The sequence below is a fragment of the Euprymna scolopes genome, chromosome 13 (genome assembly GCF_053919585.1).
Source record: "Euprymna scolopes isolate OS-2025 chromosome 13, ASM5391958v1, whole genome shotgun sequence".
Lineage (NCBI taxonomy): Eukaryota > Metazoa > Mollusca > Cephalopoda > Sepiida > Sepiolidae > Euprymna > Euprymna scolopes.
The window spans coordinates 57,736,768-57,853,122 of record NC_136494.1 but is presented as its reverse complement, the minus strand read 5'-3'; the positions used below and the strand labels follow the sequence as shown (position 1 = coordinate 57,853,122).

The 116,355-nt window shown below is 33.5% G+C and overlaps 1 protein-coding gene across 2 annotated transcripts; it reads right to left on the bottom strand.

Moving 5' to 3' along the window:
* Window positions 1-31,171: 31,171 nt before the first annotated feature.
* LOC145292041 (fidgetin-like protein 1) lies at window positions 31,172-103,554 on the bottom strand. 2 transcript variants are annotated; one of them, XM_080138065.1, is made up of 20 exons: window positions 103,417-103,554; window positions 96,545-96,694; window positions 93,713-93,798; window positions 79,833-79,886; window positions 78,534-78,616; window positions 76,558-76,627; window positions 69,558-69,863; window positions 67,355-67,428; window positions 62,400-62,486; window positions 58,559-58,653; window positions 55,944-56,006; window positions 54,772-54,883; window positions 52,172-52,272; window positions 51,054-51,133; window positions 48,445-48,515; window positions 47,090-47,251; window positions 41,412-41,467; window positions 36,189-36,352; window positions 34,401-34,501; window positions 31,172-32,595 (listed from the first exon to the last, which is right to left on the bottom strand). In XM_080138065.1, exons 2-20 carry the CDS (start codon window positions 96,691-96,693, stop codon window positions 32,467-32,469), a joined length of 2,043 nt encoding a protein of 680 aa, XP_079994191.1. In that variant the 5' UTR covers window position 96,694; window positions 103,417-103,554; the 3' UTR covers window positions 31,172-32,466. The 2 variants fall into 2 exon arrangements, with proteins under 2 accessions (XP_079994191.1, XP_079994192.1); XM_080138066.1 differs by lacking the exon at window positions 103,417-103,554 and adding an exon at window positions 98,903-99,028.
* Between the last annotated feature and the right edge of the window lie 12,801 nt (window positions 103,555-116,355).

Sequence of the window (116,355 nt, the reverse complement as noted above, 5' to 3'; positions counted from 1 at the left end):
GAAGGGTGCTGACAATTTCTTCAGTTGCAGGGATGTGTTAGCTAAGACTTCAAGGAGGGTTGTGTCGGATTCCTGGGCTACAGCTATCAAATCTTGACTGATTGGGCTGTCTTCTACTGTATTCACATCATATCTGAACAGGGCATTAGCAACAGCATTCTCTTTTCCTTTCACATACCAGATATCAGACGTGAACTGTGAAATGAATGTCTAATTTTACGAGCAGTATATTTGTCAGAGTTGTTCGACAGAGAGGTTATCAACGGTTTGATTGGTTAAAACCGTGAAATTTCTGCCTTCCAGTAAGTGTTGAAAGTGTTTGATGGCAAGGTAAATAGCCAAAAGTGTGGTGTAAATGAAGAAAAAAGAAACAAGAACGACCGACCGCGTTTTTGTGTGGCTTACCTCGTGTTCATAATGAAGAAGAAAGAAACAAAAATGGCTGCCCTGTTTCTTTATATGCCTACAGGGTGACCACGAGGTATGCAAATGAGATGCTCCTGATTGGAGATAAAAGAGGAGTGATTTGGGGAAGGAGGGCATTCTGAAGTTAGATTGCGAGCAGAGAAGTTGTATTTGTAGAAGAGAAAAGTCGGATTCGGGGAGAGAAAAGCTAAAGTTGCAGAAGTTCGTTTTGGAGTGGAGAGAAGACGCGTCAAGTGGTAACCAGAAAGTGAAAGTTGGGACAGCAGTGTCACGCAAACGACAAGCTATTTCGGCGCATCAAGCAAATTAACATGGCTGAGTGGAGACTGAGCACTCAGATGTTGAGACCCTTTACTGGGGAGGGTGACCTGATTAAGTGGCCGGAGAAATTAAAAATGGTGGCGAAGCTGCAAAAGATAGATGTGGTCACCCTGCTGCCGCTATACTTAGAGGGGGAAGCCTTCACGATTTACCAGCAGATGCGAGATGAAAAGGAAGACCTTGCCTTAGTGGAGCAAAGGCTGAAATTGGCCTTCGCTGAGGGCCCATTTGAAGCACTTGGCAAGCTGTCAAGTTTGAGGTGGACCGGCGAGTCCGTTGACGTCTTTGCGGCAGAGATCAGGAGACTGGCAGGGTTGGCTGGTTACGTGGGGAGGAGCCTGGAGATGACGGTAAAGCTGTACCTAGTGAACGGCTTCCCAGAGGAAATCTCTACGAACATGCAGAGAATCACGGGGATCCATTCTATGGAAGTGGACGATCTCTTGGTCCACGCCAGAGTCCTAGTGAAAAATGTTAAAAGCCCAATCGTGGCTGCAGCTGTGAGTGGAAATATGTGCATGAGGCCTCACTTGAATGAGAGGCAGCCGGCGAGGTTACAGGAGGGGAGACCTGCCATCAAGTGTTTCCGGTGCCAGGGTCCTCATCTGATCAAGGACTGCAAAGAGCCGAGACCAGGGATCACGTGCTACCGATGTGGACAAGTGGGGCATATTAGCCGCTATTGTGTTGCTGCACGGGACCAGGGAAACAAGTGAAGGGGAGCTATTGCGCCAGTGGTTACCCCTTCTGTGTGGAAATGGCGCATGATGGAACATTGCCTCGGTTACCGGTGGTAGTCAATGGGAAGAGAGCCATAGCCCTTGTCGACACTGGCTGCACTACAACGTTGTTAGCGAGGAATGTCGCGAGGTCATGGAGCGGAACCAGGATTATTAGGACCGTGGATGGCAGGGATGTGAAATGCCTAGGAGAGACGACAGCGGAAGTAATGGTGCAAGGGGTGCCCATTGGACTGCAAGCCCTAGTGTTGAATCATCTGGTCGGTGGTGTCGACGTGATTATAGGTATGAGTGCAATTAACCGACTGGGGGGCGCTACGTTAAGAGGGGGCCAAGTGACGTTTGGACGTCTCGGCGCAGTGGGGATGGCAGGAGTGGAAGGTGATAGAATCGTCAGAACCCCAAAACCGGAGGTTTGCTGCATTGAGGACAAAGATTTCCTGGCGAAGTTTGATGGCGTGAGGTGGATGGTGGAATGGAAATGGATCTCCGGGCCCCCAGAACTACAGAATAAGGTGGGCTGCTACGAAAACACCCTGCGAGGAGAAATAAGAAAAGGATTCGAGGAAGAAGTGGAGAGGTGGATAAAAGAAGGAATTCTGAAACCGTGGACAGGGGAAGAAAAAGGAGTGTTGCCACTACTGGCGGTTGTTCAGCCTACCAAAAACAAGATTAGGCCCGTGCTGGATTTTAGGGAATTGAACAGACACGTAGCCTGCCACACTGGAACGGGGATCGACGTATGTGAGGAGGTCATGAGGAAATGGAGAAGAATGGGGCGGGCCACTAAGATTGTCGATCTGAAATCGGCATATCTGCAGATCCATGTGGATGAAAAACTCTGGCAGTACCAACTGGTCCGGTACAAGGGGCGGATGTATTGTCTGACGAGGTTAGGCTTTGGGCTGAGTTCAGCCCCCAAAATTATGACTGCCGTGCTGAAGACAGTGCTGAGCAAAGACTGTACAGTGGAGGAGGCCACTAGTTCGTACATTGACGACATCCTGGTAGAGGAGGCAGAGATGACAGCAGAGAAAGTAAGAAGCCATGTCGAGAAGTATGGGTTAACTGCAAAACCGGCGGAGGCCCTAGATGGAGGAGCGGTGCTGGGGTTGAAACTAAGGCGAGATGGAAAAGAAAGCCTTGTCTTCGAACGAGGGAATGCAATACCCGAAGTCAGATCTGAGCTGACGAGGCGAGAACTCTTCTCAGTCTGCGGGAGGCTGGTCGAGCACTATCCTATCGCTGGCTGGCTAAGGATAGCATGCTGCTTTATTAAACGACAAACAGGCACTGATGGCTGGGAGGGCCGTGTGACGAAGGAGGTCATGAACATGCTGCAAGAAGTCATTGTGAGAGTGAGGAATGAGGACCCAGTGAAAGGGAAATGGTATGTCAGCGGCGAAGACGCGGGTGTGGTTTGGTGCGATGCCAGTAACCTGGCGTTGGGCGTCGTACTAGAGATAGGAGGTGTAACTGTGGAGGATGCGGCGTGGCTAAGAAAAAACAACGACTTCTCCCATATCAACGTAGCAGAACTAGATGCCGCTATAAAAGGAATCAATCTGGCCCTGAAATGGGGATTGAAAATAATTGAAGTCAAAACCGATTTGGCAATGGTAGCGTCGTGGATTCGGTCGGCAGTAACTGGCGATAAGAGAGTTAAGACCAGGGGTGCTGCAGAAATGCTGATCAAGCGCAGACTCGGCGCGCTCACCGACCTGATAGCGGAATTCCAGTTGAGAGTATCTGTTGTGTTGGTCCCGTCAGAAAAAAACAAGGCGGCTTCGATGACATGCGTGAAGAAGGCCTGACTGCAGGAGGGAAAGGAGGTCTCCTCGGTATGCTGTGCAGGGGAAGAAGTCAAAGAGTCACACGAAATGCACCACTTTGGTCGAGAACTAACGTTATTCTTAGCCAGAGAGGTTTACCCGGAGACCACCGAGGAGGAGGTTAGGGAGGTGGTGGAGAACTGTCGAGAGTGCCAATCAATTGACCCTGGACCGTCCAGACACGAAGCAGGAGAGCTACACGTTGCGGAGGACTGGAAGCGATTGGCCATTGATGTGACACACTATCGCCACAAATTGTATCTGTCGATGGTCGACTGTGGACCGGGAAGGTTTGCCACCTGGAGAGAGATCAGGGCAGAAGCTGCATGGGCGATCGGAGGGGTCATTGAGGAGATATTTTTGGAGAGAGGGCCGGTTGAGGAACTCTTAATGGACAATGGCCCCGCTTTCCGATCAGAAGCCTTTAAAGGGGTGTGCGATAAGTGGGGAGTAAAGCAATTTTTCAGAGCAGCGTATCGGCCGAGTGGCAACGGAATAGTGGAGAGGAATCATCGCACCATTAAAGCCGCTGCGGAAAAAAGCAACGTATCACCCATAGAGGTGGTGTTTTGGTATAACATCTCGCCGAAGACCAAACAAGATGAGACAACTGTGCCTCATAGGGCCGTTTTCACATATAAGTGGCGGCATCCGTGCAACAAAACAGCAGGAATTGAGAGTGAAGAAGCCACTATCAAAGTAGGTGAAGAGGTGTGGGTGAAACCCCCCAATGCACAGTGTACCACTCGTTGGAAAAGAGGGGTCGTAACAGGATTGCAGTCGAAGAACAATGTGATGGTGAATGGCGTTCCCCGGCATATCTTAGACCTGCGTCGTGTGACATTGCCGGTATGCAGTGAGGGCAGTGAAGAAGGGGAAATTGAGGGCCACCGAGAAGCAAATGATGCTGCTCGACCTGACTTAGGCCCGCGTTGTAGTGAACCTGAAAACGTAAACCCCCGAGAAGTTGTCCCCCAGAGGCCTCAACGTGAGAGGAGGCGGCCTGCTTGGATGGAGGATTACAAAGTATCTTATTGATCTCGAAGACCAGGGGGGCGTGTGGTGTAAATGAAGAAAAAAGAAACAAGAACGACTGACCGCGTTTTTGTGTGGCTTACCTCGTGTTCATAATGAAGAAGAAAGAAACAAAAATGGCTGCCCTGCTTCTTTATATGCCTACAGGGTGACCACGAGGTATGCAAATGAGATGCTCCTGATTGGAGATAAAAGAGGAGTGATTTGGGGAAGGAGGGCATTCTGAAGTTAGATTGCGAGCAGAGAAGTTGTATTTGTAGAAGAGAAAAGTCGGATTCGGGGAGAGAAAAGCTAAAGTTGCAGAAGTTCGTTTTGGAGTGGAGAGAAGACGCGTCAAGTGGTAACCAGAAAGTGAAAGTTGGGACAGCAGTGTCACGCAAACGACAAAAAGTTCTTTAGAGAAGATGCTGAATCTGGACTGAGCTGGTGATAGTTTAGCCAAGAAGAATGTGATGGGTTTACATTGGTTGACAAACTTCTGTTCCACCACTGCTACAACTCCAGTGTCTGAGGCATCTGTTGTGAGATATATTTGAGTCTGGATATCTTCATTGAGGTGTGGTAACTTAGTAAAGTTGGCTAGGGAAGTTTTTGCTGTTTGGAAAGATTTTATCTGGTTGCCCTACAGGAAGATGGCTTTGTTTTTTCTCTGTAGAAGATTAGTTAGAGGGTTGAGGAGATCTGAGCATCCCAGGATGAATCTGCTATAGAAATTTATAATCCTCAGGAAGTATCGCAGCTGTTGAATCAACGTGGATACTGGGGGTCCTGGATAGCTTTTATTTTATCAGGCAGAGGAGTGATTTCACAAGCATCTGTGTGATGTCTAAGAAAGTCAACGTGTTGCACTTCAAATTCGCATTTGTTTGGGTTGATTTGGAGGCCGTAGTGTGTTAGACAGCAAAACCCTTCTTCTAGGTGTTTTTCTTGGAGATCAGCATCTATGGTAGGCACCAGAATGTCATCGATGTAAATGTAGATGTAAAACTTTGTCCATAAGTCTCTGGAATGTCTGGGCTACATTGTGCAGTTTGAAGGGCATTTTAATAAATTCGAGCAGTCTAAAAGAGGTTGTGACCGCTGTCTTTGGAATGTCTTTGGAATGTCTTTGGAATGTCTTCTGGAGCCACTGTAACCTGATAGTATATCTTGGTGAAGTCAATTTTTGAGAAAATGCAGGCCCTGTGCAGACCTGAGACAAAATCATGAATGTGGGGAACAGGATACTGGTCAGGCACTGTGGATGCATTGTTTTCAGTAATCCATGCAGATTCTGAACTCATCGTTGGGTTTGGACACCAGATGTAATGGTGAAGCATATGGGCTGTCCAGATGATGTTGTCTGCTGGCATCGCTTCAGAAGCCTTTTTGGTGTATGCCAGTTTATGTGGAGGGAGTCTTTCGGCCGTGAATACACCGGCTGTCCTGTTGTCTTTATGTGGTGCCAAGTCTAATATTCTCCTGCATCGGTAAGTTTAATGGGCTGAGTAAGGTCCTTGTACCGGCAAAGAATTACTGCATAGCATGGATCGTGCTGTGTTGCCACACTGATCCCAGTTGTGTTCAAGCTCGATGGAGTCCCTGTAATTGTAATGGAAGTTTTGTTGTCAGACAGGGTCCTTGTTTTTATGTGGACAGCCAGATTATAGGGATGTTCTGATGTTTGCTATTGTGAATGACCATTTGAAATCGTATCTTAGGTTGATGTTCAGGTCCTTGTTCCCATAGGTTTCTGTGGTGGAACCATTTGCTGTTTGGAGTTGAAAGGAGGCTGGTTTCAGGACGGATCTGTTAGTATGTGGTATCACACTAATAACAGCACCAGTGTCCACTAAACATTTGAGGCCGTTATTATGGTCCCATATGTTGCAGAGACGACTGTGTGTGAATATGTCATTGCTGCCTGTCAGTCTATTCGTTTTCCTGGTCTCTATTGTAATTGCAGGGAGGTTGGCATTTGTGGACCTGGTCGCTGAAAGATTGGTGGTATCAACATTTGTCTGCATAAGTTTTTTATCCACGACTTGAGCTGTGGGTACAGCTTTGGTTCCAGGTGTGTGGTGCTGGGCTCTGCTGTCTCTGGCATAAGGAGAGTTTCAGGTCTCTCAACTCTGCTCGTAATTGAGCCAACTCATCTTCCATGCATTCCATGCGGTGTAATTTTCAACCTGATAGATCCTCTGGTGAGTCTGGGAATAAATTTTATCAGCTGAATCACCCACAACCTTAAGGGGAGTTTAGACTGGTACCAGAGCCAGGACTTGTGCTATATTTGGAGGTAGCCAATCCGTCCATAAGCCTTGGGGGATTTTTTTTAACTGGAACCTTAGGAAAATGTCCATCATTCCAGTAATTATAGGAGCAACTGAACTCATCAAAAAGAATTTCAAAAACTATCTGGTAAATATATCTGGTGAACTAAGTGCAAGATAGTTGAAAAATATTGCACCTAAAACGGGCAGTTAAAATCTTAAAAAAGATCTCGACTGGATGTATGAGATAATGGGTCTATCTTTAGCTTGAACAAAATAAGAAAATTAAAAAAAAAGAAGAAGAAGAGAGCCATTCAGCTCATAAAAACAAATTATAAAAACTACCTGGCGAATATCCCCGGTGAACTTAGTGCAAGACACATACAAACAATTATACTTAAAGGGACAGTTAGAATCTTAAAATGATCTCTTGGCTGGAGTCTCTGAAATAGCAGTTAAATGTCAGGTATATAGTAGGATGCGCCATCATCAGTAAAAACAAAGAGATAAGAACATTAAGAGAGAGAGAGAGAGAGAGAGAGAGAGAGAGAGAGAGAGAGAGAGAGAGAGAGATAATGAATGCCTACAGAAACTAGACACTATGCTGTCTCTCTGTACAGGAGTTTGTCAGATTAACCAAATAAACCCTGACCAAATATTCAAAACAGCATAGTATTTGAAGCCGAAATAAGATTCCATTGACATCGCTATACACTGACTCTTATGAGGAATAGTGCACCTTCTTGTGATATTATCTCAAATAACAGCACTTAGATATTCCACCAGACCAGATGAATTCTTGTCCTAGAATCTGGCCAAACTAAGAAAAGACCACAAAGAAAGATAAACTATATTATAAACTATATATTAACGGTTCAATTGAGGGAAATGAAAATTGTCTTCACTTCTTTGCTGACTCAACGTTTGAAAAGGTAGAGGAGAATCATGATTGCACACTCGGATATCTGTGTATCTCATATAGAAATAAAATGTTATAATATCTGTGTATCTCATATAGAAATAAAATTTTATAATATCTGTGTATCTCATATAGAAATAAAATGTTATAATATCTGTGTATCTCATATAGAAATAAAATGTTATAATATCTGTGTATCTCATATAGAAATAAAATGTTATAATATCTGTGTATCTCATATAGAAATAAAATGTTATAATATCTATGTATCTCATATAGAAATAAAATGTTATAATATCTGTGTATCTCATATAGAAATAAAATGTTATAATATCTGTGTATCTCATATAGAAATAAAATGTTATAATATCTGTGTATCTCATATAGAAATAAAATGTTATAATATTTGTGTATCTCATATAGAAATAAAATGTTATAATATCTATGTATCTCATATAGAAATAAAATGTTATAATATCTGTGTATCTCATATAGAAATAAAATGTTATAATATCTGTGTATCTCATATAGAAATAAAATGTTATAATATTTGTGTATCTCATATAGAAATAAAATGTTAGTCTCAAGAAGTGGCCTTTTGATTTTGAAGAGATTACTGTAAAGTAATTAATTGAAATTATCATACTTACATGAATATTTTTTTGTCGATGGGCTATGCTCGGTCAAAAGGGGAATACGAGCTGATGCGTAGGTGTGTATATGGGAACCAGTTCCTTTGAATTCGAGTATCATGTCCACTTGAACTTACTGATCCTGAAAATCCAGACAACGAAAACAATGGTTTAAAAGTATCACACAAATAAAAATGGATTTGTGAAATGTCGATAAATTGCGGGAATTGTGATTATTTCTCTTGCATTGAGAACTCGGAGAGTAAGTACTCTAGATGGGTGTAGATATAAAAATACAAAATGAATTTAAAAAATCCTTCTCTATCAGCCCCGCTCCCCATCATACCCCAAAAGAAAAAGGACAAAAGAAAGGTAGTTAGTCCATCCTGTTTGAGTTAAATCTTTGTGATTACTTTTTCCTTGATTTTTTATTTTGTTTTATTGTGTTCGTCTGTACGTTTTTCTCCTTATTAAGAGAAGATAATCTGCCCTGGAGCTTTGGGGGTTTTAAATGTTAAGACTTATAATTATTTTCCTTTTTATTTATTGGAGAAAAAAAAGAAGAAATTAAAGAAAAGGGACATTGATGTGGGAGTAGATAGAGTAGAAGGAAAGGTTTAAAAGGAGTAAAAGAAAGAAAGAAAGAAAGAAAGAAAGAAAGAGGGATGAAGTAGAGATAAGTATGAAAAAAGAAAGATCTAAAAAGATGAAGAAAGCACAAGACAGGAATAGGAAAAAAAGGAAGAAAGAAATAAAATAAACAAAGAAGATGAACAAAGAAAGATGTATGTTCAGAATTTTGCTGAACCTGTATGCCTAAAAAATGCTTTTAAAGAAAAAAAGAAAGAAAAGAAACGAAAGAATAAAAAATATAAAAATGTTTGAAGAAAGAAATAAAGAAAAAAGATCTTAAAAAATGAAAGAACAAAAAAGATGAAGCAAGATATAAAAATTAATCCGTTTCCTGTAACATTATCAAAATTGAGGATGAAAATATAAATAATATTTATCCATTTTTTTTATAAGATTATTATACCGCTTTATGTTTGTGATCTGTGTTCATGTTGCTACAACTACGACTACTACAATAATAATAATAATAATAATAATAATAATAATAATAATATAACGAAAGTTTGTTGTCTGTCTGTAACCAAAACTATGTCACATTTCTAAAAATATCTCTTTATACTGGAACATTGAGAATTATTACTGATGTCTAACATTTATACTGTTCAGTCATGTGTATGCAGTGTAATGTTGCATGAAAGTGAAGTTGAGGACATGCATTGCATGAAGAGAAACGATATGAGAATATAAGTGTGCAATGTAAGTTTTAAAAACAGGCTTAGTTCTGATGCCTTTAGAGGAAGATTAAATCTGGACAGTATAACAAGTCGTGTCCCCTGGAATGTGTGCAGAATAGAAGACTTCAATGGTATGGCCATGTTGAATAAATGGATGAGAGTTCTTGAATCAATAGATGTAGAACAGTTGAGGTAGCAGGTCCAGTTCACAAGCAAAAGTGAAAGAAAACATGGGAGGAAATGATAAGAATGGACGAGATAGAAAAAAGGAAAATCTGAGGTTAATTTGGAAGTTAATTTTTTAATACCGACCAATGCATGTCAGCATTTAAAACAGATGTTATATAGATGATGATGACGACGACGTTACCATCTACATACCCTCTTTCTGAAATGGATGTCATTCAATTAAAGACTGTTATGAGTACTGAATATAATTTACCAACTTCCTAATGAAAGCAAGACGTGATACATTATTGTGGAGTGCCCAGTGCTTTATTGCCACTCATGGCCAGGTATAAAAATACCATTGTATCTCTCCATTGAATAAAAGGGGATGAGTGGATGGTTAAACGTGTTGCCTGAGATATTCACTCTTGTAAGCTTTAAAAATACATTATTGAAAATAATTTGCTTTATCATTGGATGCTACAATACTTGTAACATTGTAGCATTGTGTTGCAGAAAACAATATTGCAAATGAAAATTAGAAGAAAAACTGTTGTTTAGTATTGAAGTCTGGGAGAATTTTTTTTTCTTTTTCTTTATAATAATCATTGTCATCATCATTTATTATTATAACATCTGTTTTACAAGCTGACATGTGTTGGACGGCTTTAAAATAATGGGCTTTCAAACTAACCTGTCGTTGTCCAAATTTTTTTCAAACGTTAATTCTCATCACTTTCTTCCATGTTTTACTTGGCCTTCACCTGTGAACTGACCCTGTCACCTCAAATGTTCTACACCTATTTACCCAAGAACTCTCACCCATTCTTTCAATGTGGCCATACCATCGAAGTCTCCTGTTCTGCATACATCTCTTTAAACTGTTCAGATTTTATCATATCTAAGCCTGTCTTTAAGATGCATATTACATATTCATTGTTTCATTCTTATATCATTTCTTTCCACAGGGAATCTGATACGATAACAGATGAGGATGGTTTTCTGTTCCATCAGCTACATGTTAATCAGATGCCTTTGTACGCATTGGAATTTTCGATTTATTTCCTTATTTCCAAAAAAACAGCAGGCGTGACCTTCCAAAGAATAATGGTTGAATTGAAATGAAAGGTTTTGTTGTCTCACATTTTTTGATGAAAAAGCTGCCCAGAAACATCTTGTGTTAAATGGGAAACTGTATTTTGCTGACTATAAATTGGGCATTTTTCCCACACATATAAGGAATGTCATCAATATATTTAAGGAAATCTGCTGAAACAAATGCCTGCCGACCTTGATGAGCTATTAATTGTTAAAGATCTTCAGAATAATCTCCACCAATTTAACATAGTTGATTTATTCATGCCTAATCTGAATATCAAAGTAGAACTGCATTTGGAATTGAAAAAAAAAAATCCTCAAACTGCCATCCTTCTAAACACACACATACATCTGGTGACTCTACAGAAAAATTGGGTCAAGGAGGTTGGAAAAACTAAGAAAGGAGAGAACGAACAAGACCTCCACTGTAACATTATCAAAATTGAGGATGAAAATATAAATAATATTTATGCATTTTTTATATTATAAGAATATTATACCGCTTTATGTTTGTGATCTGTGTTCATGCTGCTACAACTACGGCTACTAGAACAATAATAATATAACGAAAGTTTGTTGTCTGTCTGTAACCAAAACTATGTCACATTTCTAAAAATATCTCTTTATACTGGAACATTGAGAATTATTACTGATGTCTAACATTTATACTGTTCAGTCATGTGTATGCCGTGTAATGTTGCATGAAAGTGAAGTTGAGGACATGCATTGCATGAAGAGAAACGATATGAGAATATAAGTGTGCAATGTAAGTTTTAAAACAGGCTTAGTTCTGATGCCTTTAGAGGAAGATTAAATCTGGACAGTATAACAAGTCGTGTCCCTGGAATGTGTGCAGAATAGAAGACTTCAATGGTATGGCCATGTTGAATAAATGGATGAGAGTTCTTGAATCAATAGATGTAGAACAGTTGAGGTAGCAGGTCCTGTTCACAAACGAAAGTGAAAGAAAACATGGGAGGAAATGATAAGAATGGACGAGAGAGAAAAAAGGAAAATAATATTAACCCAACCTGAGGTTAATTTGGAAGTTAGAGAGTACATAACTTTATTGTCATTCAAATTCCAAAGGAAACCAATAGTAGTTGCCAACAAGAAATAAATGGTAAACGGCTAATGCAATAATGCAAAATTATTTCAACAGTTATCAAAAGAGATAGAAAATGTTGCAAATCTAGGACTCCAGGAAAACCACTAGTATTGTCAATGACTATTATTGATAATGATTTGTGCAATACATCTTAATCAGCAGACAAGGAAACTAATGATGATGCACAATGCCTGAAAGATGATACTGACTCTATGTGAAATGGAACAAAATGAAAAAGAACTGATATGTTTAGAAGACACAAAAAAGACTTGGAAAAGTACATAACTTAGAACACAAAAAGATCGATCACTGTAGCAAGAAACACCGTCAACAGAAAGTAATGAAATCAGAAACAAAAAGATAAGAAAAGTGGGAAGATAAGGAGCTGGTACAAGCACAGACCAGAGAGAGTACTAGAAAACAAAATTCACAAAATCCTTTGGGACATGGAAGTAAAAACAGATAAATTCATCTAAGCAAGGAAACCAGACATCATAATAATAAACGATAAGGAAATAAAATGCCAAATTGTAAATTTTGCTGTCAATGAGACAGAAAAACTCGCCAGAGAACTGAAAGGAATAAGGAATATGAACCCAAATCAATATAATACCAATAATTGTATGAGCATGAGGAACAGTTCCAAAGAATTTGGAAAAAAACTTGGAGAAATTGGAATCAAGGGGAAGACTGAGACTATTTAATAGATGATAAATAAGCATATTTATATAATTATCTATAATCATATAAATATAATTATATAATCAGATTTATATAATTATATATAATCATATTTATATAATTATATAATGCTGAAAACAGCTGAAATCTAATGGAAAACACTTGAATGTAGAAACTAACACATTTGAGCTACAGACACTAACTAGCAATATGAAAACTGTAATATAAGTAAAACAAAAAGATAGCAGAACTCCCCACCGGGAACCAAGAAAACTGAAATTGCAAAATTGTAAATTAACTACCCCCCCCCTCCAAAAAAAAAAAAAGAAAAAAAAATGTAATGTCAGAATCAATTGACACCACACCAAATAGTCGTTATGGGCTAAGGAGGATGGAAAGACTGAGGAGAGAAAACATTAACCAGACTTCCATTTGATGAGTGCAAAGTGGATTGGAACCTTGGGGAGGCTTGTTGTTGCCATGTACATTCCAGTAAAGACCAATGGTTATTGCTTGTGAGAAATCAATGGCAAATGGCTGTTGCAATGATGAAAATCCATTTATAAAGGTCATTGAAAGAGGTGGAAAGTACTCGGATTCTGGAGAGACTTGTCATTTAGAGTCCAGGGAACACCATCGGTTGTTGTCAGTGAGTAATTTCTGATTATGACTTGTGTGAGAACTTCTAGTGCATAATAATGATACTGCAAAGGTGAACAATAGAGTTAGAAACAACACAGGGAATAAAATATTGAGAAAACAAAATGGGAAGCAATTGCATAGAAAATTTATAAGATTAACCAAAGAAATAACGCAAAAAAACATGAAACTTATGTCTCCCCAACTCTAACAACGGAGAATTCTTAAGGAACTTTTATTTAAGAACCTCAATGAGAATGCCACAACAAGGCGATAAGGATTATTAAGGATTATTAAGAACAAACCTGGAGAAACAAATGGTGAATTTTCCTGACAACCTCAGACTGAAAAAAAAATAAATAAATAAAAACGAACTTTATCAATGGATTTGGAAAAAAATCTGTAAGTTGGATTTTTGAAGTGAACTCCCTTTTTCTCCCAAAGAAGACGTTAGTAATTTCTTTTTATTCTCGCATTCTGTTAACTTTTAACAACAATGGGATATATATTTTTTTCTCTTAGAAGAAAAAAGTATCACTGTAAAAATATTTATTGTACAACTGACTAAATTTCAATCACTAAAAATGTTATGCAAAAAACTTACTAAAAAAAGATTATAAAATTTGGTTGCTTTCTAATATTAGTAGCATAAGATTGTCAACACTTTTTAAACATGGAAGACTTCTATGTTGAATTGGTTAAATATCAAATGAATCAACAGTTTTAACCGAAGAAAAATTCCAATAACTTCTACTGTAACAACGAAGAAAAACTACTGAATAGAAAAATGAAGAAAGACAGCAAAAAAAAAACAAACAAAAAAAAATAAACAAAGACTACTGCAACAAAAGCAATTGGACAAAAAAGACTTTTAAAAAATTAAGAAAGATTACTGCAACAACAGCAAAAGTCTGAAGAATTATTATTACAGTGTTTCGGCACTGAAATTGTACTGTAATATGGGTCAAAATACCGAAAATGAAAATGTCTTTTTCACAAAATTATTGACAATTTCATTTATTTCCCAGATAAAGATAACACCATCATTTCATATTTCAGAAAGTATGAAGACCTATATGAAATAGATTATGTAAAATGGGCAGACTCTAAAAAGGTTCGTCTACTACTCCGAAAATTAAGAATAACCAAATATAACAAGTTTGTAGACTATACTTTACCTAAAAAGACAAGCGACTTGACGTTTGCTAAAGCTGTCAAACTTCTAACAGAACTATTTAGCCCTAAAACTTCCCTGTTTCACAAAGGGTGGAAATGAAACCATAAAAACCATAAAAAGGGTGGAAATGAAACCATAAAAACCATAAAAAGGGTGGAAATGAAACCATAAACCATAAAAAACAATAAGGACTTCTCGACATTAATATCAATTGTGAATAAGCACTGTAACGATTTCAAACTTTCTGAATTTTGCATCAATAACTGATGTTTAATTTTTGTGCCAGGACTAGAATCTGCAAAAGATGCAGAAATTAGACAAAGAATGCTAACCAAGTGTGGAAGGGAAACCAAATTTAATGTTACAAAACTTAGCTGAAGACTGCAAAAGACTTATAAGTATCAAACAAGACTATAAAACTATTGAAGAGTCGGTCATGGCTCACATAAGGAAGATATGCCAGAAAGCACATTCCAAATCTCCTTCAAAAACAAGTCAAATTAAAAAGATTTTTTTTCAGTTTACTACAAAGACAAGTTCTTCAGTTTACTACAAAGTTTTTCAGTTTACTACAAATACAATAAAAATCAGGAAAAATGACCACCCAGCCCCTTCATTGGGTTAGAGATTGTCCATATCGTTTTAAAACTTGCCTTATTATTAGTTGGACATAAGAGTTCACATTGTAGAACAGCACAACTATAAGAAAGTACATACAAGTAAAATCGTAAATAAAAATGTCAAATTACAATAAGATTCTGACTCTGATTTGTCCATAAAAAGTTGTATACATGGAAAAGGTTGAATCAACTAACTATGCTAAGAACTAAAAAAAGATTGCCAGAACGATTACTGGTAAACAAATTAATTTGAGCATGAAATTATTGCCGATTTTATGTTAAGAGAAGCTACAAAAAAATTGAAAATGTTCATATTAAGAAATGCCTAAAATTTATTTGGTTCGAACTGAATGCATCAGTTCGATTTTTTAGATTTATGAATATATGCTTTTTGCCAGAAAATATATAAGTTGAAGAAATTCCATGAAGCGAAAAAGTACCATGCAAAATTTGTTCAAAATCAAGCTATGAAAAACAACCAAAGACTTATCAAATGGGATGCATACGAAAAATCAAGGAAAAGGCTAAAAGAACAAAGCATATAATCCAAAACAATATCAAGAAATAAAGCTTAAAGAAATAGACAACTGCTGTAATGCAAATAATTGTAGTGGAAGTAGGAGCGGTTTAAAAAATACTTGGAAAAAGAAAAATTGGAATCAAAGGGAGGATCGATATCAAAGTATACCACGAATGAAAATATCTGAAATATTAAGAAAAATCTTCAACTGCAGAAGCCTAGCCACAAAATCAGGTGATACATACTAATCACAGGTAAATTAAAATAGAATAATGTTGCATAAACTAGAAATCTAGAAAGAATATTGGAGCACAGGATGGAGCAGATGTTAGAGTGATCGCTAAAATTAGGAGTCAATGGAGTAGCCATTACTAACCTGCTGAATGTTACCACTGCTGATTATGGGAAGAATTTAGGCTTGTCTATGTAAGTTTACCTTGCTAGTTATGGTTGAAGAAATGTGTTGCATGAAGAGAAATGATATGGGAATGACACACTGGATTTGTAATGCAAATCTTAAAGATAGGCTAAATCTGATGAACTTAAAAGAAGATTAAATCTGATTAGTATATGAAGATGTGTGCAGAACAGGAGGTTTTGATGGGATGGTCATGTTAAAAAAAAGATGACTTCCTGGGTTAGCAAATGTAGAACAGTTTAGGTAGCAAGGTCAGTTCGCATAGGAAGGCCAAGTGAAACATGGGACTTGAGAGAGGATAAATAAAGACCTGACCAGAGATAAGTTAATTTTGAAGTAAATTTATTAAAGCTATCCAACACATGACAACATGTAAAATAAAGATTAAACTGAATATGATAATTACACAAAACCAAAGGAACTGAAACCATCAGGGTAGATATATAAAAAAAAATGTCCCATATTCAGATACCAGTGATTGTCGAGGCTTTTAGAGGATATAAATACTAAGGACAGAAATCACATTCAGGACTTAGACAGGAAGGAAATGACTGAAATTTTAAGGAGGCTTATTTATTGTCACTCATATTTCAGGGAAAATTACTGATTGTTATCAGTTGTATTGGCTGGTACAAAAACACTAAATGGTAGTGGAATTGAATGGAGAGTACTGGAAATCTGAGAAAACTTACTGTCACTAAGGCTTCACTGGTAAAAACTAATGTGAGAACTAAAACTGAGTGATATGGTTATAATCATGTTGATATGATGGTTTCTGCAAAATCACCATCGCTATAGTTAAACAACGTTAAGCATGATCAATACTAATTGAATGACTATTTGGGAAGATTGGATCCTGTACATGACAGATGAAAAGTTAAGGTAATTGATTAAAGTGAAAATGACTTTCATCGCATTAGGACAAGTGATTCAGTATCCAGAACTAGTCAGGAAAGAAAACTCAAAGAATATTCTTGGTGATGTAAGGGTTAGGTTTAAAATCTTCAATTTCTTCATACATTTGAAAATGATTAAATATAAAAATGAGTAAAAAAAACAAAAAAAAACAATGTTTCTTGAAAAAAAATTTTTTTTTTTAATTGAACTTTTTGAGAAAAAAAATTATAAAAGTTTTTTCATTAATTTTCTTTGACAAAATTAAATTTTCATAAAAATTTAAAAAACGGTTAAAAGTTGTTTCATTAATTTTTTTCAGCATCATTTTGATTTTGATGTTGTTTCATTTTTATTTGTTTTTTTTTCCAGTTGTCTACATAAATCTGTGTCGGCAAAAGTTGGTTTTGTTTGGTTCAAAACCTGGACAATTGTACCGAAACATCTCTTCAAAAAAAATCAATCTACAAATAAATTGTATATATAAATATACAATTTCAGCATAAAATGACCCAATGATGGCTGATATGCTGTAAAACCAATCAAGAAGAAGAAGAAGAATAAGAAGAATTCACAAACCTTGTCTTTAACAGTCTGGAAAATAAAACTTTTGTTATATTCCTTTTATTTTCTGTGAAAGGTAAATCCAGATTAAATCCAAATTCAGGATTAAAATAAATCGCAAATTCAAGTTTTGTGTTCCTCTTCCATTGTCTTCTCATTATTCGATGGTCTAAGTTATCTTCTATTTCGTTTTCATCTGTTTTTCGAAGACGAATTTGCAATCACACTAATACATGCTTCCGGCATGATAAACACTGTGTTAAGGAAACATCAAGCTGGTTTACAGCCTATTGTTAGAGAACTGCATTTTTGTACATTTTGTAAAAGTGGCTGCTAGGATTAGACTTATTTGTGAGTCAGTCAACGTCTGCATGTGTGAGTAGGAGTGAGATAGAAAATGGTTTTATTTGTAACTATGATCACACATGAATATTTATATTGGTAAATGATGGCCTGAGAAAAGACAACTGAGAAAATTCTAATTTGACTGAAACCTTTATATATATATATATATATATATATATATATATATATATATATATATATATATATGTATATATGTATATATGTATATGTATTTATACTCCTATAAATTTGTTGTTTTATTTTGTATATCAATATTCATATTAAAAAAACTTTTTTCTATTATTATATATTTGCTTCCCCACGAAAACAAAATGTGACACAAGGTCGTTTTTAATCCGTCAAGCAGAGCGATCTCGCACAAGACCGGGCTTGCCTTCTGGCATGCCAGCTTATCAAGGACATAAAGCAGGGGAGGCAGCGGACAGCCCTGACGCACAGACCGGGAGATAGTCAAGGATTTCAAGCACTTTCCATTTACCTGTACCATTGCTGTCAGCATGCAGTACAGTACAGAGATTCATTTGCGTTAGCCCGATTGGAATCCAGGAGCCTTCACAACAGATACTAGGAAGTGATGGTCGATTCTAACAAAAGCTTTGTATTTATCCAAATTGATCAGTGCAGTTTCCGTGTCTTCTATCTCTCCCTCTAAGATCGTACAGATCAGGTGCAGGTTGTTTTGAATCAATCTCTCCTTCATGGCATAGTTCTGCTCTGGTTTGATCAATTTACCGATAATGACCTGCGGTCGATTCAATCTTTAGCTCTGTGTTTAGCAGAGTGATACAATCTGCTGCTTTTTGGATTTCCATAAAATAATAGGCCCACTTTTGATAGTCTAAAACAATACCCAGTTATACTTTTTCAACTTTCATTGTTTTCTCAATCTGAATCTGAAAACCCTTCTAATTTTAGGAGATTTGCTGATTTTCTAAATATTAAATGTTCCTTGGTTCCTTTTAAATAACAAAGAACTTGTTTAGCTCTGTTTAAATCCTTCATTTTCAGTGTTGATAACTTTTGTGATAGTTTTGTTACTGTGTGACATGTCAGGTCTTGTAGCAATCATTAAGTTATTGTCTTTGTTTTGGGTATACAAAAAGGGGTCCACTGGGCATTATTTGAATTGTTCAATCATATAATCATGAAATACTGTATTCCAAATTCGACCGCTCTGTCGCAAACCATACAGTGATTTGTTAAGCCTCCACATGCAATTTTTATTTTTCATTATGAATTCCTCTTGAGAGATAATATAAATTTCAGAGTTTATCAGGGCATTCAAATAAGCATTTTTTACGTCCATTTGATGGATGTTAGGGTCATATTGCGATGCGATTTGCAATAAAATTCTGATTGTCGTTAGGTTTGTAGTCGGTGAAAACAGAAAAATCTTCTATAGCATAAATCTGAGAGTATCCCTTAGCTACAAATCTTGCTTTGTACTGTTCAACACCTGATGCTGCAGTCTTTTTTGTAAAGACCTATCGAGAAGAAATGACATGTTTATCTTTTAGGAGAGGCACTACCGAATAGGTATTATTTTCTTTTAAAGCATATTTCGCTTTCCACTAATAATGTTCTGAATTAATTGCTTCATTAAAACTTTTTGGCATATTATCCATGGAATAGCAATAGTCGACTTGATAATGTTCCAAATTGTCAACCACAAAAAAATCAAGTGGTCTTCTAATTCTTTTTGGATAATATTCTGATGAATTTTCGACTTTAACATCAGCATCATCGCTGTCATCATTATTAATACTCTTGTCCTTGTCTACAGAGATTTCATTGCCGTCATTTTTTTATGAATTTGGGGAAATATTAATACATCCTCTTCATATGATGGATTTTTGTCTTTGAGATTAAGCATGTCTGTGAATTTTACACATTGGATTCTTTTTATTTTATTTTTGTCTAGAGTAGGTTGGACTGTTTTTGTTGTACCCAAGGAATATACCTCGATTGGCTTTGATATTTAATTTGCTTTTCTTATCTATAAACGCAAAGTAAGTTGAACCAAATGCATGTATTCTGCTTAAATTTGTCTTTCTACTGCAGAAAGCTTCAGATGGAGTTATGGATAGCCTTTTGTTAAAAGACTGATTGTATATATATATGCAGCAGTCATTCATGCATACATCCAGAGGTGCTTTAGGAGTTTTGATTCAATGAGTAGACATTTTGCCATTTTAAAAAGTGTCCGCCATGATCTTTCAGCTGTTCTGTTTTGGTGAGATGAATTAGGGGTCAATTTTTCACGTTTGATACGATGGTTAATTAATAAAAGTTCAAAGTCTTTATTAGTGAATTCTGTACTATTGTCAGAGCAATACACTTTAAGGAGTCATGTCAGCTAATTAGTTTTTTAGTTGCTAGCAAAGTATCAAATTTGTTCTTCAAGAAATAGACCATTATTAAACCAGAATAATCATCTACAAAATTTAATGCATACCTGTTACTTACAGAAAAACGGTAAATTAAACTGCAGAAGCATCTGTTAAAAAACCATACATATTCTATAATTGAATACCCCCCTCAAAAAAAAAAGAACGCAAAACAAAAATGTTTTTGTAAACCACTAGTGAAAACTTACTGATATTATATACTATTAAATGAGATGAAAACTATTTTTATTTTATTTTATGAAAAATATTTTCTTGTCATTTAAAAGATCCACCATGTATTCATGCGCCTTATGAAAGGTTACGTGACTATGCACGTGTGTGCAAACGTACATTTCAATAAGAACTCATGCATAGCGTTAACGAATACGGTGATATGGTGCAAAATAGTGCAAGGGTCCAGGGTTAATATCATGCCAACGGTAAATTTGCGACAGGTTTGAATATCAGATTTGTTGTCAGCGACCCCGAAAACCTATATATAAAAAAAAATTTATTGGTCGGTGCTCTTTTGTAGTTAAAATAAACATTTACCAAAGTTTTTGCATCTACATTGGAAACTCTTAGTTAATTGTTTTTAGAAAAGCTGCAGTTCTTTTTTTAGGTAAACATATAATTTAATTTTGGTATTTTTAAGTGGGCATTTTTCAAATTCATATTTGTAGTTTTGTTTTTCTCTGTGATCATTCTCTCAGTTTCCTCATAACTCCTTGAATTGGCTAACAATCATGGGGTTTTCTTTCTGAGTTATCACAGTGGTAACTGGCTCAAAATCACTCAGCAACCCTTTAAGGACCATGGAGATTATCAGACTGTCACTAATAACTTTACCAGACATTTTAAATGAATTTGCTGTTGTTTTGGCCCTTATAATATAATCTGTAATCGTCTTGGCTTCTATACGTTTTAGAGATATCAATTCAATAAAATTCAGATAATTTTGGATTTTCCTTTCTGATAAATAATGCTCTTTTAATATATTCAATGCTTTGCAGCCATCATCCAAGGCTTCTCGCATTACCAGAGATAGACTTCTGTCATCTAAGCACTGTATTAATTCCACAAAAACAGTTGCATTCTTTTCAATAAACTCAGGGTCGTTTCTGTTTTCGAATTTTGGTTCTGATCCATTGAAGTAAAATTGTTGGGCCCATAACCTCTTTAGTTGGAAGACATTTAGTTTCAGAAGAGTTTCCGATGAGTAAATATTCCATACAAGTACTGGATATGAAGAATTTTCAGTGGGTCGCTGTTCTGTACAGGTTTTGGACTTTATAATTTTGCAAGCAAAGAGCAAAAGGTCTTTCTTGTGTTGACACAAAAATTTATGTGCTGAAATTCACTTTTTATGGACCAATTCTGGTTTCTGATTGGTTGCTAGCAGGACATGGCTTTATTTGATTCATCAGTTCCTATTGGCAGCATTTATAAATAGAATCTCTTAACTTTCAGGGGTCATACCCTCATTACATATAAAAACCATTGCAACATCAACATTCACCGCCGCCTGTTAAATATTTACGAAGTCAATGCAGTTGATGTCAGCACAGTTAAGAGACAGGTTTGTTGATTTCAGCAACAGCAACAGATGTGAGCGACAAACTGCGCTCTGGATGCCTGTTTTATGTAATTAGCCGATCGAAAATTATAAACACACTAGTGGCTGAAAAAAAAAAATAATGGACAAATAAATGTATAACTTATTTCGTATTGAATCTTTTGGGCAATTTTTTGAAGCAAGGTATAACCGAATTTCTTTTTTTGTTTTGTTAAGATATTTTATAGGAAACTTTCGAAAACCTTACCCTTTCTCAAATCTCCAAAAGTTCTCAAATTAAATCTAATTATTTGGTGTGAGTATGGAATTATTATCTGTGATTGACAAAGGTTTTATGTGTAGGCGTTCACTTTTTCTCTTTTTTTTATGGTATAAATGAAAATAGATGAAGAAAGGAAAAGAGAAAAAAAATGAAGGTGATGGATTACGTGAACAATATTTTTTGAAAATCTATATTTAAAACTGAAATTTTTGTTTTGTTTTTGTCTGGTTGTGAGATTCTTTTTTTTTTTTTTTTGCATGGTGCCTAATTACATGGAAATACCCTAATATATGTGTGTGTGTCTGATGGGATATGCATCAATTTTGATCAGAAATCAAAGACATTTTTTTTTACCTCTGCCAAGGAAGTTATGTTTTCAATCAGGTTTGTGTACAAACTAGTATCTTCATCACTTTACTAATTGTCACCAAATTTGGTCAAAATAGCTGTCATGGTCTCAGGAACTGATTTAATATGGAGGATATCTGTCATAAGTCAAAATCACAAAAAGTTAAATCATACATCAGTTCTGTTTATCATATAGACTCGCCATTTGGCACATATAGCCAATGAAGTCCCAAATCTCTAAAAGTTTGGTCAAAATTAACCGAATTCAATTTCAGATTTTTCAAATTTGAAATATGGATCTCATGCTCTTAGCTGAGCATAACAATCATGCAAAATTTCAACATGATCAGTTTTTGAGTTATTTACATTTCTATGGCATAACTTTGGGAATACTTTATACAATAAGGAGAATTAAAGCCCGGATAAGACTTTGGCTCATCCTTATATTGCCAGGCTGAAATATGCAGTCTCACTTTTTACTTCAAATCGCTTTTAGCATTTGCTTTATCTTACAAAATGTTGGGTGCTTGGATCAAGTATTTGTCAAAATCCTTCAAAGATTTCAGCTTGATGATGATTCTATTGGATTAATATTTCAAACATGATACAAGTCATGTATCATAACTCGTGTTTTTTTTTTGTCTTTAACAATATTCGTTCATTTTGCTGTTTCAGTTACATATAAAAGTGATCCTTCCAGATTCAAACATCAAATGCATACAAGAAGAAAAAGCCATAACTTTTTCCTTTCAAATACATCTTCCCTCTAACCTGCACAGCCCTTTTACAGTGGCTGTGTATCACCCCATTTTCAATGTTGTTATTCTTGCTATGCAACACGCAAGGTGCGTTTTAAATGCAAAACCAGTGTTTCAAGCAAAGATGTCACTTGATCTCCCAAAACTCATATGACTGATCTGGATTTGTTAGAACAACAATTCCGTGATTTCTGTCTCCTGAACAATACAGCATTTTTACACTGTTCAATTCAGAAACTTTTTACCATGGCACTGGATAAGTTTGATACATTTTATCTAATGCAAGTAAATTTCCTCTTAAAAAAAAAAGGGGAAATTCGTCCAATTATTTTTTATCATGAATTTAATATAAGAACACATTTATTCTGTTTCTACAAACTCTCTAGTTAAATAGTCATCTGAGATCTGAATGTCATCAGCAGCAGTCAGAGCAAATATTCCTTAACAGTAAAAGAGATTAACCATAAACAATATACAACAAACTATTAAATGCTAAGTTCTTCTGATAATGACCATCTTCATAATATGCACGTTATGCATAAACTTATTTATGGTATATAAAACTGGCTTTCAACTATTTTAAACCAACCCCATTTTTTCTGATCCTATTTACAATTGTGTTTTGACATTAACTGAAAAGAACTGATTTGTCATTAAACTCCCTCCCTGCTCCCTGACATGTAGCAACTTTAAATGTAATGTAAACATTCTCCTCTAGGATCCTCCGACCACTCCGTTGTATCAGTTAATATAAAAATGAAATGTAATAAGTCCCCAGACGTACCCCTTCACCGTACTGTATACTGATACTCTATGGATGACTGGGATAGCTTCCGTACATTCATATCTGATCTATCTCTGCATTCCATGTTTAAAAAGGATGTGTCCTCTATAGTATCAGACCTGACAGAATGGTTAATTGTAGGCATAGACAGATTCATACTATCTACAAAATTCCAACAAAAACCTAACAGCCAGCCATGGTTTTCCCCCCAATGTGCTGCTGCCATCCCGCACAGAAATCACTTTTTCCATAACTACCACCGTAATAGATGCACTGAGACTAAAGCTGCTTTCAGGACTGCCAGCAACCACTGTAAAAGAGTAATAAAAAATGCAAGAGAGCTATATGCCCGGTATGTTAAATCCAAGGTAACTGATCAGCGGCTTGGTTCCCACCAGTTTTGGCAAATAACAAATAGGATCCTGAACAGAAGTGCGTGTTCTATCCCAACCATTATCAATGGACCAGAGGTCATCTCGTCAGCATCAGACAAGGCCAAACTATTTGCCAAGAACTTTGCAGCTAATTCTACCCTATGCGACGAAGGCCATCAACTCCCCATATTTCCTCCTATAACACAGAACATGCTACGTAACATACAAATATCTGTGCATGTCTCAATTATAGTGTTAAAAAAGCTTCAACCAGAACTTGCTCCCATACTTACGAAACTCTTGAAGCGCTGCCTTAAGGAGAAGTGCTTTCCAACACCCTGGAAAACCTCATCAGTATGCCCTGTATTTAAGAATTCAGGTGATAAGTCATCTTCCTCTCAGTACAGACCAATAAGTCTCCTGTGTGTTATGAGTAAGTTGTTGGAATCCATATTAAATAGAAAAATAGTCAACCACCTCAGCAGAAATAACCTTCTTAGTGACACGCAATATGGTTTCCGTTCTGCAAGATCTACCACAGATGTGCTAACAGTTATATCTTATAGGATTAGTGAATCTCTTGACAAAGGCTTCCTTTCTAAGGCAATTGCTCTTGACATATCAAAGGCCTTCGACAAGGTATGGCATAAGGGCCTACTTCACAAGATTTCTAGCAACGGTATAACTGGAAATGTTCTATCATTAAATCATTTCTCTCTGATAGGCTCATAAGAGTAGTGGTTGATGGACAAAAATAAGAGGCCTGCAGCATCAATGCTGGAGTCCCTCAAGGGTCCAACTCTCTTCCTGATCTACATCAATGATCTTCCTAAACACATTCTTAAATCATTCGTTGACATCTATGCTGATGATACAACCATCTACGGCAACACATCAAAGGCTGGTAAATGACAAAGTTTTCTTTGATTCTCTCTCCTCTGATCTCAAGCGCGTGGTTCAGTGGGGGAAGAGGTGGCTGGTTACCTTTAATGCATCTAAAACCAAACTCCTATCTTTACATCAGCAACGCTCTGATCCCCATCTGGCATCAATTGAAATGGATGGCTCTCGTCTAGGAGAAGCCCCATGTTTTGACAAGCTTCTGGGCTTGGCCTTCACTCCTGATCTGAAATGGAACACGTACATCAAGTCTGTTGCCAAGGTCGCTGGAAAGATGGTGGGATCCTTCTACCGCTCCAGAAGATATCTCACTACTGATGCAATTCTCTATCTATATAAAAGCCAAGTACGTCCAAGGATAGAATACTGCTGCCACATCTAGGCAGGAGCTGCTAAAAACAGCCTATTCTGCCTTGACAGAGTACAGAATAAACTTTGTGGCTTAGTGGGGGATGCCCTTTTCTCTTCCCTGCAACCTCTCTCCCACAGAAGAGACGTTGCGAGCCTATCCTTGTTTTATCGTTATTTCCATGGCAGGTGCTCGTCTGAACTCCAATCTCTGGTCCCCCCTCGCCAATCTTTTACGAAAAACACCCATCTAGCTGAATCCACTGTCAAAAATTTTCCCCACTCTTTATCTGTGCCTAAATCAAAACGTAGATTCCATGAACAAAGCTTCTTTCTTAGAACTGCATGCCTGTGGAACTCTGTTCCGTCTGCCTGCTTCCCACCTGACTACAACCTGGATGTCTACAAGTCCAACATTAACAAATTCCTAATGAACCGCCCCACTTTATTAAATCTCCACACTAACGTACTGTACTTGCAATAATCCTTATCAAGGCCCGGAAGCCACTCAGGGATAAGTAGTGACCACCATGTAAAAAAAAAAAAAAAAAAAAAAAAATCTCACTGTTCAACTCCTAACTTAGGATACTCCTAATAAATTAATCAACAGTAACTCCTTATGTCTAAGTGGAAATGTGCCTTGTTTAGAGTGAGTTTATAGTAAAAAAAAAAAATAAATAAGTTTTTTCCCAAATTACTAAATGGAGAATTCCTCTTATTAATTATCTTATTATCTAAAACAGCAAGCAGTATGTGTTGAATATTAAGGTACTAGAGAATACCTGGCCGGAAGAAATAAAATCCGGCTGATTGATACAAAGACACGTTCCATAAGTTTAGGCTGTTTGCTGCAGATACAACTGTAAAGGACACCTGAAGACACTACCAGTGAAATACATCTGTTTGCAACAAAAAGTACATGGTAAGATTTAGAAATAAATTCATTCTATAAAAAAAAAAAAAAAAATGAAAATAAGAATCAAAAAATATATTTTTTATTTAAATTATCAAATACAAACAGAAACATTAACAATGTTGATTTTATGACTGAAGACAGTGTTTCTCTCAAAAAAACAATGCCTTACAAATGATTAATTTATAAAAATCAGGTTATTATAATCACATATGGACAAAATAACAATTTTCCCTCCATCTCTCGTCAACACTAACCAAGTTTAATAATAAAAATGCTTAGAATATAAAACCCATATGATAACTAATTTGGCAAAATCTTGCTAGAATGTCAGTTTTCACTAATTCCTGCCTCCTGAAAAATACATTATTTTTATTTCAGCCATCTTTTACACTGTTCAATTCTATTGAATGGGTTTATTTTACACATTTTATTGCATGAAAGTTTTCTTATTGCTATTATTTTACTGCATCAAAAACTGCTTTCTTCATTAAGTGATGCTAAGAGAGATGTCCTTACATGTATTAACAAAGTAAAAAAATGGGTTGAGAAGTCAGCAGCAAAAGGAATGAAGTGAAAAATAACACAAAAATGAACGAGTGAAAAAAACTTAACATAGCAATGCAAGACACCATAACATTCAGCACTGGACAAGGCACATACTGCTACTTAATTTGACACTTATAGTCTTTAAATCAGTAATAAGTACATTTATCCTACCTCCATCAAAATAAAACTTATATAACTGGATTCACAATAAAATTTACTTTCAAATGATATTTTATTATTTTTGTTGCAATTTGTATATTTGAAGAAATTGCTAAATCCGACAATTAACAACGAAACATGCCAGCATAACATGTCTGCTGGCAGTAGATCACTTTTTGCAAATAAGCAGTCAGGGTGTGTTCACATAAATACTCAAAGTGGAAACTGTACCTGTCAACAACGTTTCTAGTTGTTTTAGCTAAAGGGGAAAAGAATTGTGTTTGCTACAGAATTTGAACACAACCTGTACATCTTTCCAGTCAAAAGTTAGAATACCTCAAAGTTGATGCTTTGTAGTACAAAGATAATTAAAGATAGAAACTGTGTTCAAACGCTATTTAATAGCAAAAATATTAATTTCTTTTGTCCTAAAATTTGAAAAGAATTGGATAAAAACTTTTTATGCACGAATCGATAGAAGTAGTGAGAACCTCATTTAAACATGAGAATTTTTGTGCGTCAAGACGTGTACGAAAAAAAATATGGAAACAAAACGTTTATCAACTAACTTATGAATATATTCATTTTATTTTTGTTATTATTTAGAAAACATAAGTTTTAATTATGGACAGGAAAAGAATATTTAAAAAAAATAAATTTTTTGAAAAAGAATGACAATGACACTTTTAAATGAGTTAAAACACACAAACTACTTATCCAGTTAAGTAAAAGAATAACTTTTATTAGGTTTGTGTTACAATCCACAGAGGTATGAATAAGTGGTCAAAAAACAAATATATAACAAATAAATGTTACCAAAGGCAAGTTATTCTTCTACCTATCTCGATAAATTTTTGGTGTTGTAAATTCTGTTAAAAACAAGTAGTGTCGAGCATTATATGAGAACAAGAAAAAAATGAGCTCGCTGTCTCTTGAAGTCTCAACAATGAATTAAAAATAAAAAATTATACAAAATAGTGGTAGGAACTCACTAGATAATTGTCACGTTAACTTGAAGCCATTAAAATGAAATTTAATTATCCTAATTAGTTTAATGTACTTTAAAACATAATTGTAATCTGTACAAAACTTCCTTTTATTTGATATGCTATAAGCCATATTTTGTTAATAATTTCTTTGAATCGTGTCATGGTGGCCATCTTGGATCTTTCACGGTGTAACGATGACAAATGATAAAGTCCATCAGAATAATATTTCGTATGATGTTAAAGCCTTACCTCTCATTTTTTAAACTGTTTTTTATGCTTCTACTTAAAGTCATTAAAATGAAACTTAATTATGCTAATTAATTTAATGTACTTAAAAACATAATTCTGATCTGTACAAAATTTCCTTTAATTTGATATGCTACAAGCCATATTTTGTTAATAATTTCTTGGAAGTGTGTCATTGTGGGCTATTTTGGATTTCCTGGTCGCCATCTTGGATTTTTGATGATGTTATAATGACAAATGATAATGTCCATCAGAATAATACTTCTATGATGATAAAGCCTTACTTACAATTTTAGCTGTTTTTACGATGTTTCTACTTAAAGCTGTTAAAATGAAACTGGAATATGCTAATTAGTATGCAAGTTACCAAGTGTGATGGTTGTAAATAATGGCAACTGAACCTTTGTGGTATTATGATATGTTCAAAATTTCATCATAATATCTTAAAAAGATCTGAAGATACAGCTTTTTAAAAACGAGTTATTCTGTAAATTGTGCAAATTCCCTACCATTTTCAGTCACAAGCTTATATGCATTTGAATAGGACTGACTTAAGACAAAATGGCCAGTGAACCACACATTTTTTGATACTTTGAATGGTCATAATTCCAGTTCTAATGGATCAATTTTAAAAAACTAAAGATTATCTTTGTTTTTTATGCTCTTTTCAAAATGCTTGATTTGAGTCAATTCGATCTAAAGAAAAAAATTATGTGGCATTGCTACTTGAAATGAACATTAATACATATGTTCCATTCTCACTTGTCGTTTAGTATTATTAGATGAGGCTAGTGTTCTGAAAAGCTGAAGACACTACAAGATGATGGGGTATTAGAGGTTTCCATAAATAAGTTTGATTTTCATTAATCAATGCTTGAGGGGATGAGTGGAAGGATACGCAACCTAGGATGGATGTGACTGCTTATTGCTCTTTGTTGATTACTTGTTAAGCGTCACATTTTGTGCTACAAACGTTTCCGTTGAAACTTGTTAAGCGTCACATTTTGTGCTACAAACGTTTCTGTTGAAACTTGTTAAGCGTCACATTTTGTGCTACAAACGTTTCCGTTGAAACTTGTTAAGCGTCACATTTTGTGCTACAAACATTTCCGTTGAAACTTGTTAAGCGTCACATTTTGTGCTACAAACATTTCCGTTGAAACTTTGATATCGCGCCACATGATGTCTATGACGGTTTCTTTTCTCCAAGAGGAAATACATATTTTTCATGTATTTACATAAAATGTAATAAGGAGATATAATATTTTATTCATATCATTTGGATTCATTGAACTACTGTTCTCATCTTGAATGCCATTTTTATGTTTCGGTTGATGTAACCTCAGACCTTCATTGGGTATAGCTTGTTGAACTCTAAATTGTTTCTGTCAAACTTGGGAATTTAGACTGAATTTCGAACACAACCCTTTATTTACTTCATGGGGGTAACATGCTCTTGTCCCATCAGCCATGACTAGACAGAGGTCTTAAGTAATTCGCAATTGTATTTTAATTTGCGAATTATATTTATATTTATTATAATTAGCTTTTTTGGAAAAAGAAATGAGTGTTAAATTATAAGGAAAATCCGAAAATAAAAGCGTATCATTTATATTTTGTTTACAGAAAGTTTAGATGAGACAAGTCATCAGTACCATCGGTTTCAACCCCGATAATTAGGGACATAAATATAATAACAGAAGAGATTTGTTTTGTGACTTAAGACACGTCAACAAAACAACAATAAAAGAGTGACAAAATTTCAAACCAACTGCAAATCCAGCATATATCACTGTTTATCTTTCATGTATATTTGGACTATCAATAACTATAAAGGTCTGATTTTCATAAAAAATTCAAAAGATCAAGTTCTTTCTGTTGGTAATTTATTGTTTTTCCAAATTATAGTACTGTTTCAGTTACAACTAACAAATTAGCAAAATTATGTCTTTGTTGCATTTTTAGTCACTTACTGTTCAGAGGTTCACCTTAAAAACATAGAAAAAAACATTATTTTGAACAATTTACAGTTCATACAACTAAAACAACTCCCCTAATTTCAGGCCGAATGTCCTCTCAAGACCAAACTCAGGTTGCATTTGGTCTTGAGAAAGGCATTTGGCCTAAAGATGTGGTCTCTCTGAAAAGAGACACTACAGAAATATGTATGCACATATGTAGTCAATAATGTCTATACAAATAAACTTACTATATATTATCACCTCTGAAGAAACTGTTTCACGCTTCAAACTCATCATTTATCAATTTCTCTTGGTTTGTGTAATTTTTTATGGTTTAATAGAACATTGACTTTGAGTATATGTAAATTATGGTATTTTTCAATTGATGAATTCAGGTTTTGTTCAATAAAGCTTTGTTAAAGAATACTAGTCTTATCATTTGAATCTGCAACCATTTTCAAGAAAACTTGATTTTTTAAAAAATTTTAATACCTATGTTAAATAAATAACAAGTTAAATAAAGCCAACAAAAATTATGGAAACGCTATGTGTGGTATCGTTGTCATTAGTGTGAACTGTGTCATGTTCACTTATGTACTAATTGGGGAAGGCATGAAACTTCACTTCCCTTGGTCATCAGTAAAATAATAGTTCATTTTCAATAAATGGAATTTAAATAGAATTATATCTAATTGTTATTAATATAAATCTATAACAAGCCACACGTGCATGGTCCCCCTCTGGTGCTGCATGTGAGATGACGCCACAAAAAATAGTGAAGAAATGATGAATGTGAGAAGTGTAAAGGGCCAACGTTGCCTTCAAATTTTTGCCAATTTTCAGAAAAATCTAATGGATGGAGCAAAAGTTATGAGGTAAAAAGTGTAATTTTTTTGCAATTTGGGGGTATTTGTGACTTGTTTTCAGCTTCTGGGAACACCGAATCCCAGTGAAAATGGACAAATGATGTAATTTCACACCTTAAGAAATGTATATTTGAATTCAGCACCATGGAAAACTACTATATAGATATACATATCAAGTTCTTGAGTAATATGAAAAAAGAGCTCCAAGAAGGCATGTTTTTTTAGCCCTAAAAATCCCAGAGAGATGTGAACCAGAATTTTGCCAGGGTCACTCATACTGAATTTATATTAAGAACAATAGCCTCCACATTTTAGCCAAGTTCCAGGAAAATCTAATGGATGGATCAAATGGGCTCAACATTTTGGCCAAGTTTAAAAAAATCTAATGGATGGAGTAAAAGTTATATGGCAAAATGTGTCATTTTTGGCCATTTTGGTGCATTTTTTACCTCTTTTGAGCCCCTGGGGGTGCAACAGGAAGTTTTGTACAAAAATGTTATTTTACTGTGCACATCTATTTAATGAAATACAATTTGTGGTAAAATTTCAGGAAAAATTAATGGATGGTTATCTAGCAATAGTCCGGACTAACAGACGTATAGAAGCACAGACGCCACCGAAAACATAAGTCCCTCTCTGATAAATCGGGGGGATCAAAATGGTTATGTAACTGGACAGTATGTACGACACAGCTACTTACATTGCATTATTATTATAGGCTACTCAGGTCATCCATAACTACAAGTCTAATTTTCATGTATGGATGCTTGTACAGGTTATTATTAGACTGGTTTAGTGTTCAGGAGAGAGGGAAATTTTTTTTTGTTATTTGGGCTATCAATAACTATAAATGTCTGATTTTCATAAATCAATGTTTTTATGGATTATTATTAGATTGGGTTAGTGTCTAGGAGAGGTGGAGATTATTTTCATAAATTAATATCTGTGTAGATATATTGCATTGTGGGATGGATTGATGAGAAGCTTCACACATGAATATAATAACAGAAGAGATTTGTTTTGTGACTCAACACTTCAACAAAATGCCAATAAAGAGTGACAAAATTTTAAACCAATTGTAAATCCAACATATATCACTGTTTATCTATGAAAGGAACAAGTTTTTTTTACATTTAAGGAGGCATGCCACTTCTGAATCATGTCATGCTAAACACGTATCGTTCAGAGGCAGTCAGAAGTGGACTGCTAAACTTACACTTGGTTCAATATTTCCTGATAAACTTTTTTTTCTGCTAATTTGATCAAATTCAAATGCAACAAGTTTAATGCCCCAAACTTTTGTCTCATCTTTCATGTTGTTTAGTGCGGCTATTTGGCACTACCACCACAGCCATACATTTCATTCCAGGTCATGTAACCTTCTAAATCTTTGCTTGAAACACTGGCTTTCACCTGAAGAAGAGCCTCTTCAAAATCCGAAAACTGAATTGGCCGTACCTGACGAAACAAACAAAAACAAAAAATTAAATATTAAAGTACCATATTTTTAAAAATAATCTTTAAAAATCTTTGTCGTTTGGAGAAAATTTAAGAGAAAATTCCCCCCCCCCCCAATTTAAACCAAAAAATTAACAAACTGAAATTTATTTATCGTAATCACTTTGAGTCTAACACTTTTAAATAACAGTTGTAACACTAGAAAGAAATTTGGAATGTTAAAATTAAATATCTGCGTGTATATATCTACTATTACAATGAAGCCGAGTTAATATTTGTTTTCTTATATATTTTAATCTTATAAAATATATGTTAGAATATTCCTTCATATTGGTTGATTGAGTGATATTTGAAAATTTTCATTTTAAATATTTTAATTAGTTATAATTTGCAAGTTAACTACCAAGTCACCCATCTCTTATAGAATTTCTGCTTTTTATTCTCACCCTCTCTCATTCTGTTGTTTGATCCCTCCCTCTCTCTTATTTTATATAGTATCAATCACTTTCTTTTACTCTCTCTTTGCTAACAGTCATCTATATATATAAAAGCGAAAATGTATGTGTGTATGTATGTTCGCTTTTCCTCGATGTCCACGAAAGGCTTCTTTCAGAGAAGCGCTTGCTCGCTTCACAATTTCTTAAAACTTTTTATATCATCTATAAATTGTAATATCTCAGAATTACCGACGGAGCTCGCCTGTCTATTTAATTTTATTGACTTTCAAACGTTAATTATTCCACATTTCCCGCATCGGCACGCGTTACATTCGGTTTTTGGTATAAAAAAAAGCGAAACTCGACTCTAATCACAGGCCCAAAGCCAGTTTGTTCAATGTCGACTTCGTCATATCAGACTGTAGTTTTCATTTCGCTCCTCCTAATAAACAGGGAGCGGCTTTTTAAAAACAAACAAACCGATTTATTCAAAACTGTCCCGCACAAAATAACTGCTGAATACCTATAGCCGTCACGTCAATCAAAAGCGCGCACCTGTTTTTTTTTAACACTTTACTATTTTCCAACTGCGTATCGTCAACACTTCGTTTTTTTTCACATACCCCGAAAAACACCCGGGCAACGCCGGGTACCCCTCGCTAGTAGCTAATAAAAGCTGGAGATCAAAAAGGTACTCCTTGTTGTTATTCTCATCGATAAAATGGTGAATAATTTTGTGAGTGTTAACTTAGTTAGTCGCTAGATATCAGAGCTTTAATAAATCAAAAACCAGAAAAATAAGGTGTTCAGAATATGGCAGATGTCTGATGGAGGGTATAACTTAGTTACACATCTCTTAAGTCAATGTTTTGAACAAAACAAGAGTTCCAGACTGATGATGCAAATTCTAAGTGTTGTCGCACCATGGCTGGAGAGTGGCTAACAAAAGTTTTGTTAAGTGATTCAAAGACACCTTTGACCTTGAGAATTTTAGAGATGAGCTTTGTCTAATGCAAACTGCAGCTGATATTGAGGTTATGTCTGCAAGAAAACTTCTTGATATTAATGTTGTGGAGGGAGTATGTAATCGCTGAATTTTTTCTACTAAAAATCCATAGCAGTACTCTTGTTCATAGCTAGCTTCAGTAGCCAGTCTGTGATCATATATTTCGTGAATTGCTGTATTGTGTCCAGGTTTAATTATAAGAAAGATGTTTAGGGTGCAAGTTCAGTTCTTCTTATCTCTAAGTACAGCCCAGTGCTATTTGCATGTTTCAATACTGTTGCAGGAAGTTGCCATTTAAAAACACATAAGCTGCTTTCTTAATAGGAGAGTGATTGAACATAGACATTAAATAACATATTTACCTCATCAGCAGAGATGTTTTCAATATCACCAAAAGGTAAAGACCTGATTGGTCCTAACGCAGATTCTCGGCATAAATTGTTCATATCTGCACCTGAATAACCTTTTAAAAAAAAAAAATGGATTAATTTTATTTATTATGCAATTTTTAAGCAGTTCTTTTTTAATCAATAATCTCACGTCAACTTTAAAAGAAATCTCACAGAATATATAATGCGAATATATAAATCAAATTCTCCGAAATATTTCATCATATATATTTAAAAGTATAATTCCATTTTTTTTTTACTACTATTATTTTTGGATTCATTGATTTTATTTTTAAAATAATTTATATTAAAACTTAAGTTTATTATTTTCTGACAAAAGAGTGGATGGAAGTTTCTGCATTTAAAGATGCAGAACAATTGAAATAGCAGGTTCATCCTATAGAGAAATATAAGGAAAATATGAGAGAAAGAGGGATAAAGACCTGGTCAGAGATAGGTTACCTTTAAAGTCAATTTCTAAAAGCTGTCCTACACATGACAGCATCATGATGAGGATGATGCCATTGTTGCTGCTGAAATTTGTTCCCTATTAGAAATTTTTTTTAGTACACTAGTTCAACCTAAAGATAATAATTGGATTTTTAATATTCTGACAATAACATTTGCTTGATTTTAAATCAAATTTGAATCATTCAAACAAATAATTTCATTTGTATTTCAGATGATAAACATTGAAAAATTAAATTCAAATTATTTTATTTCTTCAACTGATATCAGTATTTCTATTTACTGTGGTAAGAAACATGGCATTTAATAAAAAAAAAACCCAAAAAAAAGAAAAAACTTTCATGCTGTGAAAAAGTAGTAGCGGGAGTACTTTTTTTTTATTTTGTAGAGGACTAATACCTGCTACTTCCTCTTCGTATCAATATAAAAAAAATAAAAATGGGCCGATTTATATGAAATTCCACATGAAATGTGCCTGGCAATGTTCTTAGATAGGTTTTGTATTGGAATGGCTTCGACAAGTATTGATAATCAAAATAATCTGCTGAAAGAAGGAACAGGTGATTTTGACGAAAGTCAACACCTTACACAACCTAACATCACAAGTGCATTTCGATGACAATAAAAATATGCGAGTATGAAACATTCATTAATCATCATTCAATCCTGGGCAATATCAGGTCTCCCTGCTAAATAAATATGAAATCTGCATAAATCAAAATATCATATTTAAGTGTATTTTGCAGGCCAGAGTGCTTTTACTCCAAAGCGTGGTCTCTTCAAATCTCACTTTCTGAACTTTGTCTTACATCATTTCCCTATGGAGATAAATAATGCTAACTTTTAAAAAAATAAAATTTTATGTTATTCATTTTCAAATAAATATATTAATTTTTTTCATAACAATCGTTTGCTTTTCGTCTGCTGTTTTACCTACTCTTTCTCTGTCCCCTCTCTCTTTGACATTATTCCACTCATACGCCTTTTATCGTTCATCCTTTATTTACGTCATTCAATTTTTGTAACACTTTGTTTCAAGTAAATATATATTTCTTTTTTTGTCTACAGTTACTATGTTTATCTTCCTGTCATAGTAGATGTGACACAAGGTCAGGAAAATAGAATTTGAAAAGCCAGCACCCTAGAGAAAGAGCTCTCTGGCCTGCAAAAACTTTGATATTCCCAGGCAGGGGCACCTGTATATAAATAAATACATCAGAGAAATACAGTTTTTCAGTGAAACATGTTTCTGCTTCAACAAATTAAAAAAAAAAAAAACAAAAAAAAACTAACCTTCAGTTTTTTTACAAATAATTTCCAATTCTTCTGGATTTAGAAAATGTTTCTGTTTGCTTAATAAATTATGGACAATTTGTTTACGGGCATTTGCATCTGGAAGTGGGATGTACAGCCTCCTGACAAATCGTCTCCGTGCAGCTTCATCTATTTCATGGGGTCTGGAATAAAAGTGACAAAAAAAATGTAAGAAAACATTAAACAAGAATTTTTTGGTTTTTCTTATTTCACTGTGTAACACATTAATATTAGGAGAAAGAAATAAAAAGTCACAAAATAATAATTTTTTTAACGTTTTTAAAGCTTGTCAGGTTCTCACATATCAAACAATTTTGGATTCTTAGTGTTGAAACAACACCTATTATCAACAATCATATACAATTAGTTGAGCACAAGCGACTATTTTACATATAGTTTGGAAGAAAAGAGAGAAAGAAACAACAATCTTTTATTCTGAACAACACGCTAAAATGACCAGCAGGAGGAATTGGAAAATCAGAAAGAAATATTAATTTTGATGTATTGATGCCAAAACTTGACACAGACTTCTCATTAGATTATACATATTTATTCATGTATATGACAAGGTCAGTACTGTTGATTTCAAATCCAAACATAGATCCATCCGGGTTTCTGATATCACTTCTTCATTGGAGCCAAATCACTGGATGTTGTATTGTCGAATAGAAAACAATACTCCAATATAAAATATAGAATTCATTCCATTAGGTACAATAATAATAGAAGTTTGTGTCTAGTAGAAACAACTCGTAAATGAGTTGAAAAGCAAAGCATTAAATATCTGCTTTCTATCTCAGAGCTTCAAGCGACTCCAACCAGTTTTACTCTCCTTAAATATATGTGAACTGAAGTCGCGTATTTGAGCCACATCACAATATTTGAATTCTTTTGAAATTTGCATAGAGCCAGTAATTGATGGGGCTAGATCTAAAGAATATGGTGAGTGTGGAAACAAACTGAATTGCAATTCATATAAAATATAATATAATATAAATATAAAATATGTATACGTTTGAAGCCAAAACAATGCATTATTACAAAATAAACAGACATTTATTTTGTTTGAAATTTATATTGAAATTCATAAATATATTTTGAAGGAAACCTCGATCTTCAGTATGTCTTTCTTTCTTTTTTATTTATTTTTTTGCCATGTTGTTATTGGAGCAGAAGATCAGCAAGTATAAGTCCGTTTGTTGTTTTTACGGTAGTTTTTTTTTAAATCTCGGAATGGCGTATTTGGTCATGCGGAATTCACGTTAAGATTTTTGTTCTTTAGAAGCGCTGGTTGAGTTTGAATATAATGCATATTTTATTTTATTTAAACTCAACCAGCGCTTCTAAGGAACAAAAATCTTAACACAATTCATATAGTTTAACCATTATTACAAGTGACTTGTAACTGTGCATTGTCTTGCTGAAAATGCACTTTTTCTTCTTCATTTGTGACCATTTCTTGATATTACTTCCTTTAATGCAATAATAATGCAAAATATTTGCTCTTAATAATCAATCTCTTTCTCAAGGTAATCAACAAAACTAATACTATGTGGATTTAAAAATAAGTAGACTAAAAGTTTGCAAGTGTTTATGTTTTTAATCGCTTTTATTTGCTGCTGTCCACTCAGTTGACTAATGATTTGACTATGCACTTCAAAGTGCTAGATCTATGTTTCATATGCTGTCATATATTGACATGAAAGCTTCTTTTTTTTACGTCGAAGCAATTGCAAACAACGCTCTGAATTGTTAACATGTCATTTTTTTTTTTTTTAATTAATTGTGAGCCACTTTTAACGTGGCTTTCTCACTGATTAATGTTCATTCAAAATGATGAATACATTGCGTGCTGATATCTTAAACTCTTTTGCTTTCTCACATAATTTTAATTTATAATCGGCCAAAACGAGTTTGTGGGTTGTTTTTAATGCTTTCAGAGAAAACTTCTGAATTTGGGTGATTCAAACATTCAACATCATTTGTGTCTCTATAACCACATTTAAAGTTAGCATACCACTTCTTAACCATTGTTTTCAATGAAACAAAGTTTGAATAACACTTATGAAGCCATTGTTTTGCATCAACTGTATTCATCCCCAATCAGAAAGCAATGCTTTATCACAACATTAAATTCAGATTTTTCCATTAATTTGATAATTTGCAACAATAGTTCTCTTTAAATAACTGATTGTTAAGTTAATAATTTGATTGGCTCAAATTTAAATGTTAATCTATATATATTGTTACGGGTGCGGTGGCTAATCACAACGCCGTAACACAGTATTTGTTATCGTAAGCAAGAGTAGGGAAAAAGGTTTTGAGGGAGAGTTATAAAAATACAAGAAGCAGATATTTTATATAAAAATAGGGAATTTATTAAAGACACAAAACATACCAAAACAAGATAGGCTGACAGAAATATTTATGCAAGTAGTATTTAAACAGGACAAAAGGGGATGAACACAATATTAAAATATGAGGGAAAAAGGGTAACAAGAGGAAGGTAATTATAGTGGGGAAAACTAGGCACAGCAATAATCTATTCTCGGAACTTAATACATAATATGATATTCAATACGTTTGGTCAAATGATAAACAAAAATACTTTACCCTCCGTCGTATTAATAGGGATGACCAAGTTGGGTAGTAGGTGGATTCTGGTGATAGTGGGTTGAGGTTAAAGTTCTTACGACGCCTTTGAACAAATCCGCCGGGGAGAAAGGCTGCCTGTGGAAGCTACTAGCTCACTCTTTCTCACTCACTTTAGGCTGTTACTCCCAGCCTTTTATATTCATAAGGGAGTGTATATCTCTTAGACCTCTTTTTCTTTCCTTTCTTTTCTTCTTCTTCCTAACCTTTCCTAATTCTATTTTTAGGGATGGGGACAACCTGAATGACCCTAGGTTCTGTACCCAGTCCATTCAAGGTCAAAATTAATACTACGTCTCTTGTTACAATATAAAAAGCAAAAGTGGTGTGCACGCTTTTGTATGTCCAAGAAAGGCTTTTGTGGGAGATCTCGACCACGTTACTATTTTTTTAGAACGTTTTTATATACTCCCTAGATTATAATATCTACGATTTGTGAACAGATGTCACATCTACATTTATTTACATCAACTTTTATAAAATTTATGCTATTCCAGCTTTTCGCGTGTTTGTTAATCTTTTTTGTATATATAAAGCGAACTTAATTGGAGGCACCTGGCTTTTTGTGCTGGGATGTCTTGAAAGCAGTTAGCTTTGATCAATATCGGGGAAACCGTTCATATCAGACAATTGCTATTCATTTTGATGCTGCCAGAGTTCCTCTTTTTTGAGGGAACGACCTCGTTGGGAAGCAAATAAATACAAGAGAAAGCGGAAAGCTTCACTGGCCCCAGGCCAGGTTTAATAGCCACTTTCATTTCTGCGCCGATTCCTATGATTCTCAACTTAATTATCATTGAGTTGACAACTTTTTGATTGACATCGCTAAATTTGAACACTTTTCACTTCCTGTTGCATCATGGAGTAGCAGTAAGAGTTCAGGTTTTCTTTCACTTTCTTTTCCGCCTTTGCATCACACGTTCGAGCCTGCCTACTAACACTTCTTTTTTTTTTTTCTCTTTTCTCTCAAGACACACATTCAAATACTCCGGGCAGCGTTGGGCACCCCCACTAGTACTTTATAAAAATCATATGTATTTTTTTTTTTATTTGTGTCCATGTCAGGATTGGAACTTATTTGTTATATGTCCTCACCTTTCACACCTATTTAAAACAATGAGATTGTCCAATCGATAATAATGAAATATAAAAACCTAATTGATGATTATCTGCTTTACTGATGAGCAAAAATGTTGACTTTATCCTTGATAAGTTCTGACTTCTTTGTAAAAAAAAAAAAAAAATTGTTCCAAAAAAAATTAAGACAAAATTTGGTATCATTTGTTTAAAAACGAAATCTGTTTTATTTATTTAAAATATATTTTAGTGATAATTAGTTTTCTACTAAGAAAGAGGCCATTTATTTTTAGATTTAAATCCTTACAATAGATAAATAAAGGTCCAGCGAGTCGACACTAATAATACATAAACATATTTGTTTGTTTGCATGTGTAATAGCAGATTTAACTAAAAGTAAATGAATGCTGAGGAACCATTTTTTTAAACAAATGTTTTACTTTTATATCTAAATTGTTAGAACAGAAGTTGTACTGTTTAACCAATAGAATGGATGACATGAGGGGATACATACCTTTTCTAAATTTTATTCTTTATATTCAACATGTTTGGTAACCAGACAATGTGTGACAATAAACTTAAATAAATGTATATCGGCAGGCAACCCCGGGAAGAAAAAACATTTGATGGGCTGCACACAAATGGATTTAATGTGAAGAATGTAGGACTTTCCACTATGCATAATTTGCCCCAGAAATATATGAGGATATGGGTCAAAGGTTGATACAATAGATAAAGGAAATATTAAACATTCCAATAGGAAAAGAATATTTTTATAAATAAAATTGTCACACAGAATAAGTCAGTCAGTTACTCAGAAAGAGAGCAAGGTTCGTCACCATTTCTTCACCACCTGATAACTGCCTAACCATGCGCCACTTCATGTGCCTTTAGAAACGTCAAAACACCTTTAATAATTTATAATCAAAAGCTGATTTGCCGGTGTGAAATAAAAGCAATATATTTTTCATAGATCAATTGTTATGACTTTTAGTTTGCTGTCAGTGTGTCAATTGTACCAGTGACAAAAGTAGATATTAACAAACGCATTTTGAACAACTGGCAAAAACATAACAGATGTACATATGCAACAATGCCAAAAAAAATTTCCTGCTTGGATCTTTATTTTTTTCTTTCTTAACTGCACTGTTAATTGTTTGGGCCAAATTACATTATTACGTTTTCATATACTTACATATAAGCAAAAGTACGTATCTACACAAAAAATTATGGAACATTATCGAGTAGAGTTTTAATTAAAAACATAAATCAGTTTTATCACATAGTTAAAATTTTCCATTAGCACATCTGTATTTAATGACTTCTACCCCTGTTCACAGTTTTAAAGATATAAAATGCATTAATAGCAATAAAGAATTAGAAATAATTAATATACATCAGTTTATTGTATATTATTAATTAAAATCATACCAGCATTGCAATGTTACAATTAAAAAATAAATGTATTATTACCGGTTTGTAGCGCCAATAATTAATAACCTTTCCTCAGATTCTGTTGTGGCGCCATCCTATAAAGAATAAATGAACAAGAAAGAATAATTGTTTTTTACATTTAAAAATAAAATGTATGCCTCGCTCTTAATATATTTCTACACAAACATACAAATCTTCAAAATTAAGCTTTCACAAATATATATATATATATATGTCAGTTATAAAATATATATGGCAATTAAGCTACACATAATATTCCGTGTTTCATCCACGCTAGGATTCATCAGGCTTATGAGAGAATTTTGTGGTTGCCTTGCGTTTTTATATACGCACCTTCTATTGAGTTTTTAGTTAGCCAATCAGCTTTCCAGTTTTCACTGCACCCTTCCTAATCAGACAATGAGCAGGCACTTACAGGACAAAAGCCCAGTTAGCCTCCAGTTGACCCGTACCATTGTGTGTGCTATTTAGCGTAGATATCTCGTGTCCTAACCTATTTTAAATCTAGGTTAACTGTTTTTTTATATTATAGTTATGTGTGTGTGTGTGTGTGTGTGTGTGTATGTCTGTGATAGTTTATGTATATGCATGTTTATTTATTATTTTTTTATTTGTTTATTTTCTACTGTTATTGTTAGTTTTAAAATTATTTTGTATCTCTATTCTAGAGTAAATTTTATCCTGTGAACATAGTTGTTTGCTATTTCTCTCCTACAGTTTAATAGATGTTGGGGTTCTTTAAAGTATAGGATAGCAAATTTTACATGAAGGCATAATCTACATGGATCATCTAGGTCTCTACATGTGTTTGCTTGTCTTACTATTTTCCATTCGACTACCGGCGAATGTCCGTTTTCTTTGAGTTCCCAGTATTTGTTTGCTAGAGTTGTTTTCATACAGTGTTTTTTATTATTGAATGTACTTTTGTGGTCATAATATCGAGTTTTGAAATCTAAGGAAGTCATGTCTACGTAATATTTCTTGTCATTCGGGTTTTCTTTTGCAAATATTTTCGCATGATAAACTATGCTTTTGGTTAGACATTTATTTTGAAGTGGGCAAAGTGTACGATATCTACAATTGCATTTATCTTGTTATTAGTATTTTTTATTTCTAGTATGGTTGTCGTTGTCCAGGGTTGGTTTATTATTATTATTATTTCTACTAGTTACATATGTGTCTTTTGTGTTAGTTTTATTTTTTTCATGGTGTCCACTTTTTTTATTGTTTATTTTGTTGTTGTTTACATTGCTTTTATTTAATATTTTGTTATTATGTGCTTTAATTATCATCTCTAAATTTCCGCAGCAGCTGTACGATAACTTTAAGTTATTTTTATTGAAAATTTTGTGTAAGGGATTGGTTGCGGGAAAGTGCTTTTCGATAAGATTTAGAAATTTCTTGCCAAGTTTTGTTTTTAACATTTGATTGTATGGCGCTGTATACCAGATCATATTTCTTTTTTTATTTTTAATTTTATTATAGTTATTGATGTTTTGTTGCTTGTATTTGATATCAATATTTTTGTATCCACTATTTTTTAGGGCTGTTTCATAGATATTGGTTGACCTGTTAAATACATTTTCATCGCTTGAGTTATTGCTGAGTCTACTTACGATCGAGTTAGGAATCTGTTTTATAATTGATGGTGGGTGATTGGACTTAGGGTTTATGTATATTGGATTATCGTTATCTTTTAAGTAGGGTTCATATGTGTTTTTATCTAAATTTAATGTGATGTCCAGGAAGTTTGTTATTTTTATGTTAACTAATACGTCTACCTTTAGGCCTAATTTTTTAATTTCCTTGTGTATGATTTTTTAAAAGTTATCTCCCTTGACTTTGTTGGAGTCTTTCATTATAGCTAGTCCATCATCTCTATATAGGCTGATATCCGTAGTATCAAATATGCTTGTGAGGGTATATAGAATGAATAATCCCACAAGATCTGATGCCTCTGCAGAATCCAGGGGCCCCATCGCCAAATCAAACGAATTTGTTATTTTAGTTTTTATCCATTGGTTATTGTTATTTACTAGAACTGATTTTCTACATTTTTTAATGATGTTGATTTCTTCCGAGGACATATCAATGTATGCCTCGGCAAATTCTAGGGCAATGTTGAAAAGTTCTTTGGATATCGAGGGATAGAAGATTATATATATATATATAAACTAGCATATATAAAAAAAAAAAAACATTTAACCTACATTTAAAATAGGTTAGGACACTAGATATCTATGCTAAATAGCTGATTGGCTAACTAAAAACTCAATAGAAGGTGCGTATATAAAAACATGAGACAACAACAAAATTCTCGCATAAGCCTGATGAATTCTAGCGTGGATGAAACACGGAATATTATGTGTAGCTTAATCGCCATATATATTTTATAACTGACTACCTAGCTCTACATATGTATTGAGCACTGTTGAAGACAATACTTAAAGTTTACGCATAAAATTATACTTTCGTATATTAATTTATGTGATTAAATAAGTAGTTATTTTTTTATTACATTTTTACCCCAAACAAGGCACATTGCCACTTTGGTGTAGGGGGCTACTATCAAGGGCAACAGCTACTGGGGTACTATGTAGGGAGTTGGTCAACAAGATGTCGGTTCACGTTACACTTAAACTTCTGCATGCCAGTACAGTTGGAGAAGCAGGGACCTGGAATGGAATTCCAAAGTCTAACGGTTCTGGGGAAGAAACTACTTGAGTAGAAAGCTCTTTTACATCTAGGGATCTCTACTGTGTGGGGGTGCGATTTAGCTGCCTGTCTGGTTTGTCGAGGGTGTTTACAGCGTGGGGTCACAAGTGCTTGTAGATCGCCAGAGCATTCACTATTAAATTACTTGTGGGACAGGAGCTGAAGCTTAGATGATAGTTCAGGACCTATCAGATTTGCGACTCTCTTTTGAACCTTGTCTAGGAGCGAGAGACTATTAGCAGACGCACCAGCCTAAATATGACAACAATACTCCCTACATGGGCGAATGGTGGCCTTATAGAGGTACAGGATACTTTCGGGTGTTAGTAGTTTTCTAGCACAGTAGAGAGAGCCCACCTTCTTCGCAGCGGTCTTGGTAATGCTCTCAACGTAATTGTTCCAACTCGTGTTTCCTGTAAACGTTAGGCCAAGGCGTTTGAAAGATGTACTTTCAGATAAAGAGTCATTGGCAATTGCTATTGGTGGTAGAAAAGGATTCTTGTAATTATTGAAGGAAACAAGTTTAGTCTTGGCAGCATTGAATGTGACCATCCATTTTTGTCCCCATTTCACTACAGATTGGAGGTCATCCTCTAGTGTTTCTGCCATTTCTTTAGATATGTGTTCATTTGTTTTCTTGTTGTGCACATCTATATATATATATATATATATATATATATATATATATATATATATATATATATATATATATATATATATAGATGTTGTTTGTTTTAGCGATATTTTTTGAATGGATTCAATTATTTATGAAAGTGCATTTTTACCTAAATGCGAGTTAGGAATAATTTTCCCTTTAACCAATTTGGTAACACCACATGGGGAGAGGTATATATATTATAATTAAAATATAATTAATATATTTATAATTATATTTTAAAAATAATATATATATATATATATATATATATATATATATAGGGGCCATGTACGTGTGTGTATGAATTGGCTTGGCATAATGAGCATTTTATTGAATGACTTTCAGAGCCAAATATATTATTCGTATTGCGTTACATAAATACAATATTAAAATGAACAAAATCTCTACACAAGCAAAAGAACCATCTCATTGACGTCTACCCACATCTTGAACATTCTCTTTCTTTTTACACACACACACAAACATTCACATTAAAAACTGATAGAAATGAAACTTGATGGATCAAAATTGCATCCATCATTATAGACTAACTGTTCAACTGTCTACCTGTTTTGCCACACATTACTATGTCCAACCTAATTCAGGGGAGGTAACTTCACCTACTTGAACTAGAAATCTGTAAAGGTATTATTTTTAGATCCCTCTTTTTGTCCATACATATTTATCCCAGGACAAAAGCTTTGTGAATTTGAACTTGGCGATAATTTTTTGGTATTTTTATTATCTGCTAACATAACTGTTGAAGAGGATAATCAGAAAACATAGCCAGGCTCTTTTATATCATATTTAGAGAAATCAATATCTTCCACTCTATAATAAGGATGCACTTGTATTTATGTATTATGAAAAAGTTAGCAAGTAAAACTTTTTTTTTTCTAGCCCCCTAAGCAAACCATTTCAAGTAGTGAGGGGAAGTGAGAAAATAAATAGCAAGTCAAACAATTCTAACAGTCCCAGATGATTTTTTTATATTTTAGATGCTTGTTATTCAACCACATTGGTTATAAAGAGCTCCGTGATTAGAATTCAAAACTGTCTTAATTATACAAGTATTCCCTATTCAAAAGTTATAAGAATTTAAAGCTTACATTTAGAGTTCAAAATTGACATTAAATGAAAAAATACTGGAAATCATGGACCAATTCAAAACAAGAAATTCATTAATTTCTTCAGTTTTTCTAGTTTAAGAGCGATTTACATAGAATTGGCATTCTTATGTAAAATTGTTCTTTCTAGATATTCATCCATATTGGATTTATGCTGTATTCATGATTTAGGGAATAAGATATCAGCAATTTTTTGTTTTTTAAGAAATCTAGCAACAAATAAACATGTGGTGCATCCAAAGTGTGTGCATAATACTATATATTTCAAAAATTGCTATTGGAACAACAAGAGAAAACAGACTTATAATTACAAACTTTAACATATAAAAACCAAGTCACTGAAAGCAACATAGCATTCTCACAAAACATTGTCTGGAACGTTATTGACAATTTTATTCATGCTTCAGATTTGTGATTTAACTTTTTCTGAAACTGTAAAACTCTTTACAAAAAGCGATGATTTCGAATAACTGATATTTGTACAAAGATTAGTACTGGCAAAAGACTAAAATTTGATGCAGTTTTAACTAAATTAGAAAGCGAACCAAACCTGACACAAAAGTTGGCAGAAAACTGCCAATAAGTGATTAGTGCTAAAAAGGATTTAGAGAACATTGAAAAAATCTAGCATCGCATACGTAAGAAAAATACATAAAATGTCAAAACACTATTCCCCAGAGAAAATAAAAAAGAAAGGACATTATTCCCCCCCCCCCTCCTTACACACACAGAAAAGACAATTCACTGAAAATCAAAATAAGTCACCACTAAGTTCATGTTACTGATGCGGAGCCCTGAATTGAGATAAAGACTGTCCATACTGCACAAAATTTGTCTGACTTATGGCAGAATTGGACATAAAAACTCCCTTTGTAGAGGTATGGACAAAATTACAAATCAGGTATGACACACTAGGACAAATGAAAAAGATAATAAAATTATATGTAAATCTGTGTTGGTGAAAATATTAAATAAAATTTAAACTTATTTCACCTTGAAGCAATTAGAATTAAAAATTATTGGAAATAAAAATAAAAATGATAATATAGGGAATCAGAACTGAGAGCAGAAGTATACAATGATCCTTGTTCATTTCAAGACCTTTCAATTAAGTTTTCAAAGCAAATAATAAAAAAAAGAAGAAATAAACTTAAGTTAAAGGAATAGGAAAAAAAAAAAGAAATTAGCTGATTTACCAATTGAACAAGAAACTCAGTTTTTATTCTTCGAGAGGATTCATGTTCATTATCACTGCGCTGTGACAGTAACGAGTCAATTTCATCAATGAAAATAACAGTTGGTTGATGACATCGAGCAATTGTAAATAAAGCACGGACAGTCTTTTCACCTTCACCCACCTGAAAGATGCCAGAAAGAAAAAGATGGACATTACAGAATTAGACATATTATAGAACATTCAATAATGTCACAATATCAATATACTGAAGAAGAGGGCATACTTCTTTTCATATAGTTAAATACTTATAATCAAGTTTTTTATCTGTGAGAAAAGAAAATGAAACAAGCAGTGCTAACTACTAGGACGTTATGGATGATTGAAAAGAAAGTTTATTAAAGTTTAAAACGAGATGTAACACTTAATATAACAAAAATTAGGTATGTACAAGCATTCATTAAACTGCAGCAATATATAAAAAGATAAAGTTTAAATTTTATTGTTATGATTAAAAAACAAAAGATAAATTTAAAAATTTATGACAATAAAATGATCGAGTTCTCTCCCTTGCTGTTTTAGAAAAATCCAAAACTGAAATTAATGTTAAAAAATAAATGGAATATTAATCTATTATTTTTTTCAATAGAATTTTAAATACCGATACAAATTATTTCAACATTTAAAAAAGTCTTACTTTTCATATTAACTGACAATTTTGTTTGTTATTACTTATTTTTTTTTAATAATTTTTATCTTTACTTTTTTGAATTTATAGATAGATTGAAAAGCCAATTATTTGATTGATTATGTGAATATGCCAGAGAGTTTCACCCAATGCTGGAGTACAAAATTTTTTAACTTATAGTAGCCCCTTATGTTCAAGTGGCAATATGCCTTGTTTGGAATGAATAAGATTTTTAAAAAATTATAAATGCACGATGACATACCAGATTTTTAACTTCCACTTTTTATATAGCAATTATTTGAATGATAGATTGACAGTGAGAAAGATAGACCGATAGCGAGAAAGAAAGAGGGAGAGAGAGAGAGAAAGATGAAGAGCGTGCGAGAGAGAAAAAAATGTGAAAGAAAGAGATTAAAGAAGAGAAAAAAAAAAGATAATTAGTTGTTATATTGTCAATCTCAATATGTTTCCCACCTGTCTTTTTCTGTCATATGCATTTGTGTATAAAAAGGTCCTTCATTTTCTATTCATTGAAATCACACCATACAACCTTTGGTAGAAACATGCATCTTTGCGATATTAAAAGAAAAATCATTTTCAGCATTAAAAAAAAAAAAGATAAATTGATCATAACTATATATGATATATATGCAAGACTTTAAATCGTTGATGTACAAAAATGACCTCACCCATTTTGATGTCAATGATGAAGCGCTTATACTGAAGAATGTTGATTTTGATTGGCTAGCAATACACTTGCCTGTCAAAGAGAAGAATAAAAAGCATGAAGTTGCACTGAACAACAGGATTTGTGTAACAAGTGCAATCTTTATATTAAAAGAATTAGAGAGATCTAACAATTAAAAATTAGAAAAATTGGGAGAAATGTAATAATTCAAAAAGAAAAAAAAATGATTATTAACAATATCTATTTGGCATTTTGAGATGAGGATCAATTATTGAGATTATTTGGGAAAGCATTTACCTTTGTAAAACCAAGTAAAAATTATAAACAAAGAAACAGTGGAAGTAAGAGATCTCGGAGAAGCAACACAAACATTGGGTGACATTAACCTCCTAAGTAAACCTAGCACAAAATAAAATATAATATGGGAATCAATAATTTTATATAGGAGATTGAAAAAGAGTTGAAACTCAGTTCAAACACAGCCAATATACAGGGACTAAATTAAACACAAGATCTGTTTTTAATATGGTGAAAATCCAGCTCCCCAAAAAGAAAACTTTTGGACTGGAACAAAAATGAAAATTGCCTCAATCTAGAAGGAACACCCTTTTTGCTGACTGAAGCTAGAATAGACCAAATGCAGCATCAAGACAGATACTACACTTTGATACTAGCCAAAATGCCAACGACCATAGCATGTTAAAAAATAATGCAACTCACCATCACTGGACATTGTCTTTTTTGTTTTTTTACTTCAATCCTTTCTGCTTCCCTCTTTACTTTTCCAAGTCAGCCAATTTCAAACATTAAATAATTTCAGTTAATTCTTTTTAATCAATGACATTACAGATAATTTGTTGGTTCAGCTTTTTTTGGTTTTACATTGATTTGCCTATTGTAGTGCAATAACCAGTCATTCTCTTTAGGATAGATTGTGAGTTCAATCCTAACTATGATCCTATAATTTTGACATTTCCTTAATTTTCAAACTATACGCCAGGTAAAGACAAAACCTTTTATGACAGAGATGAGGCAAGTTAAGGCTACTTCTACTGCTTGGTTCAGGTTCAGGATTATCACACCTGCTACAGAGATTAGATCATCATGCATCCAACGGCTTCTACACTACCATTTAATATGTTGTTCAAATAAATGTGTTAAAGGTTATACTTTGTACGTTGATCATTTTTGAGTGGTTATTGAACCAATAATACACATCATTAGACATAACTTCATGCTGGTTTTTTACAACTTCCTCAGCAACAATTAACAAATTATTGGCAAAGAACAGTTCCATGAGTATCCTGTACAGAATTCTCTGGATAATGACTCAAGAATAATGATCTGCAAAGAATCAATACCAAACCTTGGACACCAAACTTTACCTTAAAATGATCACAACTAAAGAAGTCATTGACATGGGTCTTACTCTTAGCATTACTCTACATAAATTATACAGAACACATCTTATCTAAAGGATCCAGTTCAAAACAGTATAGGTTTCCGATTTTCAAAAAGATGCACATCAGTGGAAATGTGAAAATGATAACCAACATGACAATAACAATGGAAATAATACAAATATGTAGTCAATACAAAAAGGTTTGTTTTTGTGCTTGTTAACCATTTTTAGGTTATTTAATTCAGTCATTTTATTAAAAGATTTTTGTTTTTGCTTGAACTTCTTAATATATACAATTCATGGTGCTTACTTTAAATAATTATGTTTTATGTCATACCCAATACTAATTTTACTTAACTCACAGAGGAGAGCTTGACTATTACTCCTGATTACAGTGTATCCAGGAGTAATTGTAACTCTTCGACTATTCAATACTTCTCAAAGCTACTGAATGTTGCCTCACCAATCAAAGCGATATGGAAATATTCAGTTGAAGACTCGGTCTAACGTTTACAGGGAATATGAACTGGAATTGATACATTGACAGCATTACCAAGGCTGCTGCGAAGAAGGTGGGCTCTCTCTACCATGCTAGAAAACTACTTATGCCTGAAAGTATCCTGTATCTCTATAAGGCTACCATTCGCCCATGTATGAAGTACTGTCGTCACATTTGAGCTGGTGCATCTGCTACTTGTCTCTCACTCCTGACCAGAGTTCAAAAGAGAGTCACCAACCTGAGGGGTCCTGAACTGTCATCTAGGCTTCAGCCTATGTCCCATCAATGAAATGTTACATCCTTCTGCCTGTTCTACAAATACTTTAATGGTGAACGCTCTGACGACCTATAAGCACTTGTACCCCCCACCCCAACGTGAATACCCCCGACAAACCCGACAAGCAGCTAAATCCTACCTCTTCACAGTAGAGATCCCTAGGTGTATGAAAGCCTTCTACTCCAATAGTCTCTTCCCCAGAACTGCTAGACTTTGGAAATCCCTTCCGCGATTCTGCTTTCCCAACTGTACTGACATGCAGAAGTTCAAGTGTAATGTGAACAGACATCTTGCTACTCATCTCCCTTCATAAAACCCCTGAAACTTATGTCCCCGATAGTAGCCCTCTACTTGAAAGTGGCACAGTGCCTTGTTTGAGGTGAAAATTGAATAAAATAAAAAAAACAAATATTTGATAAAAGTTATCACTACCAATTAAGGTTTTTCCTGTTCCAGGGGGGCCAAAAAGTAACAATCCTTTAGGTGGACCACGGAGACCAGTGAATATATCTCTGTAAATAAAAAAGAATACATATTTATTATTATTTTAAACTTAGAACAAACTAATGAAATGGGCAACATCTACACAAGTGCAAAAAAGTCAGTTGATAGTCAAATGTAGAATTTGGTATTAATTTATGATTCAGCAAATGAATTGCCTCATAAGAAATAAGAAAGGACTTGAAGAGCCAAATTAACATGCAATATTATGAAAATAAACAAATATTTTACTTGTTTGAAATTTATAATTTAAATATATTTCAGAATCAAACTTCATTCTCAGTATTTTTTTTTCTTTCTTTTTCTTTCTTGTCATGTTGCAAAGTTGGAGAAAGAAAAGTCAGTAGTAAAGATCCGCACGTTGTCTCTCAATGGTTGCATTTTAAAATGTTGGGAACTGTGCGTTGGCTACACGAGGGTTGTGAGTTCTATTATAGAAGCGTTAATTTAATTTGAATAAAACTATTATGCTTCGGTTGTTTCACCTGTGGCATTGCCAGGCCACAAATATATAATTTCTTTTTCATTTATTCACCTCAAACAAGGCACATTGCCAATGAGATAAAATAGGGCTACTGAAAATTAAAGGCCAGATTTATAGGGGAATTCTAAGTAGGGAATTGTGCAGCAAGATATTTGCTCACATTACATTTAAATTTTTGCATGTTGATACAGTAACAGAAACTGGAAGGAAATTCTAAAGACAAGCTGCTTGAGGAAATAAGCTATTTGAGTAGAAAGCTTTCTGGTATTTGGAGACCTCTACAATAAGGGGTGGGATTTTGCTGTTTGTCATGTTAGTTATTTTGAGGGAGCACAAGTGTAACATGTTCATCAGAGTATATTTTATTGAAGCACAAATGCTTAAATGTTTTTTTCTTTTTCGGAACGGCAGCAATATACAACATAAGCAACAATGTTGATTAGGACAATAGTCCGAAAAAAAATAAAGAAAGAAACAATGTAAATAATGATAAAAATTTGGACAAAATAAAAAAGGATATATAGTTATTATAACTATGACCACAAAATTAGGTGTTCGTACTTACGGTCGAAGCATGGGCCACACAACAATTTCCTTGATGTTCTTTTTTGCAAATTCCAATCCAGCAATATCATCCCAGGTCACACCAGGGCCATGGTCCATTATCTTGTTGAAAGGAAGAATAAACATTGCTTTACCAGATTTATTCTAACAAATTAATTTGTTAATCTTTTATAAAAATAAAAGAAAAGATTATATATATATATCAATGTTTCGATCTGTACTTAACTAAGATCTCCTCAAGCAAAAAGTCTGTTATTTTATTTAGGTGTTCATATTGAAAGAAAAAGAAAGAAGGAAAAGTTTCAAGTTTTATAATTACTGGAATGGTGGCGATCTTTCTAAAGTTCCAGTTTCTTTTCATGTCGTACATAACACAAGGTGCATAATAAAATGCTCAGTACCTGTGCAAAGGTACAACTTTTTTGGTTTTTAGTTGAGACATTTGGAGAGTACATAGCAGGGGCAGACAAATGCAATTTCAGGACCGAATAAACAAAATCTCACAACAATAAATGTATTTTTTAGTTATTTAAAATAGATTCAAGAAAATAACAACACAAACTACAGAGTTTTTAAACATAAATTAGAGATTTTTTTGTAACAAAGCCAAAACTTAGAATTTTTTTAATGTGTTTTTTTTTTGTTACACCTTTATTGGATCAAAATAAATATAAGAAACTTAACACAAAATAGTTTCCTGCCCCTGATGTATGCTTCTTTACCCCTGCTATGCACTCTCCAAATGTCTTAACTGAAAACCATAAAAGTTGTGCCCAAGTGTCAAATGCTTTATCAGAACATTCCTTATCTTAAAACCTCATCTGTAAACAGGTGGAAAAGAAAAGAGAACTTGCTTTATCTTTTCTTACTCGTATCCACCTGGTTTTTCTCTCAACATTGTGTGATGTCACACATGTTTCCCTTCAACCTCCTATTTACTTACCTTCTCACAAGGACAGAATTAGACGCATTGTTCGGTTTTAATTTGGGGAAAATCCAGTTTCCAAAACGGAGCACTCTGAATTGGGATTCATTCACATGGTGTCCTACCTGGTGTAGGCATTGACGGCTATGACTATCTATCTCTCTTCCTTGAGGTATTATTATTGCTCATCATTCAGAACCTTATTCATGCTGTTTCTCAAAAGTGTTTTGATGTACTGTCATAGCTTTCATTGAGTACAGACAGTAGGTTGCAGTTTCTTTCTTCCCAAACAGTACTTATACTTGGTGATTGTTCTGACCATTGTATCCAAAAGAATCTTCTACTCAGCATGAGATATGAATCCATGAACAGAATTATTCCTGATTGGTTCCGTATTACATCAGTCACCTGCTTTCAATGACCTCACGTTACCCCAGACTGAAGTGGGTTCTTGACCTTGGCCAGAGGTCTCCCATAGACTAATTGAGAGAAGGAAGCACCTTACTTTTCCTTTGACAGTAGTGGTGTCCCGCCACCCTATACAGTGCTTAGTATTCCCAAATGGTCATTCATCTGGTACTGGCCTGGCTCATTGTTGCTTAACTTCAGTAATCTGGCAGGAACCAGTATATCAACATAATTATGCCATTGTATTGGATTGAGATAAAAATTGAAATTGCATCACTCTAGATGGATATCTCTTTCACTGACTAAGAACAGAAAAGAAAGTGTAGTAGCAGAACAGATTGTATCCAAAAGGGCAAAATTCTCATAACCAGCTGAGTTTTAGAAGTCTTGTAAAATTCAAGTCAAATTCTCATTCTAATATTCATATTAGCGTTATTGGCCATTTTTGAAAATGGACAAGGCATTAGTAATAGAAGTCCATGCAGCCTAGACAAGGAAAAACGTTTGAGGATCCATAATATATAGAATTAATTTCCTGTTTATAGAGAATGGTAAACAGTTCATATTGCTATTGTTTAGAAGCCTGCATGTCTAATAGAATTGAGAATAAGTAACCATGTTGGATAGTGTAATATTCTTGTCAACAGGTTTCGTTTGCATCCTCAGAGAAGAGTTTGGTGACTGAGTTGAGCAGCTGTGCCTTCTCACAGCTAAAGAGAGCAAACACTGTTGATCCACTCCCTTAAATAATCTTTGAGAATTAGTGTTCTACTCACTTAAGAAATTATTGGTTAAATCCCAATCAAAATTACATGTTTATTCCAATCAGCATCAGGCTTACAAATCAAGCAGATATTTCTAGCATCATTGATGGTGGCTGTTGCTACACTCTCTAATTCACACATCAATAAGGATCTTATACAGTTAAATTTGAATGGAGTCGATTCTCAAGACCGCCAACTTAGAAGACAGATTACAGGTGATCAGAAAATACCAGACTGCTGACCAAGGAAAATAAGACGATAAATTAATAGGGGACTTTTTATATAAAATTTAATAATCATTAATGAAACAATTTATTTTTGGAAAAATAAATTAAGACAAATGATTTATAACTACTTCAGATTTTCTTATTTTAAATACGTGTTCAAGAATTTTTGCTCAACTTTATATCACGTGATAGTTATTTCTAATCAAAAAATACTGACACACAATAAAATGAAGCATTCTACAAGAACTGCATAATAAGGACAAGTAAATGATCTTACCTCATTCATAATTAATTCCACTATTTTCGGGTCAATTCCTTTGAGCCGTTCATCTGTAAGCTCATTTTCTTCATTGTTAGATCTTTTTGAAGAGAAATGGTTTGAAGTGTCACTAGAATTAAAGAAAACAAAATTCATTCAAGTTTCCACAGAAAAAGATGAGACATTTCATTTTTATTTGTATTGTTGACTCAGACTTTTTTATTAAACCTTGTATTCATTTATTTATTCATTAGAGAAAAAAAAACGTAACCTGTTGAGTCACCTATTGAACTTTGGTGAGATTGTTTGAATTAAGAAAATTTGAATTTACAAAGCTAGTTAAATATAAAAAGACAAAATCCAGCAGTTTCTGAGAAAAAGTGGAATAAACAGTCAGACTAAGAGAAATATAATATAAATTATATCTTAACTTTGACATCGTAATAACACGTGGTGATGGTGCAGAGTGACTGAGGAATAAGAGGTCAGAATTAGCAGGTATCGACTGCAAGGTAACAGTGACTGTACAGTCGTGAGCCTAGAACCATGTGATATAAAGGCAAGGGTAATTATACAAAATAAATGCTGTTAGGAGTCCAAAATGGTTAAATAACAGATCTTTTAATTGAGAGTCAGTTTTGTTTCAGATACACGTTTATGTGTGTGTTGACGGATGTTGTTTATCTCTAGTGCTGTCTGTGAAGAGACTGCTAGTGCTGTATTTTGAGCAAATGTTTTCACTGTTGTTGGCAAACAGAATTACTTAACCAAACACATCTAAAAGGCCTCTGGTTCATTTTCAGCATCATAATCAATTTCAATTTTCAGCATCATAATTAACTTTAAGCATCATTATCAAACATTTCTTTCACAGCTAAAATCAGAATACACTGATGTCATGATAAACCCTATCTCTCTCTCTCAACCCTTTATACTTTCTCTATTTTTGTAATTATTTACATCATTCCATCACAAAGTTAAAGAACTTCACCAAATGAGAATACATTACTCCACCACTTCTTACCATTGTCTCTTCCACTCACCATTTAAAACCGTCATCTACATGTAAAGTGTGCAAGCAAGTTAACACCATTAGAGTTTTAGTAATATATATATATGTTCATGATATTTGTTAATAGATTATATATTTTGGAAAGAATTCAATGCTTGATAAATTTAATATAACTTACCTTTCATAACTTTCTTGCTCTTTGTTATTCTTAGGAGAAATAAATTTACTGTTAAGCCCTCGTCTACAAGAAAAAAATAAGCAACGGTTTTTAATTTATTTCTACATTTAATAAAATCTATTTGTTACATCAACATAAATTTGATAATCACATGTTAAATTATTTGTTTCCAATTAATTAAAATCAAATTAACAAAATTTTAATTCATTAAAATGTATCTGTATCTTTACAAACAAGTCGGACAGTTTAATCTTTTCGTTAATAATTTTTACAAATATGATTACTTTTGTAAACTTTTGAAATTTGAAATGAATTTGGAAGTATTTGAGCTGTTGAATAGAAAGTTCTCTCTAGCTTTAAAATTCTTACTAAATCCTGATGTATTAAAAGACTGAAAAGTTTGGAACTTTTAAAAATCTAATAAATTTTTAAATCGATTAAAACATAGTATGATAAGTGTTATTCAGACCTTTTCTCGATGGAAACAATAGTGGCATCTCAACTTTAAACGTAATCCGACAGACACAAATGATGTTGAACATTCAGGTCTCCCAAATTCAGCTATTTTCTTTTTACTCATCTTCACCCCAAACAAGGCATATTGCCAGTTGGACGTAAGGGGCAATTAATTGGAACCATGCCTAAGAAAGATTAAGATGTTGGTTTCTGTTGCATTTGAACTTCTGCATATCAGTACAGTTTGGGAAGCAGGCAGCAGGAAGAGAATTCCAAAGTCTAGCCGTTCTAGAGAAGAAGCTATTTGAGTAGAAAACTTTCTGACATTTAGGGACCTCAACAGTGAAGGGGTGTGATTTTGTTGCTAAGCGAGTTTGTCGGGGATATGTATGTCGAAGAGGCACAAATGCAATGAGTTCTTCAGAGTACATTCCATTAAAATACTCGTAAAACAGGCACAAGGATGCAACATTGCGGTGATAAGACAGGGGTTAGAGCCTAGTTGACAAAGTGGGACCTATTAGATTGGAGACCCTTTTTTGGAGCCTATCCAAGAGGGAGAGACTAGTAGTAGATGCACCAGCCCAGATGTGGCAACAAGACTCCATACATGGGCGAATGGTGGCCTTATAGACACTCTCAGGTGTGAGCAATTTTCTAGCACGATAGTGGGAGCCCACCTTCCTTGCAGCAGCTTTTGCAATTTTCTCAATGTATTTATTCCAGTTCATATTTCCTGTGAATATTAAGCCGAGGAGTTTGAAGGAAGAATTCTCAGGTAGGGTGTTATTTGTCATGGATATCGGTGGTTGGAGAGGTTTCTTGTAATTGTTAAAGGAGAGCAGCTTATTAGTCTTACTAGCATTAAATGTCACCATCTATCCATAGTTGTTCTGGAAAATATTAAAATAGGGCATAAATTTGTTTTAATTGTAAATTAAAGTTAAGGCAGTGTATTTACCATTTTGCATGAACATTTGTCTATAAGAAAGCTTTGTTTAGTCAATCAAAAACGTGTCAATGATTCAGAACATTGTTTACAACTGTTTCAACACAACAAAAGATTTTGCAGCAATATGTAACAATGGATGAAACATAGGTTCACCACTTCATTCTGGGGTGAAATCAGCAGTCAGCCGAGTTGACAGCAGCTGGTTAAAGCTATCTAAAGCAATCAAAGATGCAAACATGAGCAGGCAAGATTTTGGCCTCTGTATTTTGAGATGTGCAAGGTATTTTGTGCATCAATTGCCTTGAAAAAGGAAGACCTATCAATAGCGAACATTATATAACACCATTGGTATGTTTGGAGGAGAAATCGCTAAAAGACAACCACAAACGAAGAAAAACATGCTCTTTCACCAAGACAATGCACTTTGTTCCAAGTTGTTTACAATGATGACAAAACTACATGAATTGTACTTTGAATTGCTTCAACATCCACTCTATTCTCTAGATCTGTCTCCTCTCCACCAATTACTGGCTGTTTACAGACCTCAAAAGAATGCTCCAAGGAAATAGATTTGGCTCAAATGAAGAAATGATATCAGAAACTGAAGTATATTTTGAGGTCAAAGATAAATTGTTTCACAAAAAAGGAATCGAATTGTTATAGAAGTGTTGGAATTAGTGTATCATCATAAAAGTTGTTTTATTAGATGTGTTATTTGTATATATTCACTCCTAAACTAATTAACTAATCATTATGAATTATGGAACAGAGCTGCTAGACATAAGGGATCATAAGGTGAGCTATATTTAGTTTCCTTTAGTTTGATGCAAACAGTATAGAAATGGGACGAAAATCTTTCATGAAAATTTAGCTACCTCTGATTTTGATGAAATTTTAACAGGTATTAACCATTAATTAATAAAAATTCCTAAAATTTCAGTTTCTTCAGGTATTTTAAAGGGTGTTTGGTTGCATAATATGGGCGCTTCTTCTCATTTGAAAATTCAAATATTTCGTATTTCTATTAAATTTGATTTATATTCATTGAGCAAAATTACCTGAATTTTAATTTATTCTTAAAACTCCTTAAACTTATATCTTAATGGAGTTTGATCAAAATTTGGAATAAAGATTCTAGACATATGGTTTAATATCATTATACAATGATTTGAAACGAGTATTGTATTAGTTGATTTAGAAATCTTACCTGGTTCCAAGACATTTTTTACCAACTCCATAAGAGCTTGAAGTTGATGCTCCACGATTTCCACCTCTTCCATATTTCTTCTGATTATTAACAATCTTTAAAAATAAATATCCAAAAAGTTAATAATTTTGACATTTACCTGAAGAAAGTTAATACAACAGTTGAAACCTGGTATTAGGATGTAAACATCAGTCAAATTAAATAAAAATTTCTTATCTAAAAAATTCTGAAAAATCATATTTATTGGTTGATATTTTTCTATCAATAGAAATTAGTGTGAAATTAGTAAGAAAGTAGCAGCTATGCTACAAGTGGCAGTAGCAACAATTACAAATGACAACAATGGCAGCAGCAACAACAGGGAGGTGACAGTGACACCATGATTAATGACACAGACTGACAATCTAGGTGTGCCAAGTTCAAATCCCATTCATTCCACAGGAACACTTTCACTGAAGGACATTGGCAACCTTCATATGGTCCATCCTGTAAGTACTCGATATCTATCTAAAAAGAATTCATAATAGAAAGATATCGGGGGAAATGAATGCCAACTAAATCATCACGACTAACGCTCAACAACAATGCATGGTAAGCAATTTTAAATCTGTGCTTAGTTTCTCAACTCTACGTTGATTAGTGCAAGCATTCAATTTCTTTTTCTGACGTGCCCAATCAGGAATCCTCTTTCATGCAAGTTGAGAAAGTGATGGAAAACTATAAAAGAAACAAGACAATTCATTTTCTTGTTCAGGAAACAGTACTGACAACAGTATCCATGTTGCTCGGATCAATCCCAAACCTTGTCCCCACCCCATGAGCTGTCCAGTCATAGGGTTCAATAAGAAGCTCTATGGACTCAATATGACTACTACAGCAACATATACATGAACTTACTATAACATGTACTTCTATGGCTCTGACTTCAACACTAATATATGGTATTCATTCTTCATAACACTTTTCTCTTCTTTATACAAAGGACTTTTTTAACCTTGTCTTCAATAAGAAGCTCTATGGACTCAATATGACTACTACAGCAACACATATATGAACTTATTATCGCATGTTAGTTGGTATCAAAATACCATAATCACAAAAAGAGAAACAACCCATTTGTCTAGTGCATCATATTGACGAAGCAGATTTTGTTGCAAAATTCAACAAGTGGTAGGAAATATGGATTGCAGCATTGAAATGGTCAGCAGGTTATGCATCAGAGAAACTTGAAACCAATTTCTATTGTGACTTATTGTTTTTTCTTACAGTCAGTTTATTCCATTTTTTTCTGTCTTTGATTCTTATTTTCAGATTCAGATTCTATATTCTGACATTTCTAGAACCATAAAGAATTTCATTTTAAGACTACAAAAAAAATTTCAACACAACTTTAAACAAGTTCAGATTTTTTCAAAATCCAATCTAAAAGCTTTCAATACAGTGCAATCAATTTATGTTTCTGAATTTTTTTAAATTAGGATTTTTTTTTTTTTTTACTTAATTTGTATTATTTGGATTTTTCAGACTACTGTTTTCATCTAGAGTGTTATTCTTACATTAGCCAAAACATTGTTCAAATAACCCCATAATACAAACATTCATTTTATATCATAATCACAATATCAGTAAATAATATTTAACTTAATATACTTTATATACATAAGATACATTCTTGAAACGCCTCAGAAACTTGTTCCGATTAAAGTAGTTATGATTATGATCTATTTTCTTTCATTCTAGTTTATCCTCACTCGTAGAGTGGTTGAAACGTTATTCAAGCAAAATGTTTTTTTTGCTCGCTTGTGGAAAACTGTTCTGCTGGCCTGCTTCCTTGTTGAATACAACATGGTAGCCTTCAAATCCAATGTAAACAATGTTGAACTTTTCCCATGAATAATTAAATTCTACACAATTTACACCATTAACGATTACTACTCTACACTCATTAGCCTTTATTCTTGAATGGCCTTCCTTGATAAGTGGTGACTACGAAGTAACAAAAACAATAAAATGGCAAAGTAACATGTTTCTATCTCGCTTCCTAAAACATGACTTGAGCTCGCACAAAATGATTGACTCAGACTCAACCCATATTTTGAGTATGTGCATGTGTCTATCGATTCAACATATATTCATATTTTTTGTCTACATAACTTTCTTTTTCTTTTTTTTGTGTTAATGAAACTGTCCGAATAAGATTGTAATGAAGTTTGTACTTATAACCAAACTATTGTAATGTGTTTTCCATCCAGCTAAACACGGTCTACAGAATGCATATTTACGCAACAACTTTTTACTCTTACAATTCACAAACCTTCTCTTTGATCTGCATAGTAATTAATTACTCTCTTCTTTTAGAAGTTCTAGTGTTTATTGTTAAGAAAATAATAATATTGTAGTTTTAGCTTTTAGACTAATCATCTTTCCTTTATATTTAACTAGCGAGTGGTACCCGGCGTTGCCCGGATGTTTGGAGGTGTGTGTGGAAACTCCGGGGGTGGGGGTGGGTTAAAAAAAAAAAAAAAAAAAAAAGTAAGTATGATGATCGAACCCGAACCGTTGAGGCAAAGTTGTAAATTAAAGTGTGAAAACAAAAACAAACAAAAAAAAAAACGTGCAACATTAACGATTGTCCCACCGAGAGATGCTAACGGAAACATGTTTGAATTTATTTAATTACTTGGATTTGGCAGGTGCCCGTTTTAATGAGTTAATGAGGTCAAGTTTGACTGTGGGATTTTTATTTTCCCAAGATGTTATAGGAAAAAGACTAACCCACATGTGGCGAGCGACAAATGTTGAATATTTATCTTCCCGAAACCAAGCAAATTAAATAGACAGGCGAGCTTCGTTGTTAACTGTGAGATATTACGATTTATATGTGATATAAAAAGTTTTAAAAAGTTCTGAAGCGACTGACCGCTTCTCTGAAAAAAGCCTTTTGTAGACATACAGAAAAAATGAACACACATACAAACATACATACATTTTCGCTTTTATATTTATAGATTTTCGATATTTATTCGGAATATGACCCAATTTCCAGTAACCGGCATCTTCTGACATGGTTGCATAAGCAGCCGGAAAAAGTCGACACGAAGACTGCCAAACTATAAATTCAAAATGTGGTGTTGTAATCAAAATATTGAAAACTGTAAATTAAGAAAAGTTTATTTATAGAAAAAAAATAAACAAGCAAAGTTTCAAATTCTTTTTTTATGACGAAAACACAGTGGATAACAGATGTTATAAATAACATTTAAAAAATATTTTTCAATAAAAGTTGGTGTTTTAACAACTGTTTTGCTCATTGCTAAATCTTTTTTTTAGGGAAGGGTTCTTTAAAATCATCATTTTCAATATTTGACCTACGGTCATTCTTGATTGTGATAAAAGTTTCAGTCATTATGGATGTCCAATTCCTCTGCTTCCATATTCATGTAACACCATGCCAATTTGTAAGCATGTTCCTTTCGATCATCATTTTATACATATAGTTGCACTTTTTTAAAAAGTTTTCTTTCTTGACAGAAAGTAATGACTCTCTCGGAGATTGAATTTGTTCACATAGTTGTTTTTCGATTAAAAAGATTTTGTTGTCTGATGACAGCTGATTAGCTAATCACGTCAGCATCTTTTGGCTGCTTACTTTCACCTGCTAAAATATACTAATACAAAGTTGCATGAAATTGGGCCAAATTCTGGATAAGTACCTGATTTTCAAACACTTTTGTTCATTTGTTAAAATTATCAACTAAAAAAGACATTTTTTAATCCTAATCGCATTCAAAGTGGAGAAAGATGACAACAGTGATAAAATGACACCCTTCCAGAAACTTACCATTTGTTCTCTGGCCGTTCGAAAATCCATGGATTTTGCATTATTTTCAGATTCATATTCTTCTTCAACATCCTGGCCTCTCCAGAACTGTTAAAAGAATTTTGTTTTAAAAAAATAAAATACTTAAAATGTAGCATAGTGTTTACAGTTATGTAATGGCAAAACAATGGCTATTGTAAATGGTTTACTGGATACAATCAATTGAACACAAGTTGTTCATATTCATAAAATGTCAGTCAAGTTTATTTTGTTATTTTATTTTTAAAAACCACAAGTGTTCATAATTTATAATTATCAAAATTTTCAACTTATAATGTCAAAAATAATGTCTTATATTTTGTGATATCTAATGAAGAAAACAAAACAAAAGTAACATGCAGTGTTTCTCTTTCTATTTCATAACAGAACATTTTCAATGTTATATCAGTTTTTTAAAAAAGGTGTCTTCGTATTTATCAATATTGTACAAAAGTAAAAGTTAAAAGACCAGGCTGGTGCTACTAGATCAAGTTGTCTGAAGATACTGATTGCTTGACCTAAAATCATCAAACATTGATTTTTTTTTCACCATTTTCCCCTTGAAAAAACTCAATTAAGCCAAAAACAACATTTCTCTACAAAACAACCAATCCAAACATGAAGAATAAATATTTGACGATATAAAGAATTTGTGCATGGAACTTTTTCCAAATTTACTGAATTCAGTATTAAATGCCACGAAAAGGATTAATATGTCATAAAACAAATCAACCAAACCAAATAAAGGAACAAGTGCAGAGAATCTTTATTTTCTTGAACTAAAAGTAATGATGATTAGAAATAAAAATTGTTTAAAAAATTTAAATGCATTAACATGGAAAATATTTCTCATTATGTGTTGCAGAGTAATAACTATTGCTCATTGCCAAAAAGGACCATATTAGAAGCATTGTTGAAGTACAAATTATCAATGCAAATGTAGCTGACAGTTGTACTTCCTTTTGCATTCACAAGCAATCTCTTATGTAGTGATTAGTTTGTGGTTTGGTTGGCCAAGACAAACATTAAAACTTGCGTAAAAATACATCAGGTGTTTTGAACACTTCTGCACTTGTTTACCTTTATTTCTGGCCAAAACTTTGTCACTAAAAGATAAACAGTGTCTTAACAAATGCCATAGAGACCAAATGGTTTTCAATACTTGTTATGGCAGGATGGCATAGAACTCTGCAATTTGGTTCTCTTTCATCAATATTCACTTACTGAACCAACTTCTCATATTCTTGAGTTCTCATGTTACCAACTTCTGTTGGTTCCTATTCTGTTTGACAAGACAGTTACAGTTGATTTAATTGTGGAGAGGATGTTGGCAAGCAGATTCTAAGAGGATACTATTATATTTGGTGCTTATATAGTATTAGTCACAGGTGAAAGTCACATTTCAAGTAAAAACTATTTGATGTACATATCATGCAGGAAGAAGTATTCTCACTAAAAATCAGAAAAAAAAATGATCAAATAGAAGATCATTGAGAATTTTATTCAAATAAAAATTGGTCATAATTTTTGGATCCGCCACTGATAAGAGTGAAAGTACTGGTTGCCAAAATGACAGATTGTATTACTTCCCCTGATTTTAGAGTATTTTTATATCAATACTATAGTAACTTTTTATATCAATACTATAGTACCTCTTTATATCAATACTATAGTACCTCTTTATATCAATACTATAGTACCTCTTTATATCAATACTATAGTACCTTTTTATATCAATACTATAGTACCTGTTTATATCAATACTATAGTACCTTCTTATATCAATACTATAGTACCTCTTTATATCAATACTATAGTACCTTCTTATATCAATACTATAGTACCTTCTTATATCAATACTATAGTACCTTCTTATATCAATACTATAGTACCTCTTTATATCAATACTATAATACCTTCTTATATCAATACTATAGTACCTTCTTATATCAATACTATAGTACCTTCTTATATCAATACTATAGTACCTTTTTATATCAATACTATAGTACCTCTTTATATCAATACTATAGTACCTCTTTATATCAATACTATAGTACCTTTTTATATCAATACTATAGTACGTTCTTATATCAATACTATAGTACGTTCTTATATCAATATTATAGTACCTCTTTATATCAATACTATAGTACCTCTTTATATCAATACTATAGTACCTCTTTATATCAATACTATAGTACCTCTTTATATCAATACTATAGTACCTTTTTATATTAATACTATAGTACCTCTTTTATATCAATACTATAGTACCTTTTTATATCAATACTATAGTACCTTTTTATATCAATACTATAGTACCTCCTTATATCAATACTATAGTACCTTTTTATATCAATACTATAGTACCTTCTTATATCAATACTATAGTACCTTCTTATATCAATACTATAGTACCTCTTTATATCAATACTATAGTACCTTTTTATATCAATACTATAGTACCTTTTTATATCAATACTATAGTACCTTTTTATATTAATACTATAGTACCTTTTTATATCAATACTATAGTACCTTTTTATATCAATACTATAGTACCTCTTTATATCAATACTATAGTACCTTTTTATATCAATACTATAGTACCTTTTTATATTAATACTATAGTACCTTTTTATATTAATACTATAGTACTTTTTTATATTAATACTATAGTACCTTTAACGTAAGTATGTCACAGTTTCCAGATTATAAATTGGGAGATCCTGTTTATTAAAAAGGAGGATAAAAGTTGATAACTTACTGCGAATATTAAATTATTAGTATATAGATCACTTTCTATCCTCCATTTGAATTAATAGGATCTCCTGATCACCGAAGACGCAATGTAATAAAAAAAACAAATTTTTAAATGTTGCTTTCGGGCTGTACATTTTGAACAAAACATTTTTTTTTATCTTTTAATTTTATGCTTATTTTCTTAGTGAAACCTTATTATCCTGTATTAATGGCCTTCTTGACACGATTTCTCATAGAAAATTTGTTCTTAAAATTATAATATAAAAATGGTTGTGAAATATTTAATAATTTATCAGTACCTGTGTGTTATGGTTTATGTAAAAAAAAAAATAATAGACACAGAGCAAGTTAAATGTCTTTTAATTCTATAAAAATCGTAATAACCAGATATATTCTGACTCTACATTAACCAGATTACTTAGATAAATACTTTTACAGTTTTTACGAAAGAGCTACAATAATATTGTGGGGTCTCCATTCATGCTGAACATCTACAGAATGCCCAGCAGTAATATATTACATATGAAACATGCCGCTGTGGAATTTCCACAGATGCTGTTAGTATTCAATGATATGTAATAGGCTAAAACTGCAATTTCCAATAAAATTGATTTTTATTTGTAATTAATCTTCAACTCGATCATTTTTTTCATATTTTTGGAGAGAATACTGCACCTTATATGTTTACGGTATGATCATGTTGACAATATGGCACAAATCATCAAAGTTAAGCAACATTGAGCCTGGCCAGTACCAGATGGGTGACCATTTGGGAAAGCGAAGTGCTGTATGTAATGCGAGGTAAAATACCAGGTTGAGAAACTGGTGTGGTCTATCCTTTTCTCGAGGGTAGATGGGACTCTCTTAAGCCGTAGAAGGCACCCCATCTAGTGATGGCGTCAGGATAAAAAATACACTTGATAGGCCTGGCAAAGCATCAAGTATTCAGCTATCGACAAGATTTGAATTACACTACAAACTCATGTAGTGAGTTTAATCTCGGTTACGGCCACACTGGATGGATGAATGGATATGTTTTAAATAATATTTTGAAGTGATACTCCTTTAAGAACAAGATCTTTTTAGTCATTTATTTTCCTTCCTTTCTTTGTATCTACTGTTTCTGTATAGTTGGTAAGGTTTTTGCATTCTAAAAGATTAACTTTTTCTGTCACATGAACAATTCTTCAAAGACAGCAGCAAAAGTAGCCCCCTCCCTAGCTAAGCATACCAGTAATAAAATGTTATGCTCTTTTAGAACTATTGTTAAAATATGAATTATGTTTAAAAAAAAAATGTGACTAAAACATTTACACCAACTTTATTAGTATTACTTCAAAATATTGTTTAAAAATATAATAATATCCTCTTAACATCTTCTTTCTGTTGTCTATAGATTGATAATTTATAGGAGGTGATTCTAATGCAGCTATGTATCAGATACATGCAGATTGAAAGAAAGATAAGATAGATACAAAAGCTAACTGAGTTTTTTTTTTTCCTTTTTATTTTTCTGATTAGTTTTATTTTTTAGAAAATCTTACTTGCTCTGTTGGGGCCCGGATAACAAACCATTTCAAGAAAAATATAAGTAAACAGACAAAGATTTCAACTTTGCATTCCAAGTGTATTATTCCTATTAATGGTCAGACTATGATACAACATTAACATGAAAATATTTCTGAAAAGCAACAGTAATTATGACAATTAGAATGATTTAATCAAATTTATTTAATTATTGGAATTCGTTTGAGATGAGTAATTTGTATATTTGTTAATTTATTTATTTGCAAACTATAATCCTCATCTTTATACTTGCTGTTTCACAACATTTTAGCCAACTATTCCTCTGGCCTTCATCACGTGGAATAGTTGGCAAAAATGTCATGAAACAAGAACTATAAAGATGAGGATTATAGTTCGCAAATAAATAAAATATAGAATGATTTAAGTTTATTAATAAATTCAAAACAGATGTAAAAGTTTTACATTAAAAAATACATGCACTTTCATTTCAACTACAATAATAGTAAAAATATTACCATGTAATACGTAATACAATGGCCACTACAACACATTGTATTAGCAATTCTGGATTATCTGAAAGGCTTATAATTCATTCTATAAAGAAACAGATAAATGAAAAATAACACTAAAGAATATTTACTTACCTTTTGCTTGTTTTTTTGGTATGGATTATGATCGTCTGCAAATCTTGAAGTTGAATTATCCTGGTGACCATTAACTAAAAGTATGAAAATATATTTATTTGGTAAACTGAATTATTAAAAATAATAAGCCGTTAGATACAATGCAATTGAGTTTTATTAATTTATTTTGTGTTTTTCACTTTAATCTTCAAAGTATGTTTACTTATCAGAATTTCAAATAAAGATAAAATATCTTATTTTTCATCTCTTTCTTTTAGTTGCTTTCGTTTGGTGTTGAAGTGAATACTGGATAAAAGTTTTATTAGCCAAGAATGTGACACGTGGCAGTGACAAGTGAATAAGAAATAATCTCCTTGGCTTAGAAATCATTGTTTATATTCGTAATTAAGTCATTAGAACACCATAAAGTGCATTTAAGTTTTGTTAATTTTTTAAATTTAATTTTCAAAGATATACTTCTTCATCAGAATTTCAAATAAACATACATATCTATTTATGTTTTTATGAGCGTCTTGGTAAAAATATGTTAAACAAATGAATACATAATTTAATTTCAACATTAAAATAGAAACAAAGCAACAAACTGACACACAGGAAGAAGTATGAAATAGTGATTCTATTAAAACAGATATTGCCAAGTCTGCTGCAAAGAAGGTGGCTCCCTACCAAGCTAGAAAATGTTTTACATCTGACAGTATCCTATATCTCTATAAAGTTACCATATTCCAGTGCATGGAGTATTGTTGGCACATTTAAGCTGTTATATCAAACACTTCTTGGACAGGAAACAAAAAAAAATTTCTAACCTAATAGGTTAGAAGCTGTCAAGTTCAAACCCCCCTCTCGTCGCCACAGAGTTGCATTCCTGTACCGATTTTTCAAGTACTTCCATAGAATGAGCTCCAACAAACACATTGCACTTCATGTAACTATTCTCGCTCTATCAGATGGGTAGCAAAATCTCAGTGTTTCACTGCAGAGGTTCTGGGATGCCAGAAAATTTTCTAGTCTGATAGCTTCTTACCCGAAATCACATGTCTGAAATTTCCTCCTTGCTTCCTGACTGTATAAAACTGCAAAAATTTAAATGTAATATGAACAAACATCATGTTGCTCAACTTCCCATTAAGGTTGTAGCATCTACCCCCTCTCCCCCAATATCTGACTCCTATCATAGCCCTTTATGCTTCAGTGACAATATGCAATGTTTGGGATAAAAAAAATTGAAAAAATTAAATATGTAAATCAAATTATCGTTTTTGCAATTGAATATAGATCAACCACATCAAAAAAAAAAGAAAGAAAAATGAGAGTAATGGCCAAGAGTTTTTTCCCCCAGTATTCATAGTGTCAGTGTGTGTAGATAGAAGTGTTGGGTAAAAACACGCTCCACTTCATTTATTTATGATTAATTAAATATGGGATTTGCATATTTGTTTGCAATCTTCAATTACTAATTTTTTATATATATTTTTACTTTCATTGTCAATCTGGTCTTCATGAAGACAGTAACTCTATTTTAATATTTGTTTTTTTGTTGTTGACTAATTGATTATGGACAATTTTGAACATCCATATTTGTGACATAGAATTCTCCTTAGAATCAGTGTGAAAAGGACCAATGAAGAGATTTCAGGCTTCCTCAGTATCAGCAGGATGATGGTAGAAAGGTCAAAAAGGAATTAAGAGATTCAGGATTCAACTACAAGGCGAAGTTTGGTTGTATCATTTTATGGCATATCAACCCGTTTCAGATTATTTACTGTTGAAAAAGATGGTAAAAAAATTTTGGTAAAAGTTATGCTTCAAGTTTTTTATAATTTCAAATATTTATTCATAGTGTTTGGTTTGGCTGCTTTGTTTTGTGGCATATTAACCCTTTCCACATTATTTAATATCAATTTCAATCATTTTAAAAAATTTTATGCTTTAAGTTTTTTATATATTTAAATAATGTTTGATTTGGTTGTTTTGTAAAGGAAAATTATTTTTTTGTTTTTGGCTTTGCAGAACATGACCAATTTTTGCAAAAGGAAAGGAAAAAAAAAACAATAGCTTCAATGTTTGGTGCATTTTAGATAAGCAATCCAGTATCTTCAGACAGCCTGATCTGGTAGCACTAGGCAAAACCAAAGCGAAAAATGCATGATCAATCATCTTACACATCCACATCAATGTCTATAATGATATAAAAAAATATTACCCGAGTTAGAAAATACAGAGTTTTTGTAGAACTGCGTTCTGTTCATTGTGCTGTCAGTAGATCTTCCATTCACTCGGTCAGTAATTCCGGGTGCCAAATCTTGATACTGATGAACACCAGAAAAAGGGTTAGCAGTCTCATGCTGTCCAAGCCTGTCCTCCTGACCAATATGCAATGGTTTGTTGCTGCCAATTGTCTGAAAAGCTGTCGGCTTCTTATTGAATGGAACATTACTACTAAAGTGATCATTTCTCTTATATGGTTCTCCTTCAGTGTCAACATTAGCCGACGGCTTCTGATTGAAATCTACGAAACAAAAAAAGTAATAACTTTTACACTGACAGGTTTCAGATTGTTTTCCTCATCTTGGCTGGTAATTGATATACAAACAAAACTTCATAAAACTATACAAACACTTAATAAAAAAAATTTTGTTAGCATGTCTATCCAGCTATTTTTTGTAAATTACAGGAAAAAAAATAAAAATAAAATTAAACAATTAAATGTTTACATCAGAGTAGAAATAATTATGTCTCAAGTAAGGTTAGAACTTACAACTGCTGTAGCATGATACACTAACTGATTGACCCACAAAGGCAAATGTGAAACAGTGATGCTATTAAATACATAAACCAAGACATCTTTTTTTGTAGTTGAATGTAGGTCAGCCACTTATCAAAAAAGGAAATGAGAGACTAATAGCAAACAAAACAAGCCACGCATGTGTGATCCCTCTCTGGTGCTGCATGTGAGATGACGCCACAAAAAATAGTGAAGAAATGATGAATGTGAGAAGTGTGAAGGGCCAATGTTGTCTTCACATTTTCGCCAAGTTTCAGAATTATCTAATGAATGGAGCAAAAGTTATGGGATAAAAAGTGTAATTTTTTGCAATTTTGGGGCATTTGTGACCCCTATTGAGCTCCTGGAAATGCCAAATCCTAGTGAAAATGGACAAACGGTACAGTTTCACGCCTTAAGACATGCATATTTGAATTCAGCACCATAGAAAACCATTATAAAGACATACATATCAAGTTTTCGAGTAATATGGAAAAAGAGCTTCAAAAAGGCATGCTTTTTTACCCCTAAAAGTCCCAGAGGGATTGCGAACCAGAATTTTGTCAGGGTCACCCATACTAAATTTATATTAAGAACAATGGCCTCCACATTTGGGCCAAGTTTCAATAAAATCTAAACGATGGATCAAAAGTTATGAGACAGAACGTGCCATTTTTTTACCTCTTTTGAGCCTCCGGGGACGCACCAGGAATTTTTGCTGTGTACATCTATTTAATGAAATACAATTTGTGGCAAAATTTCAGGAAAAACTAATGGACAGTTATCTGGCAATCGTCCGGACTAACACTGAAAATATAGGTCCCTCTCTGATAAATTGGAGGACAAACTAAATATGAAAAAATTGTCTCTTCTTAAATTTTTTCTCATAAGGACAGTGGGAGTAGATGGAAGTATTGTGTAAAAACATCATTTCCTTCATTTATGAATAATAAAAAATACTTAATTCTGATTAATATATAAATTAATGAAATTTATTCAAAGTAAAATTTTTGGTTTTAACAACACAGATCAATATTTGCTGTAAATCAATGATGAAACAGACATTTTGTGTGGCTTCAAATAAGGTATTAATCACAAAAATGAACACGAAAAATTTTTATGTTTACCTCATATATTATACTATTACGGGCATCGGTAACTTTGTATTAGACTACAAAAGCACAAAAACTGTATAACTATGTGTGTCAGTCAGTGTGTAACTGTAAGCCACACAATTGTAAGATTGTTCACTGAGCTTTGTTGATGGTTATTGCAAATGACAATAAAATTGGAAAGTGCAATTTCCTAAAGTGTAATGGTGTATCCGGTGGAATCATAGGAATGTGTGGAATGAAGATATATTCATCCGTGAAAGGTCCTGTTAAGATTGTTGTTTCTATGACATTGTTAAATTTTTACTGCTAACCATGTGCCATTGCAAAGCTTGGAGTGATAATTAGTACACCAATTTTCAGTTGCAGTACATGTGGTGGCATCTCTGGCAAATATAGCTGTTGGATAATTAACCACTTTATCTGCTTCCACAACAGTGTCGATGAATTTGTATTTGACTACCTCACTTGGAATTTTACATTGAATAATAGCGTTAAGTTCATGGACGTCTTTGTATTGAGCTGCAAGAATAGCTCGTTCACTCAGTCAAGTGGAATTCGTATAATTAATTTGAATATCTGCAAAAACCTTTTAAACTAACTCTTCTTTTGATGTAATAAAATTACAGAAGTTAAGAGTCAAAGAATTTTGCCCTTAACTTGGATCAGCTGGCACTTTTCTGTACCCAATTTCCCACAAGTGATGCAAAAATTTGTGTGTGGATTGAGCAGTCTGCAACTAAACACACATATTTTAAGTTAAGTTTAATATCTTCACATGGCACCTAACAGTAGAGTATTAGAGACAATCATTTATTTCATCTGCTGGTGTTGATTGAAGAATAACAGGTAATATTTGTCTGAAATCTCTGACAAGCAATATTATTGCATTTTCAAATGGTCTGACATTGCAATATTACTGCATTCTCAAATGGTCTGATCTTGCAAGGATCGACCAAGAGCCTCAAGTGATTTTTGTGTACCATTGTGCATTCATCCTAAACAATAAGTTTGCATTTCTGCAATATTTTCCCCCATATTTTGGACATGTCGAACATGAGATTTTTGAAAAATTGAATGTTTCAAAGTAGAATAAATAGTTCTTCTACTTCGTAGCAAGGTCACAGATATTCCACATGCAGCAAGGGCTAAGGCTATGTCATTTTGTCACTGAATGGCTGCCAAAATCAATTTAATTAGAAAGGTTTTACCAGTTACTTCTGGTGCTGTTCAAGGTAGCACTAATTTCCAAATAACTTCTATTCTCACAGTTAGTAAATTAGGTGACTAAAATAGGATTTATCCATGTTTTGACAATGCCTTATTCAATGTAATTAGTTTAGGAGACTAAAATAGGATGAGGGATTAGAGATAGACAAATAGAGAGAAAGATAGATAGATAGAAAAGAGAAAGTGAGAGGGAAATAAAGAGAAGGAGATAGAGAGAGATAGCGGGATTGATAGATAGACAGACAGAGAGAGGGAGAGAGTTAGAAGCAGAGAGGGAGCGAGATAAAGGAAAGGAGAGAGAGAGATAGAGGGAGTTAGAGAGAGAAAGGGGCTCAAAGAGAGATGGAGATATAGAGAGAAAGATAGATTGGGAGAGGGAGAGATGGATAGAGAGAGATATTAAGAGAGGAAGAGAGAGAGGGGGGGGAGAAACAGAAGGTGAACTACACTTCACCGTTTTTTTCCTCGATCAGTAGAGGGGAGATCCTTCAAGACTTGAGGCAATTTTTATTTTTTGTTACTATCCAGAGTACCCTATTTTTTTGTTTTTTTTCGGGAGCTAAATTTTCCACACATTAGAAACTGACCGGGTTATCTGTACTTTCACCTAACAAATTAATAAACAAAAAGATATTGTAAAATTTGAATTTAACGTGAAAATACTATTTTAAAAAATAGCATGATAACATAAGTGCCACTTTATTTTAAATATTTATTTTCCAAAGGACTCTTTGAATAAATCCACAATGAATTAAATTTTAAGTGTTGTGTGATTATTTTCTCAGCATTCAGCTCGGTAACGCTAGGAAAAGTAAAGTAAAATTTTAAATGTAGAAACATCAACAGAAAAAAAAAAAAAAAAAAAAAAAAACCTACCGTTCATTTGTATTTCTTATTAAATGTTTGTAGAAAATGTCATTTTTTTTTGTCAAAGAAATAAATTTTAAGCAATTTTTGCAATAAATAATAGCAACTTCATTAATTTTACGACTTGCCCCAGCATATTATAAAATCCCTCCACCCCATGTTAAAAACGGCTTTCGGAATAACCCCCCACCCCACCCCAACCTTCCCATGTCAAGAACAGCTTTTGAGGTTTGTTGGGGGTAGGGGTTAATCTGAAAGCTGTTTTTAACATGAGGATGTTAGATGTTTTAATACGCTGAGGCAAGTCATAAAAATTCAACAGCAACTTTCTTATTTTTTTATAGTTTAGAAAAAGTTAAAACAAACTTTTTATATAAACAATGCCATGAAAGAAACTAAACAATTAAAACGTAATGTTTGATGGGTGAAAGCCTTAAGATAAACAAATGAATTTTAAATTTAAAAATTGGAAAGATAAACAAATGAATTAAAATTTTAAAAATAGGGGATATTTTTTTTACTTATCGATTAAAATCTTGTAATTCGAGAGTTGTTGAAACGGAAGTTACCGGAAATAAAACCGAGTAATCTCACAGAAACGACTTACGAAAAATATTTTTATTTAATTTATAATTTGCAATATTAATTTATTTTAATAACATAAAAACATTCCTCGACTCTAAGGAAAGATTGTCTGAAAATTTCAATTAAATTGGTAATGTAGCAATATTGTTTTATTGATAACTAACGAACCAAGAATTACATTTTTATATATATAGATTATAAATTGCTTATAGTCTATTTATATCTCATTTTATATATATTTCTTCACCATATTCCCTCTGTCTCACTTTTTGTTATCAAGTAAGATCTTTGACTTACTTGCAGTTTCATCAAATACTTTTGTATGCAAAATCCGATCCCGCATTTTGCTAATTTCCTACCCTCTGATGAGAAGGAAAGTATTTCTTCGAAACTCTGTGAATTAAGGACTATCTACTTATTAAGTGTTTCCTTTTCAGATTAAATATGTTTTTAACTCTTTTTCAAAGTGTTTTTTAACATGTTTTATTTACTATTTGCTATTATATATATATATATATATATATATAAAACTCAATAATGTTCATGTGTATGTGTGTATAAAACAATAAGAGTGCTTCCAAATCTCTAATTGCCTCTAACCACAAAGGAAGCTACAAGGACAGAAATGCTGCCCTAGAACTTCAAATGTACTCTATTTTGATGAAATTTATATTGCATATATACAATTTTCTGAGAAAAATAATGGAAGGTGTTCTTAATCTTATGTATCCACTGCTGATAGCAGAAAAAGAAAAGAATCAGAACTCCTTCTCACTAACTTCTTTTAACTGTCAATCCACCACACCAACTCTTACTGTTGTACTTGGTCAATGCAAAAGGCTTTTCTCTTTCATTAATGGATTTCACACATGTTTTGTATCAAAAGGATTCCAGGTTAGAGTGCAGGTGCTTCTCTACAGTGGGCACATGCCAACTGTGAGCACTTATGTAGCTCAATGGGAGTGGTTGTACACAAACACTAAGTCCCGGTGGCAACACTTTTAACTTCATTTAGTGCTGGGCTCCGCAAAATGTAACCAGACACTTATTGATCACTGAAATTTACCACTTTGGAGTGCGCAAAACATGTAACGACCCTAAGTCCTGTGGCAATCCCTTTAACACGTTAACTGGTTTGTAACTCTACCAGATGTGTCTTTATGCTGGCATTTGATGTCAGATGTTGTGGTTGAATTCCTTCTTCGTAGGTGGTCGATATACCGCTTCTCTCTGCTGTAGCCTGAGTATTGAGCCTCAGGAAACAACAAAGTCATTTTCAAATCAACAGGCAGTCAATAATTAACGAAAGCGAAGATTATTTTCTTTAAAAAAAAATTAATTATTTGCATCAAATAATTCTATATATAGTACATACAAAAATAAAAAAAAAGAAAGAAGATTAGAGAAGTTGGAGCTTCTCTGAACTTAAGCAAAACATACTGTCTTCTGGATTGAAGATATTTAATCAAATTAAATTATTTCAAATAGGTTTTCAGCAATTTTGAAGCAAATTCTCAAGATTCTTTCTTTTTTTTAAATAGCTTACAAAGCAGAGACCTGTATCTCTCAACCAGCCAAAGAGAAAAGAACCTGATTTGGCCATGCAAAACACCTACTTTTTATGAAGTCGGTTACTTCTCCTTCAATCTCTCTGAGACCACAATCTTCTCCTCTCTTCCCTTTTATCTTCTGGAATCTTTCTCTATGAAATCTCTCTGTCTCTCTGAGACTGTCACCAGCTTTTTTGTTTTTCTTTTCTCTAAAAAATTGGTTATCAGCTATTTTTACAATCCATTTCTAGCACCATTTAAATTATTTCTTGTTATGTCAACTTTCTGTTAATATGTGGCTATAATTTTCTTATCAGTTCTGACTTAGTAAACATGCCATTTTTCAATTTTACTTTTCTCTAAATCCATTCTTTTTGTTTATTTCTGTTGTTCATTGCTTCATTATCAACAAAAAGCTTTATTTAGTTCTGAAACAGATGGTTAACAGTTAACAACCTCTCTCGCCAATACCCGTTAGAAATGACTATTGTTAAACAAATCTATTTATCATTTGATATATTCAATTTTCTAATATCCTTGACAAGTGTAAGTCAACTTAAGCTGCTCTTCTACACATGCACAAATACACATACATTTGTAGATTAATATTAGTTTATTTCTAGCTATTTCTTATCTGATAGATGATGATTCACATGGTAATGTCTCAGGCGGGAATGCTACAAATTTTGTTTTTGGTTTTTATTCTAGCTAATGGCACCAGGGTCAAATTCTTTTTTTGTAAATTTTGTTTAATGAAATAATGACTACATGCTGGGTACAATATCATATGAAATAATCAATAAAGAATTGAATATGATAATACATACAAAATCTAAATGAATAAAATATCATGCTTAAGTGTATTTTATGACTGGGCAATGCCAAGTGTCCCCTGCTAGTTATTAATACATTCTAAAAAAAAAAATTTTTTTTAAAAATGGACACTGTTTTGATTACCCTATTAGGATATACAGAATTACTTAAAATTCAAAATTATATAAAAGTATTTTCAAGTACAATTTATTGTTGTTAATAATCTAAACAATTGATTTAAAGGAATAAATTTTTGATTAAAAATTGATTCTTCATTAATACCATAATTTTTTTTATCAAACTTATTTGGCAGTTGGACCGCTGTAGAGTTTGTACATTGTGGGGCAATTTCCTGAAAAAGAAAAAAAGAACAGATTAGAATTCATAATCAGAAATGCAGCCTTTAAAATATGCTAATTGATACAAATAAAATATTATATATCAACATGACATAAGATGCGGATAAGTTGTAACACGGGGTTTTATCATTTGATCTTCATCTGATCAAATATTTAAAACTAGATATTATCATCATATTTGGTTTAACATTTGTTTGACATGCTGGCAGGTGTTGGATGGCTTTTAGAAATAACTAACAAATTAGTTAACCTCTGATCAGGTCTCCCCTGGCCAATTGACCTTGCTACCTCAAATGTTCTACATCCAAGGACTTTCATCTACTCTTTAAATATGACCAAATTGATAATGTCTCCTTTCCTGCACACATATGCTGTCTGGATTTAATCATCCCCTGAGATCATTAGATCTAAGCCTGGCTTTAACACCTACCATACATATCAAGCATGTCATATTTTCATATTTGTTCTCCACGAAACTTATATCCTCAAACTTTACAGACCAGGTTTTACTTCCCATATATCATCATACATACACAGACTAGACATTTTTGTTAGTTGACGGTGAGAACAAGGCACAATATGATCCAGGATTCTCAGTCACAAATATGAATACACGGCGTCACTTATTGACAGAATAGACATTTTTTTTTTTTTTTTTACTATTTTGTCACATCAAGGCTAAGAGCTACTCAAGGATAAGATGTGAAAGTTGAGAGCAAAAACAAAATCCTTGGATTGATGAAAGATAGTTCCATACAGATTTAAATCTAGCTTACAGTACACTTCAAAAACGACACATTCAAAAATCATGTAGAACGGAGCAACCACTCTAATGCACAAAGTAAAACAGGCAATCAGAGCAAAGAATGTTGCAATAGATCAGGCAATGATTTAGCACCAAATTATCAGCATATACAATACAGAGATACAAACAACTGCACCTCTACATACTGACAATAATTTCAGCTTCAGTCTAGATGTTATCTCTTGTGTTTATTCACTCTATAATCAGCTGTTTGTTCTTGAAGTTAGTTAAATCTTTACTCCATCAAAAACATTCAAAGTTTAGACCAGCATAGTCTACATTTATTAACAAGACATGACAATATCTACCATAATTGTCTGATGTATTACACATCTTGGAATTACTAGGAAAATATTAATTAAAAAATTAGAGTTGCACTTTTTGTACCAAAATAGACTTCAATAGGAGACAGTATATATCACTTATAAAATGTAAATCTTTTTATTTGTGGTATAAGAGAAGAATCGTAGTTATAAACAAAAACAGTTTTGATGTCTTCACGTTAAGGAAAATTATTTGGAGTAAATCTTCCTGTGAATATATTGAGAAATGTATCCTTTCAAAAGATTTATAATGCCTCTCATTAAAAAAGGAGACAAACATGGACTGAAGAGAGTTTGGTAAAGGAGGCCAATTATAGGTTTCTTCCTTTGGATTTGAAACCAATACTACCTATGTTGTTCTAATTCTATACGTAAGTAATAAAAAACATTACACATCTAAAAAAGAATAGATTTATGGCTTCCAAAATTCATACTTGATTGTTCACATATACCTGTGCCGCAATGAATAAAGTGCTAAGTAACGAGTTATTAATGAAAGTCTTTAATTCTCAGCACAGACTATACTAAGAATATGATTTAGAATTACTTAAGAATTCTACCTTGTCATGGCTGAGGGAACAAGAACAATCTAACCCATGGATTAAATAAAGGGTTTGGTTTGAAATTTCACGCAGATTGCCAACTTTGACAAAGATTCAAAAGTTCAACACTATGCACCTGGAGAAAGTTACATTACATCAGCTAAAATATTGTGGGAATAATATCCAAGACAAAAACTATAGTCCAAATAATCCAAAACCTTAAAAGTACCTGGCTTTCTTTCAAAAGTTGCTGAATAGAATCCATCTTCAAGACACTTTCAGTCGTCAACGAAGACTCCCATAGAGCACTCTCTAAAATTTAAATAAAAAATTTTTTTATAATATCACACAAAGTAAATAGAAAATTTCTCTGGTATGGAACAAAAATCTACAAATAACTATCATAGCATATTGGAAGGATTTAAACGCTTAACTTCAATAATCTGACTTATATAAGAACAAGGATAAATATTAATTAAATATAACAAGGAGAAAATTTAGAAGCAAAAACAAATGGATAAGTGATTATAAATATGCATACAATAATAGATTTAAAACATCAAAGAATATCCAAAATGTAAAATTAATTAGAATGTGTCAGCCATATAAGATAACTTAAGGAAAGAATAAATAAACTTTAGATTCAGTCAACTGAAATCCAATTAGAATTGAATAAGTTGAAAATGATTTTGAGATATCGAGTTGATAGGAGTTGCTTCCCTTTGATTGTTAATAAATAAGGGGGAAAAATTCACTTTCAATCATTCAAACTAAAAAACTCAGTACACACAATGTAAATAGAGTTGATATAAAAAATTAAAATACATACACATAACGAATCTTATAATTAGTGATGATGTTGACAAAATGTATTGAATTAATTTAGATTTAACTATCAATAAAGTCTTCAAAGAAAGTAAACAAAGAAAAAAAAATCGTGGAGTTTCAAATTTAAGCTAAATCACTTAACCTTATTAAGAGTACTCTAGCTGAAAAATAAATTATAAATATAGCAATTAATATAACTTAAAAATAGGACTCGAAAAATAGTAAAATAAAATATAAAGCAAATGGATATACAAAAAATAAAAATACTTTAAAATAAAATAAAAATATAATAATAATTCACAAAAATATGAAAATAATTAAAATTAGTGAAGATAACTAAAGTGTGATCATAATCTTTGTAATGAAAAAAAAAAAAACAAATGGCAGAGTATGTCGGTTGTATGAACCATGTAAGTTGTTCAAAATGGTGTTTTTTCTATGTCCTTTAAGGTGAACATCTAATGAGTAAATGACAAACAAGGCAGTAAAGACATAATTTTGCAGACTTGTTAATAGCAAATGAAACAATATTGTAATGATTATCCTTTGAAAGGTAATAAATTACCAACTGAGAAAATTTGATATTTGGAACATAAAGAACTATTACATATATATATATCACTTTGATCATAGCAAAAAGGCCAAAGAAGTTTTGTTTATGTTGGTTGCTTCATCTTGTTCTATCATTAAAAGAACTTACCATTTTTATTAAAATTGCAGATAAGAAGAGCTCCCTCAGCAAAGTTGTTTAATCCTAGAAAAAAAATTAATCATTTTTAATAACTACTTTGTCATGTTAAAACGCAAAAACAAAAAAAGAATTTGTATGGATTATAGAACTTTAGAGAGCAAAAGCAAGTCAACAATAACACAATACAAGAGAGAAACATGAAAAATAAGACATGATTCCGCAAAGAACCATGGCATAGTGGCTAGAGTACTTGATAAATTTCAGTAATAAGTTACACTCTTCTGGAGAGTGAAGGTTCAATGTTTAGTGCAGGCAACACTCAATATACAATTGCAAATTACTTAGGATTCTATTCATTCATGGTAAATGATGGAACAAGAGTATGCTGCTCTTGTGGATTAAATAAAAGATTCCATTTGAAATCTATATATATAAAAGCGAAAATGTATGTATGTATGTATGTACGTACGTATGCACGCTTTTCCTCGATGTCCACAAAAGGCTTCTTTCAGAGAAGCGCTGGCTCGGTTCACAACTTCTTAAAACTTTTTATATCATCTATAAATTGTAATATCTCAGAGTTATCCACGGAGCTCGCCTGTCTATTTAATTTTATTGACTTTCAAACGTTAATTATTCGACATTTTCAGCATCGGCACGCGTTACATTCGGTTTTCGGTATAAAAAAAAGCGAAAATCGACTCTAATCACAGGCCGAAAGCCAGTTGTCTCAAGAGAGCTAAGTAACGTTTGTTCAATGTCGACTTCGTCATATCAGATTGTAACTTTCATTTCGCTCCTCCTAATAAACAGGGAGCGGGTTTTTAAAAACAAACAAACCGATTTATTCACCTCATTCAAAACTGTCCCGCACAAAATGCTTACTGCTGAATACCTATTGCTGTCACGTCAATCAAAAACGCACACCTGTTTTTTTAACACTTTACTATTTATTTAAATTTATTGACGCTCCTCCAACAAAAATTCGGCAAATGTGTATTTCAGCGGCTTAAATTCAAGTTTTACACGTGTGGGTGCTCAATTTACGTAAAATTCTTCATATCTCGGAAACTACTCGTTTGCTGGAATTTTAAACATTATTTTCGTTTTCAACATCCTCAAAAACTTATAAATGTCTTAATTTTCCAAGTTTTTTTGTCTATAGTGTGGAAAGTCGATTGTCTGCCCCCTTGCCGATCTTATATTTCCAACATTCCCAATAGGTGTCGCTAGCAGTGTATCATTCAAAAACAAGATGGTGGGAAGTTTTTCTTCAATAAAATTTCTCATAATATTTGATTTTTTTTAAATAAAAAAAAAAACTAATTCATTGATTTACGTGATTTTTGGAATATGACATTTTCATGCAGTGGCAAGTACTTAGATTATAAAGATTTTTTTCAGATTTTTATAGTAAAAAAGATTACTAGTGGCCCATTTATAGACTTGCACCAAATTTTCTTTATAAAAATAAAACTGCTTGATTAATTTACATAATTTTTGGAAGATGATAGGTTTATTTTGTCATGGGTACATACATCATACAGATTTTTCTTTATGCTTGTTTTTTAATATAGGGGGAATTCTGGGCAAGAACCCAAATTTGTTTGTTCCATTCACCATTTTCAATCTTCTCATAATATTCTTCATCACTAAACTGACAATCCATCCTTTTCATTAAGCCATATTCTCGTGTGACTTTTGGCCTTGATAAGTGGTGATTCATTAAAAAAAAAAAAAAAGAAAATTAAAAGAAAAAAATACTCTTACAGGAAATAGACAATGCAATTAAATATATCTCATTTTTTTTTCATTTATATGAAGAAAAATTTAATAAACAACTAAACCAATGTACATATACTTTACTTAAATGTCTATGAATTGCAAAGGTTTTGAAAACAAAGGGGAGATTACTCCAATTGACTTATTAAACAAAAATTGAAAAAAATATAGAAAATTGGAAAAATACAAGAACAGCCTCTCTGACCGCCCTGCTCCTTTTATAGCCAAATCTACAGTCTCAAAAGGTTGCTTCATCTCCCTCTTTATCGCTAAACATCATCCAAAGAACCCTTTTTAAATTTTGAAAAAATAATTTTTCAACACTAAACATTTGTTTGCAATTTTTTAACTGCTCATTTTACGCATAGTTTTGGTCCGCCAACAAAAGTAGGGTGGACCTGCAAATTCACACTTGTCCGTTCGCACTTTTCTCAATAACTACGCCTTGGAATTCTTTGAAATTCTGCACAAATATTAAACATGATATGAGTAAAAAAGTAACAGAACAGATTTTCCGGGGGAAACCCCAGTTGCCTCCTTAGGGGTGCCATTCGGGTTAAAATGGCTAAAATTGACCCCTTTGTGTTTATTAAAAAAAAAATGATGCCTTGGATTTTTATAAAACTTTCTGAAAAGTTGCAACTAACAGATTTCTATATAATTTTGTTTGTCTATACTTCGCAATAACTCTTGGGTGTGCCCCAGGGGCTCTTTTAGGGCTAATAAAAACATTCCATTTTTGGGACTATTTTATCATATTTGTCCAAAATTTTCTCTGTGTGTCTATTTAGCAGTTTTGCATGGTGCTGAACTCAAATTTAAATATGTTAAGGCCTTGGGGACTTTTGGGGCTAAATGGGGGCTGGGAGATGATCGACTTAGACATTTATTTTTTTTGCATGGTGCAGAACTTATATTTATATATGTTAAGGCCTAAAACTGCACCGTTTGTTCATTTTCACCAGAAATTGACGTCCACTGGCGATAGAGGGGGGGGGGCAATGCTGAACTTAGTCATTTTTTTTATGGCTCGTTCACTGTGAACTCAAGGGGGATTATGCATACTTCACTTTTTTTTTTTTACTTAAATTCTCAACCTTGTCTTTAGTGACATTCTTTTGTGCAGAATAATTGATTATGGAAAATTCTGAAACTCCATATTTGTAGAATTCTTCTTGGATTCTGTACCACAGGGATAAATAAAGAGATTTCAGATGTTCTCAGTATCAATAAAAGAAGGTCAGAAAGGAATTCAACAATATTTTTATTTATTTTTCTTATCAGTTTGTTCAAACTTGGGGATGAAGCATCCTACCAAATGCCAAACATTCACCCACTAACTCAGATATTCCAACCAAGAGATCTTTTTAAGATTCTGATCGTCCCTCTAAGTGCAATTGTTTGAATCTCTCTTGCACTTAGTTCACCGGGTATATTTGCCAGGTAGTTTTTGAAATTCTTTTTCATGAGTCCAGTTGCTAACTGGAATGATGGAGATTTTAAGATTCCAGTTTCTTTTCATGTCATATATAAGACGTTGGTATTTCGTTATCTTTTCTCTTTCAGCTCTGTTTTACCCAGCATCATCGGGGCACTAACTTCTACTAAGGTTGCTTCTTTCTCTTTCTTGTCCAATGTCACTATGTCAGGTTTTATGGCTCCGTTTTCTAGGTACATAGCTGTAGGAATTGGATAGTCATAGTGGATGGTGTATTATTTATTTCCAACTGTTCTTTCTGGTAAACATGTTCTCAGGATTTGCTGCTGCATTCGATATTCATTTTTTTGCAGATCGTCCAGTTGAGATATCTACACACTCCACTGTGTCGGGTCGTATAATAGTCATCCCCCAGCAGAACCTTACAGTTGGATATAAGATGGCTCACATCCTCTACCTCTGTGTGACAGAACCTTAACTTGTTGTCATTGCTTAGCCCAATCATTTTCTTAAAAGCATTGGTCATCAAGCTTTGATCTTGAACAGCCATTATAATTCTCTACTGATCGTAGTGGAGCGATCCTCTTCTCAGCCAGTTTATGGAGCCTTCTTTATCTATATAGTTCTGCGTGAATTTATCTAGAAAATACTTGGCAAATTCTTCCAGTGTTTGGCAATGAAAATTCTCAGGATTCGATTACGAAGTGATATCAGAGAAAAATGCATGGCAGACGATCTGGTGCTGCCAGAATATTCTCAGCAGTGAAAATGACATTATGCCACAGACTGAACCCACACTCTGATGACTACATCTACATCCTGAACGAGGTAGTGAAACTTGGATCAACCAGATGGCTGCATTTACTAACATACCAACCAGAACACCAAGACAACACTGTCAGAGAATTTCATTAACCACCCTTCACCATACATATAACCTCCCAGCTTGCCTAACTGCAATATTCTCAACTTCTTTGTGTAAGGCATAGTGGAACAAGGCACAAATAAATCCATTTTCAACATGAAAGATGGGCTAAAGGCTAGGATCACCGGCATTTTTTGAGTTCTACATTAGTGGTGAACACTTGTAGTCAGGCCATTTTGAGCGTCCCATCAAAATCAATAGTAGATTCATCGTGGTATTAATAAACTAGCCCAAGTTTGATGAATAAATCTAAAAAATTAATGTATTATAAGTGGTTAATGTAGTTTGCTTCAAGCATAATTTATTGTGTATATAAAGTTAATTAATAGAAGACAATACACTGCAAAGATGTAATGGATAGCCAAGCCCTGAAGCAAATTAAGATATGGTGATTAAGTAATGGTAGAATGTGTTATGCAGATTTTTATTATTAATACTGTATATGTGTGTGTGTGTGTGTGTGTGTGTGTGTGTGAGACTCTTATTACATTATATCATTTGTTGTGTTAGTGTGTTCAGCTTTAATTCAAACATGCATATGGAGGCCATTCTTAAAGCCATCTATGAAGCAGAAATTGAAATAGAAAAATGTTTTATATTTTCCTAAACAGTAATCTTGTAAACAAATATCAGCTGTAAATTTTGTTCTAATTATTCATCTAATTGAAAATATTTTTAAATCTTTCTCATAAACTCAAATTAGTCAATATAAATAAGAACATGGAGTCTTTTGTTAAAATGAATTTTACATTAAAAGCAAAAACTAACGTTTTTCATAAATCTAAAAAGCATTCTTGTTAGTTTGACTTCTTTTCTGTTTAGTTGTGTATTTTGTTCCTGTTTTTTGATTTTTGGCATTATTTCGTGAAGTTTGTTGTTAAGATATTCATTCCAGTAAGTTTGCCATTTCTCTGGGTTTTTTTTTTTTATTTTACTTTAGTAAGTTTTAAGAGATCAAGGGGCTCCCTCCTAGAGCTAACACTTGATTCTGTTATGATTTAAATTTATATCCAAGGGCTCTTTTAAGAATAGATACTGTTCCATTTATGGCTGCTATCTGTATTTCGTTACAGCTTGCTTTTCCAGGGATTGCTTCTAAGTATTTTTGAAGATTCTTTTTTATTAACCCAGTTGCTCCTATCACAACCGGTATAATGTTTATTTCTTTCAGAGACAATGTCGTTTTTAGATCATTTTTTAGGTCCTGATATTTTATCTTTTCCCGTTCAGCTCTGTTAAGACTGAAATCATTTGGGACTGTGACATCAACAATGAGCGCAGTTCTTTCAGGCTTGTTCCATATAACAATATCTGGTTTGATGGCCTTGTCTTTTATGTATCTGCCTGCCTGTATGTCTTTTTAATAGAACACGGTCACATTTCTGTTTGATGTTATTGGTTGTGTATGTGTTGATATGTCTTTTTAGATCTGTGTATGGAATTTTGAAATTTCCATAGATTGGAAGATTTAAAGCGGTATTTGCTGCTGAATCTGCCAATTCATTACCTTTAATACCAGAATGGCCCGGTCTCCAGCAGAAAATTATTTCTTTTTTACTGTTTAATTCAGTTAATTTTTGGAGTAGTTTTGTGATTAGGGGGTTGTCTATCTTTATTTTCAATTAGAGTGGATTGGGAGTCTGACAGGATAATAAATTTGGATTTTTTATTATTGGAGGCTAGATTGAGAGCTAGGATTAGAGCATGTATTTCAGCACTGAAAATTGATGTTTCTTTTGAGAGGTTTAATTGTTTTTTTATTGATTTATTGAGTATTGCTGCACTGGCTGCTGCGTTATTTTGTTTAGTCCCATCTGTATAGATGCGGATGTGGTTTGGATACTTTTCTTTGATTTTATTGAGGTCATCATAGTAAGTTATTGGATGAGTATGTTTCTTTTCTTAAACTTAGATCAATGTTAGGGGTTACGATTTTCCAGGGAGGGGTTTTGAGTAGGACAGTTTCATGAATTTTGGTTATGGATAGATTGGCTTCTTTGGAGATTGGTTTTATTCTAAGTCCAAAACTTTTGATTGAATTTTGTTTTTGGTTGAACAGGTGTTTACGCTTTGGATTTAAAGCACTATTGTGTGTTGGGTTTGTGGGTTGGCTGTTTTGTGTAGTACTTTAGACCAAGGTTTTGGTTTCTAAGCATTGGAGGCGTTTCATGCGCTTCTGCATATAGGCTTTCTACAGGAGAGGTTTGAAATGCTCCTAGTGCTAGTCTTAGTCCGGAGTGGCATATTGTCTGGAGGGGTTTAAAATATGACTTTCTGGTAGATTGATATATAAAGCTGCCATAGTCTATTTTCAATCTGATTAGTGCTCTATATAGTTTGAGTAGTGCGTTTTTGTCGGCTCCCCAGTTTGTATGGGCGATGACTCGTAGAGTTGTAATGCTTTATTACATTTGGTTTTAATGTAATTGATGTATGGAATGAAGTTTAATTTTTTATCAAAAATGATTCCTAGGTGCTTATGTTCGTTTACGAATGGAATTTTTTTCACCTTCAATCTGTAAGGTTGGGTCATGGTGGAGCTTGCGTTGATTACAGAAAAGGGTGCATTTTGTTTTAGTTTTGGAGAATTTGAAACCATTTTTAGTTGCCCATTTATTAATTTTATTTATATTATGTTGTAGTTTTCTTTCAATAGTGTGAATGTATTTAGATCTGTAGCTAATTGAGCAGTCGTCTACATATAAGGAGCTATGTATATCAGGAGAGAGTTCTTTTATAATGTTATTGATTTTTATGTTAAAGATAGTTGTTGATAATATGCTGCCTTGGGGCACTCCTTCTTGATTTTGTGGGTCTGATAAAGTTGAGTCTATGCGAACTTGGAAAGATCTGTCTGTTAAGAAGTTTTTTATGAATTCAGGTAATCTGCCTCTTAGTCCGATGTTGTGGAGATCTTTTATGATACCGTGTTTCCAGGTAGTTTCTTATGCTTTCTCAAGATCGAAAAAAAAACAGATGTTATGTGTTCCTTATTGATAAAAGCTTCTCTGACGTAATTTTTGAGGTTAGTGATGTGGTCTATATATCCTTGATTTTTTTTGTATCCACATTGGGTTTTAGAAATTATTTTGTTGTCATCTAAATACCATATGAGATGGTAGTTGATCATTCTTTCAAACGTTTTGCATACGCAGTTTGTGAGAGCTATTAGTCTGTAGTTTTCTGGGTTTGATGTATCTTTCCCCAATTTGGGTATCGGTATTATTGTTGCGTGTTTCCATAAACTTGGGAAATCTTTTGTTTCCCATATTTCATTATAAATTTTGAGAAGGAGTTTTAATGATTCGTGCAGAATTTCTGTAGCTGTAGTGCACTTCATCTGGTCCTACAGCCGAGTTATGGGATTTTTCTATGGGGGTTTCTAGTTCATTGAGTGAGAAACTTTCATTGTAAGGCTCTTGGTTTTTGGAGCTAAAGTTTATTTTGTACTTTTCTTCATGTTTCTTAAGTATTTGAAATTGTTTATTGTAGTGTTTTGATGATGAATTTTTGGCAAATGTTTTAGCTAGTGTGTTGGTAATATCTTTTTTTGTTATTTTCTGTTTATTTGTGAGGAGGTGTTTGATTGGATTTGGATTATATTTTCCAGGTATTTTCCTAATCATTTTCCAGACGATTTTGGGTTTAGTGGTGGTGTCGATTTTGTTGACAAATTGTTGCCAGCAAATTCTTTTGGATTCTTTAATTGTTTTACGAGTTTTAGCTCTTTGGTGTTTGTATTCTATTAAGTTGTTGGTTGTTTTTTAAATTTTCTTAAGGCTGCCTTTCTCTGTCTAATAGCCGTTTTACATTCTGGATTGAACCATGGTTTGTTTGTTTTTCCAGGAGGAGAATTTTTTGGGTATGCACTTTTTGGCTATTGTTATGAGTACTTCCGTGAATTCTTCCATTGTTTGGATTTGTTGTTCTGTGAACAAAGTTCTTTGAATTTGGTCCAGTTGGTTTTGTTTGTGTTCCATCTGGATATCTGGTTTTGGATGGAGTTACTGTAATTGATTATAATAGGGTAGTGATCACTTCCCCATGGTTCTATGTAAGTGCTCCATGTATAATCCAAACAGCTTGATGGATCGCACATGGTAAGATCAATAGCACTAGTTGAGCCATTTGTTGAATTTAAGTATGTGGGAGTTTTTGATTGAGAAGGCATAAGTCATTATTGTTAATTAGTTGTTCAATTTTATTTCCTTTTGAGTTTGTGACTTTACATCCTCATAGTGTACTGTGGCAGTTAAAGTCTCCCAGGAGGATGAACGGTGAAGGTGTTTTATGAAATTTTCTAGTTCAATTTCATTTATTGGTTCAAGAGGGGGGGAAGTATATTGAGCAGATTGTGATTGCTTTGTGTAATTTGACTGGAGTTGTAATTGCTTGGAAATTTGTTTTGACAGAGAAATTACTTTGAGGTGCCTTCATTAGCACGAAGGCCTGTGTTATGGAAATAGTTGTATTATTCATAGTTTGGTGTTTTGAAATGGTTATTGTTTTGTAGGAAGGTTTCTTGTAAGCAGACAATGGCCGAGTTGAAGAGTGAAATGAATATAAGTTTGTTATAATTAGATTTTATTCCACAACGATTCCATTTGATGATTTGTTGTTTCATTTTTATCCACGAGGTTATTTAATTTTCCTCTATTTCCATCTCTTTAGAGGTAGAGAGTTTATCTTTCGTCAGAGTTTATGTATTTGGTAAAGTGTTTTGCTGGTTTTTTTTTTTTTTTTTTTTTTTGGATCTGGAGGTCGATCTGGGTCTTGCTTGGGATGTTGCTGTTTTGGCTTCTTGTTCATTTTTTCCCTCTTGATTACTTGTGTTTGTTTTCTTTTTTTTTTTATTTAGGGTGTTTTTGGTTTCCATTTTTTCTAGAATTTGGAATCTACTAGCAGTTCAGCCCCGCTTTTCCCGGGCCCTATGTACTCTTAATAACTTTGTATGCATATGTATATATATATTAAGTTTGTACTCATTTACAGGTAACCTGCATTTAAAATTTCTAGTGTTTGGACCACAAATTGGTGGAGGAGTTTGGTAAAGTTTTCAAAGCTCAAATCATTGAACTTTGACCCCTTAACAACAAAATTTCTGGCCAAAATCCGATTAAAAAGATTTTCTTTTGTTAAATCTCGAGTCTGTAGACTAAAAATTGACAGAGTAGTATGCTAGGGAAATGTGCACACACACAATATTACTTTAATTTTAATAGATATAATAGATTAATTCACAATTAATCTCAAACCCAAAATTATTTGCTACTAATCTACTAATGTCCTTAAATCCAAACCCATTCACTATTAATTCACTAATAATGTCAACCCAAAATTATTTGCTATTAATTTACTATTGCTCTCAACTCCACACTTTTAATTAATTCACGATTAATCTCAAACCCATAAAATATTTGCTACTAATTTACTATTGTTCTCAAGTTCATACTTATTTACTAATAATTCACTATTAATGTCAAACCCAAAATTATTTGCTATTAAAGTACTATTACTCTCAACTCAAAACCTATTTACAATTAATTCACCACACAAAATTATTTGCTTCTAATTTAGCATTGTTCTCAACTATAAAACTTATTTACTATTAATTCACTGTTAATCTCAAACCCAAAATTATTTGCTTTTAATTTACAATTACTCTCAACACCAAGCTTATTTACTACTTGCATTTCTGCCTGGCTTTGCTCCGGTCCTATGTACTGTTTCTAACTTGCCCTATGTGTGAATACACTTTATGTAAGATTTCAAATGTTTAGACCAAAATTTGTCTGAGTAATTTCGTAGAGACCGCAGAAGTCAATTTTTTGTTTACATTTGACCCATATTTTGCCCCCTTAACATTTATTATTATGGTCTCAAGTCAAAACGCAAAGTTTTACCCATATCCACGTTACCCACATTTTAAATTTCAAGTCTTTAGACCCCAAATTGGCAGAGGAATTTGGTAGAATCTGCAAAGGTCAACACTTTCCACTTTGACAGCAAAATTTTCGCCCAAAAACTGATTAAAATGCTTGCCAAATGTCTGAATACCTGTTATGTATAAATATCAAATGTTTAGACACAAAATTGTATGAGTAGTTTGCTAGACACCGCAAAAGTCAAATCTTTTGAACTTTGACCCCTTGGCAACTCAAATTTTTGTTCCAAACCGATTAAAAAGCTTGCCCTATCTCTGAATACCCTTTATGTAAAATTTCAAATGTTTAAACCATAAATTGGCTGAATAATTTGGTAGAGAGCGAAGAGATAAATTTTTTTTAAATTTTGACCCCACAACATTTATTTTTGGGGACTCTAATCAAATTAAAAAGTTTGATCCATGTCCAAGTAACCTACATTTAAAATTTCAAGTGTTTAGACCAAAAAATTGATGGAGGAGTTTGGTAGAGTTTTCAAAGAGCAAATCGTTGAATTTTGACCTCTCGACAGCCAAATTTCTGGCCAAAAATAAATTAAAATGATTTTCCAAAATCTCAAAATCCCTTATGTCAAATCTTGAGTCTCTAGACCGAAAATTGACAAAGTTATTTGGTACGGAAATGTAGAGACACACACACACACACACACACCTTTTCACTTTCACAGATAGATAGATAAATTCACTATTAATCTCAAACCCAAAATTATTTGCTATTAATTTACTAATCTCAAACCCAATATTATTTGCTATTTATTTACTATTTTTCCAACCCCAAACGTATTTACTATTACTCTAAAGTCTAAAGTTAATTACTCTTTATTCACTATTAATAACAAACCCAAAATTATTTGCTATTAATTTACTATTACTCTCAAAACCAACCTTATTTACTACTTTCATTTCTGCCCAGCTTTGCTTGAGCCCTTTGCACTGTTCATGACTTGCCCTATGTGTGAATATACTTTTATGTAAAATTTCAAATGTTTAGACCAAAATTGTTCGAGTAATTTTGTAGAGACATCAGAGGTAATTTTTTTTAAACTTTGACCCCAATTTTGACCTCCTTAACATTTATTGTTTTGGTTTCAACTCAAAATAAAATGTTCGGCCCATGTCCAAGTTACCTACATTTAAAATTTCAAGTGTTTAGACCCAAAATTAGCAGAGGAGTTTGGTAGAATCTGCAAAGGTCAACTCTTTAAACTTTGAGCTTTTGGCAACCAAATCCTTGCCCCAAAACATATAAAAATGCTTGCTGCATGTCTGAATACACGTTATATACAATTTCAAATGTTAGACACAAAACTGGCTGAGTAGTTTGTTGGACACCGGAAAGGTCAAATCTTTTGAACTTTGACCCCTTGGTAACTCAAATTTTCGACGCAAACCGATTGAAAAGCTTGCCCTATCTCTGAATACCCTTTATGTAAAAGTTCAAATGTTTAGACCAGAAATTTGCTGAGTAATTTGGTAGACACTGCAAAAGTCAATTTTTTAAAAACTTTGACCCCAATTTTGACCACTTTACATTTATTTTTTTGGGCTCAAATCAAATTATAAAGTTAGATCCATGTCCAAGTAACCTACATTTAATATTTCAAATGTTCAGACCCAAAATTGACGGAGGAGTTTGGTAGAGTTTTCAAAGGTCAAATTGTCGAACTTTGACCCCTCGACAGCCAAATTTCTGTTCGAAAACGGATTAAAATGATTTTCCCCAAATCTCAATATCCCTTATGTCAAATCCAAAGTTTGTAGACCGAAAATTGACAAAAGTTATTTGGTAGGGAAATGTACACAGACAGACAGACACATTTTCACTTTTATAGATATATAGATTTTGAGTGTATATTGTTTGGTTTTCTTCTTTTCTTTATTTGCTGTTTTATCATTGCTTATATTTTTATTAATTTCTGGTGGTTGTTTTGTTGGTTTGTGTGGTATTTTTTTAATGGTTCTGTTGTGGATGGAATATTACTTTGTTTGGATTTGTTATTTTTATTTTGTTTCCCAGATTTGAGTATTTTTCTTTTAGGCTATTTTGAAATTCTGGCCATTCTTTAATATTTAATGTAATCAGTCTGTTTATCAATTCCTTATATTGATCACGTATTTCATTATGTTGGCATGGTTTAGTTGTCTTTGTTGTTGTCTCAGCATATGTGTTGTCTTTCAAGTACGTCTCAACTATTTTTCTGGTTTCTGAGAATGTTATGTTCTTATTGTACTTTACTTCCTTTATTTCTTTTTCTTTTTATGTTTTACATATTTGAGAGAAGACCGGGTGATCTTTGCAGCTAATGCATTTCACCTCATTTATACATTCTTCTTCAGTGTGGTCAGGCTCTCTGTTGCTGCATTTTCATTCCTTTACGGAAATTCTTCATTTTGAGTAGAGACTGAGAGTCTTTAAGATTGGTTACTTCGACCAATAGATTTCCGTCTATTTTTTTTCCAATTATTTTTGGTTTACTTTTTGTAGATAATATCTTTTCTATTAGAAAAGGTGATAAGTTTCCAATTTTTTTATTTTCAATAATAATTAAGAATCTTGGGAAATTTCCATCACCTATAGATGGAACGGTTTTCCTAGTTTTGGATTTTTATTCCTCATCTGAGCTTGAGAGGTCAGAGTCAGAGGAATGGTTTCTTTTTAAGGGTCTTGAGGGGGATGCATTTGTTTTTTTTCAGGCATGTATTTTGAGATTTATTTTTCATCAACCACACTCCCTACCCACCTTGGAGTCCAAAATTGGGGCATAGTAAGGGGGAAACTCATTCGCCTTGACCATGTCAGGGCTACGTGGAGGATATACTCTTTTGGTAAGAAGTTCTCAAGCACTTTATTTCCTGTTCATTATGTCTTCAAAAATACATATGTTCAAATGGAGTGTTGAGTTCTGGTCTTGCCAATTGATTGACCCTTACCACCACCTTCTAGCACTTACTTGGTTTGCCTATTTTTAGTAGTGAGAGAAAAAAGTTGGAGTACCTTTGAGTTTCGTTCTTTGTTAAGGTAGTTGGTATTTTGGATGTAAGTGCTAGGGCTTGGCGTGACTGGCCGATTGGTCGGATTGGGCCTCTCCGACCGCCCGTCTAGCCGAAGTAGGGACCAAAGTGATGTGTTGCGGTGCCTAGATTTCTATGCACTCAGGTCTAGGTTAGCTCAATCACCAGGATCACGTCCTAAGGCATTACAAGTAGCAACCCACGGCTAATTGGTTGCCCCGTTGAGGGATTTTTATTTTCTGCAGGGAGGGGGGCAATCAGCTTATTCTCGTGCCCTACCGACAGAGCTAAAAAAGGGGGGGGAGTATACTTCAGGTTGTTCACATTTATTCATGGATTTTAGTTCAGTTTTTTATTACTTTGGTTGGTATGATTTAAGTTAGGAAGCTAGTAGGGAAATGGGGGTGAAAAAAAAGGGGGAAGGAGAGGGGGCTTTTTTGTTTAAGGCTTTGCAGAACATGCCTCAGTTGTGAAAAAACAAAAAACAAAAACAGAAAGGTATTAATGTAGGTGCATTTATGTCCGGGAGTCATCTTCTGACAGCCTGATTTGGTTGCACCAGTGTCTGTGTAGGAATTATTTTCAAATGGCAAGCATCTTAAAAGAGACATTGAATTACTTCATTTTGGATAAAAAATATTTTAATCTCCTCACCCAACACATATATTCTACATATAAAAAAAAATGAAAAACTTGCAAATAAATAAGTTATGCTAGGTAGGTACAACAAGTCAATAATAAAATGATATTCAAATTTCTTCAATAAAAATTAATCTCTCAATACAAACCTTGGTTTTCTTTGAAAGTGTCAACAATATTGGCATATTGCTGGCTACAATCTGTCATTAGCATTTTTGTTGCATCAGGTGATAAACTAGAAAGAACAAGATGACAAAAAAATTTGTAAATTATAAGAAATACTGCTAGGGTGTATGTGCAATGTACCTCTGGTGCATATAATTGTAAGAGGATGGATTAAGGTCTCCATTTGTGGATTCAATAAGATGCTATGTTACAAACAATCAACACATAGAAGTTACTGCATACGTAGGAGATCATTTCTAGCAAATTTTAGGTTTCTAGGTTTTATAGTCTAAACGTACTTAGCAGACAGACACAAGCACAGACACATTTCTCATAAACAACATTTTACAGGAACATCTGAGATGAAAAGTAAATAATAAGAAAGGGTGGAAGAGCAAAGTTCAGATAAACAGATACAGAAAAAAAATTGGGGGGGGGGGCTACTTCATACAAATGTACAAGTGAAATAAATTAACAGGAAAACTCTTTACTATACTTACATCTTCAGCAAAAGAAGATATCTACATCAAAAAAATTTGGAAAAATTATCTAGTAGAACTTTTATTAAAAATATAAATCAGTTTTATCATACGTTTCTGATTTGCCAATAAGGGAGCAAATACACATAAAACAGGGGAGATAAATCATTCTATCGTTTCATCAAATCATAATTAATAGCGAATCAGAAAAATATGACAAATTGATTTCTATTTTTATTGAAATTCTACTCGATAATTAAAAATAAATCAAGAATTAAAGTTAAATTGCAAATTATTTAGGACTTCTAACAAGTCATGGTCGATGGAACCAGAATATGCTATCCCGATGGATTAAATAAATTCTGTACAATAGGTATCTCCACGGCAATGTGTAAAACGTCAGTATTACACATATTAATAGTGACGTCATCATTTCGTGTGTTTGTGTTAATTTCTATGGATAAGCGTTCGCGTTATAATTGTTAATGGAGTAGGGTTTTTTTTTGCTATAGATAAAAAATAATATAAAACTTAACTTTCGTAAAACAAATACATTTTTATTAACGAACAACACAGACTAAAGTTAATAAAATAAAATTTATTTAAACGTTTTCTGTTGACATGTATTTAAAGATAATGTTCCTTACAAGCCTCCATACATTTTTGAAAAAAAGCGCCAAACACAAGGACCACCTTCTATCAATTTAAATAATAAAATCAAAACGCATTTTTTTTAAGGCCGATTTTGGATTTACAATTTTTATTATCTCAATAGTCTTATATTCTCTAATATGAATATATTTTTTATTATTGGAAACCTGTTATTAAAAAAATCCATTTAAATTTCATATCGCATATTTGAATTTAATATCATTTAAAGCTTTTTAAAAATAATTATTTTTTCGAATTGTTTATTTTTGTTGTAATTCGAATAATTATATTAGCAAGAAAAAAATTATCAAGAAAAAGTGTTTTTTTTGTTTAACATAATATTGAATTTATGCCCAATTTTATTCATAACTTTGAGGTAAGTGAAATAAATAACAAAATTTTATATATATATAAAAATTAATATTTTTTAATTGTTTGATCTTTTCAGCTTTAAAAAATGTTGAAACTTTTATCAACCCACATTTATTTTGTTTAGTTTTCGGGCCATGAAATATAGGGGGTGGTGGGGTAGAACACCTAAAAATATATGTTTCCTCTAATATATTTAACGAAACCTACTTTTAATATGTAAGTTTATTTAATAATGAATAAATATCGAAAATTTCAGAAAAATATGACTATTATTTGATTTTTAAAACATGGGTGTGTGAACGGCTTAAAAAACATCACTACATAAGAACGTTGTTTTAAAGCGTCGATAATGTAAACATGATTTTTGTCTCAGATTTTCATTATTTTTGTATGCTGTAAAAAATTTTTTAAATATTAGCAGTTTATTTGTTAAAAAAAGTTAGGATGAAAAAAAAAAAAGTTAGGATGAAAAAAAAAAAAAAAAGTTAGGATGATAATATTAAATTAAATTACAATTACATTGTGTTACATAAGGGGAGATTACAACTGTGGCGCGCATTGGAGGTACCTACTGTACAGATTGCCAAGTTCAAAAAGATACAACTGAAGAAAGTTAGAGGTTACTTTGGCCGAAACATTGTGAAAATAATACTCAGGATAAGACCAGTAATCTGACGAATCCAAATAATACGAATTCGGAAAATATTATCTATTAGGAAACTTGATGATATGCATCAACTTACCTTATCAATTTTGAAATATTCTTTGTCAACTTTGGTCATAACTTTGCTTCTAGAAATTATAGAAATTCAAGTAAAAATAGTCATCTTAGTTTAAATACGCTGCAAAATCTCAGCAATATTCAACCAAATTTGATCCAATGCATTTTAATCAAAATGTGACGTATGAAATTAAAAATGTTTCCCTTTGACCATTTCCCATTTTTAACTTGGAAACGTATAAAAGTACATAAAAGTAAAATTATTGGAATGTTTATTTTATCTTCTTTCCATCCATATAATTGTTTTCAAAATTCATTCACAAATAAGAGAAATAGGGTTTGTTTAAGAACATGAAGTGTGAAAATAAAATCCATAAATCAGCTTTTTTTTTTTATTTAAAAAAAAAAAAAAAAAAAAAAGGTAGATTTAAGTTGGAAATCTGCTCTTTTTAAATGTATAAAAAAGCAGAGAACTCAACATATACTTTTACGAATGTTCTAAAATACATAGAAAAAATATTTCTCTCTTTAGAATGTATACAAAAACAAATGCAAATATTTCTTATCAGCTTAAATTTTTTTTTTTTACTTACAAATTTGAATTTGCTGCAAATGAAATTTGTGCCATGAGATTTCGGGAAATATCAGCTTTGTCCGAGGCATCACCATTATCTTTTCGGTCATCAAATACCAAATTTTGGAAATGGTTTAGAAATAAACCCTGCTCTTCTCCAAAATTCATTCTGAAAATTTTAAGAACAAAAAAAAATCTAAGTTAAAAATTTGACTTTTTCCCTCTATTATTTGAATTATTCGGACTACTGTTCTCACTTTAAATGCTTTCCCATTTCGGCCAACCTTCAACTTTCTTCAGGTTTATCTCATTATGTTTCTGTTGAATCTGGGAATTTTCACAAAATTTTGAACTTTTTATTCAATCCACGGGGATAGTATACTCACATTCCATCAGTTATGATCAGTTAGAAGTCCTGTTGCATTTTCCACACTAAGGATTGAACTTTCAACCTCCAAGAGAAAGTTACTTTACAACTGAATTTTAATTAAATAAAAGATTCTGTTTGAAATTCTGTGCAATTTCCCAGAGTTCAACAGAAAGTTTCCAGAGTTCAACAAGAAGGCCAGAAGTTACATTGACCAAAACGTTGTGCAAATAACACTCACGATAAGAATAATCCAATTAACACGAATTATCAATCCTCATCTCAAAATTTTTTATTATTAATTATTATTAATAGCAACAAGACCTGAAATTGTTTGTGATTGAATAATAAAGTATACTCCTATGTACTTTTTCATTATGCTCATAACACCATATTACTTTTGTTTTTACCCCCGCCCCATTCTTCTATTTTACTTCCTATATATAGTCAGAAGAAGCTAAGATATAGGAAAACTCTTTGAATTAGTGCCTCGCATATATGGTTTTAATTGCTTTAAAATTGGATATACATATTTTTGGTACTGCTTCTATCATCTTCCCTGGAGAATTTTATACTTATGATATAAGCTTCATAAAAATAGAATATATTTCAAGTTTTAAAGGGGTTATGCACTTAGGGATTTGGAAACGCTTTCATCATCTTCCCTAGTAAATTTTACATTGGATAATGAATAATTTGGAAAGTTAAATGTAATTATTACAATGTAGTTTAGTTCCTATTTACTTGCCTTCTCACAAGGACAGAGTGAGATACAAAATCAGTTTTAATGTGGAGAAAATCCAGCTCCCTAAAACAAGGGACTCTTGATTGAGATAAAAATAAAAATTGTCTCAGTTCAGGATTTCTCCTTCACAGACTGAAGACAGAACAGGTGAAGCGTCATATCAGAACAGATGATACTCCCACTGCAAGAACTTAGACATGGAGGTCGGCAAGTGAGATTAAGAAGTCAGTGCTCCCAAGGAGGGGCACTCTGAGCAGCAAAATGTGCTTGGGCAGTTCCGTCGTCATTCCTCAGTGAAGGCGCCTCAGGCAATTAACAATAAACTAACCTCTTCTCAAAGAGAGAAAGCAAAGTCTGAGAGGGTGGACCTCCTAGAACTGCACAGAACTAGCATGACACCGCAATCAACAGGGACGAGGTCATTACGTTAATGGTCAATATCTGTTGATTTTGGGGGCAAGGATAAAAATCCCTAGCCATTGAAAAGCATCATTCAATTGATTGAACCAAATTACCGATGACTACTTTTGTTAAGGCAATGTGCTTGGTACTGGTACAGCGCTTCTATCAGACAAAAAAAAAATACAAAACAAAACAAAAAAAAACAAGGTTAGGTTTAGCATTACATTTGAATTAAAAAAAAAAAAAAAAACAGTTGAATTTTTGTCCAGTTCAAAAGCTATACCAGTACCATATTCTTTTAATTTGTATGATATTAAAGAAAATAAATAGTTTACTAAACTTTTAATATTTTAAAATTTTATAAGAATCTCCAAACCAGAGATGATCTATTTAGTTTAAATCATTTCAAATTTTTAAGTGCCACTGAGTAATTCTTTCTTTTTCTTTTTTTCAAAAGATTAAAATGGTTGAATAGTTCATAAAGAAACTAAATGCTTAATGGTGGATGCATTTTTTTTTTTTTTAAATAGGATATTTTCATTTTATACACTATGGTATTTTTTTTTGTTTCAACAAATATTTAATCAACAGAAAAAATAGTTTGTCAGTACAAAGAAGCGAGAAACAAAGGCACATGTAACTGCTACATAATTGCATTAAACTGCAATTACGTAGGCATACTAAGGACATTAACAACAAAAACATAAGTTTTTTCCAACATTGGGATTCAACTGCAGTGATGAGAAGCAACAGTAATGACGAAACTTTCGATTAGACAAAATCTTTAATCAGCAGTTTCTTTCAACAGATCGAAGAATGTTCAGTCAAAACTTCACATACAATATAAAAACTCAAACACAAACCTTATTTCATCTTTTCCAATATTTTCCTTTCAGATGCAACACATATGCAAATGTCACAATCCAGTCCAGGCTTTTTGGGCCCAAAGCCTCAGCAGATGCAACAAGAACTACTAAACACAGCAACCGCATACACACAAAGCTTATCAAACACACATATACCATATATTACCATTTCTTCTACAAATATAAGAACAATTAAAATTTCTCACCTAATTTATTTAGTTACCTTCAAATTTTAACATAACATTTTGAAGAGAGGTGAAGATGAGCAGCAATTTCATTATTTGAATCAAATAAAAAAATTATAATGTGAAGTTTGATCTCTCCCGAGTTTTGTTTTATCTACGTAAAAAAAAGAAAATGTCCTTCACTGACCGCAACACTAATCCTAAGTCTGAGGTGGTGGTTAAGGATACCAGTACCAGATGAACTTCGTAAATTTGTTTTTACCTAATGTTACATTAAGAGAAATGGCAATTTTTTTTTTAGCATTTTACCCTAATCAAGTAAAAACAATTTTTTTTTTTCAAAGAAAATGCTAATGAGATTTGATCCTGCACAGTAAAAATGATTAAATTAAAAAATAAAGTTGATTCACTTTAGGTGAATCAACTTTATTTATTTATTTGAAACTAATTAAACTCATTCCTACTACAAAGGAAATAATTGATCCTAACTTTGTCAGAGAAAAACAAATGTCACTATGACATTGATTGGGTAGATTTCTATCACTATTTTGTTTTATTTTCGAGTTTTGAGCGATTATTAAGACAGTAAAGATGGTAACCTCATGGAACTATTTGTGTTTTAAACCTAATAAATGCTTTAAAATAAGTTAAAACACCAAAAACCTTATCTTACCTTTGGTAATATTTGTTATATATTTGTTTATGACCACTTTTTCGGTTTGTTTTCTATAGTAAAAATGCCTGTTTTTATTTAATGTCTGTACTGATTTGGCCACCTCTGGTCTGTTCAATATTTGGAAACATTTGATTCAATATGGATCTCTAGCTGAATAAAGAAAACACAGACAGAGAAGGCAAGGTTTTGTTTGGTTCGTTTACTGCCTATCAACCATAAATGGTATTCATAAAAAAAGTGTCACGCCTTCTTTCATTATAACACTATTTCAATCACTCAAATTATTTAGAGTGAAATGCAGTGTAACTTCTTTTCTTTGATGTACACAATGTCATCATACGCCTAAAAAAAATGCCCAGAAAACTGTGAGAAATTCTGCAGAAATAAGCAGGCTCCTCATTGGTCGGTTTGACCGCCCACAATTTTTTTTGAACCTATCAAATTGATTGTTGTTATTAACTGCCAAGTCGTATTTTTGGCACTATTTTCATGTTTCAGGTCACGTCAGTTTTCCAAAAGACAGCAAATCTAATGGACATAAAAACTCATCTTCTTATCCGAGGCATCTTTGTCTCTTTGAGACGTATTAATGCCCTAACATAGGGCAAAATGTTATTATCATTTGCAAATGTCAATGCACTTATGTCGAGCGAAATATTATATTCTTTGCACACCATTGTGCTCTACGATTGATTGACTTTCATCATTATTTATATAATGTCTCTCTGAAACGATTTTAAGGTCTATATTTTGACCTGCCCTGCGTCCACCATTCGGACGGTTATTTACAGTGAACTCCAGGATGACTACCGGACTCTCTGCATTCATCCTTGGAATGCATTACTCAAGTCATTGACTTGTTGCAACTATTCTTCGAACAGTGTGGAGTCTTGTATCCTACAAACGCGAAGATAAACCATTAACTACTACTCTTACGGGTGTTGCCAGCTCTGTTGAGAAGAAAGGATGGCGCATCTTTTGCAATTTGGATCTTTTTACTTTAATAAAATTTACGTTGAAGTTTAAAAGTGTGAGCCTGTTGTGATTTCTGATTGGTTTCTTTCATATGCCAAGGGAAAAAACCGAGGTGAGATAATATCTCACAAAACATAGTCAATCAAACAGCCAAGAAATCGAAAACAAACAATATGCAAGCAAATTGAATTTTCTACAGATCTGTATTATTTTAAAGTTGTGAAAGGTTTTTTTTTATTTTTTTTTGGGGGGGGGGGTTTACAATCTATAGAGATTCGAAAAAGTAGTCAAAGCACAAATATATAATAAATAAATGTTACCAAAGGCAAGATAAGTTACTATTCTACCTAAATGGATAAGATTTTAGCGTTTTTACTTACTTTGGTAATTATGGCCTGGTAGACCAACAAAAAAAAAAAAAAATACCTTTGCATGTACAACAATGGCCACCAACATAAAGAATTACGTTGCTTAATATCCAGCAAACTATTTGTGAAAAATTGTAATATGGGTACTCATGCACTTATTGATCCGTGCTGAAATAATAACATTATTCTTTAAAAAGCCATTCTTAACATGGGGAGGGTGTTTTGTACCTATTCTGTACTTTAACCTTACAATTGAATAAAAAAAACATATAAAACTTTAATTAAACTTGGAAATACGATTTAAAAAATAGTGTGGATCACTAAGTGCATTAGCACCGCAATATGATATTCGTTTTCAGCATACCTGAAAACCTTCCAAAATCATCATTTTAAAGGAAATGTTAAAGTGGAAAACATATAAAAATTTACCATATTTTTTTATTTATTTATTCTTTTCCTTTCTTTTTGATTATTGTTAAATAAATAAAAAAGATTAACTCTGCATTATCTCAAAAATTCATTACGTCGTTTCTTTTTTTTTTTAACAAATATGGCCGCCACGTAATATTACTACATGAAACATGCAGAAAAGTATGTTTTTAGTATCGTGAAAACTAGTTGCCGGCCACAATTTTAAATGCGATATTCGTTTTCAGCACACCCGAAAACCCAAGTTTTTAAGGTGGGTTTTGTGTTGGTCTACCAGGCCACAATTACCTTGGGTTTATATTACTATACACATAAATTCGAAAAAGTTGTCAAAAACAAATATATAACAAATAAATGTTATCAAAAGCAAGATAAGTTACTTTTCTACCAAACTGGATATATTTTTCGTGTTTTTATCCAATGTAACATGTTTATTCAGCTCGAAAAACATACATTGTTTGTTTACCGATGTATTGGAAAATTCAAAATGGCGCCCGACTCTCTCTTTAACACGGTAAGTTCGGGAAAAGGTGTTATAAATAATAAACTAGACAAAATACTATAAAAAAAAACAAAAAAAAAGCAACACCGAATACATGTCAACCTATGTCACGGTAATATATATTGAGCGAGTTTCTAACAGTATTTTGTCTGGTTTTATATTTATGGCACCTTTTCCCAAACTTACCGTGTTAAAGAGAGAGTCAGGCGCCATTTTGAATTTTCCAAAACATCGGTAAACACAGTATGTTTTTCGAGCTGAATAAACATGTTACATTAAATAAAAACGCTGAAAACATACCCAGTTAGGTAGAAAAGTAACTTATCTTGCCTTTGATAATATTTATTTGTTTTTTGACAACTTTTTCGAATCTATGTGTACAGTAATACAACCCCTACCTTTGTTTTATTTTTTATCTTTAACTTATTGTCGAGACTTCACTTTTTCATTCAATATAAGATTATGTCGATATCTTTTGGATACGGTAAAAATTCAATATATCTAAATGTATTTACCCATTTTTTTTTTTTTTTAAATATTTTAAAGCAAAAATACATATTGTTTTATCTTGTCTTTTATTAAATGAAAAACTACTTCCCATTAAAATGTTTAGTGTTATGCTTGTAATCTTAACACGCTAAAAACAAAACAAACCATCTCTCAATATACTTCTGCAATTTACGGAAGAAAATTTACAGAAAAAAACGAAAAAAGAATTATACTTCGGATCCAACCACTATTCTCATAATTGTTGCTATATTCTCAACGTTTTGGCCGATGTAATTTCCGACCTCCGTCTTCAAGTGTATCTTTTCTACCCCTATGGAATTTAGAATTGATTTCCGAGTTCGACATAAAGAATCGAATAGCATGTTCGAGATTCTCAAGTTGAAAGAATCATAAAGAATCGAATAGCATGTTTCGAGGTTCTCAAGTTGAAAGAATCATAAAGAATCGAATAGCATGTTTCGAGGTTCTCAAGTTGAAAGAATCATAAAGAATCGAATAGCATGTTTCGAGGTTCTCAAGTTGAAAGAATCATAAAGAATCGAATAGCATGTTCGAGATTCTCAAGTTGAAAGAATCATAAAGAATCGAATAGCATGTTTCGAGGTTCTCAAGTTGAAAGAATCATAAAGAATCGAATAGCATGTTTCGAGGTTCTCAAGTTGGATGCACCTGAAGAATGTCGGTGATTACGGTGGTCGAAATGTGAAAATGACAACCAAATAAGAATAGTAGTCCGAAAAGAGAAAAATAAAACATGTTCACGATTTTGTTAATGTTTAAAGTTTTCGTAAAATGAAAAGGTTATCATGATTTGATTGTATAAATGAGAACTTTAAGATGATTTCAATTGATAATAATATGAATACCTTATCTTTTTCTTTGATTTTCAGATGAAATCCACAGTGAAAGTAATTCGCGGAATTTGCAGATAATTAATGGTGTTATTTTTATGTTAAGATTTACGAAGTTGGCGCCATTTTTATCACTAAAAATATTGGATTGTCTCCCTTAAGGAGTTCAAGTCTCGCTGGAGTCTTGTTCATATTTACTAACTTCCCCACGAGGGCACAGTTAGACACAAGGTCTGTTTTTAATGTGGAGGAAAATCCAGCTCCCCCAAAAAGGGCACTTTGGACAGGAACTAAAATAAAAATTGTCTCAGTCATGAAGGATTTCTCCTCCACTGACCAAGGACAGAAAAACACTGTGATCTTGACCCAACAACGACCGTGGAGATTTGTTTCGTTGTTGTTGTTCCTATTTATTTACCTCCCCACTAGGGCAAAGTTAGACACAAGGTCGGTTTTTAATGTGGAGAAAATCCAGCTCCCCAAAAAAGGGCACTCTGGATAGGAACAAAAATTAAAATCTCAGTCCACTGACCGAGGACAGAGGTAAAGTGTAGTATCAAAACAGATACTACACTTTGTTCCTAGCCAAAAGCCAAATAAGCGGCTGTGGTAATAAATTCGTTGTTGCTGTTGTTATTACTATTATGCTACTACTACTACTACATTGTAGTAGTACTACAACGGGTTTGTTTTACAATCCACAGAGATACGAAAAAATGGTCAAAAACCAAACATAAATAAATGGGCGCCCCCTACACTATTAGAACGTCGTTCTAGCAACGAAATTTCGGAAATCGAAATACTGAATTTCACATGAAAACAATCCTCATATTTTTAAGATGATTATATCCCAAAATTACGAAAATTTATAAAGTAGAAAATTATTTATTAAAAAAAATAGAATTTGAAGAAAACGATTGTATTTGCTTATTTAAGACACGGGAAACTTCAAAAGGGAGGTAATTTTCCGTTTCAATTTAAACAAGATGGCTGCAATGTCGGAAATTTATCTTGTTTCCAGATAAATTCGACACGAAAGTAACTAACCTGAAAAAAAATAACAGCATGAAATAAAAAGGTGGGGGGGGGTAAAGAATAAGATATAAAGGTCTTGTTTTAGAACGAAGAAGAGATTTTATTCACAATAAAATTAGTTGCAAATTTTTCCCTTTGCGAGTATTAAATTTAAAAAACGTCAAGGTAACATATAATGTAAAAAAAATAACATTAGTTCTCATAATGAAGATGTTGTATCCATGAACAAATACAATAATGTGATGCAAAATAGTATCTCCTAATCACACTCTCATATGTAATAAATTTTAGGAGCGTACTCACAAATTGAAAGCCAGTCAGGCACGTGCCTTTTTCCTTTTTTTTTTCTCGTTTAAAGTCCTTTTAGAATTTTCTCTCCTCCATTTGCAAGCAAACCGTAGCCACGCAGATGGATTTCAGAAGCATGCCGTGTCGCATGTCCAGGGTTTTCTTCTTTGAAGGCGGTTCCAAAATTCTTTATCACGTAAAATAAGGTCTTTTTTAAAATAATTACACTCCTTCCAAATATGTGCAAAACGTAGCAGCGTAGATAGTTTTCAGAAGCATGCCTCGTCGCATGCCTGGGGTATTCTTGCCGGGTTTTCTTCTTTGAAGGAGGCTCCAAAATTCCTTGTCTGCACCGAGCAATGAACATGCATCCACTCTCCATGCCACTGGAACCAAAAAAGAGACCGAAATTCGCGCTGGACTCGTGACATGATCAAGGAGCTAGCATTTCTCTTTACTTCAAATTAAAGCGAGTTTCGTACAAACCCAAAATATACAAAACCAAGAATCATAAAGGATACAAAATACAAAAAAATCAAATACAAGAACCAGATAAAAAATAATAAATGTAAACGGGGGGGGTGCACTATTATTGGTACAAAAAAAATTCCAACAGCAATTTTTCACCTGGTAACACGATTAAAGTTTTTTTTTTTAATAATTCAGTAATTGTCAGGTAATTTCGACTGCATAATTTTGAAGCTAACATTGTAATTTATTAGAATTGATAACAAAAAAAATCAGTAGAAACCATTGGTTTTTATCTGAAAACTCCATTTATCGACTACAAAATTTTGTTCTGATAGTGCAAGAAGTGCCAATAAATGTTTCCAAAGCAAGAAGTTAATCTTCTATCTAGCTGGATAAGTTTTTAGTGTTTTTAATTAATGTAAAATGTTTATTCATTTCGAAAAACAAGTAGTGTTGAGTATTACACAAGAACAATAAAAAATGACCGCAATTTATCTCTTACATTTTTGAAGTCTTGATAATGATTTAAAATAAAAAATAAAGCAAAATACTTATATAAACCCACCCAATAAATATTACTGTGATATTTATTGAGTGTGTTTCTACTATCATTTTAATTTTTTATTTTTAGGTCATTGTTGAGACTTCAAAAATGTAAGAGATACTTTACGGCAATTTTTTATTGTTCTCATGTAACATGCAACAGTACTTGTTTTTCCAACCGAATAAACATTTTAAAATAAATAAAAACACTAAAAACTTACTAAACCAGGTAGAAAAGTAACTTCTCTTACCTTTGGTAACATTTATTTGTTATATATTTGTTTTTTTACCAGTTTTTCAAATCTGTGGATTGTAAAACAAACCTCCTACTACTACTAAATTGTAGATAAATTTCTAGAATAGAATTTTGATTCATTGGCAATCACATCTATGTCTAACCCTACAATTAACCCTAAATCCTAGAGGGATGATTGGCGTTGCCAGCTGAGATTTTCAAAAACCATTAAATAGAAAGAAAAAAAATCTAACAAAAAAATCTAGATATATACTAGATTTTAATTTCGTCATCATCATTTAATGTCCATCTCCATGTTAGCATGAGTTTGATAGTTTTGCCTGATGACTCTTCACCTGACCTCTCAATCTTGTTCAAGACCCAGTGATAATCTCAACTTCCTAAGGTCATCATTAACTAATTGACTCCTTGTCTTACATGGTCTACCCCTCCCTCTTAATCCATCAACTGCAATAAATCTGCATATGCTGACTGGATTTACATTATCTATCCTTTCTACATGCCCATACCACAACAATCTATTCTTGCGCAAAACATCAACTATGTTGAGAATTTGTAATCTATTCCTAAACTCTTTTGATGACTTCTTATCCCTGAGATTTACACCACACATCCATCTCACGATCTGCATATCTGTTCTAGAAATTCTATTAATGTTCTCCTCCTTAGGGGGTCAAGCCCGACTATCATACAACATAACTTTACAAACACTGGCTGCATGTGGTTTCCCTTTTACTTTATTAGAGAAAGCACAATTTGTTAAGAGTTCCCTAAATTTCTTCCAATCTGATTTTACACCCCCATCTGCACTGAGCATATCACAGGATAGCAAAACTAATCAACTACCTTGTACTCGATACTACCAAGTTCAACTTTCTTGCTCTCTTCATTCTAGACTTGGATGTTCGAACATGTTCTACACTTAAAATCTTCATAGATTTTAATCTTCCATTTACACCATTACAGTGCTTGGGTGCCCAATGGCTGCAGTAATTGCAAAATATAAAGTTTGCACCAACAGCCTTATGGCAAACTCCACATGGGCATTCCTGAAGTTAATGTTGGACCTTAATTAACATCATTTTGCCTTTGCCAGGTTCACTCTGAGACCCTTACTCTCCATTGTATTTTTCCATGCATTGCATATCTAGCACCTAATTCTTCTAAAGTCTCTGCAATAACTACTAAATCATCAGTATACAACACCTCTCATGGTAAACCATTTCTCTATTCGCTCCAAAGTGCATCCAGAAAAATGATGAATTTCAAAGAGCTCAAAACATAACCTTGGTAAACACTTACCTTGACACCAAACTATAGTGATGTATTGATTCTTATTGTGCTATTACTATCCCTATACATTGCCATGACTGTCCTTATTAGTCACTCAACACCCAATTTTCTTATGACCTACTTAACTATTTCCCTTACTCTATATAAAAATGTTATGAATATACATAATAATTTTGTAACTGTTTACTGAGTCAGTTCTGTAGAGGGACTAAGATATAATAATACCCTAACTCGCCACAAGAAAATAATGAAACGAATGGAATTGAAGGAAACAAAAACTCAATTGATGGATAAGATAAACGTGTCGTTTATTTACTGTTGAAAGAAAGAATGTTTTAGATATAACATGTGTTCATGTCCGCGCGGGTGTAACCATCGTTTGTTGCGGGATTGGTGTTGTAGAAAGAAAAGGAAATGTGTTTTCATCTCACGTTCGGGTCACTATTGTTTGTTCGCGCGTGGGAAAAGAAGTGAGTAATATAGTAGAAATGAGAATGATAGTCCAGCGTGTAGACAAAGACAAAGGATAGAGGGTTGACATCAGTTAAACTGTGCACCATGTTAGCCGTCAGCTACGCGGTGGTGTTCTCTGGCACAAGTAGTAGATAGAGAGAGAGAGAAAGAGTGTACGTACTATCTGTTTGCCTTTTGTCCCACATAGTGGTAAATGGCATGAGGTACGCGCGTGCGTGCGCCTTCCAGAATGGCGGCGGCTGGTGCGCCCACCAACCACCTCGGAAAGGTAGATTGGAAAAGAAATAAGCCGCTTGTTGCTCTTTCTTTTATAGGTGTTTCCGGTGGTCTTTTGCGCATGTGTGGATTTCCATTGAAAGGAAGTGACGTCGTCCATCTGTGTGCATACGTGTGCGAGTACATGTGTGTACGTTAGCATGTGTGTATATACACGTGAATGTGAGTCTATGTATGCGAATGTGAATATGTGTACGTGTGTGAACGTGGGCGTGTATGTTTGTGTGTGCGTATGTATATGACAAGTAATATAACTTGAAATGTGAACGTGTTTTTGTGTGAGACTAGGAAAGGCTCGCGCAGTTCTTAGATGTTGGAGCTTCAATAAATCCAAGTGCAAAGAAGTAAGATGTGTAAACTATGACAAGTGTCTGATAAAGAATATTCACTTGTTTGTGCTTCTCTGAATGATTTTTATGTGGTCAATGTTCTGAGAAATCAGGAGGTTCCAGATTGATGTAAATTCTAAGTGTGGTCGTATGATATTTGTATACAGTTTTAAATAAAATGACTAACAAAGGCCTTGTTATGAACTACCATCTTCCAATTCAACCATCATGATAAATTTGCCTCTCCAAAAATCCCTCCTCCATCATCTATTAGATAATTAAATCTCTGAAATATCTTCTGCTTTGACAGAAAATTATCTTAGTAAGAAGAAGAACCTGTATTTTACTTTTGTAGATTGGGAGAAAGTTTTGACTGAGTGGCAATTGTCTGGTGGACTTTGTATGTGTGATGGATTGGTGAAGATTATTAAAGTAACTTACAGAAATGCTCAAAGTCATGTTAGAATGAATAGCATATATAATGTTAAAGTGAGAGTACATCCGAAATCTGTACTGAGGAAGGCAAGTCGTGTGGAAACCAAACCACTAAATGATTCCTAAGAATGCTAAAAAGCAAATCGCTCCAATGACTATACTCTTTCCTTCTGCATTTTGTTGGAATTCTCTTTTCTTCTAACTCTCCAAAGCAAGGAAGTTTTCACAGAAACATGTGAACTCAAAATATTTTCAACCTACGAAAATTATTCCTAACTCCAAAAACTAATGTGTCTCTGCAAAAGTAATACACTGGTGTTAACTTGGAAAATCCTATAAGACCTGGTCAATAGAATCAGTTTTCTGCAGATTTCACCAGCTTCATGCGCATATAAGAACCCAATAAGTCACTCCCCCCTCAGGAGGCAAGTCACAAAAAAAAAAGACTTCATAACTCATGTACCAACCTTCAACTCGCACACATCTATACACACACTAAGTGTGGTGACTGAATCGCTGATTTCTACAAATGCTAAAAGCAAATAGCTCTAATTGCTTATCCCCTTTTCTCTTCTGTTTCACTTGAATTCACTTTCTTCCTCACTCCTCAAAGCAAGGAAGTTTTGACGGAAATGTGTGAACTTTAAATATTTCAACCAATGAAAATCATTCCAAACACCAAAAAGTAACACATACATGTTAATGTAGTAAACCTTAATGCAAAGTTATAAATTCCTATAAAACAAAAATTTGTTTACATGGAAAATTCTCAAGCAATACCAAAGGACTTCAGAACATTTGCTCAACACTCTCCCCCCCTTTGACTAAAAAGTCAGAGGAGGTGAAAAGAACTCAATGACTCTTTTACCAGCATTTTTCATGCCCATTCCTACTCACTAGTAAGGGTCAGGCGAACAGAAATGAACTGCTGCTCATATCTACATATGTAATGAGAACTAGGTAAACCAATGCACACACACACACACACACACACACACACACACACACACACACACACACACACACACACACACACACACACACACAATGCCACACTGTCAAATACATACATATATTACTTACATGCACATATATTCACATTCAAATCATTTTGATTTGTAACTAACTCAGCTTTTTTCAACAACACGTGCTTGTATAAATGACTGAAAATAACTTTTATATTCTTATCTCCTGTATAAAAATCTTCTGTTATAAAATTTCGTTTTTCTCCATTTTTCATGTACAAAACTCTGTTTATGTTTTAAATAGCACTTGCTATCTGGTAATCCTTGTATTCTTTCAATGTTATATTTATTTCCGTTTTAATAAGTATGCATGCCTTCATTTTATTCCTTCACTAAAGCATAACATTATACCCAAAATATATTAAATGTCAATGTGGTTCTTGGTTATATCCAAGGACACTATTGTCACCCAAAATGTTGTCTAGAAGGTTTGTATAAGTTGTGCAAAAAAAAAATGTTTTATGCTGAAAAAAAAATGAATTTCTTTCCACGTGGGATGGTTGGTATATGGGAGGTTCAACGATCCTTTAATTATTTCCATAAGAGAAACATGGTGGCCTCCTCTTGCACCTGCAAGAAGGAGCAGACCTAACATGTTTGATGCCTGCACTTAGGAGCATTACGGCTGGCAAAATCAGCAGGCAGGCAAGTTTGCTCTGCATATAAGATATTTGACAGAAGCCTAGAAACGGCAGACAGCTGACATGAATGATGTTAATCTGGGGCTGGTTAAGAATTGGCCTCGGCAGAGCTTTTCATAGGCCTGAACACAGGGCTTGCTATCAGTGAGGACAGCAAGATGATGTTCTGCTTAAATCAGGTATGGATGAAAATGTTTGGTGGCTGCAGCAATAGCCAATACCTCGACTTCACATGGTAACCAGGTAGGTTGATAGCCATGTAGTCTTGCAGAAAAATGACCACAGAGTCAGTCATGATCCACAACTGGTCAGCAGGACGAGGTATATGAATGATTTTTATTGAAGTCAGGTGCTTCTGAGTAGTGAAGAATGCTCCCCGTAAATTGTCAGTTTACAGCATCCTGTGACTCTTTTCCTGCAGTGACTTCATCTAAGGGGCTAAGAAAGTGGGAACAGTCAGAAATGATATGGTTTAAACCTTCCAGGCTCCTATGAATTGTCGTAGACCCTTCAGTCTTGCGGGGTGGGGAGCTAAGTGCAGCGATACAGTGGGGCCCAGCTGACAAGGATCCCTCTGATCATATCCATCTAAGGATGATTGTTTGCTTAGGACATATTATGGTTTTGCTGGCGGATATTCTTAAATTGGCCAGAGATAGAGTTGTGAGGACTTTACGCCAAACTGATGACAGGTCCTTAATGCTGTTCCCTCCACAGTAAAGATCATCAGCAGGCTTTGCCACATATCCCTCCACCAGCGAGTCACTTAGTACTCTACATATTAGTACCTTCAGAGCTGTTTCTGATCCTGGCATACCTGTTGTGTATCTTTTGTAGACACGCATGTCTCTGAATGAGGTCACAACACAACAATATTTCATGGATTCCTTTGCTAAGGAGATCTGATATAAAGTGCTAGTGAGGTCGGTTTTGATAATCCATCGCTACTGACCTATCTTCCTAAGAGTGGGGTCAATGTTCAGCATGGCAGATGGCTGAGGTTTTGCATATCAACCAATGCTGGAAAATGCCCCCCATTACACTTTTTGATAAGGAAGGACAGGCTTATATATGCCACTGCTACTCTGATATATTCTGGACGGGAAAATACACCAATGTGTTTTAACTCATCGAACTTAAGTTGCAGTTCTTGGAGTCTATTTTCATTGTATAATGGAAGTCAACGGCTGAGTAGGACCCATGTTAATGGAAGCCTTGAAATGACGAAATGAGCCATTATACTCAAGTAGATCCTCTCCAAAAACTTCATAAAACTCAGAATTAAGTTGTTAAGATTCTAGATTCTCTGCAGAGGATAACATGTCATCTAGGGTGATGATCATACAGCAAGCAATATTGTCATAGTGTTTGCTTGAAGTTAGGTAGGTACTCACGATACCAGAAGATGTTATTGTTAAACTGAATGTGGATATAGTTTGGCAGATGTGTTGTGATCAACATATTTTCTGTGGCTCATTGATGTTGTTGACAAGACACACTCTACCTTCTATACTCCTTGTGATCATGGGTAGCAGCCAAAGTTTAACTGATACTATGTGGCCTGAATCCCAACAAGGCTCAATGGCAAATTCGTCCTCCTAATCATCAGGCATGGAGCGTTCGAAGTACCTGTTAGGTCACACTGTTGTTTGTTGGGGGTGGGGCAGGCAAAACATGAGCATGTCTGACCAGTCATATTTTGGGAGAGGATGTAGTAGAGCCATACTTGAATTGTGTATTGCCAATCCATATCTCAAACTTAGCGGGTCTCACTGACAGGTAATTACTGCGCATGAATGGGACACTGCCAAGTATCTCAGTATAAAGATCCTCAATAACCAGGCCTTCAAAGAAGCACATTGTGTCCCCTCTCTCCAAATTAAGCCTGGTCTCTCCAACCACATAGAGGGGGGAGGATCCATCTGTTTGTTTGGCAGACTGGGAAGATTTTATGATTTTAGCACCCACATGCTTGGCTGTTGAGTATCGCATCATATTCCTCATGGCACCACTGTCTCCAATGATCTGTACTGAATGATGATTTGAGAACGTTAATATAGACGGATTGTTCAGTTTTCATTCACCATGAGGTTATCATATTTTCATCCTCTATATGTAAATTGTCTCGGGACAAGTGGACTCCTCATCATGGAAAATATGAAGGATCTGGTGAGCCTTGGTCATATATCAATGGCCAGATTCAGGAAAGTAGATGCATTCACTCAAGAAATGGTTTGTGTTGGGTCTCTTAGCTTGACTACACAGTGGACAAGTCTTCTTTGCTTGAGGTTTCCTAATATATCAAGCTGAAGTAGTAAACAGCCCTATTTCTTGCAGTTGTCTAGAAACAGTCTGTCTTGACACATTATCACATGAGGTACTATTCATAACCCTTTTAATTTCTGTGCAACACTTAAAATGGTCCTTTAATGACATACGCTGCATTATTCAATTTTCTCTTGCTGAAGTTTTGCGGGGTCTGCCACTTTCTCTGAAATCTCTCTAATGGCGTGCTTTTTCTTGTGTGGCCTTTGCAGTCACTCATGCGCACACAAACACACACTTGCGCGCAAATAGTGAACCATTATTCATTGCAATTTTCCCCACGCATTTTGCAAAATATAAGTTCATCCAGCAACGGCACAAATTCAAATACGCCCACTCACTTTTCTCAAGCAACAAAAGTAAAAATAACATATGTTTGGTGGACGTAGATGAAAGCACCATCATGTGACACAATCAGCCAATGAGAAAATTAAGAAAATAATCTTTTTAACGAATTTTCAAATGCTAAAATATCAGCAGAAGCTAATGCTTTCTGGAGACGGTCTGGATCTATAAAAAAAGCATTTTGCGGCCAAATGAGTCAGTCAACCTTTTGAGCAGCATAGCGTAGACATCAACGTCGACCCGTCCACGTTGGACATTAAACACGCATACGCCCGACAATTAATTCTTCCACATGGAGACGGACTTGCTACCCTAATGGACTTTTTACCCTTTTCTATCTCTCCGCTAAGTAAGCGAGGGACTTTTATATTGATTAATCTTTCCTTAAAAAGTACAGTTTTCTTCTTTACATAAAAAACATTTAATTACCTCAGTCACCGTTTCACAAAGAAAACAAAAAAACAACCCTGCCTGTTCTGTTCATTTATTTACCTTTGTGTAATTACCTTATTGTTGTTGTTTAAAAAATAAATGCAGAAGGAGATCTTGTTTGTTTCATTCTCATTCCTTTTTTTTATTATTTGTTTGGGGCGAGGAAATTTAATCTCATTTAAATTTCTGACTCCCAGTACAAGCTTCACAATAGCTTGTCTCACAGAGTAATCAAGTTTTAGTTCTTCGCCATGGTGCCGGTTGATGCAACATTTACAAATGACTAAGTAAAACTTATTCTTTAGAGGAAATCAAAAAATTTGAATATAGCATACTGTTTACATTGTTTTTCTCAATTTTGTCCCTTACTTTTGGACGCTCCTATTATTAAAAATTTATTTACTTTTTTTATTACATTTTCACCCCAAACAAAGTACATTGCCACTTTGATGTAGGGGGCTACTATTAGGGACACAGGTTACAGGGGTACTAGGTGGGGAGTTGGGCAGCAAGATGTCGGTTCATGTTACACTTGAACTTCTGCATGTCAGTACAATTAGGGAAGCAGGAACTTGGAAGGGAATTCCAAGGTCTAGTGGTCCTGGGGAAGAAACTACTGGAGTAGAAGGCTCTCTTACATCTAAGGATCTCTACTGTGAAGGGGTGGGATTTTGCTGCTTGTCAGGTTTGTTGGGGGTATTTACGTAGAGGGAGTACAAGTGCTTGCAGTTCGTCGGAACATTCACCGTTAAAGTACTTGTAGAACAAGCAGAGGGATGCTACATTTCGTCGATGAGACAGAGGCTGAAGCTTGGATGACAGTTCAGAACCTATTAGGTTGGCGACTCTCTTTTGAACCTTGTCTAGGAGTGAGAGACTAGTAGCAGATACATCGACCCAAATATGGCAACAATACTCCATACATGGGCGAATGGTGGCCTTATAGAGGTACAGGATACTTTCGGGCATTAGTAGCTTTCTAGCACGGTAGAGAGAACCTACCTTTTTCGCAGCGGTCCTGGCAATGCTCTCAATGCAATTGTTCCAACTCATGTTTCCTGTGAACGTTAGGCTGAGGAGTTTAAAAGATGTGCTTTCGGATAAAGAGTCTTTGGCAACTGCTATTGGTGGTAGAGAAGGTTTCTTGTAATTATTGAAGGAAACAAGTTTAGTCTTGGCAGTATTGAATGTGACCATCCATTTTTGTCCCCATTCCGCTACAGATTGGAAGTCATCCTCTAGTGTTTCTGGCATTTCTTTAGATATGTGTTCATTTGTTTTCCTGTCGTGTCTGTTATAGAGCGTGGTGTCATGAGCATATATACCCATCTCACAGACAATTTTGTCAGGGAGGTCATTTATGAATATTAGGAATAATAGAGATCCAAAGATAGACCCCTGAGGCACTCCCGCATTTATATCATATTGTTTAGATGTACGACCTTCAAGGACAACCTGGACTTTTCTCTTATCTAAGAAGGATTTAATTATGTTGCGTATTCTTCCAGTGATACCGTATGATCTGATTTTCCTGAGAAGACCTTCATGTCATACCCTGTCAAAAGCCTTAGATATATCTAGAGCTACCACTCTACCCTCCCCAGCTTTGTCAAGTGAATGGTATATATTTAGGGGAATAATTGCTTAAATAAACACAAGGCCAAACAACATTTCTTTTAACAAAACAACAACAAAGGGTTTATTTAGAAAAGGCGAGATTGTATCTCAGACTGGAGAGAAAGGAAGAAAGTATAAAATGTCTGTTTTTAGGTGCCGTCTGCCATCAGACTGCAGTTGTCAACAAGTAGCAGTGGGAGGAGTGAGTGAGAGATGTCCATACAGGTCGCATGCTGGCGTCTCTCTAGTGATAGCAGCTGAGATCCCAAAGGGCTAAAAATAGTTCTTAAGGGGACAGCTCAAATCAATGCGCCCTGCTAACCGATTAGTCAGTGCAGCCGAATCACTTTGGCACAGGGCATTGATCCGCTTATAATAAATAGTTTTTTAACTTGCTACATATATGCTCGGAGATTACAGTTAGAATGTCTGCTGTGGAACGGGCTTGCCTAAATTCATATTGTTGGTCGGTCAGAAGTTTAGCATCTGTAAGGTGATGAACTAGAGCTTGGTTAATTATGGACTCAAATATTTTGGCAAAAGTGGGAGGAGGCTAATGGGGCGGTAATTTACTGGGTCAGTTCTTTCGCCAGAATTCTTGAATATTGGTACCACAGAAGCAGTTTTCCAGCAGGCAGGAAAGCAAGATTCATTAAGGCATTTGTTGTAAAGTTTGGAGAGGATTGGAGCTACTTTGGCGGAGCACTTTTTTAATAGCACAGCCGGGATGAGATCAGGTCCACATGCCTTTGAAGTGTTAAGATTTTTTATGATAGCATGCAACTGAGAAGTGATTTTCAGATCGTCTAGTGTGGCATCTGTCCACAAAGGAAAGTCTGGGAAAGGGTGGTTAGCAGGGTCCAGTGTGGAGTTGGAGGCAAACCGACTGGCAAGCATGTTAGCCTTCTCGGTTGCTGAGCAAACAACCTCATGATTGTTGGATAGTGGGGGAATTGTTGATTGCCCATTATTTACTACACTGTTGTAGATTTTCCAGAAGTCACGGACTTTTTGAAAATAAATAAATAAATAAATAATTGCTATCATTCTTTTTCTATCCTTTGCAAATGATTCAGATTTTAGTATGTTATTATAGAGGCTAACAATTAACAGTTGTCAAAATTTCAGTTTTTCACAGTTATTTCTAACAAAAATTTGGTTTTTTGGAC

What these genes read in the sequence shown, in the direction of transcription:
- LOC145292041 (XM_080138065.1), bottom strand. Translation starts at nt 96,693, where the DNA reads ATGAATTTTGGAGAAGAGCAGGGTTTATTTCTAAACCATTTCCAAAAT. An exon ending in CTCTGTATTTTCTAACTCGG is followed by an intron (nt 67,429 to 69,557) that starts GTAATATTTTTT and finishes TCATACTTTTAG; the next exon opens with TTAATGGTCACCAGGATAAT. An exon ending in TGGAATTAATTATGAATGAG is followed by an intron (nt 52,273 to 54,771) that starts GTAAGATCATTT and finishes CCTTTCAACAAG; the next exon opens with ATAATGGACCATGGCCCTGG.